General features: G+C 43.8%; 8 protein-coding genes across 14 annotated transcripts; 2 read left to right on the top strand and 6 right to left on the bottom strand.

Annotated features, from left to right (window-relative positions):
- Positions 1-30,307: 30,307 nt before the first annotated feature.
- Positions 30,308-31,905, bottom strand: TSTD1 (thiosulfate sulfurtransferase like domain containing 1). The gene is made up of 4 exons (XM_051998218.1): positions 31,769-31,905; positions 31,540-31,668; positions 30,585-30,747; positions 30,308-30,473 (listed from the first exon to the last, which is right to left on the bottom strand). Exons 1-4 carry the CDS (start codon positions 31,863-31,865, stop codon positions 30,425-30,427), a joined length of 438 nt encoding a protein of 145 aa, XP_051854178.1. The 5' UTR covers positions 31,866-31,905; the 3' UTR covers positions 30,308-30,424.
- A 466-nt stretch (positions 31,906-32,371) lies between these two features.
- USF1 (upstream transcription factor 1) lies at positions 32,372-38,810 on the bottom strand. 2 transcript variants are annotated; one of them, XM_051998216.1, is made up of 11 exons: positions 38,676-38,810; positions 35,831-35,923; positions 35,591-35,640; positions 35,347-35,462; positions 34,997-35,098; positions 34,541-34,736; positions 34,189-34,276; positions 33,975-34,033; positions 33,763-33,857; positions 33,366-33,494; positions 32,372-33,131 (listed from the first exon to the last, which is right to left on the bottom strand). In XM_051998216.1, the coding sequence occupies exons 2-11, from the start codon at positions 35,836-35,838 to the stop codon at positions 33,042-33,044; spliced, it is 933 nt and encodes a 310-aa protein (XP_051854176.1). In that variant the 5' UTR covers positions 35,839-35,923; positions 38,676-38,810; the 3' UTR covers positions 32,372-33,041. The 2 variants fall into 2 exon arrangements, with proteins under 2 accessions (XP_051854176.1, XP_051854177.1); XM_051998217.1 differs by lacking the exons at positions 35,591-35,640; positions 35,831-35,923; positions 38,676-38,810 and having other exon boundaries at positions 35,378-35,464.
- Positions 38,811-40,331: 1,521 nt separating this feature from the next.
- On the bottom strand, positions 40,332-70,902 carry ARHGAP30 (Rho GTPase activating protein 30). The gene is given in 13 exon segments (XM_051998210.1): positions 40,332-42,913; positions 43,030-43,304; positions 44,210-44,563; positions 44,566-44,589; positions 45,193-45,270; positions 45,349-45,452; positions 45,635-45,806; positions 47,161-47,288; positions 47,557-47,664; positions 47,772-47,854; positions 54,943-55,087; positions 55,566-55,668; positions 70,558-70,902. Coding segments are annotated over 13 exon segments (3,387 nt in total). The 5' UTR covers positions 70,655-70,902; the 3' UTR covers positions 40,332-41,197.
- Positions 70,903-71,486: 584 nt separating this feature from the next.
- NECTIN4 (nectin cell adhesion molecule 4) lies at positions 71,487-91,448 on the bottom strand. 4 transcript variants are annotated; one of them, XM_051998211.1, is made up of 9 exons: positions 91,137-91,448; positions 79,929-80,288; positions 78,323-78,613; positions 77,894-78,014; positions 76,316-76,464; positions 75,554-75,710; positions 74,418-74,493; positions 73,676-73,750; positions 71,487-73,265 (listed from the first exon to the last, which is right to left on the bottom strand). In XM_051998211.1, the coding sequence occupies exons 1-9, from the start codon at positions 91,186-91,188 to the stop codon at positions 73,041-73,043; spliced, it is 1,506 nt and encodes a 501-aa protein (XP_051854171.1). In that variant the 5' UTR covers positions 91,189-91,448; the 3' UTR covers positions 71,487-73,040. The 4 variants fall into 4 exon arrangements, with proteins under 4 accessions (XP_051854171.1, XP_051854172.1, XP_051854173.1 ...); XM_051998212.1 differs by having other exon boundaries at positions 75,554-75,707; positions 91,137-91,447; XM_051998213.1 differs by lacking the exon at positions 73,676-73,750.
- Positions 91,449-115,863: 24,415 nt separating this feature from the next.
- On the top strand, positions 115,864-117,820 carry KLHDC9 (kelch domain containing 9). 2 transcript variants are annotated; one of them, XM_051998220.1, is made up of 4 exons: positions 115,864-116,520; positions 116,627-116,786; positions 117,138-117,333; positions 117,556-117,820. In XM_051998220.1, exons 1-4 carry the CDS (start codon positions 116,012-116,014, stop codon positions 117,720-117,722), a joined length of 1,032 nt encoding a protein of 343 aa, XP_051854180.1. In that variant the 5' UTR covers positions 115,864-116,011; the 3' UTR covers positions 117,723-117,820. The 2 variants fall into 2 exon arrangements, with proteins under 2 accessions (XP_051854180.1, XP_051854179.1); XM_051998219.1 differs by having other exon boundaries at positions 115,866-116,520; positions 117,138-117,336.
- A 193-nt stretch (positions 117,821-118,013) lies between these two features.
- On the bottom strand, positions 118,014-123,319 carry PFDN2 (prefoldin subunit 2). The gene is made up of 4 exons (XM_051998225.1): positions 123,202-123,319; positions 118,843-118,931; positions 118,612-118,735; positions 118,014-118,305 (listed from the first exon to the last, which is right to left on the bottom strand). The coding sequence occupies exons 1-4, from the start codon at positions 123,283-123,285 to the stop codon at positions 118,129-118,131; spliced, it is 474 nt and encodes a 157-aa protein (XP_051854185.1). The 5' UTR covers positions 123,286-123,319; the 3' UTR covers positions 118,014-118,128.
- A 90-nt stretch (positions 123,320-123,409) lies between these two features.
- Positions 123,410-126,275, top strand: NIT1 (nitrilase 1). The gene is made up of 7 exons (XM_051998221.1): positions 123,410-123,528; positions 123,926-124,033; positions 124,356-124,610; positions 124,706-124,809; positions 125,163-125,296; positions 125,435-125,560; positions 125,742-126,275. Coding segments are annotated over exons 1-7 (996 nt in total). The 5' UTR covers positions 123,410-123,526; the 3' UTR covers positions 126,009-126,275.
- A 257-nt stretch (positions 126,276-126,532) lies between these two features.
- On the bottom strand, positions 126,533-134,862 carry DEDD (death effector domain containing). Of its 2 annotated transcripts, none has more exons than XM_051998222.1 (5): positions 134,589-134,862; positions 129,058-129,445; positions 128,735-128,842; positions 128,238-128,384; positions 126,533-127,698 (listed from the first exon to the last, which is right to left on the bottom strand). In XM_051998222.1, the coding sequence occupies exons 2-5, from the start codon at positions 129,380-129,382 to the stop codon at positions 127,322-127,324; spliced, it is 957 nt and encodes a 318-aa protein (XP_051854182.1). In that variant the 5' UTR covers positions 129,383-129,445; positions 134,589-134,862; the 3' UTR covers positions 126,533-127,321. The 2 variants fall into 2 exon arrangements, with proteins under 2 accessions (XP_051854182.1, XP_051854183.1); XM_051998223.1 differs by lacking the exon at positions 134,589-134,862 and adding an exon at positions 134,169-134,187.
- Between the last annotated feature and the right edge of the window lie 6,501 nt (positions 134,863-141,363).

The following is a 141,363-nucleotide window of genomic DNA, read 5'->3' on the forward strand; positions in this document are numbered from 1 at the left end:
GCCCTGTGGAGTTTAATATTTTTTCATTAATGATTTGAACAAAAGCATAGATGATACACTTATCAAATTTGCAGATGACCAGAAGCTTGGATAAAAAGAAAATACACTGGGTGATAGAGTCAAAATCTAAAAGGATCTTTACAGGAGGAGAAAAAAATAGAATTTCAGGCATGGGAGACAGTGAGTGAAAATACAGGGTATGGCAAGATAATAAGAAGTAGAATTGAATTTTACTCTACAAATACACCAAACAGATCTAGAAAATGTTCCAGAAACACAAGTTTTTGCAAGAGTCAATGTTAAAAATTATCCATTCATATGTTTTGAAAATAAAAAGCTTTAATAAGAAAAAAAAGAAAATTTCTATAATAAGATCAAGTGGTTGGTAGAAGACATGAGCACAATGCAAGTATGTAAGATCTTGCTGTTTTCAATCTGGATTTGTAATCATTCCTTATCATAAACATTATTTCAATGTATTAAATTATTCAGGCTTGTCATCTGCCTATTAATATTTTTATTATAGCTTTTTATTGACAAAACATATGTATGAGTAATTTTTCAACATTGACCCTTGCAAAAACTTCTTTGTTGGAGAACAAGGAATAGTTTACCTGTCAAATCCTTGGAAGAAAGGCAAAGTTAATGACCAAACTAGAAATAGAGAACATTATGAAATGCAAAATGGACAAGTTTGAATATATTAAATTTTAAAAGATTTTGCATAAACCAATGCAGCCAAGATTAGAAAGGGAAGCAGAAAACTGGGAAATAATTTTTACAGCAAGTGTTTATGATAAAAGCTTCATTTCTAAAATATATAAAGAATTGAGTCAAATTTCTAAGTATACAAATCATTCCCCAATTGACAAATGGTTAAAAGATATGAATAAACAATTTTCAGATAAAGAAAGTAAAACCATCTAAAGTCATATGAAAAAATGTTCTAAATCAATTAAAGAAATGCATATTAAAACACCTCAGAGGCAGCACTTCATATCTCTCAGATTAGCTAAGATGACAGGAAAAAATAATGGTAAATATTGGAAGGGATATAGGAAAACTGGGACACTAACACATTGTTGGTGGAGTTGTGAACCTTTCCAACCATTCTGGACAGCAATATGAAACTATGCTCCAACTCGGCACCCTTTAATCTATCAATGCCATGACTGGGTCTGTATCCCAAAGAGAACATAAAGGAGAGGGGAAAGGATGCATATGTACAAACATTTTTTGTAGTGTCAAAGAACTGGAAAATGAGTAGATGCCCATCTCGGCACCCTTTAATCTATCAATGCCATGACTGGGTCTGTATCCCAAAGAGAACATAAAGGAGGGGAAAGGCTGCATATGTGCAAACATTTTTTGTAGTGTCAAAGAACTGGGAAATGAGTGGATGCCCATCAATTGGGGTATCTGAATAAGTTATAGTATATGAAAGTAATGAAATATTATTGTTCTATTAAAAATGATGAACAAGCTAATTTTGTTTTGTTTTGTTTTTTATTAAAGCTGTTTATTTTCAAAACATATGCATAGATAATTTTCAGCATTCTCCTTTTTTTATTATTTTTTTCCACATTCACCTTTGCAAAATCTTGTGTTCCAAGTTTTTTTTCCTTCCTTTCTCCTGACCCCCTCCTTTAAACAGCAAATAATCCAATATGTTAAACATGTGCTGTTGGAATCTTTACAAACTGCTAATTCATTAGAGTTGATTATTGATCTGCTCTTACAAGAAGATGTTTTGGGCCAGAATCTGAAACAAGGTACTAAGTAAAACTAATTGATACAATGCTTGTGTTCACACCTTTACTCATTGGAGTTCACAAGTATGGGAGTTCACAAAGTTAACTGTGTAACTTTGTGAATTCACACCTCCCTTGAAGCTCTATGAGAGAAAACCCATAATCCCTCTCTCTCGTATCCCACAATTCCTCTCTCTCGTATAAAAGAAATAGACAGAGGCTCTCAGACAGAATTCAGCCAAATTACATGAAGAGAAAAGCGTCAAGTCAGAAGAAGCCACGAGTTGGAGCTGAATTGAAGACTGAGAAGGCTCTCTCAGAGGCACAATCAGATTCATCTTCATCTCACACAACTATGGTGGCTGGGCTCCTGCACTTCCCCACTGAAACCAAGCTGGTCTGAAAGACTCACCAGAAAGCAGCCGAGCCCCAAGTGAAGGAGACAAGAGATTCATTCCATCTTTGTGCTGGCTGGAGGCTGAAGAAAGCAGAGGCAGAGGCTGAAGGACAAAACCTTTGGATTTGGAGACATTCGGAGGGAGCTTTTGGAACCGAGCAGAAAGATAGGCCTCTAAGAATCTAGCTATCTGGGACTAAGGAAGGAGACAAGACTTGGAAGGAGAAATAAACATTTGTATTTTTACCAGCTGGCTGTATTTGGGGTAATTATTGATCTGAACTGATACTAAGGCTGCCTCCAAGAAAACCTCCTCGAGAAACCTCCTTTCTCCCCCAGAGAGAACCTTTTTATATTATTTAAAAGAAGAACAAGAACACAACAATGTGCAGTGCTTCTATATTTAATTTCACAGTTATAGTGCACAAGAAAAATCAGATCAAAAAGGGAAAAAATGAGAAAGAAAACAAAATGCAAGCAAACAACAATAAAAAAAGGTGAAAATACTATGTTGTCATCCACACTCAGTCCCCACAGTCCTCTCTTCATGTCTGTCTTCATCATAAGACCATTGGAACTGGCTTAAATCATCTCGCTGTTGAAAAGAGCCACATTCATCTGAATTGATCATTGTATAATCTTGTTGTTGCCGAGTATAATGACCTCCTGGTTCTACTCACTTCATTTAGCATCAGTTCATATAAGTCTTTCCAGCCCTCTCTGAAATCATCCTGCTTATTTTTATAAATTTATAAATTTCTTATAGAACAATAATATTCCATAACATTCATATACCATAATTTATTCAGCCATTCTCCAACTGAGGGACATCTACTCACTTTCCAATTTCTTGCCACTATAAAAGGGTTGTTCAAACATTTTCTGCACACATAGATCCTTTTCCCTTTCTTATTTTCTCTTTGGGATATAGGCTTAGTAGAGATACTGCTGGATGAACAGGTTGATTTTAGAAAAATCTAGAAAGATGTACATGACCTGATGCTGAGTAAAGCAAGTAGAACCAGGAAAATATTGTACACAGTGACAACAATATTATGTGATGATCAACTATGATAGACTTAGCTCTTCTCAGCATTTGGGTGATTTAAAAGAATTCCAATAGACTTGGGACAGAAAATGCCATCTGCATTCAGAGGCTCAAGATAATATTTTTATCTTTTTTTCTTCTGTTTTTTTCTTTCCAATGGTTTTTCTCTTTTGTTCTAATTTTTCTCTCCCAACATGATGCATATGGAAATATATATATACATATATGTGTGTGTGTATGTATATATGTAAAAATAATACATGTATAACCTAAAAGAAAAAAATTAAAAGAAAAGAAAAGAAAATATACCAGACTAAGTTGTGATTAGGAAATCCAAGGAAAAATCAAAGTGAATAATTTTTTCAGCACAGGTTAGCATAGCTTGAGACAAAAGTGAAGTCTACTGACAGAGGGGAGATGGTCTTTCCAGGAATGATGCTAAGTTATGTACTGAGCAAGGAACCGGTCAGAAACAAGCCATGTGACTCTGATGCCAGGAAGAAAGAGGGGTATCAGTTTTAGGTCTCAGCCCAATCCGAAACCTATAGAGAAAACATTAAGGCAGGAATCTAAGAACAAAGGGGAGCCAAATGTGCTGTCACTCTGAATCAGCAGAGCTTTCCAGATGGCTCATAGTAACTGAGGCCAATAGCAGTTTACTAGAACTTCAATGAGGGTCAATTTCACAAGTATATTGATCTGACCCAACTTAGGTCAAGAATTTGAAGAGCTGAATTATGATGACTTTGCTCAGGATGAGTCCTTTTGGGGAGCACTCAAAGTTTGCAGGTCCCCAGCATGAGATATCCCAGAAATCCTAGAATAACATAATACTCAATACCCCAAAAAGACATCAGTAGAAATCTAGAAGACAAGAGGTCAGTGCAGGCAGACATTTCCTTTAGAATTTCTCTGAGCCTGCCCCTAACATAAAATCCAAAGTCAGGAAATAGGCTGTACAAATAAGCAAACCAAATTAGAAGCCCAACATAAAAAACTATTGGGTTACTAAGGACATAAATTCAGGAAGAATATCTCCAAAAATTGTATGAGCAAAGCATTAAAGAAAAACATAGCTCAGGCACAAGTTCAACTAGAATTCATGGAAGAGATGAAGCAAGCAGTTTTAAAGAGGTTTTTTTTTTTTTAAAGCTTTTTATTTTTCAAAACATATGCATGGATAATTCTGCAACATTAACCCTTGCAAAATCTTGTGTTCCAATTTTCCCTCACTTCCCTTACCCCCTTCCTAGATGGCAAGTAGTCCAATATATGTTAAACATGGTAGAAATATACATTAAATCCAAAATACGCATACATATTTTTTTTTATTATAGCTTTTTATTTACAAGATATATGCATGGGTAATTTTTCAGCATTGACCCTTGCAAAACCTTCTGTTCCAGCTTTTCCCCTCCTTCACCTCACCTCCTTCCCTAGATGGCAGATAGACCCATACATGTTAAATATGTTAAAGTATATATGCATACATATTTATACAATTATTTTGCTGCACAAAGAAAATCAAATCAGACTTGAGAAAAAATAAGAAAGAAAATAAAGTAAGAGCAAACAACAACAAAAAGAGTAAAAATGCTAGGTTGTGAACCATATCATTTCCCACAGTCCTTTCTCTGTGTGCAAATGGCTCTCTTCATCACAAAACCATTAGAACTAGTATGAATCATCTCATTTTTGAAGAGAGCTCATCCAGCAAAATTGATCTGCACATAATCTTCTTGTTGCCATGTACAATGATCTCCTGGTTCTGCTCATTTTACTTATCATTAGTTTGTGTTAAGTCTCTCAAAGCATATGAACAGACAATTCTCAGATGAAGAAATTAAAACTATTTATGGCCATATGAAAATATACTCCAAATCATTATTAATCAGAGAAATGCAAATTAAGACAACTCTGAGATACCACTACACACCTGTCAGATTGGCTAGAGTGACAGGGAAAGATAATGCGGAATGTTGGAGGGGATGTGGGAAAACAGAGGCACTGATACATTGTTGGTGGAATTGTGAACACATCCAGCCATTCTGGAGAGCAATTTGGAACTATGCTCAAAAAGTTATCAAACTGTACATTACCCTTTGATCCAGCAGTGTTTCTACTGGGCTTATCCCCCAAAAAGATACTAAAGAAGGGAAAGGGACCTGTATGTGCCAAAATGTTTGTGGCAGCCTTATTTGTGGTGGCTAGAAGCTGGAGAATGAATGGATGCCCATCAATTGGAGAATGGTTGAGTAAATTGTGGTATATGAACGTTATGGAATATTATTGTTCTGTAAGGAACGACCAGCAGGATGAATACAGAGAGGACTGGCGAGACTTACATGAACTGATGCTAAGTGAAGTGAGCAGAACCAGGAGATCATTATATACCTCGACAACGATACTGTTGGAGGATGTATTCTGATGGAAGTGGATCTCTTCGATAAAGAGAGCTAATTCAGTTTCAATCGATCAAGGATGGACAGAAGCAGCTACACCCAAAGAAAGAACACTGGAAAATGAATATAAACTGCTTGCATTTTTGTTTTTCTTCCCAGGTTATTTATTCCTTCTGAATCTAATTCTCCCTATGCAACAAGAAAACTGTTCAGTTATGCACATATATATTGTATCTAGGATATACTGTAACCTATTCAACATGTAAAGGACTGCTTGCCATCTGGGGGAGGGGGTGGAGGGAGGGAGGGGAAAAATCGGAACATAAGTGAGTGCAAGGGATAATGCTGTAAAATACCCTGACATGAGTTCTGTCAATAAAAAGTTATTAAAAAAAAAAAAAAGTTTGTGTTAAGTCTCTCCAAGCCTCTCTGTCTTCATCTAGCTGGTCATTTCTTACAGAATAATAATCTTCCATAACATTCATATAACTTATTCAGCCATTCTCCAACTGATGGGCATCTATTTGTTTCCAGTTGCTTGCCACTACAAAAAGGGCTGCCACAAACATTTTTGCACATGTGGGTTCCTTTCCCTCCTTTAAGATCTCTTTGGGATATAATCCTAGTAGAAACACTGCTATATCAAAGGGTATGTACAGTTTGATAACTTAGAGTTGTTTTTTTTTTTAATTTGTATAAATGAAATTAGATTACTAATGGAGGAAAAACTGGAAAAGAAATAAGAACTATGCAAGAAAGAATTGGAAAAGAACTTAATTTGGAAAAAGAGGTATAAAGCCTTTCCCAAACAGTAAATTCCCTAAAAATTAGAATAGATCTCATAGAAGCCAATGATTCCATAAGGCAACAAGAAATTAAAAAAAAAAAAAAAAGTCAAAAGACTGAAAAAAAAATAGAAGAAAATATAAGGTATCTTGTAGCAAAAGTAACCAACATGGAAAACAGATCATTGGATCATAAGAATCTAAAGTCATGAACAAAAAGACTAGACATTATATCATAATTCTTAGAATCAGAGAGCAAAGAAAGAAATGGTATTGCTCACCTCTTGAACCCAAAATAATTCCCAAGAATATTATAGCCAAAATCCAGCCCAGGTCAAAGAAAAAAATGCTTCAAACCCCAGAAAAAATAAAATTTGGGTATCAAGGAACTTTAGTCCAAATAACATAGGTTTTAGCAGCTATCAATAAAGGGAAAAGGGGATATAATATTCCAGAAGGCAAAGGCTATAGCTTATAATCAAGAATCAATTGCCCATTCTATTGGGCTTATATCCCAAAGAAATACTAAAGAAGGGAAAGGGACCTGTATGTGCCAAAATGTTTGTAGCAGCCCTATTTGTAGTGGCTAGAAACTGGAAAATGAATGGATGCCCATCAATTGGAGAATGGCTGGGTAAATTGTGGTATATGACTGTTATGGAATATTATTGTTCTGTAAGAAATGACCAGCAGGATGAATACAGAGAGGACTGGCGAGACTTACATGAACTGATGCTAAGTGAAATGAGCAGAACCAGGAGATCATTATACACTTCAACAACGATATTGTATGAGGATATAATCCTGATGGAAGTGCATTTCTTTGACAAAGAGACCTAACTAAGTTTCAATTGATAAATGATGGACAGAAGCAGCTACACCCAAAGAAAGAACACTGGGAAACGAATGTGAATTATCTGCATTTTTGTTTTTCTTCCTGGGTTATTTATACCTTCTGAATCCAATTCTCCCTATGCAACAAGAGAACTGTTCGGTTCTGCAAACATATATTGTATCTAGGATATACTGCAACATATCCAACATATAAAGGACTGCTTGCCATCTAGGGGAGGGGGTGAAGGGAGGGAGGGGGAAAAAAATCGGAAAAGAAACGAGTGCAAAGGATAATGTTGTCATTATAAAGTAATCATTAAATAAAAATAAATAAATAAATAAATAAAAGAATCAATTGCCCAGCAAAACCAAGTATAATGCTACAAGAAAAATATGGATCATTAATGAAACAAAAGACTTCGAAACAATCTTGTAGAAAAGACCAGAGCTGCATATAAACTTCAAAGTACAAATATAGGAGGCAAGAGAAACAAAGCTAAATATTAGCCAACAGTGATAAGGAACTGATAGAAGATGATACATGTATCCTTTTAGAACTCTGTCATCAGGATCATAGTAGAACATAAACAGAAAGGAGGGCCTGGAAATGTCTCTATTGTATTTTGATTATCTTAAAGGAAGAATGAAAAGAAGGGAGAAAAGAATTCACTTGGAGGAAAAAAGGAAGAGAAAGGAAAGAAGAGATTATCTCATGTAATAAGGGTATACAAATAGAAGTTTATTAACAAAAAAAAAAAATTGGGTTATGCACCAGCTGATAATTCAACTTCATCTGAACTTGTCAAAGTAGGGAAAATGGGAATAAGCATTTATATAACTGAACACTTTCATAAATGTTATCTCATTTAATCCTTACAACATTATGAGTTACTTGCTATTAACATCTTTTTTTTTTTTTTTTTTTTTTTTTTTTGCAATTGAGAAAACTGAGGCAAAAAGCAGTGTGACTTGTCTAAGATCATACAGCTAGTAAATGTCTGTGGAGAGGATTTTAATTTGAATCTTTTGTATTGCAGACTGGTACCCCATCTGCTGGGCCACTTAGCTACCCTAAACAATACATACAATAACAATGATATTATATAGACAATTTTGAAACACTTGGGAAGTCTGACCAATGCAATGATGACCAACCATAATTCCAGAGAACTCATGAAGAAACATGCTAACCACTTCATGGTAGAGAAGTGATATTTATAGAGTACTGAAGGCATTTTTTTGGACATGACCAACACAGGAATGGCACAATAGATAGCAACTTGGCTCTAGATTCAAAAAGATATAAATCTGTGTAGGGTTTTTTTTTTTTGGTTTGTTTTTTTTTTGGGGTTTTTTAATAAAGCTTTTTATTTTCAAAACATATGCATGAATAATTTTTCAACATTGATCCTTGCATAGCCTCCTCCATCTCCCTACCCCCTCTCCTAGAAGGCAAATAATCCAATTTATACATGTTAAAATATATGTTAAATCTAATAGGTGGAAACATTTATATAGTTCTCTTGCTACCCAAGGAAAATCAGATCAAAAAGGAAAGTAAATGAATAAGAAAACAAAATGCAAGTGATCAACAACAAAAAGAGTGAAAATGCTATATTGTGATCCATACTCAGTTTCCACAGTCCTCTCTCTGGATGCAGATGGCTCTCTTCATCACAAGATCATTGGAACTGTATCAGTTATCTCATTGTTGGAAAGAGTCACGTTCATCAGATTTGTCACATAATATTGTTGTTGTCGTATACAATGATATCCTGGTTCTACTCATTTTTTTATAGAACAATAATATTCCATAACATTCATATACCATAACTTATTCAGCCATTCTCCAACTGATGGGCATCTGCTAATTTGAATACAATCTCAAATACTCAATAGAACTAGATTTGTGATTGTGGGTTAGATACTTTCTGTCAGCTTCAATTTCTTCATTTGTAAAGTGGGATTGATAATATTAGTGTAGATGCTAAGGTTTTTGTTAGGTTATTGTAAGGATCAAATGAGATAATATTTGAAAACCACTTTGCATACCTTAAAGAACTTTATATGCCAGTTTTTGTAATAGGTCTTTTTTTTTTCTTTCTGTCTCAGTAAGAGGGGAATGTGAAGTCAGGAGGCAAAAAAAGGCTTTTTTTTTTTTAAATAAAAAAATATATAATTTAATTTTTTTAAAAAGGATCGTGACAGACTAAAGTGAATCTACTAAGATAAAATTCCATAGGGATGGACATAAACTCTTGTACTTAGGTACAAAGAAATCAGCTTTTAATTACAAGATAGGATGCATGAATAAACAGCTCATCTGAAAAAGATCTGGGAAATTTCCGGGATTGCAAGATCAATGAGTCAGTAATGTAATATGGCAGCAAAAAAAGCTCAAGAAATCTTGGGCTGTATTAAATGGAGTTTAGTTCTGCCCATCTTGGATGTCACCTGAAATACTAGACAAAATTTTAGTTTTCATGGTTTAGGAAGAACATTTATAAATAACCATCCAAAGTATTTATATAGTGTTTTAAAGTTTGTAAAGCATTTTATATAATCTCATTTCATCCTCTCACCCTGAAAGAATGGAGGGTGGCAAGGGAGATGGCAAATGATTCTTGTATCTTAGTCTTTTTCTAATGGCTCTTTCTGGTTGTAAACACATTCAGGTCTCCCCAGAGTACATAAATTGTAGTGAAAGAACGTTGGATCTTGAGTCAGATGACTTAGGTACAAATTCTAGTTCTGCTACATTATTTGTATGACCTTGATCAAATCAAAATAAATTTCCTAATCTGTAAAATGAGTTAGATTAGATAATCTCCAAGGTCCTTTTCAGCTCTAAATCTGTCATATTTCCAATACTACCTAAATTAATCTACTTATTTAGCGCTATACCAATCAGACTCCCAAAAAGCTACTTTGATGAATTAGAAAAAATAACAACAAAGTTCATATGGAAAAACAAAAGGTCAAGAATTTCAAGGGAATTAATGAAAAAAAAATCAAATGAAGGTGGCCTAGCTGTACCAGATCGAAAATTATATTATAAATCAGCAGTTACTAAAACCATCTGGTATTGGCTAAGAAATAGACTAGTTGATCAATGGAATAGGTTAGGTTCAAAGGACAAAACAGCCAATAACTTTAATAATATAGTGTTTGACAAACCCAAAGACACCAGTTTCTGGGATAAGAATGCATTATTTGACAAAAATTGCTGGGAAAATTGGAAATCAGTATGGCAGAAACTAGACATTGACCCACACTTAACACCGTACACCAAGATAAGGTCAAAATGGGTTCATGACCTAGGCATAAAGAAAAAATAAAAATAAAAAAAATAAATCTATCATATTTCTAGGATTTTCACAAAACTTTTATTTCTCAATCTCTGTTTCTTTCTGTGTGTCTTTCTGTCTCTTTGTCTCTGTTTCTGTGTCTGTCTCTCTCTCTCCCTTCCCAGCCAAATTTCTTAAAATAATAGTTAATCAGGCTGCCTTCTCCTCTTGTATCCCTCCAATCACTGGCTCTTTTAAATTTGGCTTCTATCCCATCACTCCTTTAAAATTGTTATCTCCAAGGTCACTGAGTACAACCTTATCAACAAATCCAAATGCCTTTTATGCCTTCTTAACTCCCTTAAGGGCTTGAAATAATGTTATCCTTAACTATCCCCTCCTTGTAGATACTAATCCTGTATTTTTGGCTTCCATGATTCCTCTTCATTCCCCTCATAGCTGTGATCTAAATCTCTGAACTTTACAGCAAAAATTTAGCTGCCTTCTTATCCTGGAACTTCTCTAGTACATGGAGTCTTCTCATTCTGGACCATCTTTCTGCCATTCAGACCTCTTTCATTGATAAGTTCCTTATAACTACTTCCATTTTGGGAAGGGCTCAGGCTGGTCATTCTTTTTTTTTTTTTTTCCTCTTTAATAGTAATTTCTTTTTGCAAAGATATGCAACAATAGTTTTCAATATTCATCTTTGCAAAATCTTTTGTGTTCCAAATTTTTCTCCCTCTCTTCTCTCCTTACTCCTCTTCAAAACACCAAGCAATGTGATATTGATTAAACATGTGCAATTCTTCTAAACATATTTTCATATTCATCATGCTATGCAAGAAAAATCAGATCAAAAGAGAAAAAAAAACAAGCAAACATCAATAAAAATGTGAAAATACAATGCTTTGATCCACATTCAGACTCCATAGTTCTCTCTCTGAATATGGATGGCATTTTCCATCTCAAGTCTATTGGAATTGGCCTGAGTCACCTCATTATTGAAAATAGCCAAGTCCATCACAATTGGCCACTACATAATCTTGTTACTGTACAGCATTCTCTTGGTTCTACTCACTTCACTGAGCATCAGTTCATATGAGTCTTCAGATTTTTCTGAAATCAACCTGCTCATCATTTCTTATAGAACAATAATATTCCATTATATTTCCGTACCATAATTTATTTAGCCAATCTCCAAACGATGGGCATCCACTCAGTTTCCAGTTCTTTGACACCACAAAAAGGGCTGCTGTAAACATTTTTATACATGTGGATCCTCTTCTCTCTTTTATGATTTCTTTGAAATATAGACTCAATAGAGATACTGCTGGATTAAAGAATATGCAGTTTTATATCCCTTTGGCATAGTTCCAGATTGTTTTCCAGAATGATTGAATCATTTTACAACTCGATATCAACAATGCATTAGTGTCCAGTTTTCCCACATCCCCTCCAACATTCACCATATATCCTGTCATTTTAGCCAATGGGAGAGGTGAGAAGTGATACCTCAGAGTTGTCTTAATTTGCATTTCTAAACTAATAATGATTTAGAACTTTTTTTTATATGACTAGAAATGGATTTAATTTCTTCATCTGTAAATTGTGCATCTCCTTTGACCATTTATCAGTTGGGGAATAGCCTGAATTCTTATAAATGTGAATCAATTCTCTCTATAGTTTTAAAATGAAGCCTTTATTAGAAACACTGGCTGTAAAAATTGTTTCCTAGCTTTCTGTTTCCTGGCTAATCTTGGCTGCATTGGTTTTATTTGTGCAAAAACTTTTAAATTTGATACAATCTAAATTATCCATTTTGCATGTTATAATGTTTTCTAGTTCTTTGCAGATTAGTCATTCTTCAGTCCTCTCCTGGCTGTGCTTCTTAAGCTAGGCTCCCGCCTAGCATCTGGAAAAATAAATTTTTCTTACTCTTCAGCTCTCTTAAGGGTAGGGACTGACTTTCTGTTTGTATTTGTACCCCCAGCACTTAGACAGGTACTTAGTAAATGATTATTATCTATAGGTACTTTCCTTCCTGAACTGGGGATTTTGTATTGGAATCAGATTCTGCCATCCTTAGTTGGAGCAGTTGGTGTGCTTTTGAGCTGGACTACCTGAGCTCCCGTGTTGATCTCCACCTCTAGATTTCTAAAGGGCCAAAGCAGGGTGTCTTTTGGGGCGGGCCCTCTGTGTTGTCTCAAAACAAGATGCTGGAGACCTCAAAGCCCAAAGTCTTGAGGTGTCCCAATCTGAATCTTGTCATACATGCTCTAGTTGCTGCTCCTCTCCAGCAGTTTGTAAGGTTCCAGCCGTAGGTTTCTGACCATTCAAGATCTTTCTGGGGGAGCCCCATACTCTTATTACCTCCAGAAAAGTAGCTTGTAAGCTACACATATGTTTGTCCCATTTCTGATCTTGTTAGTAGGTTCCTAGTTTATTTGGTGGTGGTCCTTTTACTGGTATACCCCCCTTTCCTGTTGCTTATAAGCTTCTGGCCGATGTGTCAAAGTTACTTACTGTAGTTTCTTACTCTATTTCTTGGTTATTATTTTTGAAATAATTTTCAAATTTTTGCTGGAGTAATTATGTAGAAGCTGAGCTATCTGCCTTGGTCTAGGCAACCATTTTGCCAAAAATCCTTGAAAATTTATCTTAATGATCCTAAATAATCCCAAATAAATAAAAATCCATCTAATACATTATTCTTTGTATTGCTGTATACTTGCATCCTCAGTCATTGCTAGTCATCTCAATTTTTTTGCCACTGGACTTCAATGAGTCCAGAAGAGAAGTGCAACTATAAGTCAAATTATCCTATTGATTATCATTGGTTCTCTTTGAAAACAAAGGATGTGCAACAGCAATAATAACAAGAACTGTGATCCATGCAATGGTACACTCTCCAAAGTTTTGAAAATGAGAATTATATGGAAGGCAATAGAGAGACACTTCCAGGTCAGGCAGGAGCTGGACCCTGGAGCTGACACAGCCTGCCACTTGGAGCCTCTTAGCACTGTCATTTCCCCCCAGTGCAGAACCTATGCATTTGAGGCATATGCTGGCCTTGGGGAGGGAGAAGGACTCTGAGTAGAACTGTGGTATTTGGACTCAACAGGCTCCATCTTTTGTCTGGCTGTCTCCCTAGCAGTGGAGTGATTCCTATTTCATGGGCTCTGACCCCTATCTTCTGTTTTCACTCTGTACAAAGCCAGGACCGTGGATCATCTGAAACTTGTTCAGACAGAACTAGCCCTTGCGATACTTCTAGCATCAAGGTCCTGCCCCAGTGGACAGGCCTATCAGCAGAGGGAAGCGGACAGACAAAACACGAGATTTTAATTGAAAAAATAGATGGGAACTCCAAATTTCTGTGCTCCTTTGAAGCTGGAGCTCCCTCTTCCTACAGTCCACCATATCTCACTAAAGATATCTCCCACATATATTAGAATGTCTCTGAGGGGAGGGACCGGCAATCAGAATTACATGACTTGCCCAGGGTCACTCAACTAGTGTTAAGATGGATTTGAACTCAGTCTCCTGACTCCAAAGCTGGTGTTCTATTCATTGTATCACCTAGTTGTACATATTAGGATGTCTTTTAAGAGTTGTCTATCTTAAAGGCCTCATTTCCAAAATATATAGAGAACTGACTCAAATTTATAAGAAATCAAGCCATTCTCCAATTGATAAATGGTCAAAGGATATGAACAGACAATTTTCAGAGGATGAGATTGAAACTATTACCACTCATATGAAAGAGTGTTCCAAATCATTATTGATCAGAGAAATGCAAATTAAGACAACTCTGAGATACCACTACACACCTGTCAGATTGGCTAAGATGACAGGAAAAAATAATGATGAATGTTGGAGGGGATGCGGGAAAACTGGGACACTAATGCATTGTTGGTGGAGTTGTGAACGAATCCAACCATTCTGGAGAGCAATCTGGAATTATGCCCAAAAAGTTATCAAATTGTGCATACCCTTTGATCCAGCAGTGTTTCTATTGGGCTTATATCCCAAAGAAATACTAAAGAAGGGAAAGGGACCTGTATGTGCCAAAATGTTTGTAGCAGCCCTGTTTGTAGTGGCTAGAAACTGGAAAATGAATGGATGCCCATCAATTGGAGAATGGCTGGGTAAATTGTGGTATATGAATGTTATGGAATATTATTGTTCTGTAAGAAATGACCAGCAGGATGAATACAGAGAGGACTGGCGAGACTTACATGAGCTGATGCTAAGTGAAATGAGCAGAACCAGGAGATCATTATACACTTCGACAACGATATTGTATGAGGACATATTTTGATGGAAGTGGATTTCTTTGACAAAGAGACCTGAGTTTCAATTGATAAATGACGGACAAAAGCAGCTACACCCAAAGAAAGAACACTGGGAAACGACTGTAAACTATCTGCATTTTTGTTTTTCTTCCCGGATTATTTATACCTTCTGAATCCAATTCTCCCTACACAACAAGAGAACTGTTCGGTTCTGCAAACATATATTGTATCTAGGATATACTGCAACATATCCAACATATAAAGGACTGCTTGCCATCTAGGGGAGGGGGTGGAGGGAGGGAGGGGAAAAAAAATTGGAACAGAAACGAGTGTCAATTTAATGTAATTATTAAATAAAAAATTAAAAAAAAAAAAAAGAGTTGTCTATCTTGTTTGTGCAGCCCTTCTTGTAGTGGCTGGAAACTGGAAACTGAGTGTTTGCCCATCAGTTGGAGAATGGCTGAATAAATTGTGGTATATGTGTAATGGGCTGAGGCTTCAGTTGATGCACTGAGGTCCCAAGCACGTGAAGCTAAATAGTAATTGGACCATACTCTATTAATATATATGCTTGAGAAAGAATGGCCCCCGCTCACTCTTTGTGCAAGTCCTGATGTGTTGTATAGGAAATGACATTTTTGGTGGATGAAGGCAGGGGAGTGGAAGAGAAAGCGAAAAGAGAGACTGTTGCCTGGTGTCTTGACACAGCTGCTCACATTGCTATCGCGACTGTCCTTCACCTCCAATTCCCCTCTGCTAGCTGGCTTCCTGTCTGCCTATATTGCTATCGCAATGCTTCTTCACCTCTTCACTTCAATAAAGATTGAAGATTTTTCCCTTAACCTGAATTCCTGACTCTGGCTGATTTTAAGTACACGGTCATCACATTTGGCACTCAACGTGGGGCTCTTTAAGGAACTTCAGGAGCAAGTGAGAAAGCATCCAGGAAAGATTTATATCTTGCATGTCCACTCTCATAGTGGACTTCCAGGTCCTATTTTTGATGGGAATTCAAAGGCAGATAGCCTTTTAACTATGTTAACCAGTACGCCTTTATTTCAGGAGGCCCAGGAATCCCATTCTAAATACCATCAGGCTGCTCGAGCTTTGCGTTTACAATCTGGGGTAACAAAAGAGGAAGCTAGGAGCATAGTAAAAAGCTGAACAGCTTGCCTTCCTTTCCACCCTCCTATGCTCCCTCCAGGGAAGAATCCTCGTGGTTTGAGACCCAATGAAATCTGGCAAATGGATGTGACCTGTTGGAATCCTTACTAACTGCTAACTAATTAGAGTTGATCTAATCTTACAAGAAGATGTTTTGGGCAGAACCTGAAACAAGGTACTAAGTAGAACTACCCATAATCCCTCTCTCTGGAAGGAGCATAAATAGGCCAATGGGCCAGTCGGAGAGTTCTTGAGAGGAAGACGCTACAAGTCGAGATTTCACCGGAATGACATGAAGACTGGAGCTGGCTGGAGGCTGAAGAAAGCAGAGGCAGAGGCTGAAGGACCAGACCTGTGGATTTAAAGACATTTGGAGAAATAAAAGATCTGAACCTTTATCACCTGGCTGCTTTTTGAGAAGAAAAAGATTACAACATTTTGGCGCCCTGAACGTGGGACTGACAGATCCCTCAGTGGATTTCAGTGGAAAAGCTCCGATCCTGATTCAAGTGGAAAAACCTCTGATCCTGATCCAGTGGAAAAGACTCTTCAACCCAGAAATTAGGGTGAGTGCAAAAAAAAATTTTTTGTTAGAAGAGTTAAAGTAGAATTTCAGCTAAGATGGGACAGATATTTAGAAAACAGCCTGTTTCTGTTCAAGGAAAATGTTTAGAGAGCATTGTCAAAATTATGGAAAGCCAAGGTTTAATTATAAGTTTACAGCAAATCACTGAACTTTTACAAACTGTAAAGGACATATGTCCTTGTTTCTCTCTTGATAAGAAATTAGATCTAAATGAATGGAAATTGGTTGGAGAGGATCTTTGTCAATTCTATGATAAAAATGGGCCTAACTCAATAATTAATACATATAATGTAATACAATTGGCTATAAGAAGTTATTTAAGTGATAGAATGATGAAAAGGAAAGTACAGGAGGAAGAAATGCCAACTTTACTAGGTGAAAAGGAGGACGAATCAGATGAGAATGGAGTTAATTACAATTCTGAGTGTGATACTTCACAGCAGGAGGAATTAGATGATTCCACATCTCATGACCCTCCCCCTGCAATTAACCCTTCATGTATGGAACAAGGGGGAGGGAGAGAGACAGAAACACAGTCAGCTTCTCCTGTAAAGCAGAATTTGACAAGATTAGAAAAAGCATTAATTAAAGCAAAAAATGAAGGAGAAGATATATCTGATTTTATAAATGCATATCCTGTGATTGAAGAGCTCAACTCCTCAGGTCAAAAAGAGAGAAAATACACTGCTTTTAATTTGGGAAAAATTAAAGATTTGAAAAAGGGTTGCACTCTTTATGGGGCTACATCATCTTATGTGAAGATGTTACTAGATAATTTGTCTTATGAAATCCTAACCCCGAATGACTGGAAATCCATAACGAAAACTTGTCTAGAACCGGGACAAAATTTATTGTGGCTTTCGGAGTTTCATGAATTATGTAGGATTCAAGCCCAACGCAATAGGCAAACAGGAGCTATTGTACAAGTTGCTTTTGACCAACTAGCTGGTGAAGGTCAGTATGCAGAGAGTTCAGAACAGATTTATTATCCCATAACAGTGTATGAGCAAATTTCTAAGGCTGCAATAAAAGCTTGGAATTCTCTCCCTGGACAGAAAGATGGAAATAATGTTTTCACAAAAATAGAGCAAGGTCCCAATGAACCTTTTGCAGATTTTGTGGGACGTTTACAAACAGCTGTAATAAGAACCATTGGAGACAATGCAGCAACAGAAATAATGACTAGACATTTGGCTAAGGAAAATGCCAATGAGATTTGCAAGAGAATTATATGGGGGCTAGACAAAAATGCTCCTTTAGAAGAAATCATAAGACGTTGTGCCACAGTGGGCACAAATGCTTATTATGCCCAGACTATGATGAACATGGAAAGACAAGGTCCTTCTTGGCAGAGGAATTCTAGAGAAACTCGTCGATGTTTTCAGTGCGGAAAAATTGGACATTTGAGAGCTCATTGTAGATATGGAGATAGAGTGAGAAGACAGGGTGAGAGAAAACCCAAAACCCCATGTCCAAAATGTAACGGAGGCTTTCACTGGGCCTCTAAATGTATATTGACCCAGAGGAATGAGAGGCAGGGCCCAGCTCTAAAGTATCAATCAAAGGACAGGTGGGGCATGATAGCAGCTGAGGTTACACCCAGAGACTTAGAAATTCAGAACTCTGATGTCATCAACCAACAGAAAAGCAATCAGGATTACAGTTGGGAAGAATACAGGCCTTTTAAGACAACAAGACAATATCCAATGCAAACGACTCCAATGTAATTACCAGATGATGAGGAGAAATCCCAAATTTGGTAAATAGAAGGGAATTAGATTAACTGCTTGGGGAAGAGGATCTGCTTATATTTCCACAGATGGAGAAAGAATCAGATGGCTGACTATGAAACTGTTAAAAAGACTTTTAAAAGCTTCAGGAATCATTGGATTTCCTAACACAAGATGAAACTGTTTTACTTCTTGAAAAACCAGCAAGAATCATTGGGTTCCCTGAGATGAAAAATTGTTGATGAGACTTTTGCAGTACTTCAGGGCTTACAGGAACTATTGGATTCCTGGCACATGAACTAATGGACAATGGAATCCTATTGGACTGTTTCTAGGACTTATGGACATGTGTAAATTTTTAGGTTGATTCATGTTGTTACATTACTACTAGCCTGTGTTATATTGCTATGTACTTATGTAAATTATGTATAATGCCTCCCATATTGATGGATTTATGTATACCATGTATATCTGTTACAAAGTTCTGGCCCATATTGATGGATTTATGTGTATCCCCTCAGAAACCCCCTATGTTTTAAAACAAAAGAAAGGGGGAGATGTTGGAATCCTTACTAACTGCTAACTAATTAAAGTTGATCTAATCTTACAAGAAGATGTTTTGGGCAGAACCTGAAACAAGGTACTAAGTAGAACTACCCATAATCCCTCTCTCTGGAAGGAGCATAAATAGGCCAATGGGCCAGTCGGAGAGTTCTTGAGAGGAAGACGCTACAAGTCGAGATTTCACCGGAATGACATGAAGACTGGAGCTGGCTGGAGGCTGAAGAAAGCAGAGGCAGAGGCTGAAGGACCAGACCTGTGGATTTAAAGACATTTGGAGAAATAAAAGATCTGAACCTTGATCACCTGACTGTGTTTTGAAAAGAAAAAGATCACAACAGTGACCCATTATAAACCTTTCGGTCGTCTGTCTTTTATCTACATTGTAGAAGACACTTTTTCAGGATTCACTTTTGCAATACCAGCAACCAAAGAGACAGCCCGAGTGGTCACTGAATTCCTCACACAAGCATTTGCCATTATGGGTGTGCCACAAGCCATAAAAACAGACAATGGTCCTGCATACACCTCCAAAGATTTTGCAGGACTTTTGTGCACAGTATAAGATTTTACACACCACTGGCATACCCTTTAATCCTCAAGGACAGGCAATAGTAGAGAGGAGAAACAGAGACATTAAGACGCTCCTCCAAAAACAAAATAAAGGGGGAGCCACAGGTAACCCTAGAGAACTACTAAATCTAGCACTTTATACTATTAACTTCTTGATTTTTGACAAAGATGCACTGGCTCCAGCAGACAGGTTTTATAACCCACCGGAAGGGCAATGTCCAGTGTGAGCAGCTCCACTATCTTTAGATAATCGCCAGGTGATATTGGGAGACCCAGAAAGTGGTGAATGGAAGGGACCAGATAGGCTAACTGCTTGGGGGAGAGGGTTTGCTTGTATCTCTACAGATGGAGAAGGAATCAGATGGGTGCCAACGAGCTGTATTTGCCTTGTCCATCGCAGAGAGACGGAGCAGACCCTTGAAACGAAGGAGAAGACCCAAGAAATATTGGGTGGTTCTGTTGCTGATTGTGCTCATCATTGAAAGAGCATGGCAGTTATGGCGTTTGACTCTTGGACATAGAAAATTGTTGGACTTCAAAATCCTCAGGAATCAATGGATTCTCTGAGACATGATAAGATTGTTGTAGGACTTGAAAACCCTGGGGAATCATTGGATTCTCTGAGACATAAGACTTGAAAGCCCTCAGGAATCATTGGGTTTTCTGAGAAATAATAAGACTCTTACAGGACTTCAAAATCTGCTGGAATCATTGGATTCCCTAACATATAAAAAGACTTTTGCAGGACTTCAAAAACTTGGGGGGATCATTGGATTCCCTGATATGTGAAGCAATGGACAATAGATTGGTTTTGGACTATCTCTTGGCTTCTGAAGAAGGCGTATGTGTGACTGCTATTTACATACTCTCCTTCTAGGACTTCTGGCAATCTTTTACAACACCATGTTGATTTATTTTGTTTGTTATACCATTACTTGTGTGTACAATTCATGTTTATTACACCACATCAAGCCTGCACTGACTGTGGGGAGAGTCATCACTAATAGCCTCTGTGTTATTGCTGTGTGCTTGTGTAAAAACTCCCATGCTGATGGGTTTGTGCATAATAAGACTCTTCAGCCCAGAAACCTGATAGCAACCCCCACTTCCCTTTGGTGCTTTTCATCTCCCTTCCTGAGATGTCAGGGAGAGGGCGTGATCATCTCCTTTTCGGTGCTTTCACTCCTTTCCTGAGAAGTCAGGGGGGTCGTGATCACCTCCCCTTGGGGCTCTGACCTCCCTGAGGAGTCAGGAGTGGCATGACCACCTGTGTTCTAAAACAAAAGAAAGCGGGAATATGAATGTTATGGAATATTATTGTTCTGTAAGAAATGACCAACAGGATGATTTCAGAAAGGCCTGGAGAGACTTACATGAATTGATGCTGAGTGAAATGAGCAGAACCAGGAGATCATTGTACATGGCAACAAGACTGTATGACGATCAATTCTGATGGACGTGGTTCTCTTCAACAGTGAGATGATTTAAACCAGTTCCAATGTTCAGTGATGACAAGAGCTATCTATACCCAGAGAGAGGATCATGGGAATTGAATGTGGACCACAACATAGCATTCTCACTCTCTCTGTTGTTGTTTGCTTGCATTTTGTTTTCATTCTCATGTTGGGTTTTTTTTTTCTAGATCCAATTTTTCTTGTGCAGTAAAATAACTATGAATATGTATACATATATTGGAGGTAACATATATTTTTAACATTTAACATGTATTGGACTCCTGCCATCTAAGGGAGAGGGTAGGGAAGGAGGGGAAAATTTGGAACAGAAGGTTTTGCAAGGGTCAATGTTGAAAAATGAAAAACATATATTTGCTTTGTAAATAAAAAGCTTTAATTAAAAAAAAAAAAAAGAGTTGCCTATCTTCAAGAGAGTCATCATTATCCAGAAAGAAGATTTTCAGAACTGAATGTGAATCATAACATAATTTTTTCACCTTTTTTTGTTGTTTGCCTTTTTTTCCCTATTTTTTCCTTTTTGATCTCATTTTTCTTGTGCAGCCTGATAAATATGGAAATATATATAGAAGAATTGTATATGTTTTATATTATATATATATATATGATTTACTTACTGTCTAAGAGAGGTATGAGGGAAAGGAAGGAGAAAAATTTGCAACACAAGTTTTGCAAAAGTGAATGTTGGAAACTTATCTTTACATGTATTTTGAAAATAAAAAGCTATTTTAAAAAAAAGTTGCCCATCTCCATCCTTGGTCTCTTGGGTATTATCTGAAATTTGAATCTTAGTTGGGGAGGTAAATGTTCAAGAAATCCATTGAAGAATCTGGGATTTCTTGTGGTGATCCTGTGCCCATTCCATAAAGGAATTATAGTTCTTTAACGCATCCCCATCCTTAACTGGGAAGTTGGAGGAGTGATGGTAACCTCTCAGATCTCCTGTCTCTGAAAAATCTTCCTTCCTTATAATCCCATTATGGGAAGGGGGGTGTGAGGGAATGGAGTTATTCTAACCATAGGCCCCTTGTTTCCTATCATGAAGAAAAGGTCTCTCAGGACTGGCGAGACTTACACGAACTGATGCTAAGTGAAATCAGCAGATCCAGGAGATCATTATATACCTCAACGATGATACTGTTTGAGGATGTATTCTGATGGAAGTGGATCTCTTCGATAAAGAGAGCTAATTCAGTTTCAATTGATCAAGAATGGACATAAGCAGCTACACCCAAAGAAAGAACACTGGGAAATGAATATAAACTGCTTGCATTTTTGTTTTTCTTCCCGGGTTATTTATACCTTCTGAATCTAATTCTCCCTGTGCAACAAGAAAACTGTTCGGTTCTGCACACATATATTGTATCTAGGATATACTGTAACCTATTCAACTTGTAAAGGGCCGCTTGCCATCTAGGGGAAGGGATGGAAGAGGAAGGGAGGGGAAAAATCAGAACAGAAGTGAGTGCAAGGGATAATGCTGTAAAAAATTACTCTGGCATGGGTTCTGTCAATAAAAAGTTATTAAAAAAAAAAAAAAAAGAGGTCTCTCCAGTTTGGAGAGACTAAATCTGTTATAGGGGGTGATTTGAAATTAAAAAATGTATTTTTTTTCATGTACATAGGACTGGAATGATTCCTCTTTACTCAAACAGCTGAGGTAAGAGCTGTTTTGGCTAGCTAATGATTTTTGTATGCATATTCTCTTGGCTCAGCAAACAATTAAAAGGCAGTAATCAGACCACAAACAGTCTCTGTGCATGCTCTGAAGTGGAGATTCAGGCTTCTGTGTTCCACTTCATCAGATACTTCCAGAAACAAGCTTAATTAATATCCCCTTGGGTCTCCTGCACATGCTCCGAGGATTGGATCCTCAATGGCCAGTCTCCAAATACATAAGGATATAATTATTTACATATCTCCCTCATCAGAATGTGAGCAACAGGCAGGGGCCATTTTTAAATCTTCTTTGAATCACTGTTGGCAGGTAGTACAGTACCTGGCAAGTAGTAAGTGCGTAATTGGAAAGCAGAGCCAAGATGGAGTAAAGGCAGGGACTCGACCTAGCTCTTGCCCACACCCCTCCAAGTAATGACTCAAAGCAAATTTTAGAACGTCAGAACCCACAAAAAGAAAAATGAAACAAATTTTCTGTTACAGACCACTTAGAAGGTCAACAGGAAAGTTCTGTTGCCCTAGGGTGGGAGAACAGTACAACCACAGCTCCAAGAGCAGGTGTTGGGGCTTCTTGGAAATTGGAGCAGGTACTGGGGCCTAGGAACAGCATTGGTGATTTCCAGACCTCCAAGCCCACAAACACCAAAAACAACTTGGAAGGTTAATAGGAAAGGTTTGTCTTAACTAAAGTGAGAGAGTCTTGGGGAAACTAGGAAACCAGGATGAACTTTGGGAACCACTGAATTAGTATGGGCGGCAACAGGTGCTTTTGGAGGTCTCTGGGCAGTTGGGGAGTGGGGGGAGAGGGTTGAGCAGCTGGTCAGAAGGAGGTCTCTTTCCTAGCACTGAGGTAGGAGTCCCTTGCTTTGCCCATACTCAGAGCCAGGACATCATTCTGGCTCACAGTCACAGGGTGAGGGAGAGCACTAACCCATTAGAATTTATAGCCAAGATGATTTCAGAAAGGCCTGGAGAGACTTACATGAACTAATGCTGAGTGAAATGAGCAGGACCAGGAGATCATTATATACTTCAACAACATTACTATATGATGATCAATTCTGATGGACCTGGCCCTTTTCAACAATGAGATGAACCAAATCAGTTCCAATAGAGCAGTAATGAAGTGAACTAGCTACACCCAGCAAAAGAACTCTGGGAGAAGACTATGAACCACTACATAGAATTCCCAATCCCTCTATTTTTGCCCACCTGCAAGTAGTAAGTGCTTAATTGGAAAGCAGAGTCAAGATGGAGTAAAGGCAGGGACTTGACCTAGCTCTTGCCCACTATTTGTGGGCTAATTGTACACTATTTCAGAGTCTGATTCTTTCTGTACAGCAAAATAACTGTTAGGACATGTATACTTATATTGTATTTAATTTATACTTTAACATATTTAACATGTATTGGTCAACCTGCCATTGGTGGGGGAGGGAATGGGGGGAACAAGGGGGAAAAGTGGAACAAAAGGTTTGGCAATTGTCAATGCTGTAAAATTACCCATGCATATAACTTGTAAGTAAAAAGCTATTAAAAAAAAAAAAAGAATTTATAGCCAAAGTGGATGGTGGACCCTCCACAATTGCAGAGAGGAGTGCTTGAGGTCAAGAGAGTAGTAAGCACACTTCTTGGATTATACCTCCTTGGAAGAACTGAAAACTTAAAGGTCTCTAGAAGGACCTCTGCATGGAACATTGAACCCTCCACCCTGAAAACAGAGCCCTAGCTAAAAGCCAAGTAATAGGCTTGGAAAATAGAGAAACAACAGAAAAAGATTCTGCCCATAGAAAATTACTTCTTGTTTGTCCTTTATTCTCAAAAATGATCCACAGCATCAGGATACACAAATGAATTGGATTTAAAAGCGGGAGGCTGCATAAAGTCACCTGTCTCACTTTCCCCTCTAGAGCCATCAGGGTCTAGTGGCCAGATATAGATCAGGACGACTGAACATGGCCTTCCATGCAGTGGGAGATCTGGGCTTTTTAAGCTAAGGTCTTCAACAGGCCTCAGTCCATGCCCATCCAGTGATTTCCATGAATAGGCAGCAACTAAGGCAAGGAATGGCCTCTTTCAACCTAGTCAAGGCAAAACAAAATATATACTCAGAAGACAACAAAGACAAAGCTACATTCAAAACCACCAAGAAAAATAAGAATGGGTCTCAGGTCTTGGAAGAACTCAAAAAAGATTCTGAAAATCAAGCAAGAAAGGGAAAGAAAAAATTGGGAAGAGAAATGAGTGATGCAAAAGGAAATAGAGAAAGCCAATGAGAAGAATACCTTAAGAAGCAAAGTTGGACAAATGGAAAAAGTACAAAAAGCTCAATGAGGAAAATAATTATTTAAAAATTAATTTTGAGCAAATGGAAACTAATGATTTTATGAGAAATCAAGAAACAAAAAACCCAAAAGAATGAAAACTAGAAAACAATGTGAAATATAGGAGAGATAATTTTTAAATTGGTCTACATGAAAGCCATGATCAAAAAAAAAAAAAGTACACATCTTTTTTTTAAGTTTTTATTTTCAAAACATATGTATAGTTTTCAGCATTCCCCCTTGCGAAACCTTGTGTTCCAAAAATTTTCCTTCTCTTCTCCCCATTCCCTCCCCTACATAGCAAATAATCCAAAATATGTTAAAAATGTGCAATTCCACAATTATCTTGCTGCACAAGAAAAATCAGATCAAAATGGAAAAAAATGAGAAAGAAAACAAAATACAAGCAAACAACAAAAAGGGTGAAAATGTTATGTTGTGATCCACACTCAGTTCCCCTAGTCCTCTTTGTGGGTACAGTTGATTCTCTCTTCTCATAACATCATTGAAACTGGTCTGAATCATCTCATTGTTGAAAAGACCCACGTCCATAAGAGTTGATCATCATATAATCTTCCTATTGCCATGCACAATGATCTCTTAGTTCTGCTCATTTCACTTAACATTAGTTCATGTAAGTTTCTCCAGGCCTCTTGGAAATCATACTGCTGATCGTTTCTTACCAAACAATAATATTCCTTAACATTCATATACCATAACTTATTCAGCCATTCTCCAAGTGATGGGCTTCCACTCACTTTCTAGTTCCTTGCCACTATAAAAATGGTGGTTACAAACATTTTGTGCCTGTGGGTCCTTTCCCCTTTTTTATGATTTCTCCATAATACGGACCCAGTAGAGACACTGCTAAAACAAAGAGTATGCACTGTTTGATAGCCTTTTGGGCATAATTCCAAATTGCTCTCCAGAATAGTTGGATCAGTTCACAGCCCCACCTACATCCCCTACAGCATTTATTATCTTTTCCTGTCATCTTGGCCAATCTGAGAGGTATGTAATAGTACCTCAGAGTTGTCTTAATTTGCATTTCTCTGATCATTAATCACTTAGAGCATTTTTTCATATGACTAGAAATAGTTTTAATTTCTTCACCTGAAAATTGTCTGTTCATGTCCTTTGACCATTTATCAGTTGAATAATGGATTGAATTCTTATCAGCTTGAGTAAATTGTCTATATATTTTAGAAATAAGATCTTTATCAGAATTCTTAGATGTAATTTTCCCCCTAGTTTACTGCTTCCCTTCTAATTTATCTGCATTGGTTTTGTTTGTACAAAAACTTTTTAATGTAATATAATCAAAATTATCTATTTTGTCTTTCATAATGTTTTCTAGTTCTTTGATCATAAATTTCTTCTTTCTCCATAGATCTGAGAGGTAGACTATTCTTTGTTCTTCTAATTTAGTTATAGTATAGACAGAACTCTTTATGTCTAAATCATGAACCCATTTTGTGGGTGTGGATCTATAGCTAATTTCTTCCATACTAATTTCTAATTTTCCCACCAATTTTTTCAAATAGTTCTTCTCTCAGTAGCTGAGGTCTTTGGGTTTATAAAACCCTATATTACTACTATAGTTATTGACTTATATTTTTTGAATCTAACCTATTCCACTGATCAACTACTGTTTCTTAGCCAGTACCAAATGGTTTTGATGACCACTACTTTATAATATAGTTTTAGATCTGGTACAGTTAGGCCACCTTCATTTGCATTTTTTTTCATTAATTTCCTTGAAATCCTTGACTTTCATATTCCTGGAGTCAGGAAGACACATGAATTCAAATCTTACCTCAGATACTTATTAGCTATGTGATCCTAGGCAAATCACTTGATTCTGCTTGCCTCAGTTTACTAAATTATAAAATAAACCAGGGAAAGAAATGGTAAATCATTCTAGTATCTTTGCCAAGAAAGCCCCAAATGGAGTCATTGGACACAACTGAACACTAATAAATCATTTAGTAAATGCTGTTTTCATTCCTTCACTCATTCACACCTTTTTATCAAATAGCATAATATTTGTTAGATACTTAGCACAGTACCTAGCACATCTTAGATTCTTTTTCTTTCCCTTTCCTTCCCTTAATACCCAAGTCAAATTTATCTTATTGCATTAAGAGTTATAGGTCACTACTATCTATACTTAATGCATTTGTATGTACATGTCTGAAACTAGGAATTTGATTGCTACCATTTTCTTAGCTGTATTCGTTGCTGTAAATTATTGATCTTCATTGACAGTCTTCTTTCTTGATTGTACAATCATATTTCTGAAATTTAGATTGGAGAAATTACGTGAGCAGTTTTATCCCTGACCTTCATTTTATCAAGTCTTGTTAAGAACCAAGATCCAATTCCATGATTACTTGCCGAGCTGCAAACACAACAGAGAATTTGGGGTGCTGGAGGCTAGAAATATTCCAAAGAAGGGGAACAGTATGTGTAAAGACAGAAAGATAAAGTGGGTGCTGAATTGGGAAAGGAAATCTGCAATAATGGCATAGAGGGTTGATGTTGAGGAGTAGTGGGAGATGTTTGAATAAAGAAGTTGCAGCCAAATCATCTATTTGGCTTTGAATAATAGGCTAAGGATTTTAAATGTTGAGAGGCAATGGTATAATACAGTTTTGGACATGGAACCTGGGATCAAATCCCAGCATGGACATTTACTATTAAGAGTATAACCATGTCAAGTCACTTATTCCTAATGTACCTGTTTTCTCATGTGTTAAAAAAAAAAAAAATTAGGTTACCAATGCCCATAGCATCTACCTCATATCTTTATTGTGAAACTTGAATAGTATGTTTGTAAACATTAAAATGATGTACAAAATCAGCTATTATTTGAAACAATAGGCAATATGGAGCTGTACTTTTTTCCCTTTTCTGTATACTAGTTGCTACACCAAAGGATTGTTGTTAGGGAACAAATGAGGTATTTGTAAAAAGCATTTGGCACAGTTCCTGGTACATGGTAGGCATTATATACATGCTTATTTCCTTCCCTCACTGTAGTGACAGGAAAGGGATGTTGCAGGAAAATTAGTCTGGCAATCTTGAAGATCTTGAAAACAAACAAAAAAAAGTTTGGAAGCTGGTACAAAAAAATTCAGGAATAAGTTGATATGGATCTAATCTGGAAAGTGTGAAGGAGGGAAATCACAAGAAACTTTGGGGCAGATAAGGATAGATGAAGTAGAGAGCTGGAGTACATTATATTTGCAAAGCTCAGAGCTGATGTTTTTCATTCTCCCATAAGTAAGTGTAGTGTAGCAGTAACAGAATAGTAGTTGTAATGGTAGTGTAAGCACTAACAGAATAGGTTTAATGTTTTCAACAGCCAAAGGGGCTTGTTTGGCAAGACAGGGAAGAATAACATTATCTACAATGGCAAGGATATAATTATAACTAGGAAATATGAACATTTTGGCCCAATCACTTGGTTCTTGGACTTTCTCCAACTATGTTCAAAATGCACAGGTAATTAAAAAAGGGATTGCAAGTATTTGCAGGTCATAAGTGAAGAAAGTAAGAAAATTGCTAGGATTTAAACAAGAGATGGTATTAAGTATCCAAAAGAACATTACAAGAAATGAAAGAAAAACATGTGACATCTTCTCTGGGATTTTCAAGACTAAAACTAGGGCTCTACTTAGGGTAGGCTAGGAGCTGTCTTTCTTAAGAGTAGGGAATACAGAGCAAAGTGTGCTGGATGGTGAGTTAGAAAATTTGGGCTCAAATTATCCCTTAAGGTTATATAAATCTATAGAAGTCACTTATCCTGAAACTCTTATCTTTAAAATGAGGGTATTGGGCACAGGCCTCTAAAATCTCTTTCAGTTTTAAATTTGTAATCTTATGATAGAATGTGATTAGTCAGAGGCAAGAGAGTTATGTGACAAGGAGAATGAGGTCCACCGAAGTAGAATTCCCTTCTTCCTTAATGTAGGAAAGCTTCTAAGACAGTGGATTTTAAAATGAATCAAGGAAAAAGATGACTCAGAATAAAGGAGTCTGGTGTGGTGAAAAAAGCCTCAGATTATATTGTAATTTTGAGATCTACAGTCAGGTCCCAGACTTGCACTTAATTACCTGTGTTATCTTGAGCAAAGCACTCCAACTCTCTGGAATTTGTTTTATCACTCAAAATGGGGACAATGATACTTAAAATCTTTCACAGGGTTTTGTGAGGAGAGCACTGTATAAATCTTAAAATTCCACATAAATGTGATTATTATGCAAGGGAGAAGAGATAAAAGGAGCACAAGACTAAGGAGGGTCTTGGGAAATCAATGATTAGATCGATGATTAGATCTCACTGGTCATCCAGACTTCACTTTTACAAGAAAAAGGAGGAAACGTTTAGACAAAACAAAAACAAACTTCAATGAGAGTTTGGGGATTGGGTTATAGGAAATATCTAATTACTAGGGCCTGAGGTCGATTTTGGTACCACAGGAGTCCAGTTCTAAGAATAGAACCTGTTACCTGTGAGCATGTATACACACACACACACACACACACACACACACACACACACACACACACACACAAAATTTTGTTGTTATTCAGTCATGTCCAACTCTGTGACACATTTGGGGTTATTTTGGCAAAGATACTCAAGTAGTTTGCCATGCATTCTCCAGCTCATTTTGCAGATAAAAAATCTATTAAGTGACACGCTCAAGATTACGCAGCTGATATGACTAAGGCTGGACTGGAACTCAGGAAGAGGAATTTTCCTGACTCCTGGTTTAGCCCTTTATTCACTATGTCATGTAATTATCTTAGATATACAGATGTGTGTGTGTGTGTGTGTGTGTGTGTGTGTGAGTGTGTGTGGAGGGAAGAAGTTTAAAAGGAAGCTCACACAGCGGCTAGAGCACTGGGCCTGAAATCAGGAAACGTTCCAGTATTTTAACAAGAAAATCCTAAAATGGGACTACAAAGAGCTGACACAACTGAAACAACTCCATCTCCCCCACACACACACACACTGCTACCTGCTGTACATAAGTAGTGGGGATGGGGATCACTACATATCCCAAGCATAGACACAGAGAGGTGTGTGAGTGTACACCTGCATATACACTGGCATGTCGGCACTGCATTCACATGTGCACGTATATGCAGGCATGCTCCAGTTCCTATGTCTGCGTATCTGTCAGGAGCCATTGCTTTTTCAGCAGCGGAGATGCATCTGAATCGGAGAGGCAGTGCCTGTGGAAGAATCATCATACTTCTCAAAGAACTTTATTTGTGTGGATGGACTTGAAGGCAATGGAGGCAGGAGGAAGAGACAAACAGCCAAGAGCTGGACTGCCACAAAAGTGTCTATTTTATCATTATTACTACTGGGGTTGGAAGAAGGACCAAGGAACAGACTAAACGTTTGCAGGTTTCTCCATTAAATACTCTTTATTAGTTACCTTGTGGACACAGCATTGTACCCATATACAGCAAGGTTACTGGGGGAAGAAGGAAGGTATCGGTGTTCCCTCCTTTTAACTAACCCTCCTTTGCTTGCCATGCCCTATAGTTATCTTCATAATTAGCCCTGTGGAAAGAAAAATGACAGGAGCGTGAGTGATGGAAGGCAGTGTGGACCCACCGTCTCCAAACACTGACTCGTGCTTCTGGCTCCTTCCCCTGGCCCCTTTTCCCATACCCCAAATATTCAAGTTCCCTGGCAGTCTGCATGGCATGGCACTCGTTGCTGCCAATCTGGCAGAAGAAGACCAGGTTCTCTTCTTCCGGTCTCGGCTTCTCGGCAAAGTAGGTAGCCTGGAAATCGGCAGGTTCCATGCGAAGGGCGTTCTCCAGTTCTGACACTAGGAAGGAAGAAGTGGGGGAGAATGGAGAAGAAAGAGTTAAGGAGGGACCAGACTGGTCTGCCTTGATGTCAATCCATGGCCTCAGAAACCAAAGAAATAAATGACGCACAGCTCATTCTCACTCTACACAAATACTCATCAACGCGTATACGCATTCGTACAGAATGAAAAACCAGCTCCTGCTCCAGAGAGCCACGGAATCTGCCTCACCAGCCACAGATTCTAAGCTCCCCACGGAGAAGCAAACAGGCAGACATCCAGCTCTGCAGCCCCTTCCCTCTGTAAATGATCTTGCGAACAAGATCCCCCCACCCCTACGAGCCGATGGGTGGATTCCCTCTTCTCTCCCCTCCCCCCACGCTATCTTCCCTCGGTTTCACGGCCGACGGCTGCGGCTGGCACACCCCCCCTCCCCCCCTCCCGCCCCCGCATTGCACAGCTATTGCGTGCACCAGCCCCCGGACCCAGGCCCTGCTAGGCTAGCCGAGGCAGGCGCCGTTTCCCCTCCCCCCGCCCCCGCCCCGCCTCGCACAGCTATTGCGGGTCTCATCTCCCACACCCCGGCCCTGAAAAGCTGGTCCCTACAGGTGCCATACCCTCATCCCCCAACTCCCCCACCCCCGCATTGCACGGCTGTTGCTGGCACCGTCCCCAGCCCCGCAGTCTAGGTCCCGCAAAGCCCGGCTGCTGCGGGCACCATTTTCGGCCCCGCCCCGCATCCCCTGGATGCCGCAGGAGCTTTTCCTTGCCCGCACTGCGGAGCCGCTGCGGACACCGGCCCCCTCGTACCCGGGATGTTGAGCGCCCCGGGGATGGTCCCTGCTGCGGACTCCTCCCGAGAGCGCACATCGATGAGCCGGACCCGGTCCCGATCGGTGGCCAGGATGGAGCGAAGCTCCGGGAGCGACATGGCCGGGGCTGAAGCGAGGAGAGAGGGAAAGGGCTGAGCATTTTCCTTACCCCTCATCTCCCTCTCCTCAAAAAAACCCGGGCTCGGACCCCCTCATTCCCACATTACCTCGGCTCATGTTGCGGACCTCCATGGCGTAGCGGCCCCCTTCGGGGAGGGCGAAGGGCCCGGCCTCGATGCCCACACCATTACCGTTCGGCAGCATCTTTGCTCCGGACTGCTACCGATGGAACCGGAAGAGCCCCCAGGATTCACAGTGCCCGGCTAAGCTCCGCCCCCATCCCCATGGTAACAGGAGCCAAGGCACTGCAGCCTTCTCACTGGGCAAACTCCCTGCCTAGGGCGGGGGTCATTGCCGCAGAATTCTTGGTTTAGCAAAAAGCTTAGGAGCTATCCACTCCCCCTCCCATTCTGCAGATAAGAATACTGAGGTCCAGGATTAAGTGACCCGCCCAAGGTCCCCTGGAGCTGCAGTCTCCCTAGAACAAGCCCAGTCCTTCGGTCCCAGAGTCGGCCGTCTCCATCACAGCAGACCTCTGGCCCCACAAGACAGGTTCTTCCTATTCTGGAGGGCTGCACAGCTCCACGCCTCTACGAGTTTGCACTTCTCAACACAGGAAGGGTCCATCGGCTCCCCAACCCCATCAATTTTCTCCCCACTCCTAGCCCTCCCCCTCCCACCCTGTCACCCCACAGAACACTAGAGACAACTGTGGCTCTGAACAATTTTATCTTTCTCTTAAAAAAAAAAAAAAAAACCAAGGGAAAAAAAAGGGGAGGGGATGTGAAGCCCCAAGAGGGAGAGCAAAGAACAGCACCTCTGCCCGTTCTTGCTCCCATCCCAGAGATTTCTGGGCCCTAATTCCTTTTCCAGCTCTAACATTCAGTACCTCAGCTCCCCCACCCTTGCTAAAGTCTATCCCCTTAGGGGACTTAATCTCAGGAACCTTAGAGCTTCCAATTGTGCCTCCCCTATTGGTTAGAGAATGGAGGCTCCAGTTCTCAAATGCAACAGAGAGTTTCCACCTGTCCATCTCTCTAGCTACATGCTCAGAGTAGTCACATAATAGGCCATGAGTGTGTGATATCCAGAGTAGAAATAGCACATGCATGTGCAAGACAAGCACAAGGGCCCAGGGAGAAGGGAGAAAAGGAAGGCTGTTTTCAGGTATGTGCCTGTCCTTTTGTGCCACACTCAAAGCTGAAGGCCAAGGGCGTCACGGGGCCACAGTTCCTTCAGGTGCTTCAGCAACTCTCACAGCCCCACTCCTCATGAGGGCAGTGGGAGGAGAAGGTACAGGTCAAGTCCGGTGCTCCCGGCTGCCTGCAGTCCTAGGGAAGGGGCTCTGGTGCCCAAGCCTGATGTAAAATTCCTCAGGGTTTAATTGGCATCATTCTTGATGACAACTTCCACTCCATGGTGTCGCAACTGAGCTCGTAGCAAGAGATTTTTATTCTTCAGATCCTCCACCTGGCCAGAAGAGAGGGAGGTTAAAGGGGGTCTCCAGGGAGAATTAGGAAGTGCTTTACTTGTTCAAGGGAAGAAGGCCTGGACAGACAAAATGAAGGTGAGAACAAAATCCCTCCAGGCCCAACACCAGATTGTCCCAAACACTTCAATATATCTGCCTCTGGGAATCTGGGCCAGATTGGGGTAAAGGAGAGGGAGAGGATATTGTTCAAAGAAGACTTGGGGATGTCTGACCTGTTGTCGAAGGACTTTGTTGTCCAGCTGCAGCTGATCCAGCCCCTGCAATTCCTCTGACAAACGATGGTTGCTCTGTCGAAGCTCCTGGATATAATCACAGGCTTTGGACAGGATGCCACCTTTACTCTGCAGAAAACAAAGGATGAGTTCTAGGATGTTGGGTTTCAAGGTGACTTAGTGAGGTCCTGTCTTCTGAGAGCCATCCTTATTTTGGAACTCTGAATGGAGTACAAAAGGGAGCACTACCCTAGGTGAAGGAAAACAATCTCCCTTCTTCACTCTATGCTTTAAAGGGAAATGAGGGACATCTCTCAAAGTAGCTGTGGACCCCTACCACCTCCATTACCACCACCAAGAGAAAGGCCCAGAACATTCAGCAGGGTCTTCCCCTAACCTGGCCAGACTTGGTGTTCTCCATGGAACAGTCTGGGATGATCTTTGACAGCTGCACAATCCAGTTATTGATTTTGTCTCTGCGGCGACGCTCCACTGAAATTTGGAGAAGGCAGGATGATTTAGGGAGCACCTGCAAGGTAAATCTACCTACCCTCCCCCACCCAGAGAACTCTGACAGCCTCATCCACCCAAGTCACCCACTCCAAGTACCTTCATTGTGCTGAGCTCTTCGCTTCTCGTCTCGAGTTGTCCGAGGAGCTTCTGATTTCCTGAAAATAAAACATGGGGTGACCACCGTGAGAGGAGAATAATAACACAGGATGGGAAAGACATTTTGGGGCGAGGATTTTACACATGGAAACTGGGAGGGGGCATGGGCATTAGGGTAACTCACGAGAAATGAAGAGAGGCAAGGGTCACTCACGGGGAGTAGGGGTGTGTCCTAGGAGCAATGGAGCGCTGGGTTCCCCCCTGAAGCACTTCTTGGGGTGACATCATCACAAAGAACTGACCTGTAAAAAAGAAACATAGAAAGGGGTTACATTAGGTCAAGGGACATGAAACCCTATCAAGTTCTCTATCAAAAAGATAAAACTTCCTTTCCTCACATGGCTATATCAATATGCTCTAATACCTCAGCATATGCCCCAAACCCACATCCATCTCATCAACATTAGGAAGAAGGAATATCCAATTCTACCAGGTCTCCGATATCCCATTCTTTATAGCTTATGCTAGCCCCTCTTTTATTCACCCACCATTAAGATATATCTCACCAGTTCCAGGAGGAGTAGCTTGTCCCAATAGTGCCTCAGAGCCTTGTGTGGTAACAACAGTAGCTGTGCTCCCAGCACCAGCCCCACCAGCCCCTTCCCCAACTGCTGTACTGGGAAAGTAGGTGTAGTGTGTTTCTGTGGCTGCTCCCTCTGTCTCCACTGCATCTTCACTGGTGAATGCCCCCTGGATGACTGCCTAGGAAAAGGTTAAAAAGGTGAGTTTCAATCACATCCTTCTTTCTGCCACTAAATTCTTATGATTCTAACACCTCAGAGCTGTACCTCTAAGGAGGGGGTACCTTTTTTAACTTAAGGACTACAGCAACCCTAGCCCCTCCCTCACTACTCTGTGAATCCAAGGACCCTCCCCTGGACTCCTATTCCATCTTACTGGTCAATCCCCATCTCACCTTTCTCAGAGTCAAGCCTGCTCCCCAAGCTCATATTCCTTCATACCTGGGTCATAGACTGGGCGGCAGGGTAGCCGCTGATGGCACCAGTGCCTTCAGTCTGGCCATCCAGCTGCCCCTCAGCCACCTGGATCACTCTGTACATCACCTGAGAGAAGGAGAAAAGTAGAAGAGAAAAAAGTAACTACTGGGAACCTTAGGGAACTCTTGAAAGAAGAGCAGGGGATCCTCCAAGAAACAAATCTCCTTTACTATTTCTACACAAACTAGGCACAGAGAGTTCAAATCAGAATAGTCTCATTCTCCACTCAGATAAGGTCTCCCCAATCCATATTAACTGCCTCCCTCAACCCAGACCCCATAGCATTTCTGTGGCTCCCTGGGGCCCCCCCTTACCTGGCCCCCATTCTCAGTGCGGAAGACGTACTTGACGTTGGGGTCAGGGAAGGTGGCAGCTGACTGAATGCTGGCGATGGCCACACTGGTTGGATCTTCACCAGTTGCCACTGCACCTGATATTGGATTAGTAGAGAAAGGTTTCATAAACTCTTGAGTCTCTCCTGCCATTCATGTCACATGTAGAATAATGGGCTTGATGGGAATGTTGATCCCATTTCTGATCCTCCGATTCCCAACTTACCTTCCTGGATCTGCACAGTACCCTCCTCTGTTTCAGCTGCTTTTTGCTGCCTATTGTGGGGGGAACAAGATGGAAAAACAAGGGGAAGAAGCAGTGAGCAGCAAGTTCAGGCCTTGGCACCTCCTGGCACCCATATTCAATGGCATTTTCAATACAGCACAGCTGAAATTAAGATTCAGGAGGCTACAATTCAGGTAACACTTTACAGGGACCTCACCTCCTATCCCACCCTTAACTCACCCCTTCATCTCTCTGCCAGAGGGCACATCCGAAGGGTTGTTCTTTTTCTTAAAGTCTTTGTACCTTCTGCCTCACAATGCCTTGTTGTAAATCCTGGGAAAGAATGGGGGAGAGGGAAAGAAGAGAACAAGATAACTTATTATGATGTTATGAAAACTTATTATGAGGTTATGAACCTAAGTAGGCCCTCTTTTGCTGAGACCCAAATAAACTACTCATATGGCAGACCATTTTCAATAAATCTCCCTTTCCTAATCCCAAGAGTTGAGGTAGTAGGTGAGAAGAACATTTTGTGCACAAAGTTGTATCCTCCTCCTACTTCTAACCCAAGTAATAAAAGTTATCTGGAGTGCCGGGCACAAAGGTTTATAAACAGCAGTTTTCCTGAATGTATTATTAATATTATTTTGCTATGCTAAGACAGCAGTTTCATGGAGCTCAATTATATTCAAGCATAGTCATGCTGGCAAAACATCACCATCAATGTAAAGAAATAATGATTTACTCTATTCGGTAATGTTTCCTCAGGCTACTTAAGAGATCCATAATGATTTAGATTTTTGGCTCTACTTGGGCACACTTAGAGAAATCTTTTTCTTTAGGATAGGAAAATTGGGTTGCAGCAGCAGAAAATAAGACCAGGCTAGGTTTTCTTTCAGTTCTACCCTCAAAGACTTTAAGTTAAGAGTTTCTAAGATCAAACCCTTTGAGAAACAATCTTGTGCCCGGGAATCGGCATCCTGAAATTTCCTTCTCCCTTAATTCACCAAGTATTTCTTGCCTGATGATGTCTTTATGGTAATACCATAATAAATGCTTTATTTCTCAGAAAACGAATTTTAGTACACCATTGGGCTCAAGATTGTACTGCTCTAAAACAGAAGGGGAATAAAGTGAAAATATACCCACAAGCTATCCTGGTACTCTCAAAACCTTCTATTTCCCAGCTTGGGAAGAGAAATAGTCAGAGACAGATGGCACTGTCAAATCCTGGCATCTAACAGCTTCTACTAGGAAGATTATGATTTATAAATTCAACCCCCTTTAATAAAACAAGGCACCTAACCCAAAGAAGAAATACAAAAACACACCTTCCTCCCTTCTTTGCACACGTAGGGGCTTGTGAGTGTGGAATATTATGGATAACATCATACTTTTTTTCCAATGTGTTGTTTAGTTTTGATGAACTGTTTTCCTTCCTCCCTTTTACACTATGTTTACAAGGAAAGGTTTTTTGAGAAGGATAGAAGGTAGGAATACATTAGGAAATATAGGCCAGAGGACAAGTCCCAGAGCCAAGAGAAAGTGGTTTAAAAGGGGAACTGAGAAGTAAAAGTGAAACTTTAAAAGGAAGTAAAGGGGGTAAGGAAGGGAAAAGGAAGGGAATGGGAAGGGGGGGGGGGGGAATGGGAAGGCAGGGAGCTCTTCTAACCAAAGAAAATTCCTGCAAAAGCTTTCAAGTTCTCTCTCTAAAACACATTGTCCTAACTTCTGGGGGAGACAGTAGAAGAGAGTACTAGAGTACAGCAACGTCTTACCTAATCTCTCTGCCACCCACATCTACCAATGGCAACTGAGGGCACCAGAGGGAGGTCAGAACCCAGTTGGAGAGACATTAATTACTAAGAGAGAAATAGTAATGGCTGGATACCAGGAAATGCTCTCTATCAGGATTGCATGGGGCTCAAGTTGGGGGGACTCCAGGACGGAACAGAAGGAAACTGGACTTGTCAACATATTCAGGTTTAATAAGAAAACTTAGGAGTCTAGGAAAGTCTAAAAGACTTATAAATACCAGGATAGAACTCATGAGTCAAGCCTTCCAGCCTGAAAATCTGACCTCTCTTTCTCTTCCTCCCCCCTCCTTCTCTCTTTTTGTTTGTTATCTTTCTTTTTCTCTGCTTTTCTCCCTCCTCCCCCTCTCTTCTTTTTCTTTCTTCCCTCCTGCCTTTTCTCCCTGTATCTCTCCCTCTCCCTCCCCCACCGATCGACCACTAGTGTGAATGGCGTCCTCATTGCACGTCTACACTCCACTGTGACTCTTCTTGACCAATCCCCTATTCACTCCTGTTCCCTCAACAATTTCGAAAGAAGCTTGAGAGGCAAGAGAGGCAGGAGAGAGTCAGAAGAGTGAGGAAGACAGAGTGGGCAGGGGGGAGGAGGGCAAAGAGAGATGAGGGCAGAAAAAATGAAGGGGGGCAAGGAGGAGAGGTGCTGGAGAGAGAAGAGGAGGCTGGAGTAAAGGGATGGGAACTAGGGTGAAAGAGGGCTCCGACGGCCAGTTCAGCCCACCACCACAAGGATGCTGCCCACCCTCACCCGGGGCTCTAGGCGGTCCTGCAGCCCCCGGGCAGGGGTCTGAGGGGCAGCGTTGTCTAGGCAGAGTGGGGGTCCCGGGTCCCAGGCTTTGTAGGAGTTGGGAGGGAATTGAGAGGTCGGAGGAGTAGCCCGAAACAGATGCTGCCCCCGGGGAGCCTGGGAAGGGTATGGGGGCGGGGAGGAGGAGTTGGGGTGGGGGTGGGGGAAGGAATCTAGAAGGGGGGGAAAAGGCGGGGGTGGGGGGAGGAAGTGGTGGGAGAAAGGATCCTGGAGAGGGTCCGGGGGCTAAGGGAGGAGGGGTTGGGGTAGGACCTGGCGAAGCTGGGGAGTGGGCGAGGACAGGGAAGGGGAAGGCTAAGACCAGGACGCGGCCCCTCCCCCACTTCCCAAAAAAACAAAGGCTCGCTCGCACCCTCTCCCTTCCGCAAACCTCCCCCGTCCGAAAGGAAACGAACTACCCAAAGCAGCTCCCCTGCCTCTCCTTCATCACCTAGTCCCTTGGTCCGTCTCCTCGCCCCGCACTCACCAGCCCAGAGCGCCCCGGTAGCCGCCGACTTCCCTCGACCGCGTTCTCCCCCTACGGCCCCAGGTCTCTCCATGGGCAGCCGCTCATGCGCACTGACCAGCTGTCGCCATGTCGGTGCGGGGCGGAAGTGTTTTCCCCAGATCCGCCTACTTCACCAGGAGCGGCGGGGGGCACCGCCTACTTCCGGTTACCGCCATCTTGGTGAGGAGGAGTGCTGCGCAGAGACGCCCTTCTTCCTAGCTGAGGGACAGAAACGACGTTGACCTGTCAAGACGCCTCCCGACTGGGAACGGGCTCGCCGGCATCAAGGGAAAGCGACTGGTTCTTGATTCCGGACAGATGACAATCCTGGCGGTCCATAGCGGGTCGAAGTCTCGATGGAGACCATCTTAAGTCTGGGAGAGATGTTCGACGTGGCCGCCATTTTTGACGAGGGCTTCTCTGGGCGCCATGTTGGGTCTGGGCACCCTCGAGAGAAGAATTTGCAGGCACCTGGCGGAGCGCTCGCGCATCATCTGTCAGGCGCTGGGATTTTAGGCGCTGCCGAAACGCGAGCACTCCAGCTCCTGCGGGGATTGGTTCTCCGGGCACTAGATCCCCTGAAAACCTTTTTCCCCTGGTCTTCCATGACCGCGCCCATCCATGTCAGTGGTCTCCCAAGCATTACTATAGGGCGGGGCTCTCAGTGAACAAACTTTCCCACGATAGCCACATTCAGCCCTTCGATTTAGGCCTAGAGGGTTACTCGGGGCCCAGAAGGGTCAAGTGATGAGATTGCGGCGACTTTAGGGTTCAAGCTAGCCCTACCCCAGCGTTCCGATTCTCAGGCGGGTTTCTATGCACTGCCATGTGACATCTGGTGCCCCTTTCCCCCAGCCCTTAAAGACGTCCTAGTACTGCCCCCCCCCCCCCGGAAGCCTCAAGGCACTTAGAGCTGTGTGACCCAGGCTAAGCCCCTTCACCCCATTTGCCTAGAAAACCCTAAACATGGCCACACAAAGGCAGACACCACCGTAGAGCACATTCAGGAAGAGGCTTATCTTGCTTCGAAGGAATATAAGAATTTGGATTGAGTTGCCATCCTTTAAAAAAAAAAAATTTAAACCATCTCAGTGTCTGTCAACCAACATACCTTTACCAGCATTAATTATAGAAGTAAAAATCTGATAACTCTCCTAATGCCCCATCATTAGAAGTTTATGGTGTGTGACAGCAAAAGAATATTACTGCACTGAAGAAATGATAAATGTATACAAAAAAAGATTGAGGACTGATTTGGAGGATGCTAAATTTTCCTTATTTGTAAAATTAAATTAGTCAATACCGTATCAGTGTTCTTTCACCTCTAAATTCACGAACTTAAGGGGTATTGGGTGAAAAAAAGAGAACAAAATGAATATTGAGCACAACTGTAAATAGCAACAAAATGGAGATATTCAGAAAATACTCTAATGTGGATAGAGGAACTACTTGTTACTATTTTGTTAAAAGTTAATTATACGTTCTTTTTCTACCCCTAACTCTAAATAGAAAGTTTACTGTCTTTAGTACAGTCATTTGCTTTTTTTTTTTTTAATTGTGCATTTGAACATAAGTGCTTATTGATGAATGTTACCTCTCCTCCAAGGTCCTTAAAACAGGAATCATTTCAACATATACATTAAAAAATACATCTTTTATTTCAAACCACTTACAACCACAGACCTAGTCTCTCCAAACTGGATCATATGACCTTTTTCCATCGTAGGAAACAATAGCTCTGTGATTAAACTCCATTCTTTCCCCACCCCATTATGGGGCTATAAGGAAGGGAGTCTTTCCAGGATTCTGGAGACCTGAAAAGTCATCAGAGGACACTACCATTCCCCCAGCTCCCTGGAGATTGAGTGGGAATAGGTTAAAGAACTATATGGAAGGGGCACAGGACCACCTGATGCTAATTCTTCAATGGGTTTCTTGAACATTTATAAAGGACTGGTTTGGAGTCTGAGGACATAAAATTTTCTTATTAGTAAAATGAATTTAGACAATACCATATATGGTGTCCTTTTGCCTCTAAATCCATGTACCAATTTTCATGCAATACCCGATTTTTACGCAATACCCAAGAGAACAAGAATAAAGATGGGTAGCTCTTTAAGACATCCTAGTATAACGGATAAATATCCCTAGTGAAATATGGTGGTCTTTAGGAAGAGGGAGCTCCAGCTTCAAAGGAGCACAGGGATTTGGACTGAGTTCCCATCTATTTTTTCAATTAAAACCTTGTGTTTTGTCTGCCTGCTTCCCTCTGCTGATAGGCCTGTCCACTGGGGCAGGACCTTGATGCTAGGAGTGTCCCAAGGGCTAATTCTGTCTGAACACGTTTCAGATGATCCATGGTCCTGACTTTGTACAGAGTGAAAAACAGAAGGTAGGGGTCAGAGCCCATGAAATAGGAATCAATCCACTGATGAAAGAATTGCTAGGGAGATAGCCGAACAAAAGATGGAGCCTGTTGAGTCCAAATACTCCAGTTCTACTCAGAGTCCTTCCCCCTCCCCAAGGCCAGCATGTGCCTCAAATGCATAGGTTCTGCGTTGGGGGGAAATGACAGTGCTAAGAGGCTGGGATTCTCCAGGTGGCAAGCTGTGTCGGCTCCGGGGTCCAGCCCCTTCCCGACCTGGGAGTAAGGGCTCCAAGCAACTGAGAGGTCTAGAATCAGAGGCTGAGGACAGAATGGAAGGAGAGGTACTGGGAAGGAGGTTTCCATCCCCACCCCCAATACAGGTCTGGGTCCTCCTGATAACTTGAGCCTCTGTCCTCTGCCTTTCTCGAGCTAATGCAACAGCAGCATCAAAGGAAAGGCTCCCTCCATTCCTCCAGGAGGACCGGGAGGCACGGATCCTTTGGACTCCCTCTCCAGGTGTTCCATCAAGCCTGCCAGGCCGTGGGCATGGGTTTGCTGGGGCTACATGGATCTTGCTACCTAGTGTGCTAGGCATCTTGGCAAACTGTGGTTTGGGGGGTACTACAGGTACAGATCTGACCTGTTGAACTTGGACCAAGGTAGAGGCTAGGCGCATGCTCACACTGCCTGCTGAGTCAGGGAGCAACACAAAAGAAGATGGAGCACAAGAGTAGAGGACACAGGTCTCAAGGGTAGTCTGCCCTTCAGGTTCCCTGTTTTCTGGCCTAAGAGAATGTGATTCTATTCCTTCTACCCCAGAAGGGTTGTCGGCATGAACTTTGACATTACTAGACCTCCAAGGCCCTCCTGGGTCCAGATCCCCTGATAGACTATCCCCTTCAGCCTCCTGATCCTCTGCCTCCCCATCACCACATTCCCTGTCACCACTGAAGGTATCATTGATATCCTCAGCATCCCACTCAATGCTTCCTCTATCTTCCCCCTCCTGTCTTCCTCCAGAGTCTGTGTTCCTGTGCCCACTTTCCTCTCCAGACTCAGTCTCTCTGTTTTCATCAACTTTGTTGCTGTCTAAAGTCTTCCAGTTCCCCTCGATGTCCTGGTGGGTCTGGCTATTAGCTTCCCCACTCCCTACATAGTTTCCAGCCTCTACCTGGTCCTCTTCTCCCCCAGTCTCCTCTTTCCTGCTTGCTTGCTCTTGTCCCTCAGGATTCTCTCCATCAGCCTTCTGCTCTTCCCTTGACTTCTCATCTTCAACTTGTGTCTCTACTCCCCTCTTGTCTTGGTCCTTTGTCAGCAATTCTTTCCCTATATTTCCCTCGTGTTCAACTTCTACCACTCCCTCAGGTCTCTCTTCACTCTCAGTTTTCTCTCCCCTAATTGCCTCCCCATGCTCTACTTCCTCCCTGCTCTCAACTTCCTTTAGCCCTTTGGTCTTCATTTCTTCAACCTCCTTTTTTTTATTTCTCTGTCCTTTCTCAACTTTAACCTCAGGTTCCAGACTACCCTTAACCTCCACATTAGTTTTGAAAACTCCTTGAGATTCCTCCCTCTTGTTTTCTCCAACTTCCTTATAAGCCCTTTCCCCTCCTTCCTCTGAAAAGGTTTGACCTCTATCAACTTCATCTTCAATTCTCCCTAGATCCTCCCCTCTTTGGGGTCTAGGAACCAAGAGGGGGCTTAGGTCATCATAGGCACTGTGGAAAACATCCTCTCCAAAGTCTTCTTCAGGGGTCCCAGGATCTGGGGAGCAACAACTAGGAGCCAGGACAAACAGTGCCTCATCCAAAGACAAGTCATCCAGGGGGGGTTCCACAGAGAATTCTTCCACCTGTAAGCAAGAGCAACCACTGCTCAGGGATTCATATGCAATCAGATCTCCCCCAGAATGATATCAGCTTGTATTCTTAGCCACCTCCCAGTTGTATCCCTCTTCTTCCTCCTTACCTGAGGTCCAGCACCCAGGAGCTCTTCAAGGTAACCGATGTTAGGGTCATCTTCCCCAAGAGAGCAGGTTCCTTCTGCCACAACTGCCTCCCTGGTTTCCCCACCAGCCCACTCTGTTTCTGAGCCACTTCCAGAATCTTCCAGAAAGGAGAAGGAGTCCTGTACCTCCTGGGAAAGAGAATCCTCTTGGACTGGGGGCAAAGAGGGCCCTGGCATAGGGGATTCAGAGCTGGTGACCGGAGGAGCTGGAGCTAGGCTTGTCTCCATCTTCTCATCTGCAGGGAAAGAAGTATTCATTTGTCACCAAAGGTACTAATTACCCTTGATCCTTACTTGTACTCTCTGGGCTAGTCTTCCCAATGCCAAGTCTTAGCTTCAATAATAATAGCTTACATTTATGTAACAGTTTATGATTTGCAAAGCATTTTACAAATGTTATCTGATTTTTTCCTCACTACAACCTTTGAAGGTAGATGTTATTATTATTTCCATTTTATAGTTAAGAAAACTGAGTCAGACAGGTTAAGTGATTTGCCCAGGATCACACGGCCAGTAAATGAGGCAGAATTTGAACTAGGATCTTTCTGACTCTAGATCCAGCCCTCTATTGACTGTACCACCTAGCTAGCTTATGCCTGTCACTAATACTCCTCATCAAAGATAACTCATATTCCCCTCATCACAAATAATTCTGACCCCAATATGCCCCATCACAGATATACCTATTACTCTGGTCATCAACTCTCATGTCCCTGATATACCCGACTCTACTTAATAATTCTACCACTGTAACACTGATCCTCCGGCCAACAACATTTCCTGTATCTGCCAGTCACAAACCCTCTTTCTTACTCCTTTGGAATTCCCCAGTACTCTGCCCATTCTCAATTCTAATTCACAGTTCCAGGATCGTGGCTAAGGGGAATGGGGAAAAGAGGGAAAGGGAGAAAGAAGAGCAATGGTTAACAAAGAAGAAAGAAACAAGGTAGAAATGTATAGAAGAGAATATTGAGGGGGTCTTTCCTCCATAGATGTCAAAGGGAAATCTTTGGCTTACGCTTTTTCTACTTCTTTCTCATCGGAGAAAAGACCTCTAAACTTCATCCAAGTATCTAGTCTCTTAATCCCTCCAACTCTAGTCCCTTTGATCTTTTCTTCTCCAGATGCTAGAATTGCTCACCTCGGGCCCCAGAGCCAAAGCTTGGGCCAGAACTAGGTCGGGCTTGCAAGGCCGGACACTCAAGTCCTCGAGTGAGCCGAGCCACTGCTGTATTAGAGATGATGTTGGGGGGAACGTTGAGGATGGAGGTGATGTGCAGGGGCAGGTTGACATTGTAGGGGTCCGAGATATGCACTCCAGCACAGCGCTCTGCCCGATTGCAAGCTGCTGCCCGACCTCCTGCTCGACCTGTTCTCGGGGTGCCTGGCTCAGAGCTTGTCCCACTCTTTGGCTCCACCTCTGCCTCCCTCTCTCCATCTGCTGCTATAGAGACGTCTTCGAGACTCTCCAGCTGAAGGGTGTTTGGATGAGAACCGTGGGCTTCCCCAGTCCCTCTGGCTCTGTGGAAAGAGAAAAGGATGGTGTGGAAAGACATGTCCTTGAGCTCTCCAACACTGCCCTATCCAGGAGTACTCTCCTCCTTCCCTGCCCCAACCACACAGCAGAATGAATGCCATGAAGATGGGGCTCACCTGTCACTGAAGGGCAATTCCCACTTCCCGGGAGATTGGGGTCCAAGATGCCACTAAAGCTACCAAGCAGCAGCATCAACATTCTTCTTATTTTAACATGAGAAGGAACACCCCCATACCCAGGGAGCACCCTCACACACAGGGAGCACCTACACACAGGGAGGACCCCCCTCCACAGGGAGCATCCCCACACCCAGGGAGCACCCAATTACCTACGCCAGCCCCTTGTTCTTACCTGTAGCCTCACATCTTATACTCTCCCTAGTCTGCACCTCGGCCAAACACATGTCCATATATACTAACTAACCTCTTCATATACTGTGGCTGCACGTGCACACACACACACACACACACACACACACGCTCCGTTCCCACAGACATATACCTCTGGAGGCACCTCCCACTGCACTCAGAGCACACCCAAAGAAACCCAGCCACTGCTTTCTCCTCCTCCTCCTCACCCATACCCACCATCACTAGCTCCTGCTGCAGCACTCAGTGAATCCATGCTCTTGGCTGGCCGCAGGGACGCTTTGTCGGCTTTTTCCTCTGTAAAACAGAGCTGTGAGAAGGGGCAAGGGCTCAGGAGGGGCCCAGAGAGTGCCGCCCCATCAAACACCTACTTACCCCTGTCCTCACCCACTCTGGGGGGCTTGCGCTTGGTATCATGGCCAGAACGACCCAGATTGAAGATGGATTTCCACTTCCTGACCTTAAGAGACCCCTTCCTCCTTTGTGAGGAGGAGAATAGAGGAAAAGACAAAAGTCAATAGCTGGAATTGGGGAGGAGGGGGAAGAGTAGAGATCTGGGATAAAGAGTTAAAATCATGAAATCTTAGGAAGTGAGGTCGAAACTAATTTAAAAAAAGAAAGAAAATAGAAGGCATGGCAGAAGTGGAAGTGAAAGGATTACTTGTGGTCCCCAATCTCGATGATGGTATGATAGGGCCGGATCTGTGGGGGGCCATCACCAGCTTGTAACACGCTGGGAAGGTGGTAGGACAAATGTCTGGATAAAGGCTCCTCAGGGCTGACCATGCCCCGTGATGCTGGCAGCATGTGCCAGTTATTCTCTGCCTCGCCACCTAAGAAAGAACAGAAATCAACTTGAACAATAATAAGAATCTATTCTTTTTTTATTAAAGCTTTTTATTTTCAAAACATATGCATGGATAATTTTCAACATTCACCCTTGCAAAATCTTGTGTTCCAAATTTTTCCCTTCCCTTCCCCATCCTTCCCATAAACAGCAAGTGATCTAACATATGTTAAACATGTGCAATTCTTCTATACATATTTCCACAATTAACATGCAGTACAAGAATCAAATAAATGGTTAAAGAAAAGGAATAGACAATTTTCAGATGAAGAAATTAAAACCATTTCTAGTCATATGAAAAGGTGCTCTAAATCACTATTGATCAAAGAAAAGCAAATTAAAACAACTCTGAGGTACCATCACACACCTCTCAGATTGGCTAAAATGACAGGAAAAGATAATGATAAATGTTGGAGGGGATGCAGGAAAACTGGGACACTGATACATTGTTGGTAGAGTTGTGAAATGATCCAACCATTCTGAAGAGCAATTTGGAACTATACCCAAAGGGCTATCAAACTGTGCATACCCTTTGATCCAGCAGTGTTTCTACTGGGCTTATATCCCAGAGAGATCTTAAAGTAGGGAAAGGGACCCACATGTGCAAAAAAATGTTTGTAGCAGCCTTTTTTGTAGTGGCAAGAAACTGAAAACTGAGTGGATGCCCATCAGTTGGAGAATGGCTGAATAAGCTACAGAACTGAATGTTATGAAATATTATTGTTCTATAAGAAATGATCAGCAAGGATGATTTTAGAGAGGCCTGGAGAGACTTACAGGAACTGATGCTGAGTGAAATGAGCAGAACCAGGAGATCATTATACATGGCAACAACAAGATTATAAACTGATCAATTATGATGGACGTGGCTCTTTTCAACAATGAGGTGATTCAGACCAGTTTCAATTGTTCAGTGATGAAGAGAGCCATTTACACCCAGAGGGAGGATTGTGATAACTGAGCGTGGATCACAACATAATATTTTCACTTTTTGTTGTTTGCTTGTGTTCTTTCTCATTTTTTTTCCTTTTGGATTTGATTTTTCTTGTGTAGCAAGATTATTGTATAAATATGTTTACATATATTGGATTTAACATATATTTTAACAGAGAGAGAGAAGGAGGGAGGGAAGAAGGGATAGAAAAGTATAGATAGGAGGTAAGGAGCGATGAATTGGAAGTCCAGAAATCTGAATTTTAATTCTGACTGTAATATCAACTAGACACATGATATTAGAAATGATATTTCTCTTGCCTGGCCTCATTTCCCCTTTATTAAATGAGAGGGATATACCAAGTCATCTCTAAGATTCATTCTAATTCCATATAGGAGGAACTTACCCATAAGAGCAGCACCCCCAAAGAGCTGGTCAACGTGTGTGAGGATGAACTCAACCACAATGGACTGCACTCTCACCTCCATGAAGGCTGCTGTCCCATTGAATCCAGAGGCTTCTATGTCCTTAGATCTGGAAGGAGAAAAGGCAGGGGAGTGTACCTGCCCCTCTTCCTCCCTTCACTTCACAAATGCTTCTTTTCTTTCCTCCCCTTCCCTCCTGTAGAAGCTGCCCCGACCCCAAATAGGGTGCCCACAATGATCTGACTGCCTGAGTCCTGTCACCCATATCTAAGCCTCCAAAACCCTCCCTCCCATCTCCACAAGTCTACTTTCCACCCCTTGCACCCTGTTTCCTGAAAAAACCGAACATCTACAATTCCCAAGGCGCCCCCACCTACCTAAGCAGATTGGGGGCCCACACAATGGCGAGGTTTCTAGCGTGCATATTGGTCTGCGAGCTGAATGAAGCCATATGCACCAGGTGACGCATGAGGTATTCCAAGGTCCTGGAAACCAAAGGAGCGGGAAGGGGGTGTGAAATGCGTCAGGGAACCCAGGCAGGCCCAGGACTGGGAGAGAGGTCCAGATTTATGGGAGGCAGGAGCACAAATACCTGTAGTGTGGGCCAGGCAGCTCCCCCAGGACGTCCCGGATCTTGATGAGCCGCTGAGGTTCTAATTGCACAGCTACTGCCTCCTGGGGAGGGGAGGGAGAGTGGTGTGAAAGCCTTGGAGGAAACTACTGTTCTGCCCCCAACTCAGAATCTGCTCCCCCTCCCCCCCCAAGCCCCTGACCCACAACTGTAGAATTGTAGATGGCTACACTGAGCTTTAACAGAAGAACTCAACAGGCATGTGGCCGCAAGGCAATCCTAAAAGCCAGCCATTATTGCTGGCTGTGTAATCTGGGCTAAGCTCTCTGGGTTTCAACATCCTGAACACGCAGAGATTGAACCTGATGACTTCATAGACCTTCTGTCCATCTCTGAGATCTCAGGAATGTGGGAACTTCCTCCAGTAACGGAGACTGCAACTCCATCCAGTTATATCCTGTGAATCTTCAGCAGGAAATCCCTCTAATACGGTAAAGGCCTTCTAATTCTCTTCCTATTGTACAAATAGTGTCTGTCTATTAGTTATTCCTACACTCTCGCCACACTAGCCCATTCTCTTTTCCACCTCTCTAATGACATCTTTGAAGGCAGCTAGGTGGTCTGGTGGATAGAGTGCTGAGCCTGAGTTCCTGATTCAAATCCAGCCTCAGACACCAGCTCAGTGATTCCGGATGAGTCACTTAACTGTTTGCCTCAGTTTCCTCATCAGTAAAATAAGCTGGAGAAGGAAATGGCAAATCACTCTAGTGTCTTTGCCAGGAAAACCCCAAATCAGACACAACCGAGAAAAAAAAAAAAGACTAGGCAATAAAAATGACATCCATTGCATAATTTTTGGTGATGGGTTACATTCAATTCATGCCATTTGGATGACCTAGAGTTTTTAATTTCTTTGTAGATGAAATATCGTATAAATCACAATCATTGGAATGATATATATATTTTAAAAGATATACTTTTATTTCAGAGCAAAGCTTGAAGTCATTTAAAGAATGCTGCAATTCAATCTATTTAGCCATTATTCTCCTTTCCAAATCTGGTCCCAATTCATTGTTCTTCTGTGGTACATCTAAAATATGTATACTGATGGACCAACTCTTTGAATTGTCCATTCAATTCAAACTTTTTAAATAGGGAGCCAGTTCACTGTCCCTCAGACTGTTGGAGGGCCGGACTATAGTAAAAACAAACACTTTGTTTTGTGGGCCTTTAAATAAAGAAATTCCATAGCCCTGGGTGAGGGGCTCACCCCTCAGCTGCTGCACCTGGCCCGCAGGCCGTAGTTTGAGGACCCCTGGTAGACAATAGACAGTCTCCATTCACTTGATTTTTCTAGTGTATGTAGTTAGGCTAATTTCTTTTAAAGGATTGTGAATCTAGTTTGGGAAGATCTGCAACATCCCAAGGCTTGGGTTGATCAACAACATGACATCTGATAATATGTATAGAAGAATTGCACATGTATATGTTTAACATAGATTAGATTACTTGCTGTCTAGGGAAGGGAGCTGGTGGGAGGGAGGGAGAAAAATTTAGAATACAAAGTTTTGCAAGGGTAGATGTTGAAAATTATCTTTGTATGTATTTTGAAAATAAAAGGCTATTATTTTTAAATGATGGCAACTTTAATTTTATAGTTAATAAATGATACCACAGGATTTAGTATTCTATCTTTTAGTCAGCTATGAAACTGTAAAAATATGATCTGCTGTGGGTTATTGTTTGAAAAACATCTGCACTCAATGTAGGTATGGATTATTCCATAGAATAATAGAATTCTATTTTGTAGAATATTCCATTTGAGAAGGCTTGAGCTCAAACTCTACCTCAGATACTTAAAAGCTGTGTGATCCTGACCATATTATTTAACCTCTCTCAGCCTCTGTTTCCTTATCTGTAAAATGGGATGACAATAACATCTACCTCCCAGAATTGTTTGAGTATCCAAAGAAAATAGCAGATGAAAAGTGCTTTGCAAATCTTAGAGCACTAAATAAGTACTAGCTATTATTGTACTGATAAAAATGTTATACAGATGGAAAAGTAGCCATACAGGCTAGTAATTGTTCATATTCTTCTAGTCACCTTTTCTAGAAAACAATAAGTTATTGTCAAAGATTTTTCCTAGCATTTAGAATCATCTTCTCCAGATAACCTTGAGAATTAAGCCCTCAAACCCACAAAATTGTATACCTTCCAGCACAAACCATCTTGTTTTCTTTGGTGTCATTTCTACTTCCTCATAGAGCATATTCTGGACTGTGATGTTGGACTCTGAATGTTAAGGCTTCCATTGTAATTAATAATGAAAAGAGTTTGTTACAAAAACATTTACAGAGCTTTTCCATTTTCATCTATTTGTTGTCTTCCTGCTAATTTCATCCTTAAGTGCCCTCAGAATGACTTTGTTTAGTTTGTTCTCTTACCAAAATTCTTAAAAATTAGTTTTAAATTCCACTTCTCTTTAATATTTTTCTATTCAATATTACTCATAATGTCCTGCTTTTCTCCATAAGATTTTCCAAATGAGTTTATTCTCTCAGGCAGTGTTGCCCTTGGTAACTATATCTCCCTTTGATAAAGAGATGGAACATTTGCTGGCTTAGGCAATTTCTAGGTTCTTTTGGTTTCTTTCTTGTGGTGACTGATTTATATCAGTTAAACTTCCTTAGGAAATGATGACAGACTAACTCAGTCTATTATTTTATCAATTTCCCAGTTTGTCTAATTTAAACAGGCTGGAGCTGCCACAGTTGCTTGTCATATCTTCAGTTCATTTTTTTCTTTCCTTTTGATATTATTTTGATATCTTTGCTGTTGCAAGTTGATCTGACTATATGCCACATCAATAACCAGTTTTGTCTTAGAATATAATTAGTTTCATTTTGTGATATTATTTGAGATTCATCATGCTTAGTACCTTCACTAGTATTTTGTTTTTCCAAATACATATATAGTTTTCAACATCCATTTTTGTAAGATTTTGTGTTCCAAATTTTTTCTTCCTTTCTCCCTTATCTCCCCCATCCCCAAGATAGCAAGCAATCTGATATAGTTTACATATATACAATTCTTTCTAGTGCCTTCAGATTCTCTTATCCAAATAAGTATTAATATCATAAAGATGTGTTTTTGTGTAGCCTATAAGCTTTGATCTCTCTTGGTTTTTTTTAAACTTCTGAACCATGTTTTACAGCATTTCTTTTGCTGTCATTCTCTATGCTCATTTTTGCACTGGTTGCTAAATGTTAAAGTACATGCTGATTTAATCTGAAGAGTTTTAGATAGTTTTTGTACAATTTCTCTACTCCCTCACTCTCTCCAACAAATGCTGACTAATAAACTGTGATTATTTGCTTTGTAATCTTTTAAAAATGTCAATGATGCATACTATAATGAGAGATAACCTAATATTCCATAAAATAATGTTTCTTGTTGACCTTGGATGTGTGACTGGAGTGAACTAGAATCCAGTTTCTTACACTGTGGGTTGTAACCCCATATGGGATCTCATAACTAAATGTGGGAGTTGAGAAATTTTGATTTATTATCAGCAAATGTACGATTTGTCTATCTTTGTTATATATCTATATATCTAGGGTCACATAAAATTGTAGGGGATGAAAAAATGTCACAAGGGGAATAAAACGCCCTGAACCAGAACATCTAATAAACCCAACTCTACCAACGCCTTCAATTTTTCTCTTCAAGGGGAAACCTGGAAATCTTCCATTTCTGTGTAATTAAGAATATGGCATCATAATCATAGATCACAGAGATCCTAGAGCTGAGAGGAAAACTATAGGTCATCTGATCCAATTTTCTTATTTTACAAATGAGAAACTGAGGCCCAGAGAGATGAAATACTTTGAATAATATAAGGGACTAATAAGGGGCAGTAGTCAAGAATTGAGCTTAGATTCTTTGATTCCATGGTCAGCATTATTTCCATTATAATAGACTATCATGTATGATTCAGATTCATTCTTATTACATGTCCACTCATTGGTCAATGGAAAATTATCATATACTTATAGTACAAACAACTAAGTAAACATTTATAGACAGTCTAAAAACTGTAAATCTTAGCACCAATTACCCCGTTTCCTCCCAACTACTTTGCCACTAGAGAAGTAGTAGAATAAAAAGGCTAGAGTCATTTTGTATTTTTCTCGATACCATAGGTTCTTATAGCCAAAAAGTTTGTCACTAGTAGTCAGCCTCTTTATATTTGTCTTGGCTGGTCCTCTGCAAATATTTACAAGGAGAACTGAGAAGTTTTTAACTTGGCAATAATGCTAAAGATCAGTGATTTTATTGCTGGCAGATAAGCACACAAAAGAATGGAATTCAAAACATTCTGCCTTAGGCTTTATCTAGCTTTTTGGATCCTAGCCCTTGGGTTTTTCAAGTGCCAAACAGGAACATTAAGAAGAAACTTCATCCCCAAGTCAGTCAACTAGCATTTATTAAGTACCTGTTATGTACCAGGCACTGGACTAAGTAAGCACTGGGAAATTTTTTTTAAATGGAAAAAAAAAAAAAAAAAAAACAGCTCCTGTTTTCAAAAGGCTCACAGTCATTAGACTGCAAGGTGAGGGAGACAACATTCAAATAAGTGTAGAAGCAAGATACATACGAGATAAATTGAAGTTAGTTAGTCCCCGAGGGAAGGCACTAAAATTAGCAATTACTGTTATGGAAAGGTATCTTGCAGAAGTCAGGACTTACATTGAAACTTGAAGGAAGCCAAAGATGCTAGCAGGTGGAGATAAGGAAGGAGAACTTTTTAGATAAGGAGTATAATCAGAGAAAATGCCAGCACTTAAGAGACTGAGTGTTCTGTTTGAGGAACAGCAAGGAAACCAGTGTCACTAAATTATAGAGTACATGGAGATGAGAAAAGATTGGGAAGGTAGGAAGGGGCCTAGTTATGAAAGACTAAAAGTCAAACAGATTTGGTGCTGGAGGTGTGATAAGGAATCTTTGGAGTTTATTGAACAGGAAGGTCATGTTGTCAGATCTGTTTTTAGGAAGATCACTTTGATAGTGGAATGGAATGGGGAAGAGAACTGATGCAGGGAGACCAACAGACTACAGCTATAGTCCAGGTGTAAGGTGATAAGGGCTTGTATTGGTGTGATTATATAGTAATTATAGAGGTATTGTTAGGCCTTGGGGAGGTGGGGGTGCAGTGAGAGTGAGGAGTCAAGGATGATATCTTTCTCCAATCCCTCTTAATTTTAGTGCCTTTTCTTTATTGATTACTTCCTTTTTATCCTGTATTTAATTTGTACATAGTTGTTTGTATGTTCTCTCTCTCTCTCTCTTTGGATTGTAAGTTGCTTGAGATCAGGAACTGTCTTGCCTTTCTATGTATCCCAGGGTTTAACATCGTGTCTGTCACATAGCTTATCGATTGATTGACACGTAGGTTGTGAGTCTGAGTGACTTGGAGGATGATGGTACCTTCAGTAGTAATCAAGAAGTTAGGTGGAAGGGTTTGGAAAGAAAGATAATGAATTGCATTCTGATTGTATTAAATGTAACAGGTCTATGAAAATCTAGTACCAGGTGTCTGAAAGACTGTTGGAGATTTGAGACTGGAGGTCATCAGAGAGATTAGGGCAGGATAAGTAGATTTGGAACTGTCAGCATTGAACCGATAAGTAAATCCATGGGAGCTAATGAGATCACCAAGTGAAATAGTTTATAAAGAGAAGAGGGCCAAAAATAGAGCTTTAGGGAACTCTATGGTTACTGGGTGAATTGTGGATAAAGATCCAGCAAAGGACACATTAAAGAAATAGTTCTACAGGTGAGAGGAGAACCTGGAGAGAGAAGGGTCATGAAAATCTAGAAAGAAGAGAGTATTATGGAGAGTAATTGACAGTGTAATAGGCTGCCCCGAGGTCAAGAAGAAAGAGGATTGAGAAAATGCTATTGCACCTGACAGTTAAGAGGTCATAAGCAATTTTGGAGAGAGTGGTTTCGGTTGAATGATGAAGTTGGAAGTCACACAAAACTCTTTGGTGGCTTTGTTAGTTTGAAATGGGTTGAGGAGACTCAGGCTGACAATTAAAGCTTCATCTGGAGAAAAAACCCAAAAATACTTTTTCTAATCCCAATTTAAATAGTGGGGTAGAACGAGAGCTCCATGGGGAGAAGAACAGAGAGGTAATCAGAAAGACAGACTTCATATTAACTTGGAAATGTTCACTAGTTTTTGCTGGCTACCGGCTGAGTCCTGCTATCAGGGCCTTCGATTGTAGAGACCCTGAGAGCTTCAGCCCTTCCTGACCTGGAACAGACTTCTATTAGCTGCAGCACCCCAGCAGATGGTAGCAGAGGGAAACTAAGTAATTCTAGCTAGAGACCAGGGCAAACAGTAGAGAGCAGAAATGCAGTGCCTACAGAATTGAGCAGAAGGCAACATGACCTCACCAGGAAACAATGGAGGCTCTGAAGGTGTAAACTGCCCAGGTAAGCACATCCACTGTCTATACATGTCACTGTGTACCCTGGTCATATGTATTGTGTGTATATGTGCCCTCCCCCGAACTGGTGGGAGAGCGTATCTCCGTGGGAACCAGGGGATCTTTGAGGGTCACTATTTGATGAAACGTTGGCTTGGATCTCACCTGTCTTTTCTGGTTAACTTCATGAAATAAATAAACAAATAGGGGAGGGCTCTGGTGAATCATGGCCTGGGGGCTGCTCAGACCTGGGGCAATGTTCTGGGACAGGTGTATAAGTGTATGTGGGGAGGGGGGAGATGCTCTGGGCTCCACAAATAGCCATAGTCTGTGCCTGTAACCACTCTTACACCCCCCCCCCCAACCCACCTTCTCAGTTTTATTCAAAGAAGGAAAGAGAGCGCATGTGGAAAAGAAGAATGACGGAGGGAGTGAAGAGAAAGTGTCGGGGACAAGACGCGGCACAAACTAGATCTGTGTCTGGTGTTTGTTTCCCTTATCATACTGTCATGGTCAACTCTGGAAACAGCCATAGGTTCCTGGTACTCTGGGTTGAAACATCCTTTTTCCGGGGATTCCCGGGGTCGGGGAACCGCCCGAGCCGGTGCTGGATTTTGGAGGGAGACCCCTGGAACGTGGAGGTTTTAGAAAGCATCCATCCTGTGTCACCCTGTCCCTTTCCAGCTGTCACTCACCGCGAATTTGTCGTAGAGCCGGTAGGTGAGCAGGGGGTCCGGCAGTTCCCGAAAATAGGCTTTGCAGAGGGAGGAGACACAGTGAATGTCCTGCAGGTAGATGTCCTTCCGAAGATCCGGCCGGCGCTCTGCTTCAAACTCCTGCCTGCAGACAGGGGAGAGTCAACAGGCCCAGTGGGCCCACTTCCAGGGCAATCAGGGAATGTGGATTGAGGAGACAACAGATAAGGAGAAAGGGTTCCGGGGAGACGCTGTCGTGGAGGAGTTGTCAGAAGTCCTGGGTTGTAATTCTAATTCTGACACTTAGCAGTGTAACCTGGACCAAATTACTTAAACCCTTTGAGGCTCAGTTTTCTTATCTGCAAAATGGTGATGATAAGCGCTATCTACATTACTGGCCCATTTTAAAGATCAGATGAAATTGTGTCCGTAAAAATGCTTTATCATCAGATTAGGGAGTTAGTCCCGGTGGTAAGTGGTATTTTTTTTGTGTACTTGGGCTTAACATTTTCTGGGGAAATCTCAGAGAGGCTTCCTTGAGACAACACCTTTACGAGCTCTCTACCTTCCTGAGTTACTCCTCTCCCCAACTTCAAGTCCCGACCCCTTTCTGCTTGACTCACCGGAGTTTCTGAATGTTGGAAGACACTCCTGAGAGGCGGTAGATGCCATCCACCACTCCGTGCTCCTCCACGAATTCTGCACAGCTGCGTAGAACCTGGGGCACTGGAAACACGGAAGGGTCAGAGCAATTGAGGTAAGTGGAAGGGCAGGAGTCAGGCGGATGCAGAGAGGATACAGGCTGTGTAACAGAGGCAGGGGTCAGGAAGATGGCCAGAGAAACGGAACGTGGGAGAAACGGGGAGGTTCGGGGGTCTGCAAATTCAGAGAGATGAGAGGTTGGGGAAAAAAGGTAGAAATTGGAAGTATGAGAGTCAGAGACAGAGAGATAGGAAATGAGACGTGAACTGGACCCAGATCAGAGGTTTAAGAAATAAAAGATAAGAAAAGCTGGGGTGTCAAGGAGACAGACATCATAAATATTGATCAGGAAGATGAGTCAGAAATAAGGAGGGAAGAGATGGTGTTCAGCGTGAAAGGGCCCAGAAAGATAAGGATTAAGAGATGAGAAAGCTTGTGGCTTAGAAAGATTGAGGAAAGTCAGGAAGAAGAGACAAGATAGAGAGGGGTCAGGGAGAAGGGTTGTCAAGAGCAAAGAGAGATCAGGAAGACTGGAGAATCCCTATTACAGAGATGAGAGGTGAAAGATGCTAAAAGTTAGAAACAAAAAATTATAAATTCCTTAGTGTTGAAAGAGATTCTAAAGGTCATCTGCTCCAACATTCCACCCAATGTGGCCTATTCTTTTACCAGCAAATTGACATAAAGCTCTGTCTGATCCTTTTCAGGGATGAGGAGCCCACTGTTTTAGATATAGTCTTTCTGCTTTTTAAAGAACTCTAATTGTTGGAAAGTCTTAAATTTGCCTCTATAATTTTGATCTGGCTCTATCCTCAGAAACCACACGGAGGAAATTGAATGTATGACTTGTGATATTTCGTTTATATAGTAACCCCGCAAGTACTTGAAATCATCAATCGTGTGCCTTGTTTTCCTCATACCTCTCCAAGTCCATTAGAATTTGAGCTAAACAGTGCTTTCACAGTCACCTGGTCTATTCTCTATTTTACACACCAGGAAACCAAGTATTGCAGAGGTTTCCATACTTGCCCAAAGTCCTATAGGTAGTAAGCAACAAGGGCACCAGGTTTTCTGACCATAATTTCTACTAAATTACCCTGCTTCCTAACCCTACAGAAGAGAGATGAAGGATCAGAATCAGGATCAGACGGAAGATCAGATATAGAGAATCACGTCCTTTCAATTCAACAAAAGAAAAGAGGATCATTGAGGCATCTTTTTTTTTTTTAATGCATAGAAGAGAATAGAAAGTAAGTCAGAAATATAGATAAGCAGGACAGCTTTGAAAGTTATGGGATGAATTTACTGTATACTTAAAAAGAAAAACAAACTGTATAACCAGATCTACAGTTTCTTAAATAGTGCCTGCTCCAATTCTGCTAAAGGGAAACATGTACACAGAGAAGTAAATAGAAAATAAAAACATCTCAATAGAAGGGGCCAGGGAAGAGGAGAGCTCAATCTTTGGCTTCAGAGAAAAAGATCTGGGAAATCTAGAAAGTGAAAGGTCAGAGTTAGGGAAATTCTCAGAACAATAGAATTAGAGACGTGGCTTGAAGGGATTCTAAGATCTCAGGATTCAGAGCTGGAAAAGATTTAGAGACTAATCTCCTCATTATACCGATGAGATAAGCACATCTACATTGTGCTTTTGTTACCTACAGGGATGGTTACTCCTTTGTCCCATGATTCTGAAATGTTAAATTCTCCTCTCCAGTCACAAGCTCCTGTCCTACATTCCCCATTGCCTTACTCCTCTGAAATCTCTTTCAGCTCTGATCTCCAGTGCCTCCATTCCTACCCATCCTCTCAAGCCCGCACTTCATCCACTTCCTAATCTGTGTTTAGTCAATTCGAGGGGCACTCTCCTGTCTCCCTACCCCTCAACCCTTTCTCCCTCTCCTTGCCCATGTCCTCTCCCCTGTTTTATTGTTCTTCGTATTCCCAGCACTTAGCACTGGTCTGTTGTTGTCCACTTCAGCTATGTCCTATTCTTCATGACCCCACTTGGTGTTTTCTTGGCAGAGATACTGGAGTGGTTTGCCATCGCCTACTTCAGATCCCTCTTTCAGGGGAAACTGAGGCAACCAGAATCACACAGCTAGTGTCTGAGGTCGGATTTGAGCCCAGGGTTTCCCGACTCCAGGGCTTGGACTCCTATCCACTATCTAATCTGAAGTGTAGTAGGTGCTTAATAGATGTTTGCAGACTGACTGACTGTTCTCCTAGTTGCTTACTGGTGCTGAAGCAAGCCATGAAACTGTGCCACTGAAAACCAATGCAAATTTCATGCTGTTTTCAACTGAGTCTTCCCAGTTAAGTGGCAATTCTTCTCTTCGTTTTTATTTGATTATTATCTTCCCACTCCCAAACTTTACTATGAAAATTGAGCCTGATCATTTGCCCTATACGATACCTCACAAGCTATTTCAGCTTAATTCATTCTTTTCCTTTATTCTCCAGCTTCAGAGAATAAAGGCTCCTTTTATCTTCCAACGCTGACTCCTCTATTTCTAGACTTGGTTCCATTTCCTAGATAGTCTACATTGGCTATTATTTCCTCTCTCCTCATTTTCAGTCTCTCCCTATCTATAACTTCTTGTATAACTGCTTACAATTTTAATTCTTCCCTAATCTAAACAAACATACAAAGAACTTTCACCCTAGCTGGATTTTTGTACACTCCCTGATGATTCTCTTTCTGTCTAGCTGCTCCTTCTCAGTCTCCTTTGCTATCTAATCCAGGTCCACCCCCTCACCTTGGTATGCCCCTAGGTTCTGCTGTTGTCCTCTTTTTTTATCTCCTTATATCATCTCTGGGTTGATCTCATAATCTCCCAGGGATTCAATTAATGTCTTTACACAGATGAGTCCCAGATCTATGTATTTTGCTCCAGTCTTACTCTTGAGACCTCGTCCTGAATCAGCTTCCTATGGAACATTTCCCACCGGGTATCCTACAGACACTTCAATTTTAACAAGTCCAAAACAGAATTTATTAACTTTCCTACAAATCCAAATCCTCTTTCTACTCTTGCTATTTTTATAAAAAGCAACCTCATCTTTTCATTCCCTCTAGTTCCTAACATAAGGGACATCTTTTTCCTCTTCTCTCTCCTTCCCAGTCCAATCAACTAATTGACAGTTCTGCTCCATTCAGTTCTATGCAAGATGTCTCATTTTCTTCTTCATTAATGTGGTGGCTACTCTAGGTGAGAATGTCCATTACCTCTCATCTAGATTGTTGCAATAGTTTCCTGATGAGGTTCCCTCATCGTGTCTTCCCCTTCCAAATCTTTCTACCACTTACTACCAAAGGGATATTTCTTTTTTTTTTTAATAACTTTTTATTGACAATACATATGCATGGGTAATTTTTTACAACATTCTCCCTTGCACTCACTTCTGTTCCGACTTTTCCCTTCCCTCCCTCCACCCTCTCCTCAAAGGGATATTTCTAAAGAATAAGTCTGACCATATCAAGACCTCTTCCCTCTCCATGCTCCAGTGACTTCCTCCTGTCTCTAGGACAGGGGTGAGCAAACTATGGCCAAAGGACCATAGCCAGACCTGCAATATGTATATATCTTTGTGTGTGTGTGCTGAGGCAATTGGAATTAAGTGACTTGTCCAGGGTCACACAGCCAAGAAGTGTTAAGTGTCTGAGGTCAGATTTGAATTCAGGTCCTCCTGACTTAAGGGCTGGTACTCTATCCACTGCACTACCTGGCTGCCCCATTATACAGCCTGCAATATTACAAATAGGTAAAATATAAAAACAGATGGCAGGACATAGTTTGTTGACTCCTGCCTTAGAACAAAGTAAGTATAAGCCCCTCTGCCTGATGTTCAAAGCCTTTCATAATTGATCTCTGTCCTTTCTCTGACATATTCTCTGTGACTTTAGGAAAGTAATTAACCTCCCTAAACCTCATTTGTAAAATGATGGATATGGACTAACTTCCAGCTCTACAGCTATGATCTCATGTTCTTAAGATGTCTTCCCAGGCTAATTACCTACTCACACACTCCATGTTTTAACCAAATTGGCCCACTTACTGTTCCATTTATAAAATATTTCATTTTCCATCTCTTGGCCTTCATATAGAATGAAACCAGGATACACTCCTTCCTTATCTTAATAATCTCTTAGTGTCCCTAACTCCCTTTAAATCTCAGTTCAAATGTCACCTCCAACAGGAAGCCCTTCCAGATTCACCCTGCTGCTACTGCCATCCCTCAATTTACTTTGTGTCTCCTTTGCATATATTTTTTTAAAAATATTTTATTTTATTTTATAATAACTTTATATTGACAGAATCCATGCCAGGGTAATTATTTTACAACATTATCCCTTGCACTCACTTCTGTTCCGATTTTTCCCCTCCCTCCCTCCACCCCCTCCCCTAGATGGCAAGCAGTCCTATATATGTTAGATATGTTGCAGTATATCCTAGATACAGTATATGTTTGCAGAACCGAACAGTTCTCTTGTTGCACAGGGAGAATTGGATTCAGAAGGTATAAATAACCCGGGAAGAAAAACAAAAATGCAAATAGTTTACGTTCATTTCTCAGTGTTCTTTCTTTGGGTGTAGCTGCTTCTGTCCATCATTTATCAATTGAAACTCAGGTCTCCTTGTCAAAGAAATTCACTTCCATAGAGGAACATAGGATAGTTTATCTCTCAGACTTGTGGAAGAGAAAGAAATTTGTGACCAAAGATGAACTAGAGACCATTACTGATCACAAAATAGAAAATTTTGATTATATCAAATTAAAAAGCCTTTGTACAAACAAAACTAATGCAAACAAGATTAGAAGGGAAGCAACACACTGGGAAAATATCTTCACAGTTAAAAGTTCTGATAAAGGCCTCATTTCCAAAATATATAGAGAACTGACTCAAATTTATAAGAAATCAAGCCATTCTCCAATTGATAAATGGTCAAAGGATATGAACAGACAATTTTCAGAGGATGAAATTGAAACTATTACCACTCATATGAAAGTGTTCCAAATCATTATTGATCAGAGAAATGCAAATTAAGACAACTCTGAGATACCACTACACACCTGTCAGATTGGCTAAGATGACAGGAAAAAATAATGATGAATGTTGGAGGAGATGTGGGAAAACTGGGACACTGATGCATTGTTGGTGGAGTTGTGAACGAATCCAACCATTCTGGAGAGCAATCTGGAATTATGCCCAAAAAGTTATCAAACTGTGCATACCCTTTGATCCAGCAGTGTTTCTATTGGGCTTATATCCCAAAGAAATACTAAAGAAGGGAAAGGGACCTGTATGTGCCAAAATGTTTGTGGCAGCCCTATTTGTAGTGGCTAGAAACTGGAAATTGAATGGATGCCCATCAATTGGAGAATGGCTGGGTAAATTGTGGTATATGAATGTTATGGAATATTATTTTTCTGTAAGGAATGACCAGCAGGATGAATACAGAGAGGACTGGCAAGACTTACATGAACTGATGCAAAGTGAAATGAGCAGAACCAGGAGATCATTATACACTTCGACAATGATATTGTATGAGGATGTATTCTGATGGAAGTGGATTTCTTTGACAAAGAGACCTAACCCTTTGCATATACTTTATAATTACTTATATGTGTACTATTGTTTCTCCATATAGAATGAAAGTTCCTTAAAGGCAAAAACTAATTTTTTGTCTGTTTGGTAATTTTTTGCTCTATGTATCTCATCACAGAGTAGATGACTAATAAATTTGTTAATTGATTATTTGATCTCAGGGTAACATACTAATCTCCATTTTACTGATAAAATCCTAAGAAGAGTTGCAAACATTTGGTAACTTTGCTTCCCTACCACTCAATTATACTTTAAAAATTACAATTAATTTTTCAATTAATAGGCATTATATTCTTTCCTTCACATACCTAATCATTCCTGTAACTTGGAGCTCAGGCACAAGATCATTTTTTATTGATAGAAAATGATTATTAGTGTTTTGCTCCTGTTTAGGGGCAGATTTGGCAAGAGCCTGGGAAAACAAAGGACCTATTTTTTTTTCTGTTTTCTAGTTTCCAGTAAGAGTTCCTGAATTTACTTTTTGGGAAACTCCCTGAAGTGTCTAGTGAGGTAAGCTGGGGATAGAGACATGATCAAAGTACTCATTGCTCTGCATGTTTCTTCCTGGAGTCTTTCTCTCCCTGAGGCCCTTTTCTTGAAGAAAAGTCTGAAAGTTGGGGTGTTCTCTCTCAAGTTTAGAAACCAGAAGAGTCAGGAGCTCTTTTCTCTCAAATTCTTACCAAATCCAATCCTTCTCTCTCAGCTGAGGGAGCATTCTTTCACCTCTCATTCTTTGCACCAATAAGAAAATGCTAAAATCTGGCTTCTGACATCACAATTCTACTGCCCTTACAGATTACCCATGATCTTTTCATTGCTAAGTCTAATAGACTTTTTATGATGCTCATTTTCCTTGAATTTTTTTTCCCCCTGAGGCAATTGGGGTTAAGTGACTTGCCCAGGGTCACACAGCCAGGAAGTTTTAAGTATCTGAGGTCAGCTCTGAACTCAGGTCCTGACTTCAGGGCTGGTGCTCTACCCACTGCACCACCTAGCTACCCCTCTCCTTGACTTTTTTTTTTTTGGTAGCTTTTAACTATTATTATTATTAACTGCCTATTTTCTCAAGAGCTCCTTTCTTCCTTAGAGTCTGTACCACCATTCTCTCAAGACAGTGTCTGGCACATAGTAGGGAGCTGTAATCCTTCCTGATTGCTTCTTTTAAGTTTCCTTTGCAGATTCATCATATTCCTTCCATCTCTTCCATCTATTTTGCACCCTTTCAGTTTCTTTCCGAGGTCAGCCCCTTTGTTCTTTTATTTTCTTTACACACATTGTCTTCCCAGATTCAGTTATCATTTTTAATGCATTTAGGTTCAAATCATTATTCTGTTATGTGACCTTTGGAAATTTCTTTCACCGTCTCCAAGTCTTAGTTCCTCATTTTAAAAATGAAGCATTTTGGACTAGGGGATTTTTAAAGTCTCTTCCAACTTTGAATCCTGAAATCTCCTATTATTATTCTCTACAATCTCTCACTTGGTGATCCCATCCATTCCAAAAGGTTCAATTATTATCTGTATTCAAATGACACTAAAGTTTATACACAAAACCTAATTTGTATATTTTCCTTCTCCAAGTCTTCATGTTCATGCCTAATGGACATCTCCAAATGGATGTCCAAAAAGCATTTCCAATTCAACACATTCAACAAAGAGCTCATCATCTCTGTCCTTAAACCTATTTTTTCCTGCTCCTTTTTCCAATTTCTAGGCCACTTTCCTCTTGGGCATCTAGGTTTGAATCTCAGGGTTATCCTTGACTCTTCCCTCTCATTCAGTCCCTCCCTCCAGGTAGCAGTTGACAAATCCAATGAATTCAACTACCACTTCATATCTGTTCCCTGTTCTCTAGTCACACAACCACCCTCATATTTTATTCCTCATGATTATTCTCTTCTAATAGACTCCTAATTGATTTCTCCACTTTCAGCTCTCTCCCTTCAAAAACCTTCAGTGACTAAGATATAAGTTTGAATTCCTCAGTCTAACATTTAAAGCCCTTCATAGTTTAGCCTCAGGCCTTCCTTCTCATTTTATTTCATGTTACTTCTCTTTATGGATTATACATTCCAGTTTAAATGATCTCTTAGCTACTCCCCAAACTTGACATTCTATTAGTCACCCCTGTGCATTATACAGGCTATACCCCCCATGCCTAGAATGTACTGCCTCGTCTCTACCTCTCAGAAGCCTTCTCTTTCTTTAAAAATCTATTGGGGTGAGACTTTCCCCATGATCCTTTTTAATCCAATTGTTATCACTGATTCCTACTCCCACCCCCAACTTAAAATGTCTCCTTTCTCAAATATTCCTTTAGGATTTTTTCTAGATCTCTCCTTTGCTTCTATTACTCCTTGTCTTTTGTGATACTTCTCTGAGTATAAGTTGGATTGCTGCTCTTGCTGTCCCTGCTCCTTCCAAACCCAGGAGAATTTAAACTTCCTTCAAGCAAGAAGTGTTTCTTTATATTTCCATCACCTAGCACAGTCCCTTATAGATAATATATGCTTTATAAAATTGCATTTTAACCAAGATCACGCAGAATTAGCTAAATATTGTAAAGATAGGAGGTCAAAAAGATAAGAGATCAAAACAACAACAACAACTCTAGACCAGTGAAATACAGTCAAGAAGATGGAATTCAGATATAGTGATAAGGGATTAAAGAAAAGGATTAAAAGTGGGAGTGAGGTTGGAGATCCCAGAGTTTAGGGACACAGATCTGAGACTCCAAAAAATTTATGGGTTAGAAAGAAAAGGCAGAGAGAATAATAGCAGTTGTGAACAAAGATATCCAAGTAAATCAATGAAAAGATAAAAAGTAAATTAAGGTAGGGAAGACAAGGTCAGGGACATATCTTAGATACTTGATGTCCAGACCTTTTTCTATACCATCATCCCCTCTCCTCTGGGCAAAACAGTTCTCTCTAATTTTTTTTTGGGGGGGGTGGTAGGAGAAGAAAAGAAAAAAAGTCAGAAAGGGCTGTATGAGTTTAGCCTTAGTCACAGAATATTAGAATCCCAGAATCTCAGCTTTGAAAGGGACTTCAGAAGCAATCAAGTCCAACCCCATAGATACCAGAACAGGAAATCCTCTCTGCAACATAACTTATAAGTGGCTTGTTAATCTCTGTTTGAAGGCTACCAGTAACAGAGAACTCACTACCTTCCAGCTCACGATTGACCCATTTTAGTTTCTGATAGCTGTAACTGTGACGAAGATTTCCCTTATCTTCTCTGTAGCATCTCTCTCTTGCTACCTGTTTAGCCTTTGGAGTCCAAGTAGAAAGTCTAATCCTTTTATATGACAGGCCTTCAAACACACAAATCAATAACTACTATAATGCTGTTAAGTCTTCTCCAGGATAAACAATTTCAATTTTTTTAAACTGACAATAATAACAGCTGACATTTGTATATCTCTTTAAAGTTTGCAAAACATTTGAGAGATAGTATCTCAGTCCTCCCAGAGAAAAATACCACCAGTATTAACATCTCACTTTACAGATGATGAAATTGAGGATTAAGTGACCCACCTATAGTCCCACAGTTAGTGATTATCAGAGGCTTTTAGAAACTGGATTTGATAATGGATCTTCCTGACCCTAAGCCCTTCACTCTCTCTCCAATGTCATTCAAATAGCATGATCTCTAGGTCCATTTTTGTTCTGGTTGCCCTTATCTGAACACATTCCAGCTTTCCAAAGTCCTTTGGTACTCCAAATTTAACAATTGTGTTAAATTTAACTCTGGATATGATCTGACCTGGTTAGTGGACAGGATAAATGTTCTCTCTCTCAGCTTGGACACTAGACTTCTAATAGACCTGTTAGTGGACTGGGTTAACTGTTCTCTCTCTCATCTTGGACACTAGATTTCTCCTAATAGACCTGTTAGTGGACAGGGTAATTGTTCTCTCTCTCAGCTTGGACATTAGATCTCTCCTAAGAGACCTCTTACTGGACAGGGTAACTGTTCTCTCTCTCAGCTTGGACACTAGACTTCTAATAGACTGTTAGTGGACAGGGTAACTGTTCTCTCTCTCATCTTGGACACTAAATCTCTCCTAATAGACCTTTTAGTGGACAGGGTAAATGTTCTCTCTCTCAGCTTGGACACTAGACTTCTAATAGACCTTTTAGTGGACAGGGTAAATGTTCTCTCTCTCAGCTTGGACACTAGACTTCTAATAGACCTGTTAGTGGACTGGGTTAACTGTTCTCTCTCTCATCTTGGACACTAGATTTCTCCTAATAGACCTGATTAGTGGACAAGGTAACTTTTCTCTCTCAGCTTGGACACTAGATCTCTCCTAATAGATCTGATTAGTGGACAAGGTAACTGTTCTCTCTCTCAGCTTGGACACTAGATCTCTCCTAATAGACCTGTTACTGGACAGGGTAAATGTTTTCTCTCTCAGCTTGGACACTAGACTTCTTTGTTTTTACATATATAATTTTTATTTTATAATAACTTTATATTGACAGAATCCATGCCAGGGTAATTTTTTTTTACAACATTATCCCTTGCACTCGCTTCTGTTCCGATTTTTCCTCTCCTCCCTCCACCCCCTCCCCTAGATGGCAAGCAGTCCTATATATGTTAGATATGTTGCAGTATATCCTAGATACAATATATGTGTGCAGAACCGAACAGTTCTCTTGTTGCACAGGGAGAATTGGATTCAGAAGGTAAAAATAACCCGGGAAGAAAAACAAAAATGCAGATAGTTCACATTCATTTCCCAGTGTTCTTTGGGTGTAGCTGCTTCTGTCCATCATTTATCAATTGAAACTGAGTTAGGTCTCTTTGTCAAAGAAATCCACTTCCATAGAGGAACATAGGATAGTTTATCTCTCAGACTTGTGGAAGAGAAAGAAATTTGTGACCAAAGATTAACTAGAGACCATCACTAATCACAAAATAGAAAATTTTGATTATATCAAATTAAAAAGCCTTTGTACAAACAAAACTAATGCAAACAAGATTAGAAGGGAAGCAACAAACTGGGAAAACATCTTCACAGTTAAAGGTTCTGATAAAGGCCTCATTTCCAAAATATATAGAGAACTGACTCAAATTTATAAGAAATCAAGCCATTCTCCAATTGATAAATGGTCAAAGGATATGAACAGACAATTTTCAGATGATGAAATTGAAACTATTACCACTCATATGAAAGAGTGTTCCAAATCATTATTGATCAGAGAAATGCAAATTAAGACAACTCTGAGATACCACTACACACCTGTCAGATTGGCTAAGATGACAGGAAAAAATAATGATGAATGTTGGAGGGGATGCGGGAAAACTGGGACACTGATGCATTGTTGGTGGAGTTGTGAACGAATCCAACCATTCTGGAGAGCAATCTGGAATTATGCCCAAAAAGTTATCAAACTGTGCATACCCTTTGATCCAGCAGTGTTTCTATTGGGCTTATACCCCAAAGAGATACTAAAGAAGGGAAAGGGACCTGTATGTGCCAAAATGTTTGTGGCAGCCCTATTTGTAGTGGCTAGAAACTGGAAAATGAATGGATGCCCATCAATTGGAGAATGGCTGGGTAAATTGTGGTATATGAATGTTATGGAATATTATTGTTCTGTAAGAAATGACCAGCAGGATGAATACAGAGAGGCTTGGAGAGACCTACATGAACTGATGCTAAGTGAAATGAGCAGAACTAGGAGATCATTTTACACTTTGACAACGATATTGTATGAGGATGTATTCTGATGGAAGTGGATTTCTTTGACAAAGAGACACTAGACTTCTAAGACCTGTTAGTGGACAAGGTAACTGTTCTCTCAGCTTGGACACTAGACTGCTAATAGACCTATTAGTGGACAGGGTAAATGTTCTCTCTCTCAGCTTGGACACTAGATCTCTCCTAATAGACCCGTTACTGGACAGGGTAACTGTTCTCTCTCTCAGCTTGGACACTAGACTTCTAATAGACTGTTAGTGGACAGGGTAACTGTTCTCTCTCTCATCTTGGACACTAAATCTCTCCTAATAGACCTTTTAGTGGACAGGGTAAATGTTCTCTCTCTCAGCTTGGACACTAGATCTCTCCTAATAGACCTGATTAGTGGACAAGGTAACTTTTCTCTCTCAGCTTGGACACTAGATCTCTCCTAATAGATCTGATTAGTGGACAAGGTAACTGTTCTCTCTCTCAGCTTGGACACTAGATCTCTCCTAATAGACCTGTTACTGGACAGGGTAAATGTTTTCTCTCTCAGCTTGGACACTAGACTTCTTTTTTTTTACATATATAATTTTTATTTTATTTTATAATAACTTTATATTGACAGAATCCATGCCAGGGTAATTTTTTTTTACAACATTATCCCTTGCACTCGCTTCTGTTCCGATTTTTCCCCTCCCTCCCTCCACCCCCTCCCCTAGATGGCAAGCAGTCCTATATATGTTAGATATGTTGCAGTATATCCTAGATACAATATATGTGTGCAGAACCGAACAGTTCTCTTGTTGCACAGGGAGAATTGGATTCAGAAGGTAAAAATAATCCGGGAAGAAAAACAAAAATGCAGATAGTTCACATTCATTTCCCAGTGTTCTTTCTTTGGGTGTAGCTGCTTCTGTCCATCATTTATCAATTGAAACTGAGTTAGGTCTCTTTGTCAAAGAAATCCACTTCCATAGAGGAACATAGGATAGTTTATCCCTCAGACTTGTGAAGGAGAAAGAAATTTGTGACCAAAGATGAACTAGAGACCATCACTGATCACAAAATAGAAAATTTTGATTATATCAAATTAAAAAGCCTTTGTATAAACAAAACTAATGCAAACAAGATTAGAAGGGAAGCAACAAACTGGGAAAACATCTTCACAGTTAAAGGTTCTGATAAAGGCCTCATTTCCAAAATATATAGAGAACTGACTCAAATTTATAAGAAATCAAGCCATTCTCCAATTGATAAATGGTCAAAGGATATGAACAGACAATTTTCAGATGATGAAATTGAAACTATTACCACTCATATGAAAGAGTGCTCCAAATCATTATTGATCAGAGAAATGCAAATTAAGACAACTCTGAGATACCACTACACACCTGTCAGATTGGCTAAGATGACAGGAAAAAATAATGATGAATGTTGGAGGGGATGCGGGAAAACTGGGACACTAATGCATTGTTGGTGGAGTTGTGAACGAATCCAACCATTCTGGAGAGCAATCTGGAATTATGCCCCAAAAAGTTATCAAATTGTGCATACCCTTTGATCCAGCAGTGTTTCTATTGGGCTTATATCCCAAAGAAATACTAAAGAAGGGAAAGGGACCTGTATGTGCCAAAATGTTTGTAGCAGCCCTGTTTGTAGTGGCTAGAAACTGGAAAATGAATGGATGCCCATCAATTGGAGAATGGCTGGGTAAATTGTGGTATATGAATGTTATGGAATATTATTGCTCTGTAAGGAATGACCAGCAGGATGAATACAGAGAGGACTGGCGAGACTTACATGAACTGATGCTAAGTGAAATGAGCAGAACCAGGAGATCATTTTACACTTTGACAACGATATTGTATGAGGATGTATTCTGATGGAAGTGGATTTCTTTGACAAAGAGACACTAGACTTCTAAGACCTGTTAGTGGACAAGGTAACTGTTCTCTCAGCTTGGACACTAGACTTCTAATAGACCTATTAGTGGACAGGGTAAATGTTCTCTCTCTCAGCTTGGACACTAGATCTCTCCTAATAGACCCGTTACTGGACAGGGTAACTGTTCTCTGTCTCTTAGCTTGGACACTAGACTTCTAATAGACCTTTTAATGGACAAGGTAACTGTTCTCTCAGCTTGGACACTAGACTTCTAATAGACCTATTAGTGGACAGGGTAAATGTTCTCTCTCTCAGCTTGGACACTAGATCTCTCCTAATAGACCCGTTACTGGACAGGGTAACTGTTCTCTCTCTCTTAGCTTGGACACTAGACTTCTAATAGACCTACAATGGCATCCACTCCTTTGGCTGACATCTTACATTGCTTATTTATATTGAGCTTGCCATCCACTAAGACCCCAGATCATTCACATGAATGTTACTGTTGCCAACTACTCTGCATTCTGCCCAGTATCTTCCCTTCTCACTCTCCTCCAAAGAAACCCTAAACATTCTGATTCAAGGAACCAAGTGAGGGCTCTGTGTTGACTGTAGAGGATAAGCAGCAGCATCAGAAAATAGAGAACAGATGGAAAAGCTGAGGAAGAGGGCAAGAGCAAAACTGGAAAGCAGGCCTCAGTTCTGGAGCTTTTTCTCCTCTTAGCCACAAATAATTAATGTGCAAATTAAATCTTCTCTATGGGAATAAATCTGGAATCAGATTATCAAGGTAATCTCAAACCTATTAGGAGAGGAAGATCTAGATAGAGACTCAAAGGTTGGGGAATAGCCTCTCTTAATTTGAGCCTTGGGATAAGAGGCTTCCCTCTGAGGGAGGAGAAAAGGGGAACAAGGTAGTTTGGGAACTTGAGGTAGTAGGGCTAAGAACCGGAAATGAGCTGGGAAACCCCACTACAACCACCACCCCTTCGCAGGCAGTCACAGGGGATTGAAGGGGAGAAGAGGAAATGACAGATTGGGGGGGAGAAATACAACTGTGCCTCTTTCTGGGAGGAGCCCCAAGTGTCTCGGACAGGGGAGAAGTCAGCTAGGCAGCCAGGATGTCTCGGTCTGGTCCTGTATGATGGCTTTTCTGCTCCCTCTGACTTTGACCCCACTACGAGCCTGGATATAATGGGGACGGAGAGGTGGTGTGTGGGGAATTCACATTAGTCCCACCCGTCCGGGTCTCCAGTGCCATCCTAGTCCCTCTCTGCAGTGCCGTGTCCCCACAACAGAGCCCCTTGTTATCTTCCTGTGGGTCCCATTTACTGTTGAGAAGGGAAGGGTCCAGAATCCTGGATCCTCAGAGTAGCCTCTCATGGGCTTCAAAGGCCGACCCCACTGTCTCCATGGCTTCTCGATCCCACTGTTACAAGTCACACTTCTCCAAGCCACCGCAAGCCTAACTCTTCGGCCTTCCTTGGAGCCCCCCCAAGCCCTGGAGCCCTCCTGTGTCCCTTCTCCCCTTCCTGTCAGTGTCTTCTCTCCCCTCAGCAGCCTCCTTATGCCCTTGACATGCAGCCCAGAGGATGTGCCGGCACTCCCTCGGGGGACCCTCGGCCTTTCCCCCCTCTCCAGAGGATCCAGAGCCCCTCCAGAACCTTAGCCCGGCCCAGTCCCGGGCCTGCCTCTCCCCTTCCCCTGAGCGGAGCCCTTACCCTCCTGGCCCGAGTGCTGCAGATGCTCCAGAAGGTCACACCCAAACACCCGCTCCTTGGATCCGCCTTTCTTCTTGCCCCTCTGCCGGGACTTCATGGCCGGAGCTGAGGGGTCCCAGCCTCCCCTCCTGAGCCGCTCGCCTCACACCCGCCGCATGGGGCGCCCCTGTCCCCCGAGCCCGCTCCGGCAGTCCCCGGGCTTGGCCCAGGCAGGGGGGCTGGGCCCTGGGCTGAGCTCCTCGAGCTCCTCGGCCCCCGGCCTCACGGAAGTGGCTGTGGAGGAGGAAGCTGGCGGGGCCCTAGTGAGAAGTGTCGTCTCGTGGCCGGGCCTGGTGCTCACCCTGCTCGCCCCGCTCAGCCCCTGGGTGGCAGTGGGGGTGGGGAAGCAGGAAGCCGAGCAGCTCCCCAAACCCGCTTCCTGTTAGAGCATCACTTGCAACCACAGGGCCTGGGGTGGGGCAGCTGGGGGTAGGGGGTGGGGCAGGGACTGATGGACACACATCCTAAAATCATAGAATCAAAGCGGGCCGGATCCGGAGGGCATCCTCGGGATCACCAGGCCAACCCCATCGGTTTACGGCGGTGACCCGGGCTGAGCCTCGGCCTCCCGCTCGCTGGTGGGGGGGTGGGGGAGGAGGCTCTGGGGTACCCCTGACCGAGCGCTCTGAGGCGGGGAGAAGGCACTCAGGTTATCCCTGGAGGCCTCGGTGATACAGACCCCATGATGGGAGTCTCCAGACCCCGCTGCCTCAGCTCAGAAACTCCCAAGACCAGTCTTTGGTGCTCTCCTTTGAGAAAGGGGCAAGTTTTCTTTTCCTGAGATTGGGCCAGAGGCCTCAGAAGTGATGCTTCGAGACTGAAGGAAGGTCAGGGGGGCAGAGGTCAGCAGAGTCCCAATACTTGAAGAGAACCGTAAAAAAGAGGCAGGCCCAGTTTGGGAGAGCTTTATTTATGAAGGGGGTTGAGGGCTGGGAAGGACTGGACTGTAAACTATTTACACTACTTCTACAGTACTATTCACACGACATTTACAGATCCGACCTATGTTCCGCCGGGTCACTCCCTCAAACTCCAGGCTGTCCAAGAGGGCCAGAAAATGAGCAGGCGTCCGTGTCTGTTCACACACACGCCATCTCCCCGAGTCCCCTGAGGTAGCATGAGGAAACAACACAGGGATCTCTTCCTCCAGATAGCATTTGGCACATTCCCCCAAACTAGGGTTTGTCCTGCTTAATCAGGACATCCATGACTGAGGACACTGAGTGAGTGTTAGGAGGGCTTGAGCTTTGGGGACCACAACCACCTTCTAGCCCTAGCTGCCTCTGGGAACCCATCTGTCCCTGAGAGGTTCAGTGGCAGAGGAACCCAGGAAAAGAGGGCTGTTCCTGTCTGAAGCACCCCATTTACCCAAATGGTGCCCCTCCTCCGGCCTCCCCTCGCTTTAAATTCCCTTGCCAGCAATGCAAATTACAACCCTGGACCCTGGATTCCGACGCTCCCCCAAGCTAGTACTTTGGTCATAGCTAGAGAAATAGAGGAAGATACAGAAAGGGCTGGGTGGAGCAGGGGGGAGAGATGGGACCAAACCTTATACAGTCATTAGTTTTTCTCAGAGAAATGCTTTTTGCTTAGGAAAAAGGATTTGCTGCAGCAATCCCTCAAATAGCAAGCTTCCCTAAAACATTTAACAAGGAATTAAACTTACAAAAAGTCCTATTTACAAGCAAGGGAGGCAGTGTGGTACAGTGGGAAGAACTCCCGTCCAGGGTTCAAGGCTTATTGCTGCTGTTTACTGCCTCTGTAACTTTGGGTGGATCAGTTAAGTGTCCTGGTTTCGGTTTCTTTATCTGCGAAATGGGATGGGAAGGTGGAAGTCCCTCCTGGCTCTTAAATCTGTGATCCAACCTTTCAGAAATGTCATCCTGGCGCCAGCCTCGAGAGGGCGGACTCTACAAGCAGCACTGCCAGCCCCCAAGCCAAACACGGTGCCCCTTTCCACAGCCAGCCGAGGGGAGCCCCGCTCCCGCAGTCAGGAGGAGTCCAGCTCCCTTGATCAGACTGTCCCTGCATCCCCCAGCCTCTGTCCGGGACTGTCCCCTGGGAGGGGTCCACTTCCCCTGGAGCAGCCCCCCCACCTCTCCTGTTTCAATAATACTGCTCTAGGGTCTGAAGGTGTAGCCAGCGTACATCCGCAGGGATCCAGAGTGATGGGTCAAACTCGCTCACACACACTTACCTGTACACTGACACACTCACGCCATGCAGGCCGCAGGGTCCTGGTGCCCTCGGTCTCACACACACACACACACACACACACACACACACACACACACGGTGACTAGCACCCGGAGAGGCTCCTCTGGATAGAAGCTGGGGAAGGGCCTGGGAACAGGCCAGAAGTCAGCAAGGTCGCAGGTCTTTCTTTGGGGGCGCCGGGGGCAGAGTCTCCCAGCGAGGGTCCACAGGGTCCCTGGAGAGTTGGGTCAGACCAGGTGTCCCCGCCCGTTTATGTAGATGCCGTTGCCCGTGGGCTTGGCTCGAAGAGTCCCGTTCTCCTGCACAAAGTGGTTCATGGCTTGCTTGATTCCAGCATCTCGGTCTTCTTCCTCCTCTGTCCGTCCGGAGCCCGGCGACAGCAGCTCCGTCTGGGTCTCGATCTCCCTCACCGTGGTCAGAGTGGAGTAGCTTCGGCCCTCGGGCTCTTCGCTCTGTTGGCCATACCAGAACTCTGTCACGGGTCGGGAGCACGGGAAAGTCCAAAGGGGGTCGGGATGTGGGGCCAGAAGAGGGATGCGAAGGGGCCAGGAACATGGGCAGGTCGGAGGGGCCAGGGAAAATGAGGGCTCAGGGGTCAGGCGGGCCGGGGCAGGAGGCATTTGGCTGGGGTTCAAGGGCATGGGGTGCCCTTCCTCTACTTCCTTTCATTTAGCATTGGTCAGTTGGGAATTAGGAGAGTCCAGGGGACTGGAAGCAGACTAGAAATAGGAGTCTGGGTTACAGCCAAGGATGGGGCTGAGGTACATGGAGTGCAATGGGGAGAGGTGGAGGGCACCCACGCTGACCTGGAGGAGGGATGGGGCAGGGGCTTAGGGGGACACAGGTGGGGCCGGGGCCTCACCATCACAGAGCAGCTACTGTTGTCCTTGAGACTATCAGGGTGGCCCTCAGCTTGAAGCCCTACATTCTCCTCAGGCTGCAGGGCCCGGACAAGGGGGAGGGGTCAGAATAAGGCCTCCAGCTCCTCCCTGGACCCCACCTCCTCCCCACCTGCTCCCCTACAACCTGGACCCTTCCGCTCTTTGCCCTCTGGCCTCCTCCCCTCCCCTATCCTTCCCACCAGCCTCCTCCCTATCCTGCCCTCCTTGCCTCAGTTCATCCTATCTTTCTCCTTCCCCTGCTCACCCCCTCCTCTTTCCATCAGGTGTTGGCTAAATGGAAGCCTCCTGCTGTGGTTAAAGTGCCATGGGGCTTCTGTATCTGAAGAGGGTTCTAGAATGGTCTAGTCAGAGGGAGTTCAATTTGCTGCCCCCATCCCAGGGTCTTGACCAGCCTTGGACCAGCTAATCCACTAGAGACAGGGTTTGTGTTCCCCAAGGGTGGGCCTGTTTCTACCTTGGCCTGCCCCCTCCAAGGAACTCCAAATTCCCTGGATTCTCAGTATCTAAGTCCCTTATAATAGAACCTCAATCTTTCCTGAGACAGAGCTCTGGACCACTCCCCTCTGCTCTACCCCCTCCACCTTTATACCCCAACCATTCCTAAGACTCTGGCCAAGAGAGGAAGGCCTTTCTCCTGTCCCCTGTCACTCATGCACACAAATGTGATATCTAAACACATGTGCAGGTGGACCGGCTACCCACCTGGGTCCTGGGCTCCGCGTGGTGGGAGTGGAGTCTGCGGATGGAGTTCTCCCGGGTCAAGGTCAGCTCCTCCTCACTGTCCAAAAGAGACACCACCCTCCCTTAAGGGCAGGACTCTCCCGGGGAGGGGAAGCCCGGCTGTCTCAGGAGGGTGGGAGTCCTGGCCCGTGGGACACAGAACCAGGCCTGTGTGTGACCGTGGGACCAGTCTGGGGAGGCAGGAGAGGCCCCCTGGGCGTGTGAGCCTGGGAGCAGTCATTCATTCCCTCATTCCACAAATACTTAAGTGCTTGCTGGGTGGAAAGGAATCCCCAGGAGTCTCGTTCTCAGGGAGGACTAGCAGGGGAGAGAAGCGAGCTTTCTCTCAGGTAGTCATTATTCGCAGTGGGACGGGGAAGTGCCTCAGACAGACACAGACAAAACACTCGGGAGAGTGTGTCCAACCCAGGGGCCGGGCTGTCCTTTGTTCTCCAGGAGGACCGAGATGGCCACTGTGTTACAGTGTGTCCGACCGGCTGACCAGTCCAACACGAGCTCGGCGCTCTGCCCCCGATGGGCCTGTGAACACGTGGAGCGGCCTCTGACTGCACATCCAGCCTTTCTCGGGGCTCATTCACTCTGCCTTGCTCACAGGCACAGCCCCTTCTCCGGCCGTGCCAGTGTCTCCCAGGTCACACAATCCATTCTAAAGTTATTAAGAGAGACCTGCAGAGTGTCCTCGTGTCGCCGTTTCTGACCGTCTGGTGAGGGCTTGCCCTGTGTGAGCTCTCCATAAAATGATTTTTGGATTTCGATAGAGATTGAAGTTGGTGGTTGAGGATAATGGAGGAAGGAGCAGCGTTTTAGGGAGAAGAAATTGCAGCAAGGCTCAGGAGAAAGCCCAGGGGGACAGTGCTTGCATACACGTGTCTTAGTTCCATCGTGTGTGATTGCCCTTTTTGGACAGGGTCACCTCCCCTCTGGATCCAACCTTTTCTTCTCAGGGAGTCATTTTAAATTCCCCCAAACTTTTGCATTTCCAGCTTTCCCTCTACATTCTCCCAGCCCAGCTTCTGTCCCTGCCCTTTCCTCTCTTCTCCCCTGCTCTCCTTCTCCCTTCTCCCTTCCCCAGTAACCGTCCCCCCCCCAGCACTCACTATTTCTGGGTCATCTGCTGGGCCTTGCGTCGGTGGTATCTGGACATGAGCACCACCACCACCACCAGAAGGCACAGCAGCAGGGCAGCGATCACTCCCACCGCCACCACGGAGGCCGAGACCACGTCCACATCAACAGGTGGGGCTTCATCTTCTGCTGAGAGCCGGAGAGGGGCCCAAACAGGGGGTCAGAGGGGCTCAGCCCCTCCCCCAGTGCAACAATTCTACCCCACCCCCCACCGGAACCTCCCGCTGGCCTAGGCTCCCACCCCAATATGGGGGGACGGGAAAGGAAGCACTGGGAGGGGCGAGTGAATGACTCCCGCACAATCCCCTTGGGATCCTCTGAATGAAAACTCCTTGAAAAGAGGTATTTAATTGGTTGCATTGTTTTTTTGGAGACAACTGGATTAAGTGACTTGCCCAGGATCACCCAGTGTCTGAGGCTGAATTTGAACTCGGGTCCTGCTAAGGCCAGGGCCAGGGCTCTATCCATGTTTCATTTGTTTTGGAAGCACCAGGGCCCAGCGTAGAGCTGGAAGAGGTAGGAACATCGCACAGCGGAGGCCTGGCCAGCAGGCCTGCCCCCGCCGGGAATGGGGCTCCGTGGCCACGCCCCCATTGCTTGTGGGCCGATGGTGAGGGTCCTTGCTGTCCCCCACCCGCCTCCTCCCCGTCCCCGGTTTCTATCTGCCGCAGCCCCTCCCCGGCTCTGGCATTTGCCCCATAATCCCCCGTGCTCTCTCCCGAGTCCCAGCTCACCTAGGACAGTCACAGTGACCTGGCTACTGCGGGAGGAGACCTCGTTGCTGACATGGCAGACGTAGGTGCCGCTGTGCTCCACAACCAGCGGGGGGAAGCCCAAGGTGCCTCCGTCCACTCGCACCCCGCTGGGCAGGGGCCGATCCAGCCTGAGAGGGCAGGAGAGGCTGATGGGTGCCGGCCAGACCGGGCCAAGGCTGCGCCGCTGCTGCCTGACGTGCCCGGGCAGCTCCCGCCCTCCCCCCCACGGTGACGTCACCCAGAGCCGCCGGCTGGTTCCCACGGTGCCCCTCCCTCCCCGGGGCAGGTCTGGGCACGGGCCTGGGCAGAGGCCCCTCCCCCCTGCTGCCCAGCCTGACCCGGGCACCCCCCACCCTGCAACGGGGAGACCGGCACACGTGCCGTCCCACAGGCTCCCACACTCATCACAGCTCCCAGGAGCCGGCAGGCCCACAACAGGCCACACGCTTGTCGGCGAGCCCCAAAAAGCCGGGCTCACAGAGGGAAGGATGCGCTCTGACAGGGGGACGTTGTGCGGGGGGACTCGGCCCTCGGGTCACTCGGACACCTCCCGGCCCAGGGACCGGCCCCGGAAACCAGCCGCGAGCCCCGACCTCCCGAGCCCAGGCGGGCTCTGCACCGGGCGCGGGGCCTCCCCTCCTCTAGCCAGCGCTGGGGGAGGGGGAGAGAGGGACTCGGCCCTCGGGTCACTCGGACATCCCGGCCCAGGGACCGCCCCGGAAACCAGCCGCGAGCCCCGACCTCCCGAGCCCAGGCGGGCTCTGCACCGGGCGCGGGGCCTCCCCTCCTCGGGCCGGCGCGAGGGGAAGGGGGGCGGGGGGACTCGGCCCTCGGGTCACTCGGACACCTCCCGGCCCAGGGACCGCCCCGGAAACCAGCCGCGAGCCCCGACCTCCCGAGCCCAAGCGGGCTCTGCACCGGGCGCGGGGCCTCCCCTCCTCTAGCCAGCGCTGGGGGAGGGGGAGAGAGGGACTCGGCCCTCGTGTCACTCGGACATCCCGGCCCAGGGACCGCCCCGGAAACCAGCCGCGAGCCCCGACCTCCCGAGCCCAGGCGGGCTCTGCACCGGGCGCGGGGCCTCCCCTCCTCGGGCCGGTGCGGGGGGAGGGGGAGAGAGGGACTCGGCCCTCGTGTCACTCGGACATCCCGGCCCAGGGACCGCCCCGGAAACCAGCCGCGAGCCCCGACCTCCCGAGCCCAGGCGGGCTCTGCACCGGGCGCGGGGCCTCCCCTCCTCGGGCCGGTGCGGGGGGAGGGGGAGAGAGGGACTCGGCCCTCGTGTCACTCGGACATCCCGGCCAGGGACCGCCCCGAAACCAGCCGCGAGCCCCGACCTCCCGAGCCCAGGCGGGCTCTGCACCGGCGCGGGGCCTCCCCTCCTCGGGCCGGTGCGGGGGGAGGGGGAGAGAGGGACTCGGCCCTCGTGTCACTCGGACACCTCCCGGCCCAGGGACCACCCGGGAAACCAGCCGCGAGCCCGACCTCCCGAGCCCAGGCGGGCTCTGCACCGGGCGCGGGGCCTCCCTTCCTCCCGCCCGGCGCGGGGCCTCCACTCACCGGCTCCAGTTGTAGGAGGGGGGCGGCTGCCCCTCACTCACACACTTGAGCATCACGCCTTCTCTGCCCACGTGCCATAACTCTGGGTCTTCGTGGCCCCATACCGAGGCCTCGGCAAGAACTGCGGAGGCAGAGAGGGGGGTTGGGGAGGAGCGGAGAGAGAAGGCGGGAAATGCAGCCCCACCCCCCACCCCCTTCAGGCCCGCTCTGGTTCTCCCTTCTCAGGGCATGTGCCATGTTTGCAGAGGAAACCACTGGTCCCGCCCCGGGGTCCTGGGTCAGGCTGGTCCTTCCCTGAGCACAGGGACTCACCGCAAACTTCTTAGAGCCGACTGTTGAGCTGAGGGAATGCTGACTGATGGGGACCCCCTCCTCACCCTCACTTTGTGCCCCTCCTGCCCCTCCCCCGCTCGGGGCCCAGGGACTCACAGGCGACCTGGAGCATGTGCGTGATCCTTTTGTCCTCCGGCAGGCCGGGGTGGGACACCACACAGGTGAGGGGCTGCCCGTTCATCGTCCGGCTCGGCACCAGGTGGAACTCCGAGGTGACCGAAGCCGATCGTGGGTGATTGGACAAGCGGCTAGTGATCACCCCCTTGACCGCCGTGTCCCAGGTCACGCTGGGCACAGGACTGCCCTCGGCTGTGCAGGAGGCGGCCAGGGTTCGCCCCTGGCCTTCTTCCAGGCTAGGGCCCAGGTTCAGTGTGGGCAGAGGGGGCACTGCAGGAGTGGGGGGAAGGAAAAGACTCCATCAGGGAAAACCTGGCTCTGTTGCCAGCCCCCCCCCTCCAGTCTCTCAGTCTCTCTCTTCTCCCCTAGACACACACACCTCCCACTGCCACCCCCACAGAAAGGTCACCTGCTCACCATACTCTGCCTCTTCCCTGCCCTGCCCAGGACACATGTGTTCTAGGCTCCCTTGGAGCAGTCACTCCCATCTTCCCATATTCCTGGCTCTGTTTCCACCTTTCCTGGGAAATCCAACCTGCTGCCTGCTTCTCAGTCTTTATCTTCTCTCGCCTCCTTAACACCTTCCTCATCTTTGCCTTGTTCTCCATCCCTCCCTTTGGACGCTATACTAGGTTTTTGATTGTTTTACTTTCCAGCTAAATGACTCCTAAAGAAGTGTGGTTTTCCTACACACACACACACACACCTTCCTTCCTGAGCAATCCAGAGCTCAGCACTTTTATGATCTCACCTCCTCCTGAAACATCTCTATAAAGTAGGGAGGAGGCAGGAAATAGAGTACTTTATAGGGGAGGGGACTGATAGTGACCAGACAAGTCCAAATGAGAAATGTCCATTAGAGTATTCCCCCCAGGACTACTTGTGTGAATGGTTGTTTAGGACACAAATTCATTTCATTCAGTTGTCAGAGTGAAATTGTACCATTCCAACAAATTGGTTTTGGAATTTCATTCAGTTTTCAGATTGAAATTGTATCATTCCAACAAATTGGTTGTTTTGAAATTTTCATAATTTAATTTTTCTACTAGAAAAATAACTCAAATTTATGTTAATATTATCTTCATTTTATAGCTCAAGAAACTAAGGTTTGGGATGTTATATAGGCCTTAAGATAGCTAAAAACAAAACAAAACAAAAACCTGACATTATCTAATCTAGTTAGATTTGAGCTAGATTAGCTCAAATTTGACAGTTAAGCAAACTAAGACCCATAGAAAAGAAGAGATTTGCCTGCTATCACACAGGACCAGAATTTGGCATTTTACCTGGAACATGTCTTCTGACACTCAATCCATTACTTTTCTTAGTAATCAAATTAATCTTAGTAACCTTTTTTTTAGTAATCAAGCTATCTCTCTAGGAGAAGCACTGGACTTGGATTCAAAGTTCTAGTTATGGTTCTTTTTGGAGAAGTCATTTCTTCTCTCTACGATGCATTTCCTTTTGACAAATAAGGGACTGGTAAATCTTTAAGGCTCCTATTTTTCTGTCTATTGCCCAATCCCCAGTTCCTGGACTGCCTATCTTCCATCTTCCTTTTCCCTAGACCTCTTCACCCACTCACCAAGCACCCGGAGATGGAGCCCCGCCTGGAAACTGCCTGCAGGGAAAGTGCTGACTCGGCACTCATAGTCCCCCTCGTCGGCCTGCACGGCATTCCGCAAGAGCACGGCTCCGTCGTTGGGATCCCGGGGAGGCGACGGCCTCTCCACTCGTCCCTCGTAGGCAGGGCTCACGTGCAGACCGTATGTGTCGTGGAGCAGTGCCAGTTCGGTCATTCCCTCTCCCTCTCCAACTCGGGCCCAAGCCACCTGCTTCACCTGCTCCCCAGGCTCTCCCTTGTAGAAACAGGGCAGCTCTGCATCTTGACCCAGGACCACAGTAACCAGGGCTGATGTCTCCAGCTCACCAGCCAGGCACAAACCTGCAGGGAAGCGAAAGAAAGAGCCTTGGTTAACGCTGCTACCTGTAAGGCAGGTAACTGCTGTATTCCTAATAATGATAAATATGCAGCCTCATGTGGATAAACAGAACCTTCATGGGCAATGCAAACATACTCTGTAAAAACAATCACAATAACTGGCATGTGTAGGGTTTATATGAGGCAAAACACTTTCACCTACTTGATCTCATCTGATCAGCAGGTCAGATGTGAGAATTCCCCATTTCACAGATGAGGAAATACGTTTTTAGAGAAGTAAAGGAATTTATTGGAGATCACATAGCTGGTTAATGACTGAGGTAATCCTGGAAGAAAGCGAATATAATACAAAGAATTGTAGTTAAGAGTTGGAAGACCTGGAGTCTCAAATCTAGCCCTGTTATTTACTGCCTGGGTGAGCCCTGGGCAACTACTCAGCTCCTCCAGATGGGTTCAAACCCTAGCTCTCGTGCTTTTCAGTTCTACGACCCTGGACAACCTACTTCAATTCTCTGTACCTCACAGAAAATGAGAAAACAATCAGATGGGAGGGAGTTGGAAATGGAAATTTCCTGGAGAAAGATGGATGAATATCAGATTCCACTTTCTGGGGTTCTGAAGGGAAGGTTATTCTTCTCTAGGGTCACGAATGCCAGCATGAGTTAATGGGAAGCTAATGAGACTTAGGGTTGTAGATCCTGAGTCCTAATCTCCAGCTTCTCTGCTAGCCACCCCTGTAACCTCCAGCAAGACAGTTCACTTTTCTGGGCCTCAGTTATCTCAAATATATAAAATGAGGGAGTTGAGCTAGATTCCCTGCAAAGGACTTTCTGGATCAAAAGCTCGAGGAGGAGCTGAATTTCAAGATCCATAAGGAAGTGAAGAACCATAGGTTTTAGAACTAATAAGACCTCTTAGAAATAATCTAGTTCATCTAGAAAACCAAGTCCTAGAGTTCTGTGATTTGTCCAAAGTATAAAATTAAGATCAAAAATCTAGACCTGAGAGATCCTCTAGTCTAATCTCCTAACTTTGCAGGTGGGGAAACTGAGGTCTAGATTTGTTAAGTAACTTGTGTAAGGTTAAGAGGTGGGAATTGTACCCAGGGTCTCTGATTCCACAGACGGGGCTTCTACCATATAAGAAATACCTAACTCAACTGGGGTTTAAATCCAGATCAAATTCACAGACTGTCAGAGCTGGAAAGGACTTCAGAAATCATTAGTCCTGTATATTAGAAGTGAGAAACACATGTTCCATGTGGGGGAAATGGCTTGAACAGAGTCACAGAGGCAGGAATAAGCAAGTTGTCAACCTGGGAGAAAATCAAGTTTTCAGTGAGGCTGGAGATAGATGAGAATGAAATTGGAGACATGAAGAAAAAGTCAAGTCTGATTGATATGGGAAGGAAAAACAGGGACCTAAATATTCATTCAATGATCTGGCACTATGGGGATGTACCTAACCTGCCTCCCCAATGACCTGGTCATTCCATTTTGGATTCCAAAGCGAAGCAAGCAATGAATGGTTTCCAAGCTGTGATCTCACAGCAGTGTTCCAGATAGGTATTATGGATCATAGAGTCATAGAAGTATAGAGAAGTCAGTTATCTAGTTCAGCTCCCTAGTTTTACAGATAAGGATATTGAAGACCAGAAATGTTTATGACTTAATCCTTGCCCTCAAGACACTTGAGATCTTATTGAGAAGACACAGACACATATGAAGTAATTATGTGAATAGAATATAACATATAGATGTTAAGCCTTCAAGGGTCAATAAAAGGGGAATTATTTTGCACTAGAACCATTAAGGGAGACTTCATGGAATAGGCAGAATTTTAGTTGGGGTATCTAGAATTTGTCCAGGTAAGCTTAAAGGAAGATTTCATCTCAGGGTAGAAGAACAATGTAAAAAAAGACCAGACTAAGAATACTGTATCTGTGGGACAATGAGACCAACCTGACTAGAGTATAGGGTGTGGGATAGGGAGTAGTAGGAAATAGTTTGATGGAAAGGGTGGAGATAGATTATATATGGAAGACAGGTTCTGAAACCAGACAAAAGCGTTCACATGGTATGAAAAGAAAGAAACCCAGAATAGGCTTTTGATCAGGGAAGAAATAAAATAATTTTGTTCAGTTGTTTCACTTGTGTCCAACTCTTCATAACCCATTTGAAGTTTTCTTGGCAAAGATACTGGAGTACTTTGCCATATCCTTCCCCAGCTCATTTTACAGATGAAGAAATTGAGATAAACAGGGTTAAATGACTTGCCCAGAGTCACACAACCAGTAAGTGTCTGTGGCCAGATTTGAAGTCAGGAAGATGACTCTTCCTAACTCCAGGCTCAGCATTCTATTTACTGCTCCACCTATAATAATAACTATCATTTATTTATTATTTTCAGCATTTGCAAAGTGTTTTCTTTACAACTACCAGATGAGGTAAGTAACAATAACAATAACTCACCTTTATGTAGCATATTAAGGTTGGCAAAATGCTTCCCTCACAACAAGCCTGTGAGATTGGAAGTACTGGGTGCTACGATGGATAAAGTACTAGAGACAAGAAGACCTGAGTTCGAATCCTGCCTTAGATGCAAGTCACTTGCCTCAGTTTCCTCTGCAAAGTGGGGATAATAACATTATGTAACTCTTAGGGTTGTTGTGAGGATCTAATAAGATACTATTTGAAAAACTTTATAAACTTTAATATAATATATAAATGCTAACTATTATTATTATGCCCACTTATAAATTGGGGAAACTGAGGCAAGTGGCTACACAAGCAAGGATACACAATTCAAGACCTATTTTGAACTTGGGTCTTTTGATGCTGTATATACAGCTCTTTCTATTGTATCATACTACCTTTACTACAAAACACTGGATTATAGAAAGATTAACTTGACAAGCATTATATAAAATGGGTTGAAGGAGGGAAAACAGAGACAGGAATATCAGCCAGGCAGCAGTTAAAATAATCCAAGCATGTGACTATGGGAGTAAAGATGCTGGGGTAATTGGAATAGAAAGGAAGGGATAGATGTGAAACATCTCATAGGGGGAAAAATTGACAGGGATGATGATTGATTGAGTACTGGGATTAAAGGAGAGGAAATACAACTTCAAAGTTTTCAAGATTAGGGGGAAGAAGAATTTAGGGCTTCTGATGGAGCATGGTTTGAAAGAAAATTTAAGGGCATCAGGAATCAGAAAAGTATAAGAGGATTACCCAAGAAAGAAAGAAAAAAGGAGCCTGTAGTAGAGATAGAGATAGGTAAGGATTAGAGGGGAGAGATAGAATGGGGGAAAGGAAGACTATTAGATTTTAAGCAATTCCTTGTGTCTTTTCAAAAAATTCCCAATAATTAGCAAATGATGCTTTGTATATAAAAAGCCTTCTAAAAATGTTGGTTAAAGACCTGAATTGAATTGAAGAAAGACAAATAACCCAAGGAAGAAACTGGGCAGAAAGAAAGAAGGTGGTCATAGTAATAATATCAGGGGATGCTCACTCTGTGGGACAGGCTGGAAACAGCCATTCCTACTTCACTTTATTCCTCCAGAAAGGGAGCTCTCCAGGGTCCAGAGGCAAGGAGAGAGGGCAGTCACCTAAAAGGGGAGATCAGGATTGACATGTGCACCTATCCCCTGACAGGGAAGAAGGGAAAGCTGCAGACTTCCCCCTGGGGTGGACCCTGCTTAGAGAGAGCCTGGATTAGAACCAGGGGGTCCTCTGGCCCCAGATGGGAGGAGCAAAGGGAGGGAGGATGCTGCTGAGAGTAGGGAGGGACAGAACAGGACGGGACAGACCTGCAGGGCCAGATGCCAGGGCCCTGAGCCGCCTGCACCTATGTTGGACCCACCCAGCTCACCTTGGGAGTCCAGCTAATCACCCTCCCCCCTCTGCTTCTTCTCACTCCCACCCAATTACCTCAGTCCCTCACTATGGAGGGGGGGAGAGAATTTGGAAGGGGGATGACACAGACCCAGGGGGATGCCTAAACCTCCCTTTCTGCTTCTCAAAAGACTGGGCTTCATACAGACACAAAGGGAACCTTGAGCCTCCCTCCACAGGGTGCCCTCAAAGCAAAACCTAAATCCTTGTAACTTTATTAGTGGAGAGTCTCATACCAATGCGCTTGGGGACTGAATCATACTCTGAAGAAAGGGAAACTGCCTCTACCCCCAAAGAGTCAAAGAAGGCAAGGGTAAGAGCCCCATGAGGAAGCTCGGAGGAGAATGACTTCAGCTACCCTGAGGATAATAAAATTTGTTCTGTGGGCGAGACCCTGCCTCTCAGCAACCCAGGGAGGATCCCCTAACTGCTCTCATTGATCAAGGGAATATGTTTCCCTCATTTTACCCTCCCCCACTAAAACCCCTCATCTCCCAGCCCAGTGGGCCATTGGCTACGGCAGGATTTCTTCCCAAGTTGACTCCCTGAGCCCTGCTCAAGACCCTTCTGTGAATCCCTGGCTCCCAAACGAGAAGGGCCAGGAATGTGGGCTTCCATGACCTTTGTGCAGGTCAGGAAACTGAGACCTGAGTCCCCCCAGCACGGAGACATGGAATTCCTTCAGTCCACTGTTCCAGGGACAGCGATGGACAAAGGAAAATGTCCCTGCCCTCGAGGAGCGTATGGTGCGCAGGGTAATTCGGTCATAGATAATTAACTACCACACAAAGTCACGGTCAGGGGGCAGGGAACTAACACCTTGTGGGGCACAGGGAGGGGTTCAAGCCAGCCTGGTGTTTGTGCCGGGCTTGGAAGGAAGGTCTGAATTACAAGAAGCGAAGGTGAGGAGGGAGTGAATTCCAAATTGGGGAGGATGGGGAAAGGAATGAGGTGCAGCCTGTGCAAAAGCAGGGAAATAACAAGATGGAATCCGGAGTGCAAACAGTCTGCTGTGGCGAGGATGTAGCTGCTTCCTGGCCAGCGGGAGGGGACCTCTGCTTTGTGGATGGGGTTCCGACTAGAGAGCCCCAGAATCCACCACCCCAGCGCAGTGTGAACCAGGAGTGCAAGGAGGGTGTGGTGTCTACTCCATCTCCTCCTCCTCCTCCTCCTCCACCTCTCCCCAACCCAGAGCACTGGCCGGCGTTGGGGGATGACATCATTACCCAAAGGGAGACAGGCAGGCGTTCTGAGAGTTCACCCTGAGGGCATGGGGGGAATGGCCGTGAGGGCCCAACTGGGCCCCAGCCCCTCGTTTCCTGGCCTCCCAATCTGGGTTTAATCGGGCTGATGGGTCCTTATTCCTCTCTCCCCTCCCCTGAATGGGGATCACCAGGTCGTCAGGACTGGGGAGCCACCAGTGACTCAGAGGCCTCTCCTGAAGCTCAGCCACCACCGCAGCAGCCACCTTGCGCAAGGGATAGAACAGGTCCAACTGGTCAAACGGGATCTCCGTCCCCCTCCCCCCAGGGCTCAGCCTGGCCCCCAAGGGCCTCTGCAGGGCCCTGCCCTCCAAGCACCCCACCCACTTCTCGTCTGCATCCCCCCAGAGCCACTGTCTCTGCTACAGCTGCTCAGCCCTGGCTCTCCTCCTTGGGAGAACCGTGGGCAATGACCTCAAAGGGAAACCAAGGGGGTGGGGGGAGAGATGGTGGTCCTCAGAGCTGGGAGTTTCTATATTAGACCCTTTTCTAACGGCATCTTGGGGCAGGGTCCCTGTGCAGACCCTCCCGCTCAATCCTCTCTTTGTGCAGGGAGAGGAAGGGGAAGGGTCTTTTCCAGTGTCTGGGGCTCAGGGACGTATCTCCGTGGGTGTTGGCTCTTGTGCTCATGAGCACTTCTGAGTGTGGCTAGGCTTGCAGAACATACCTCACACATAGTCAATGTTTTGATTTTGTATTACTCTTTTGCTTCCGCGTGTCGCTGTCTCTGTCTCCTTGGTCACTGGCTTTGACTCTGAGCGCCGGTGCTAAAGTGAGCAGCCAGGACACCTTCCCCACCCACTGGCTACTCGGTTCTCGATCCTTCCCCTCCCCGATGAATCCAAAGAGCGGGCTGTCATAAGTGGAATATGGCGGGGGGCTATAAACCAGACCATTTCTCCCTCTTAAGCTCCAGGAACTTTCACTAAGGTCCCAAGACAACAACAAAAGCACCTGTAGGGGTGTTATCCTATTTTCTGGTCTCCCCAGCCGTTACTGGAGGTCCTCCAGTTCTCACAGGTGGGCCCCTCAAAGGGAGTTGGATCTGGGGCCTCAGCCCCTGACACTATCACTAGAAAAACCAGCTCCGGCCCCAGCGAGAGGGGGAATCCTGTCTGGGGCAAGGGGGAGGGGTCCACCCTATCCAAGGTCCTTGGTGTTAACCCTTCTCTCCCCTCAGTCATGCAGTTCCAGTCTGTGCTAAGTGGAGCGGTGGCTAGAGAGCTAGACCTGGAGTCAGAAAGGGAACAGACATTTATTAACTATCTGCTGCGAGTCAAGCGTTCCACTAAATTATTTACGCATATTTGATCCTCACAACAACTCTGGGAGGCGGGTGCTATTATTATCCCCACTTTATAGTTGAGAAAACTGAGGCAGACAAATTTTAAAAACCTGTCCAGATTTCTAGTAAATGAGTATCTGAGTCGACATCTGAACTCAGATCTTCTTGAGTCCAGTCTAGTGCTCTGTCTTACCTGTCTTAAGGACACCTGAGTTTAATTCTGGCCTCAGATACCAAGCTGTGTGACTGGGCAATGACTTGATCTCTGTTCCTCAATCTTCAAATGGGGATGGTAATAACATCTACCTCCCGGGGTGGTTTGTGAAGATCAAATGAAACATTTGGAAAGTGCTTACCACAGTGTCTGGCATATAGTAAGAGCTTAATAAATGCTTGTTTGCTTTCCTTCTTCTTCGGTTATCTTGAGTGGGCATGTGTAGGAAGGGTCAGTGACCTGGGGGAAGGGGGGGGTCCCTGATGAGGTCAAGGACTCATTTCTCCACAATATACCCAATATCCCGTGGGGTCCCAGAGTGAGCAAACCAGGAAAGTCCCATCTCCTGTTTTGCCTTCCCATATTCCCATCTTCGTTGCCCTAAACCCCCCAGCTTAGTGAGAGCTTCTCTGGCTGGGCATGCAGCCCACTGCCAGATTAATGATGAGGAGGGGGCCATTCTGAGCTTGTCTGCACAAAAGAAGCTGAGAACAATGAACTGGGGGGGGGTGTTTGAAGGCAGCCTCAACTCTGGCCCAGACAGAGCTCCCAGCTTAGATAAGTCCCCTAAACCCCCCGGAGCCAGAGTCTGAGCCCGGCTGAGTCACCGAAGCAGCCACACTGTGGGTGGGAGACCCGAGACTCCCAAGCTCCCAACCTCAGCCATCCTCCTCCTTCCCCACAACTGCCAGTCCCCTCCTCCCTTCCCTCCCCCATCTCAGAACTCCCTGCAAAGCCAGCCCCACTAGCTGGCAGCCCCGCTCATCCCCGGCTCGATCCCAGGGAGGGGACCACAGGGAGCAGCTACTAGTTTGGAAGGGACTTAGAGATCCTGCAAGCCCAGCCCTTCTCAGTGAAAGAGCAAAGGCTGCCCCCACCCCTGGAGTCCCTACCACCCCACCCTGAGGGCGGATGACAGGCCAGTTCTGGCCTTGGAATTCTTGCTTTAGACTCTAGGGAAGAGGTTCTAGAATCCAGGTTCCAGGTCTGGATTCTAGAGCTTCCTGCCAGCCTGGAATAGTCTTTCCTCTCCTCAGGCCTCAGTGGGCATTGTTGTGGGCAACAAGGGGCTCCTATAGGTCCAGACGCCGGGGTTCCTTGCTCCACTCTGCAGCTGCCAGGGCATGAGAGATAGAGGAAGACGTTGGGTCGGGTCATTTCTGCTATCCAGGACCCTGATCCAAAGAGGACCTTTAGGCGTCTTAGAAAGCAGACGACTCTGAAGGCCACATGAACCCTTTGGGAGCCCCTGTATTTCTTTCCCCTTAATGACCAGTGCCTCTCTAATAATACTGTACAGAGCACTTTCCCCCATAAAAGCCCTGGGGGGAATGCAAGGAGGATAACACTTGAGAGAGTTTAAGTGGTTAAAACTACTGCTAAGTAAGTGTTGAGCCCACATTTCTTTTTTTGCTGAGGCAGTTGGGGTTAAGTGACTTGCCCAGGGTCACACAGCCAGGTCGTGTTAAGTGTCCTCCTGACTTCAGGGCTGGTGCTCCATCCACGGCCCCACCTCGCTGCCCCCAGAACCCACATTTTTCTTCACTCCAGAACCAGAACTCTTCCCACTGGGCTCTGCTTCTTGCCACTGCATACCCTCCCTTCCATTCCCCCTCAGAAAAAAAGTCTTTGGAAGGAAGGAATAGATTCTCTGTAGAACACATTGGGGGTCCCAGAACTCCCTGGGATGCTCCCTTCCTGAGCAGGAGAATCCTCTCTCCGTTCTCCTAGCTTGGGTAAGTCTTATGGATAAAACCGACACCCCCTCCCCTTATGTAAACAGAAGCAAAGAAAGGGGGGGCTGAGGGCTCCTCCCTTTCTAGGAAACAAGCTTCAGTCAGGGAAACTGAGCTTGAGCCCCGGGGCAGGCTGAGTCTCCCATGCTCTGGTCTAAGTCCAGGACTTGTACCCCAAGTGCCCCTGCTCTCCTTGGCCTGCTGTGGGCTCCGGGGTAAGGAGCCAGGGACCAGCAGCCCCGTCTGTCCAAAAGCACACCCCCAGCCCCAGGGCGGACAGAGGGGAGGCTGGGAGGGGACCTCACCCGGAAACTCATCCCATTAAGGAGAGACAAAGGAGTGTGGTGTTAGTGGCGCCTCTCCTGCCAGGGCTTCTCCTGCCAGGAGGCGGGTGGGGCCGGGCCCCTGGGGCTCCCCGCTCCTAGGGCCCTCGCCAGTGGGGAAGGGGCGCCCGCCGGGCCGGGAGGAGGCCCACCAGTGCAGAGAGCATCCTGGAAACGGGGAGACCTCCCACAGGAGCCCCCCCCCATCGCCCTGCCCCATCATAAGGCCATCTCCCCATTCACTCTCCTCCTTCAGACTGTCAGAGGAGACAAAGGAGGAGAGATCCCATGAACTCATGCAGTGTGAGGTCTGGTAGGGACCTTAAAGGTCCCCTAGGCCAGCCCCCTCATTTCACAGATGAAGTAACCAGGTCAAAGGGTGAGGTAACTTATCTAGGGTCATCCAGGCAGCGAGTCTCTGAGTTAGAAATACAATTCAGATTTTCTTCAGATTTCTAGCCTGATTCACCCTTTATACAAAGCCTCCTTTGGAGTCTGGTAGTGGGTACGTGACTCAGACATTCTAGGGAAAACTGAGGCCTTACCTTCAGGGAAAGGGGCCAGAGTACAGGTTACAGCGTGACCCTGTGTGACTAGTGGGGGGTCTGACCTCTAGCCAGAAGGGTTGTGGGAAAGTTCTGTCACCTAACTGTGGAGATCTAACTCCTTCCTGTGGCTGAAGACACCTCGTGGATGGGGGGGAGTTACATTAAGTGACCTCTCCTCTGTCCTAACAACCTGCCCAGGGGATCAGTAAGGTCAAGGCCAGGAGTTAGAGACCTTCCCATCTCCCCTTCCCTGGGCACCTCTGGCTTGACTAGGCCCCCGATCCCCAGACACGAGGGTTAGACCCCACCCCTGGACAAAGCAAGGGGAAGACCTGTCTGGGGGAAGCGATTCAGGAGATTGAGATCGGCTGCTCAGTGCCTAGGAAGCTGAGGATGAGCCCAGCATCTCCCTCCCCTACGCAAGGACCTGATCTCTCCCAGATAACTTTAGTCAGGAGCCCACAGAAAAGGGAAAACCCAACTTCCACCTGAAAAGCACCAGCTACTGAGCCAAGCATGGGATGGTAGCAGATCCCCAGGGAACTTCCTGGAGGCATCCTCTATTGTACTGGATTGGGAGGGTCTTGGATTCACGTTCTGGCTTTGACAACTTAATGCGGGTATAGTCTCAGGCAAGTCACTGCCTTATCTGGGCCTAGTTTCCTCAAGTACAAAAGGAGGGAGTTGGACCCTATCTGTAGGTCTCTCCCAGCGCCAAGTTGTAATCCTGGAATCCTAGACCACCCCATGTACCGGTCCCCACTCGCCCCCAACCCCATTTCCAACCTTAGTCCTATAGACACAATCCCACCTTCAAGTCGGGATTAAAGGGTCCTGGAGGAGGAGGTGAGGTCAGAGAAGCTGTAGCCCCTGCGGGTCCAACCCAGGAATACCACACCTAGCCCAGAAGGGGCCCCACCCAGGCTCCCACCCACCTGAACCCCCCTGCAACCACCCAGGCACCTGCTAGTCTGCCCGAATGAGGGGAGGGGCTGAGGCAGAGGAGGCTGCTCTGTGCTTATGGTAGCCCCTTCCTGTGCATCCTCCTGCCCCGAGGCTCCTGACACTCCCGTCCCCAAGACATCCCTATCCCAGTTCCCCTGGCTCTGGCAGAGGGGCAAGGAGCTGTATTAGGATGCCAGGAACTCTGCCCAACTTTGACCGGTCCCACTGGAAATCCTCAGCCCCAGCCCTCTATGAGCAAGGGAAGTCTGGTATTAGGGCAAGGGAGCCTCTCTAAGGCTGGCACTGCCCATCAGCTATCCTGCCTTCTCCACCTTCCCTTGAACAAAACTGTTCTCCCCCCGCCCCAACTCCAAACCCACCCGAGAGCTGGACCACAGGATGCAGCTATTAGCCTGGCTTAATAAAGCAGAATCAGGGGCTTAGCTCGGGGAGGGGGACGTAAGGATGGTCTGACTTTCTGGGATAGTTACAACAGTGAGGAGCAGACTTGGAATTTTATGCCAGAACCAGACTCAGAGTCAAGAACAGCAGGGGGGGGGGTCGGCATTGGAGGGAAGGGGAGATGGGGTAAGGAGTCAGGAAAGGATCAAGAGGCGATTCAGGTAGGTGTCTTACCTGTGAAGGAGATGACAAGGAACAGCACCAGCCACGGCTCCTGCTGCCACATCTTGGCTTCCTGGGACAGGGTTGGTGGGGCGAAAGCAGGTATGTAGGAAGGCCTCAGGAGTCAGCTGGCTTCTCTGCTTCCCCCCCAGAGTGGGGGCCAAAGGAAGAGATCTCCCCCACCCCACTCTCTCTGGTTCCGGAAAGAGAAAGTCAGCGGCTCCCAAAGGCAGCTGTCCAGCCCCACCTGAAAGCCCCTAGGTGCTGGTCTGTGTCCACTTGGAGGGCCGTTTTAGGAGCCGAGGTGGTAGCCAGGGAATCCCCTGCCCCAGCCCCACACCACCCTCCCCCGTCCCCAGCAGTTCCCCCCCAGAAGCCGTGACTAGGAGCTCGGAGCTCCCCCAGAGCCTCTTCCCACGCCGTGGCTGGCTGGCGGACGGCAGCAGAAACTTGGGAACCTGCTTAGCAGGTCAGAACAGGTGCGTCTTAGAGGGGCCGGGCCTGGCACAGGAACCACTGAAGCCGCCGCCCCCACCACCAGGCTGGCTAATAGGAGCTAGTGGGATAGGGAGCCAATTTGGGGTGGGGTTGGTGGTGGTGGGGACTCCTGGGAGGCCTTTCCTGAGCCCCATGTGCGGTGGGGAAGAGTGGGGGTACCCAGGGGCAGGGGCCCCAAGGAGAGGGAGGGGGGCAGAGCCAGGCTGCCCAGAGGCAGGGCTGGGATGGGTGGAGAGAACTCGAGCAAAGAGTGGAATTCTATTGCCACACACCGCAGGCCAGGGACCTGCTGCTGCTGGAGACATCCCCGGGCTCTGAGGGCTCCCCATCGCTCTTGGAGAATGGGGGGGTGTGGGAACCTCACACTTCATAGGCGCAGTGCTGCTTGGGGAGCTACTTGACTCAAAGGATTTAGAGCTGGAAGAAGGGACCACAGAGCTTATTTAGTCCAACCCCTTTATTTTAAAGGGGTCCATAAGGGTGACAACTTGCCCAAAGTCACATATATTAACAGTGACATTTTCTGAGTCTAAACCCATTGCTCTTTTTACCATTCCAGGCTGAGCCAAGCCCAATTCAGGGAAAAGAGATAGATTAAAGAGAATGAGAGGATTTAAAGCTGAAAGGACTCCTAGAGATGAATATCACGTAATGGAGAAATGAGTTCAAATCCTGACTAAATCTTACTTACCTTCTAGATAACCATGAACAAGTCATTTAAGACAATTGCTCCTCCATTCACTACTTGTATGAACTTGGATAAGTGACCACCTCCTCTTTGGAGTTGGTCTTATCTGTAAGTTTCCAACTCTAAATCAAAGGGCTTCCCTCAAAGCAGCAGTTCCTTTATTTATTAAATGGGTGTGATAATACTTGCAATTCAACCAAGCTAAAGAAAGTATAGTTTGATTTATGTAAGGGGAAACAGGCCAGAAAGGGTAAGTGATTTGACCAAAAGTACACAATTCACCCACAGCATCCCAATCTGAAGGAAAAGGACAAGTCCAGCTGGCCAGGAGGCCTTTGAGTACAGATGTCCTTCATTCCCACCCCTCAGCCATCATTCCTCCTTGAGAAGTACTGAGCATTATGTATCTCTGTTAGACTGAGCAATTGAGCACTAAGGGATTCAGGTGCCTCAGTGGTTCCACCTGTAACATGACTGATCAGTTTGGAAAGTGATTCCACTCCAAACTCCCACATTCTTTAGCCACAAACTGGGCCTTCCCCCACCCAACACACACACTCTCTCTCTCTGTGTCTCTTCTCTTCTCTTCTCTTCTCTTCTCTTCTCTTCTCTTCTCTTCTCTTCTCTTCTCTTCTCTTCTCTTCTCTTCTCTTCTCTTCTCTTCTCTCTGTCTCTCTCTCTTCTCTTCTCTTCTCTTCTTTTCTCTTCTCTCTCTGTGTCTCTCTCTCTCTTCTCTTCTCTTCTCTTCTCTTCTCTTCTCTTCTCTTCTCTCTCTCTCTGTCTTTTTCTCTCTATCTATCTATCGTTGTCTCTCTCTCTGTGTGTGTGTGTCTTTCTCTCTGTGTCTTTATCTCTCTGTCTGTCTCTCTCTCTCTGTGTGTCTCTTTGTCTCTCTCTCTTTCTCTGTCTTTATCTCTCTCTCTCTGTCTTTGTCTCTCTCTGTGTGTGTCTTTATCTCTCTGTGTCTCTCTGTCTCTCTGTCTTTGTCTCTCTGCCTCTCTCTCTTTCTCTGTCTTTATCTCTCTGTCTCTCTCTGTCTTTGTCACTCTTTTTTTTTTCCTTCCAGAACCATTTTTAAAAATTATTATTAAAACTTTTTATTTACAAGTTTTATGCATGGGTAATTTTACAGCATTGACTATTGCCAAACCTTTTGTTCCAATTTTTCCTCTCCTTCCCTCCATCCCCTTCCCCCGATGGCAGATTGCTTGGTCACTCTTAAGATGGGGCAGTCAGACTCCAGTTTGGTATCTTGATGAGTGAGCACTAAAGGAGGAGAGAGAAAGACACTAAGAGAGGTACTGAGAAAAGGGGAAAAAGAAATAGAATATTTAAAAAGAAAAATTGTGGTTTTGATCGTCTAGGAGAGAGAGGAAGAAGGGCCTATAGGTGAGCCAATGATGAACCTTCAAGGTCCATTGAAGGGGTCAGTGAGGAGAAAAAGGTTTAGTGTAATTGAGGGCTAATGAGGACTGAGGGAGGGTCATTGAAGCAGAGTGATCAGCAAAGATCAATGAGGAAGAGAGGTTTTTCAGGAAGTCAGTGATAAGGAAAGGTCAATGAGGAGTGAAAGTCAGTGAAGGAGAAGGCAAGGATCATGAAGGGGGGCAGTAAGGAGAGTTAAGGAGAGGTGAGTATCAGTGAGGGGAAGGTTAATGAGGGAGAGTACCAGAGCTCAGTTCTAATATTTTGCTACTCCTTAAGGTACTGACTATGCCCCAGACCATCTGATGCTTGCCTCCTCCATATCCTATCCCTTTTCTCCTAGTCAATGGAGTCAGGATTCCTGGAGCTTTATTTATTTGTTTGTTATTTATTCATTCATTCACTTATTTATGCTATTCTCTTCCCCCCTTTTTATAATAGCTTTTTACTTTTCAAAATACATGCAAAGATAATTTTCAACATTCACCCTTGTGAAAATCTGTATTCCAAATTTCTTTCTCTCCCTTCTCCCCTCTTCTCTTCCCTAGACAGCAAGAAATCCAATATAGGTTAAACATGTGCAATTCTTCTACCCATGTTTCCACAGTTATTCTGCACAAGAAAAAATCAGATCAAAAGGAGAAAAAAAGAGAAAGAAAAATAATCAAAGAAACAATAACAACAAAGGTGAAAATACTTTGTGATCCACATTCAGTCTCCATAGTCCTCTCTCTGGATGCAAATGGCTCTCTCAATTCCTGGATTTTCATCTCCATAATGTGAGACTAGAATGATGCTCTTCCTTTATTCCTCAGTTTCCCCATCTGAAAGTCGTGTATAAATATTTCCCTAGAATTTTAAACACCCTCCATTTGCCCTATGAAAAACCCTAGTCTACCATAATCTTAAGGGAACAGAAAGAAGTAGCCTCTGAGAGAACTATGTTTACATTCACTTGTCCCTTCTTTCAATCATCATATCAACCCTACTCAGTGAATGCTTTGAGATCCCTAATCAAGGACACCAATAGAAAACCTATAACTTTTGGAGAGGTTAAGGAAGGCCATGACATTTGGGTTCTTCCCTTCTTCTACCTTTGACCTTAGAGTTGGGAGTGAATTTTTGACATGGGCTAGCCAAAGGACTTTGGGAACAGGGAGCTGATGAGAACATCACTTATACCTCTCCAATAACACCTCAGCCAGAAGCACAGGGACCTAAAAGGAATCCCTTAAAAAAATTTTTTAATCTATTAATCTGTCTTAAATGTAGACAGCCTTCCTAGCTTGAAGGTTGGTAATCTATGTATAGCGGGAGCACAGGGAAGATTGTCAGAGGATTCCTGTAACTCTGACCAACATCCTCATCCCCATTCAACCCTAGTCCTGCTAGAATTGACAGCTATCATAATTGCTTCCTCTGTCACTCCTTTCAGTTTCTAGCTGTGATATCCCCAATCTTTTTCTTCTTCAAGGTTATCTCTGTTGTTCTTTGTGTACTCTCCAGGTAGGAGAGAAAGAGGGAGTAGACCTATCCCCTAGGTAGGAACCTTTTGTCCAATAATCCAATATCCCAAACTTCACAATTGGGCAGGTCCACAGAAAAGCACAGCTGGAGAAGTAGACATGTCTGTTAAAGCCTAGGTTGGGAAAAGATCCCAGCAGGAAGAAAATTTCAGTGGTTAGTGAAGATTTGAAAATCTGAAGGCTTTCTTAGTATAGGATAATCTAGTGAGGGAGGGGGCTAGTGGGCCATGAGAAATTTTAGAAAGATTAAGTTAGAGAGTGGAAAGCCAAGGAAAAATTCAAGATGGAAAACTGGGGTCTGGGAGATCAGATTTAGAAAAATGAGCAAGGAGAAACCCAAGGATAATGCAGAAAAATCCACACTTTTTTTAGACTTCCCATTTTTCAAGTTCTTTTATACTGATCAGAGAGTAGCTGCAAAACTGAGCTGGGCTGGGTGCCAGTATGACAAGTTTCTCTCCACCTCCGCCTTGGCTGAGCCCCTTCCCCTCTTCAGGTCTTAGATCCCACCTGTGCCATGGGGAGAAGACCCGCCCCGATGATGCTTTGAGATCCAAAGCTGCCTGGGGTGGGGCTGGGCCAGGGGGCAGTGGGAGGGGGGGAAGAACTTCTGTAATGATTATAATTATCACACAGTGGATCCTATCTCACTCTGGAGCTTCCTCTCTTCCCACGGATGCTCCCCCTCCCCCTCCCTGGAGCAATACAGGTAAACTGAGTTATTTGGGGGAAAGTAAATGGTCGGATGAACAAGCAGAAGGCCTTGTGTCCATCTCCTGTCACCTTCTCCCCTTCCCCTACAGAAGCCTCAGGCAGTCAGGCAAGCAGTCAACCAGCAGTACCTACTATATGCCGGGGCCTGTGCCAAGGAGAAACTCGACTTCCTCTCTACCCTTCGGTATCTTTTTGGATCACCCAGAAAAGCCATCCCAGCTCAAAGCACTTCTCACTTCAGCTCCTTAGGCGAAGGGCTGGGCAGTCGCTGTGAAGTTGGGACAGGCGTGTGTGTGTGTGAGGGGGGGCCTGGTGGGAAGGGCCACCCCTAAGACGTTCAGGTTCTGGGAAAACTGTCACTGTCGTATACCTTTTAAGCAAGTGAACATCAAGGGCAACTTTGAAGGGGCAAAGAAGGAGAGAGAATGATGGCCAAGAGCATGGAAGAAAAAAGGGGATCCTTTTGCTAAGCATCCAGCTGTGTCTTTCGGAAGTATTGAGGAAAAATGCAGATTTACAGTCAGAATACTTGGATTTCACTCTTTACTTTTCTACCTCGTAGCTGTGTGATCTTAAACTTTCTCTACCTCAGTTTCTCTTATAAAATGAGGATATTAGACTAAATAACACCAAAGGTGCTTTTGAGCTCTAATTGAATCCTATGCTCTGTCCCCAGAGGCCCTACACTTTGTGCTTATTCTGGAACCCTCCTCACACCTTACTGAGGGGGTAGCTGAAGGTGTAGCTTGGAGTGGAAGGAGTCGGGGGAGGCTGAACTCGTCAGGAGCCAGGAGCCTTATTCATCTGACCTCTCCCTTGGGCAAGAATCTTTTACTTCTCTTTGTATCCTTCCCTATCTCACACATTCTTCCTGTTCACACCCATGTAATCCTCCTTTCTCCAAATCCTTAAGAATGGGGATAGAAACTTGGAAGGTGACTGTGGCCCCCCAGTCCTGGGAAGTTTCTGTAGGGACGCATACATCTGTGTGTGCAAGTTCTATGTGGGTCCAAATGAGTTGCTGTATATACATACATACATACATACATACATACATATATATATATATATATATATAATATTAGTTTTATGTGTCCCTCTCTATACGCCTGTTCTTATTTACATGTAGATGTTCTGCATGCGTCTGAACTTTCACATGTGTTTGCATCCGTCCCTGTCCCCAAGTCAGGCTGTTCTCCTTGGCCAAACCGGTTGGAGTGGGTAGTACTGAAATTTCTGTTTGTGTCAATGAGACTAAGACATGAGTCAGGGAGAGATGGGGCTGGGTGGAGAGGTGAGGGGGAGGAGTGAGAGTGGGGGTCAACACGTACAGAGGTAGGAGGCTGTTGTTGGGGTGGTAGGTCGGTGTGGGTTGGGTTGGGGCTGGAAGTGGGAGTGGGAATAGGAATGGGACTAACTAAGGAGGTTGGGGTTGTAGTGGGATGGGTCAGGAGTGGGAGTGGGATGAAGAACCGACTGGTGAGTAATATCCTGTTTGTCTGCAGTCAGGTCCTACTTTATGAAGGAGTCAGAGGTTAGGGGGTCACAAGTTTTGGAATGATTGGGGACAGATGGGAAGCCAAAGGGAGAAGGAGTTGGGGAACAGGATGGAAGAAACTAGAATATAGCTGCTTAATTGCCTCAGTTTCTCCATAGTGAAGACAAGTTGGTGTTGGATGGGATACAGTAAAATTGGCAGGGGGCAGGGGAGAAGAGGGTGACTAATTAGTGTATGATCATACCTTGGAAGAAGAAGGTCCTAGAAGTTTCTGTCTTCCTCTTCTCCAGCTAGGGCTATGTGAATGGACTCTTTTAGGATCCTAAAGAAGAGAAAATATTGTGATTTTCTATAGAAGAAGAGATGGAAGCTCCTGGGTCTTTTTGCTCATTAAAAACACCTTACAGCTCCCAAACTTTCACTACCTCTAAATACTCTGTCACTCTAATCCAGAGCATGAAACCCTATTATCCCCACCTAACCTCTGCGTTGAGGGACTTCATCATTATCTTTAGGACCCCAGCTTAAGTCCTACTGAAGTCCAGCTCCCGAGTCTTAAGGGCTCCTCTCACCTACTTCTAGGAATACCCTAGGGTAAAAGATGGAAAGCCTAGAACATATTTCTGTAAAGTTTCACTAGGAGCGGTTTGCTTGTAGACCACCGTTTTTGTTGTTGTTCAGTCGTGTTCAACTCCCCATGGCCCAATTTTGAGGTTTTCTTGGCAAAGATATTGGAAAAATTTGCATTTCCTTCTCCAGCTCATTTTACATATAAGGAAACTGAGGGTTCACTCAATACCTGTCTGAGCCAAATTTGAATCCAGATCTTGCTGACTTCAAGCCTGGTGTTTTATCTACTGTACCTACCTAGCTGTCTTTAAGAAAAAAAAATTTTTTTTTGAAGATTTCCTAGATTGGAATTTTATTACTTGTTTTTGACCACAGGGTTATTTATTTTCCCAGGCAATTCCAAGTATCTTAATAAAAAAACTCACAATAAAAAGTCTTCCTCTAATAGTATCATCATTAAAAATACATCCCATGCTGCTGAGTGAAATGAGCAGGACCAGGAGATCATCATATACTTCAACAACAATACTATATGAGGATCAATTCTGATGGACCTGGCCCTAATTCTACAATGAGATGACTCAAATCAGTTCCAATAGAGCAGTAATGAACTGAACCCGCTACACCCAGCAAAAAAACTCTGGGAGATGACTATGAACTATTACATAGAACTGCCAATCCCTATATTTTTGTCCACCTGCATTTTTTATTTCCTTCATAGGCTAATAGTACACTATTTCAGAGTCCAATTCTTTTTGTACAGCAAAATAACTGTTAAGACATGTATACTTATATTGTATTTAATTTATACTTTAACATATTTAACATGTATTAGTCAACCTGCCATCGGGTGGAGGGAATGGGGGGAAGGAGGGAAAAAGTGGAACAAAAGTTTTGGCAATTGTCAATGCTGTAAAATTACCCATGCATATAACTTGTAAATATATATATGTATGTGTGTATATATATATATATGTATATCCCATGCAAAAAAGGCATGAGTCCTTTTGCAGATTTTTTGCAGAATTAGGGAATGTTCTCTCCTGAAGGGACTCAACAAGCCATCTGATCTGATTTTCTTGTTTTACAGAGAAATGAGGTAACAATTCCTTTTTTAAACCCTGGAATGGGGTTGAATGCAGATATCCAAATCCCCAGAGCAGAAGTCAGAAAGTGGAAGATCCACAATGGAATCCTTAAGAGAGATTGAAGGGACAGGATCAGCAAACTCAATGCAAAGGGTGAGGGCTGGGGATGGGGCAGCCTTATTCTTCCCTGACAATCCATCAGACAGAAGGTGACCAAAGGACTGTGGAAACCTTCCCTGCAGGAAAACCAGGGGAGAATTGATAAAAGAGCGGCAGAGCTGGAGACTTCCCTGGGGTTGTCTTTAGTCAACCCTCTGTTCCAAGGGCCTTTCCCGCATCCATCTCCAGATGAATACTCAGGACATAGTTTCCTCTGGGACTGAGCACTTCTGGCTGAGTTCAGCATTCCAGACACTGTCCAACTGAGCAGTCTCAAGGGAAAGGCTCTTAGTTCTCCTATTCCAGGGTCTCCTTAGTACTTGGACATTGAGGGTGATAAGATACCTGCAGAAGTGCAGATGGACCTGGAGGTAGAGATATTGGGGAAAAAGGAAACTGGAAGAAGGGAAGAGACTAAAGGATAGGGATAAGGACAGGGAATGGAGGAATAGTGAAGGGAGAGGAACACTTGTCGGAGAGGGATGGGTGCTGGGTAAGAAATAAGATGGCAAAGATAGAGAAATTGAGGTGAAAGAGGGCTTTGGGATGACAAATAAAGATGGGTTCTAAGGGAAATTTTTCTAGAATTCACCCAAAGTCCCCACAAATTATTCCATCTCATGACTCCTACCCCTATTTTCTTATCACTTCCTTTCTGTCCCTTGCCTCCAGTCCCAGGTTCCCAGGGCCATTAGCACACTTAAGCTTATTCTGGACCTGCATTTCTACTTTATGTTCCCAACAATGGTGCTCCCTGCTTAATGTGCAGGTGCTTTTGTTCTGATCAGAGGGTTGGACGTGGTGCAGAACCAATGGGGCACCATGCCCAGGGCTCAGTGCTGCAGGCCCTGACTCTGCCCAACCCTGAAAGGCCTGCCCCACCAGATCTACACCTCTTCTAAGACCAGTTCAGTATCTCTGTCCCACTGTGCCTGGAACCGAGGGCCTTGCCCAGTCCTTCCCTTTCAGGGCATGGCAGGGGACTTGGGTTTCCCTCTTGAATCAATAGCTGCTTCCAACAGACTGATGATAATGGCAGTTGAGGGGTTGAAGATACAGAAGGAGAGACCAGAGCTATGAAGAAATATGAAGCTATATGTGGAAGAGGGAATAATAGTCCTTCCAGCTTTCTTCTCCCATTGCCTAAAAGATCTTATTTCACCTCTTAGCTTTTCTATCTCTTTTTTTTTTTCCTAGTTCCTCTTCCCTACCTTAGCCATCTAGGAAGAGTTTCTTTTTTTTCTTTTGTTTTTTTTTTTTTTTAATAACTTTTTATTGACAAAACCCATGCCAGGGTAATTTTTTTACAACATTATCCCTTGCACTCACTTCTGTTCCGATTTTTCCCCTCCCTCCCTCCACCCCCTCCCCCAGATGGCAAGCAGTCCTTTACATGTTAAATATGTCACAGTATATCCTAGATACAATATATGTTTGCAGAACCGAACAGTTCTCTTGTTGCACAGGGAGAATTGGATTCAAAAAGTATAAATAACCCGGGAAGAAAAACAAAAATGCAAACAGTTTATATTCATTTCCCAGTGTTCTTTCTTTGGGTGTAGCTGCTTCTGTCCATCCTTGATCAATTGAAACTGAATTAGCTCTCTTTATCGAAGAGATCCACTTCCATCAGAATACATAGGAAGAGTTTCTTAAGCAAAAGATCCTATAACATGGATAGGAAAAATCTATAGTTTTCCCCTTCCCTACTAACCTCTGCCTCAAATTTGCTATTCCCTTCAAATAAGAACACAGATAACAACACATTATTCGGGGTAGGGGGGTCGCTAGGCCGAGGGAATCTATGATACAACATAGGTTAAGAAGTCCTGTTCTACATATTCTTTTACCATGTTTAACATATATTGGATTATATGCCATCTGGGGAGGGGGTTGGGAGGAAGGGGAAAAATTGGAACAAGGGGATTGGGAGCAAGGGGAAAAAATTGGAACGCAAGGTTTGTCAAGGGTCAATGTTGAAAAATTATTCTTGTATATGTTTTGAAAATAAAAAGCTTCAATTAAAAAAAAAGACTTCCTATTCTAGGAACCTGTCCTCCATTCTTATATCTACCCTTGAACCCTTCTGGTCTCTAGTTTCTCCTCTGTAATCCACCTATGTTTGGAAGAGAATGAGAATAACTAGAGCTAGGGGTCATGAAGCAGACATCAGATATTAATCTCTCACCTGTGATGACCGGTATGGCTGAGGGCAGTCAACCTCATGAGCTGTGGGAGTTGGGGTTAGTAGGTGAAGGGTGATTATGGGGAGGGGAGCAATAAATAGTCCCAGTTCTCGCCCTTGCCCTGCCTTAAATTCTAAGTCTCCTGGTGTTCAGTAGCTTCCCTGGAGGACCCACCCCTGGGACAACATGGCTCACAACCAACCATCTTGCCCCCTGAAAGGACACCAGCCCTTAAAGCTGCTTCTAAGAGCAACCTCCTTCCAATCTTAGAGGTATCCCCTTTGTACTGGGCACAAAGTTCTGTGGTGTGGTAAAGTTCCACAGATTCACAAAGGTAAGTACAGAAAGAAAGAGACTCAGAGAAATACTGAAAGACAAGATCCATCTTGATACTGAAGATCAGTGGTGACAGAGAGAAAAAAAAAAATGATCCAGGGAGATAAAGAGATAAGGATGAAAAAGTAGAGACAGGGAGTTGACAAGCAGAAACACTGAGACCTACAAACTACAGCTAAGAAAAGGGCAATTCCAACATGCCCTCAATATGGTGTGCCTCTGGCCCTTCTCTTTTACAAATGTATTAATAATAATAATTATATTATTAATAATATTAATATTATTTTTACTTCACCTCTAACTCATTTCCCATATACTGAATACTGGAGACTCCAGTATTTTTTTTTTTGGGGGGGGCGCTGAGGAAAATGAAGGAGGACTAGTTAAGCAGTCGATAAATTTTTATTAAGCTCTTACTATGTGCCAGGTATTATTCTAAGCCTTAGTGAAATAGACAAAAACAGCAAAAGCCCCTTATCTCAAGGAATCCCCACCTTGCAAAAAAGGAATGTTCCTGAAATTTTCTAGCCCTGCCTGGGATCCTCAACCCCTCTTCAGTGTTCTCACTCCACCCTTAGGCAATCTCTCCACCCTTCTCTAGCTCCCTACCCCCACGAGTGTCCAAATTACACTATCTCCCTTCCTTCATTTCATCTTCTCACTTGGAAGGGCCCTACTTCAGAAAACAGTATTTCTGGCCTGCTTCTGTTCTATCTCATCATCTGTGTTTCTGGTTTGTCTGACTTAGAACTTGGAAGTGGAAGCTGGGATCTGAGATCAAGGGCCTGGGAGCTGGGAGCAGAGCCAGAAAGCCAGAAAGCCAGAAGGCCATGGAAGGGAGATAGAAAGAATGGAGGGAAATGGAGTGGAGATAAACAGGAGCAGAAACTGGGAAGCTCTGAGAATGGGGATAGGTTACCAGAAAAACCAATTACAAAGAGTGAGAGCAGTGGTGGTCTTGAGGGTGGGAGCTGGAACTCCTGGATCTTGAGCACTTTGAGCCAAGAACCAGAGGTTGGCCAGAATCTAAGGATCAGATACTCTAATTTTCTCTTTCTACCACCCCTTTATTATATTTCTCATCTTCAAAGTTCATCCTCAGATCCAACACCCCTCCTTCATAATGAAGTTTCAGTTAAAGACCATTTTGGTCTTACCTTCGGGCATGACATATGTGCCATGAAAAATCTAATAGAGACATAGATTTGTTGCTATGATTTATCTTCTTTCTCCTAACTTTCTGTTCTGAACCCCTGGTCTAATCAAGACCTTCATCACTTCTTGCCTGGATCATCAAAATAAACTCCCAACTAGACTCCTTTCTTTCAGTTGTCTCTACCCAACTGCCAAAATAATTTCCTATTAAATTTTTTTTTTTACTATTTTATGTTTGTTTATTTTTAAATACACAAAATAATTTTCCTTAGACTCATAATGTGACCATTCTCACCTCCCTGCTTGGAATGGGAGAAAATGGGAGTGGGCCCTAAGGCAGAGATGATCTACCTGACTGGTAGCTGGACAAATATGCCTCACCCTTCTATAACCAGCCCTAGGAGTTTACCAAATCCTACCTCGACCATCAGACAAATCCAGAAACACCCCTTTTTTGGTCACTTGGGATATTTCTTTCCCTAAATTCATCTCTGTTTTCTACTTCTGGATCAGGGATTGATCATCAAATTAGCATTATTACTGTGAAGAAGCATGGTCCCTTGCATAGAATAGGGTTTTTTTTTTTTTTTTTGGTTTTATGAGGCAATTGGGTTAAAGTGACTTGCTCAGTCTAGCAGCTAGTGTTAAGTGTTAGAGGTTGAATTTTAATTCAGATTCTCTTGACTTCAGGATTGATATTCTATCCACTGTGTCATATATATATTTCCTATGATCCTGGTCTAGATCAACCTGGGAAAATAGAAATTCTAAGTAGTCGATCCTCCCCTTCATACTATATTATCTGGTCTAGGGTAACAATGGACAAAAGCTGAATATTCTCTGGAAAGAGCCAGGATGCCTGAGATTAAAACTGATCGTTATCGTGTAGAGTTAGCAAAAATGGACATTTCCATGGTTACTAATTGCACTATAGCCAGGAAATTAATTAGGGGTTTAGGCTCCATGAAAAGGGACAGGAATGAAGACTCCAGTATTTTTTGGGGGGCTGAGTAAGATGAAGGAGGACTAGTTAGCCAATCAATACATTTTTATTAAGCTCCTACTATGTGCCACTTATTATTCTAAACCTTAGTGAAACAAAGAAAAGCAAAAGCCCCTTATCTCAAGGAATTCATAGTCTAAAGTAGGAGACACAGATAAATAACTGTGTATAAACAACATAACACAGGATTAAATGGAGATAATCAATAGTGGAAAGATTCTTGGTCCCATTAAAAGGGACCAAGAAAGACTTCCTTGTAGAAAGTAGAATTTTCTCTGGAACTTGAAGGAAACCGGGGGTGCCAGGAGGTGGAGGTAAGAAAGGAGAGCATTCCAGGCATTGGGTTCAGGGAATGAAAATGTCCTGAGTCAGGCAATGGAATGAATGTATTGTTCCAGGAATAGCAAGGAGGTCAGTGTCACTAGATCAGAGTTCTGGGTGAATGAGAGGGTGTAAGGTGTAAGAAGACTGGAAGGTGAGTGGAGCAAGTTATGAAGGGCTTTAAATGCTACAGGATTTTATATTTGGTCCTGGAGGTGACAGAGAGTCATAGTAATTCATTGAGTGTGGAGTAGGGTGGGGTGCCTTTTCTATCTCACTGAGCTGGGCAGGGTTGAACAAAGTTGGATGAATCTAAGGCTAGGAAGCAGAAGAGGTTGAAAGACTCCAAGGATCAAGAATTATCCTCCTTCAGAAAAATTTGCTTAAAAAAAAAAAATCTGTCAAACAGCCAGAGAAGACAATTTCCATAGACACATGAGGAAACTGACTGAGATAGGCAAAGACAGTCCAATGGGGTTGGTGTAAGAGAACCCATCCCCAATTGGCTCCTTTCCGTGGATCCCGGGTGAGCCCGCAGATGTACACCCAGCTGTTGGGAGGCCAGCCAGCCAGAGGGCAACTGGAAGAGGTGGGGAAAGGGAGGAGGCTTGTTTCAGGTCATGGGCAACGACAGGGAAAGGAAATCTCTGATCTTCACCAGGATCTGATGAAATTGAGTCACTGAGCAGAAGGGAACAGAATCAGCTGTCAGACAGGGAAGGAACAGGAGCCGGGACAAGTGAGGGATGAAAGTAGAATTGGGGCAACTCCTGGTACCAGGCCTAGCCCATCCACTGGCTTCGAGTCCAGATCACTTAGTTCCATCTTTGAGTCCAGCCTCTTTAACTGCTCCTTAGCCTCTGTTTTCCCTGGGTAAGATAGGAGGTGAGAGATGGAAGAAGTTGTAGACCTTACAAAGCAGGGGCTCCCATGTGGGCCATCGCATCCCCTCAGGTCAGAAGTGAGGTTCTTCTACCCTCTAGTGGACAGCATGAATATAACACCGTCCCTTAATTAGTTCAAAGTTATGACCTAGAAAGACAGAATTTTAGAACAGAAAGGGATGTTAGAGTTTTATCTTGTCTAGTAACATCCAAATTGCGCTCTGTGGAAGTATGCTGTCCTATATCTATCCCATGTCCCATGAGAAAATTTCTATGTGAATGATCTTTTCCCCTCCAATTCAAGAAATATTTAGCATCCTCTCTATGGATAGGGAGCCAATCATCATGGAAGTTACAAAGACATTGTAACTTCCACCTCATGGAGTTTTATAGTCTAAAAGAATTAATGTAAAATCACCAAGCAATTTTCTCCTTATTGATTCATTTTTATAGGTACTTCAAAGTACACCTTATATAGCTATTGAGCATTCAGATACTGGAAAAAGTATATTTTTATTAATAAATAAATAACTACTATCCCAAGTTGCTCTGCAGCCCAAAGGGCCTCTTTTTCATGCAAAGTGTGTGTGTGTGTGACCCATATAGATAATGTGTACTTCTACAATGGATTGTCTAAATGTATAACTCAGAGAAGATGGTTATTTCCAGTGTCTCATGTGGGGCAGCTGGGTGGCACAGTAGATAGAGCATTGGGCTGGGAATTAGGAAGACTAATCAATTGAACCTTACTAAAAACAATAATTAATGCTCATCCACCTCTCCCCTAGGGAGATTTTAATTCCTGCCTGGAGAAGAGGAAGAAGCTGGAATACTCTAAATTAGAGGAATTACCTGAATGGAATTTTGTCTATCTGTCCCACCAAGTAAATATCCCTAGTATATGGGATTTTTTTTTTTGCTTCAGACTCCATATCACCATTTCTTAATGTGAAAGAGTGTCACCAAATTATTTCTATCTAAAGGCTTAATTTCCTTGGCATCCAAAGCTACTTATATAAAGACTATCTTTTTTTGTTTGTTTATTTAGTCATTTTTCAGTTGTGTCCAACTCTTCATGACCTACTTTGGCAAAGATGTTGGAGTTGTTTGCCATTTCCTTCTTCGGTGATTTTATATATATAATTATATACCAGATTTGAATTTAGGAAGAGGAATCTTCCTGACTCAAGGTCCGGTGCTCTATCCATTGTACCACCTAGCTACCTTTGACTATCATAATAGTGAATAAATCCATTTGTTCAAGCTGATAACAAGCAGAAGTCAGACAAAACAGAAGACAGCATATAAGCAAATGATCTCTCAAATTCAGATCAGCCAAGAGAGAGATCTCACTCAAAGGGAAATTTTCCAAAGTCTCTGGTGTAATAAACGGAAAGTTAGAACCATGCTCCACAAGCCAGCTTTTCTATCTGTCAGTATCTTCACAAAGTCTTTCTCTTCCTCCAGGATTTTCTCCCCCTAAAGGGAACCTGGAGTCATCAGTGTCCTCTCTCAAAGCCAGAAGCCAGAAGAACTCTCCTTTCCCAAACTTTCACCAACTGCACCTCTCACAAAGACCCACAAAATGAAGTAATGATTCTCTTTGCCAATTTGGATGGTCTTATACAAATGCCAAGGCTTGAAACCTGAGATACACTCACACAAATGTTCTCCTGGTGAGAGAGATATGGTTACCATCTTATTTATAAGTTATTATAGGTAGTTATAGGTAGCCCAAAGATCAATGGTGGGAGGGAGTCAAAATGTGTACATTTAACCTGTTACATTTCCAAAGATGACATACAAATACATGACAAAATATTCAATGATAAAAGTTATACACATTCACACTATCTTTTTTTTTGTTGTTTTGATATAGTTAAGATTTATTATTTTCTTTTCTTTTTTTTTTTTAAATAGCTTTTTATTTACAAGTTATATGCATGGATAATTTTACAGCATTGACAACTGCCAAACCTTTTGTTCCACTTTTTCCCCTCCTTCCCCTCATGCCTTCCCCTAGATGGCAGGATGACCAATACATGTTGAATATGTTAAAGTATAAATTAAATACAAAATAAGTATACATGTCCTAACAGTTATTTTGCTGTACAAAAGGAATTGTACTCTGAAATAGTATACAATTAGCCTGTGAAGGAAATCAAAAATGCAGGCAGGCAATACCTGTCTATCTTTTGTGACTTCTCCATATTTTCCTGCAAGCTTGTCACAAAAGGTCACTCAAGTTACAGAGGTACATCTTTCTTTCTCTTGACATGATAAAAATATACCAATTCAATTCTTCAAAGACTTGATCTTCATCCTCTGCAACAGATGTTGAAGCAGCCATTATTTTCATGTCACTCCCCTAATGACTAACCCTAATGACTTCTTGCCTCAAGGAACAAGTACAAATGCTCTGTTTGGTATTCAAAGATCCTCATAATCTAGCCCCCTTTTACCTTTCCAGTCTAGTTACACCTCATTCCCTGATATATACTTTTCAATCTAGTGACACTGGTCTGGAATTTTCTCTAGCTACCCTCCTGGCCTAAAATCTCTCTCTTCTATTTTGATTACCAATCTTTCCTGATTTCCTTTAAATTCTAACCAAAATCTCACCTTCTACAGCAAGCTTTTCCTGACTCCTCTTAGTTCTAGTACCTCTAGTACCTCTAGTACCTTACTTCTTAGTACCTTCCCTCTATCATTTTCTATTTATCCTATAGCTTGTTCTCTCTTTTTCTCTCTCCTCCCATATTTGTGTATACACACACACACACACACACACACACACACACACAATTTGTTTGCATGTTGCCTCGTTCATTAGAATGTAAACTCCTTAAGAGTAGCTTTTTATATCTCCAGAATTTAGCACAATGCCTGTCACATAATAGACATTTAATGTATATTGATTGGTGTATAAAATCGTCAATTAAGAGCACCTGTGATTGATCGAAATCTCCCCTCCGACTTCTAAATAAAATGACAAGGCATGGACATTTGTCACAAAGGGGAAGGCTTCTCATGTGCCCTACTCCTAACTCTTACTGGGATAACACACTAAACTCTGATTGAAGTCTGATAACTGGGGCTGCTTCCTGATAAATAGTTACTGAAAGTCAAAGGGGATGAACTCTTGAGTAAGGAATTTTCCTGTACTAAGACTTCTAAGAGCAAATTATATTGGACAAGTCACCCTCAATTGCCTTTAAAAAAAAAAAAGTGAGTTATGGAAAGGTTTGGCCTCTTTTGGATCTTTCTGATAACACACTCTCTCCTTTATTATTATTATTTTTTATTATAGCTTTTTATTTACAAGATACATGCATGGGTAATTTTTCAGCATTGACGATTGCAAATCCTTTTGTTCTGACTTTTCCCCTCCTTCCCCCCATCCCCTCCCCAAGATGGCAGGTTGACCAATACATGTTAAATATGTTAAAGTGTGAGTTAAAGACAATATAAGCATACATGTCCAAACAGTTATTTGAAATAGTGTACAATTAACCTGTGAAGGAAATCAAAAATGCAGGCGGACAAAAATAGAGGGATTGGGAATTCTATGTAATGGTCCATAGTCATCTCCCAGAGTTCTTTCCCTGGTGTAGCTGGTTCAATTCATTACTGCTCTATTGGAACTGATTTGGTTCATCTCAGTGCTGAAGATGGTCATGTCCATGAGAATTGATCATCATATAGTATTGTTGTTGAAGTATATAATGATCTCCTGGTCCTGCTCGTTTCACTCAGCATCAGTTCATTTAAGTCTCCCCAGACATTTCTGAAATCATCCTGTTGGTTGTTTCTTACAGAACAATAATATTCCATAATATTCATATATCACAATTTATTCAACCATTCTCCAATTGATGGGCATCCATTCAGTTTCCAGTTTCTGGCCACTACAAAGAGGCTGCCACAAACATTCTTGCACATGTGGGTCCCTTGCCCTTCTTTAATATCTCTTTGGGATATAAGCCCAGTAGTAACACTGCTGGGTCAAAGGGTATGCACAGTTTGATAGCTTTTTGAGCATAGTTCCAAACTGCTCTTCAGAATGGCTGGATGTGTTCACAATTCCACCAACAATGTATCAGTGTCCCTGTTTTCCCACATCCCCTCCAACATTCCGCATTATCTTTCCCTGTCATTTCAGCCAATCTGACAGGTGTGTATCTCAGAGTTGTGTTAATTTGCATTTCTCTGATTAATGACTTGGAGCATCTTTTCATATGGCTTTTCTCTCCTTTAGAAGAGGCATTTTGGTATATGGAAAAACTGTGATGCAGGTTATAAGACTTCAGTTATGGGAAAATCACTTAAGTTCTTTTGACCTCAGTTTCCTCATTTGTAAAATAAGGAATTGAGCTAAATGGATTCTAAACTCTTCCAATTCAAATTCTATGAGCCTATTATCCTTTAACTTTTAAGAAAGGCAGGATGGGGAAGGGATACTCAGTCCTCAGAAATAATGATTGCAGAAACTCATGGTAATTCAAGACTTGCTTACTCAGGTAGGCCTGTCACAAGAGTTAGGGTTCTGGAATGCATTTACCTGTTTCCTTTTCCGAGAACAGTTAGATGACTAGTTGTGGCAAGAATTTTCCAGGTCCTTGCTAGAGACTACATGTATAAGTCTGTACAGGTTACAGACATACTACAGTTTATCCATTCAAGAGTGTCACACACACACACACACACACACACACACACACACAGTGTGACACACCCCATTAGTAGGTAAGGACATATGTGTCTCACGGTACTGCAGATATAGTCTCTCTTCCTGAGCTACACAACCAAGAGTTTGAAAAAGATCAGCCAACTCATGTAGGCAGACTTACAAAGAAATTTTGGGTAAGATAAGGTAAGGCATGGTAGATTGCATATTTTAACCCAAAGGAAGAAATACTTAAATTATTAGAAAAAAAATATCCTTTGGTTTGATTTTTTGGTTGGCTTTTGTTTTCTGTCATTGCAGGAAGGGAGGTACTGAAGGAGACATTCAATAACATTTTTGTAATAACAGACAATGTAGCACAAAACAAAGTTATGTTCTTCCCAAAATCCATTCTTCATATAGCATATCTGAGAAATGTACTATTCCATCCTCCTCGATTACTCTATTCATTGAGAGTTCCTGAGTTCAGAATTTGGGCTTTCAGAAATTAGAGGGAGAAGATTTTCATAAAAACATGCAGTTTTCTTTTGGAAAAGAGGACTGCCATGAGGAAGATTCTGCATCTGAAGGATCGAAGCCCTGCCCTTGGTTGGACCTTGCCACTCCTCTGGGGTCTTTTTTGTGAGTTGCTTGAACAATGGGGCTAAATTGGCTTCTGAAATAGCAGTTGCTAAATTTAATCTGTTTCACTTTTCACAGCTAGAGCATGCTTGTCACAAGGTTCTATGAGAAGCAATCTCTGAATTTTCTGCTTATAGTTCTGTTGCTCATTTGAATATGACAAGGTGAAATCTATGGAGAACACAATCTGCTTTAGAGATTTTCATATGAAAAGTTAAAGTACTGGAAATTTTAATTAGGAAAATATGAACACCAGTTTTGTGATTCTGGAATAAAAATAATTTATCTGATTATAGACAAATGAGAATTTTCTTACAGCTAAAATACTAAGGTGGGGTAATTTGTAGAGAGGACCTAGCAGCTAAACAAATAAAAGTTAGGGAAAATGAGAGAGAAAGAATAGATCTAACAACTGTGAAAGAGAGACGGTAATTGTGCACTCACTTGTTTAGCAGTTTGGGGTTTTTTTGGCTGTTGTTTTTTTTTTTTTTTTTTTTTTGTTTTGTTTTGTTTTTTGGCAATGAGCCTATATTACTCCTTACTGCCACCTATTGCTGAGAAGAAAAAAAGGTAAAAAGAATATATTCTGCTTTCTCAGATGGTTTGATGTCCAAGAGATGATATTTCTCTGCATTGCCCTCTGTTGTTGCTGAGAGGTGGAATCCCGCAAAGGGGCAGAGTTGAAGGGATTTTGCTAACTTTACAATAAACATCGTTGCTTTTTTCCCCCCAAAAAGCATAACATTAACTCAGCTGAAGTTATTAAGTATAAAGCTGGAAGAGATAGATACTAGATACTAGATACTAGAGTTGCTGCAAAGAAATAGGTCCAGCTGAGCAGAGGTACAATTTGAAAGCAGAAAATCAAGGTAAATAGTATATTAAATATTATGGCTAGTTAAGCACATCATGGATCAACTCAGTTTAGCAGTAGAAGCAGTAGACACTATGCTCATCCAGGAATTTTTATGAACTATTTCTGAGACAGAAAAAGATCACCAAAGTCTACATTTTCAAAGTTGTAAGTTATCCTGACCACATTACTACCCTGGGATATTAAGTGCTTACTTAATTTTCCCCAAAATACTGTCTGCATTAATGGAATCATGTAATTGATGTTTGTGAATAGAATGTTATATTAATACAATGTGTTTTAATAATTTGGTTAATGTTAATGAGCAAGAGTGGGCTGATTTATTCATGGGAAATATACTAGTAAAGACTCACAAGCTGTAGTATTAATGGGAATAGTCACCTACGAGGACAGTAAGAATTAGAATAATAGACACATGGCTGTTCTTTTGGTGAACCACTTTAACCTGCTAAAATGAATGCAGGTGGGGCCAACAAGCCAGCCCTGGCCCCAGGGATAGAGAAAGCCTAAAGACTAAACATTATCATGAAAGGTCTTTACTTTCCAGAGGGAATATAATGAATATAAAGGACTATTTGAATGTTTTATGCTTCCTATATTTTGCCATGTCTTTTAAAATATGTTTTATATTTTCTCAAGTGAAGGAAATCTAAACAACATCTGTCCCACACATGATATTCATGTAAAACATCAAATGCCTTTGCTACACTTTTGGGGAGACATTAGACATGATCCATCCCAAAGCTTGTTTTGGAGATTTTCTAGAGTTCTGGAGTCTTATCCAGGGTGGAGGCAGACAGAGAGAGAGAGTCAGGCCCTCCAGGATGATTTAAGGTCTTCAGGAGACCAGGGTCAAATTTGGGGACTCCTAGACAATAAGGCACATTGGTGGTTTTAGTTTTTTAAACTTTATTATGAGTACTTCAATAGAAGATGGCAAAATATCTCTATTGAACCAATGTTTTTTGTTGCCTTTGTCTCCATGATTAAACTAGGACTGTCAACAACTTTATTTGCCTCCCCAGGGAGAATTATGAACCATCCTTCCAGTTTACCTCCTTTTGTCTTGTTTTATTTTATTATAAAGTTGACCCTGAGGTTATTTCAGAATCAGAGCCTCTACATAATACCCCTAAAAGATTCTGACCTCTTTTCCCAGAATTAAATATCAGTTCTAAGTTAACATATACAACTCCATTTTGAATTTGATATAACCACCAGTGAGAGTTTATTAACTGCAGCCAGATATGACTAACCACTAGCCTGCTACTTAGGATAGAACTAACATATAATCAGGAATATGCATTGAAGTCATGTAATTTTGTCAGGAATCATATCACTGTGTATTAATCTGGGTAGGTTTGCTAATTAATCCCAAATTGGACAACTCCCAAAATCCTAACTATACCAAATAAACATAAAGCCAATGAACCAATGAATCTGTACTTCCTATCCTAGATTCAAGATGTTATATTGACAAATAAGGACATTGCCAAGTATGTATCCCTGACCTTCATGACCCCAAGACATGGCTAATTTTCCCAGAACTGAGAAAGGAGCCCCTTAGGTTCTTGCAATCATTTGCTATAAGAATATGCTTCTGGTAATACTAACCTGTAAAAATAGAGGAATAAAATAACTGTCCAGTTCAGATATCTCTGGTTATAAAGTCATCTCATTAATCTTGAAAAAAAAATTTGGTCTGAATACACTGTTATGATATACTTCAGTTCCACAAGTAGTATGTCTTAAGTTTTGATCATTAACCAAATCTAACACTTTTACGAGCTAAGTTTTCCAGGAACATAGCACTCTCCAGATTGCATCTCCAGAAATGAAAAGTCCAATGGCTGTGACTCTGATAGATGAACATTAAATTTATCTTACCTTGTTTAGTTTCAAGACCATAGTCCCACTTCCTGGCCATCTCCAATTCTACCTCTGAGAATAGTAATCAATTTAACACAACCATCCTTGGTAAGTATATATTACCTAATTGACTGATGTGCTTTATAAATATAAACTAATTTATGGGAGATAGATACTGATATTATACCCATTTTACTGAGGAAATTTAGGCAGATAAAGATTAAATGACTTATCCAAGATTACTCAGCTAGTAAGTATCAGACTCTGGATTTGTACTACAATCTTCCAGGTCCAGTGCTCTAGTCACTTCTCCACCAAGCTGCCTGTAGGACTTCAAAGAACATTTATTCTGATTTTTCTAACGACAACACTCCTAATTTGTCACTGTTTCCCTACATGTGTGATCTTTCCTTATTAGAATGTAAGCTTTTTGATTACAAAGATTTTCTTCCTTCTATAGAAGCACTTAAGAAAGTAATCTCTCTACTTAGGTCCTTATGCCCTTACATGTCCTACGTTCTTGGAGGTATCTACCAAAAAAGCCCAGGGAAAGTAAAGCTTATGACAGGCACCAAGTATTGACCAAATTAAAAGACTATTAGGTTTCTGGGACCAATAACTCCTCATTTATTTCTGATTCCTGGGCAGTGACTATGGCTTTAGCCAACTAGTATTGGACCTAAAGAAACCAAGACTGGACAGTTAAAGATTCTCATTTAAATCAGAAGCAGTGCAGAAATCTTATTTATGCCATCTTCTTTTGATATATTTTATTCCCTCCCATTTAAATGTTAAAATTATTTTTTAAATATTTGGATTATTTTTTAAGTTTTGAATTCCAAATTCTATTCCTTCCTCCCTCACTCTCTGACCACCCCATTTCCTGAGATAGCAATCCAATATAGATTATACATGTACAATCAAGTAAAATATTTCCATACTAATCATTTTGTACAGGAAGACAGAACAAGAGAAATAGAATGAAAGTGAAAAAACAAAACAAAACAGTGTATTTCAGTCTATTTCAGTTTTTTTCCTCTGGAAGCACATAGTACGCTTCATTATCGGTCCTTTAGGTTTGTCTTGGATCATTATATGGCTGAGAATAACTAAGTCATTCACAGTTTTTCATTGAACAATATTGCTGTTATTGTGTATAACATCCCCGTTTCTATTCACTTTATTTTGCCTCAGTTCATGTTTGTTAATGCCTTTTATTTTATACCGTTCTTTGCATTCCATGTTAGTGCATATCAAACACATCATATGCCATTTGCTAAACTGAACAATCAGGTTAATTTTTTTTTTTTTTTTTTGGCTGAGGCAATTGGGGTTATGTGACTTGCCCAGGGTCACACAGCTAGGAAGTGTTAAGTGTCTGAGGCCACATTTGAATTCAGGTCCTCTTGACTTGGGGAGTGGTGCTCTATCCACTGTGCCACCTAGCTGCCCCAGGTTAATCTTTTTATGAGAACAACAGAGATTGGGGACAGAGTCAATCATTAATCTGGACATGGGGATTATGATGCTATGTTTTAGTAGGTTTGGGACCATCTGATCCCTATAACTAAGGAAGATGCAACTATTTCTGCTTAATAATATTCTCGGTGCCAATCCAAAGCATCTACTTTCAAAAGGTCATCATGTGATCAACTATGATGGACTTGACTCTTCTCAACTCTGTGATGATTTAAGGGAATTCCAATAGACTTAAGATGGAAAATGCCAATTGCATCCAGAGAGAGAACTATGAGGACGGAATGATGGATTAAAGATTAGTATTTCCACCTTTTTTGGTTTGTTTTTTCTTTCTTTTGTTTCTTTCCCTCTTTTGGTCTGATTTTTCTTTCAAAATATGACAAATATAGAAATGTTTAAAAGGATGGAAATATTTAACCTATATCACATTGCTTTCTGTCTTGGGGTGGGGGAAGCATACAAAAATGAATGCTGAGAACCAAGTTTACATGTATTCAGAAAAATTTTCCCCTTCTTGTCTAGGGGGAGGGAGAAAAATTTGGAAAACGAAGTTTTGCAAGGATGAGTGTTGAAAACTCTTGGCATGTATTTTGAAAAAAAAAATTAGAAAATATTTTTTTAAAAAAAAAAGTGTTACTATATATACAAAGTACTGTGCCAATCTGGAGGTACAATCAGAATTAGAGAAAACTGATGTCTGAGGGATAAAATGATTTACTAGAAGGCTATGGCTGAGCTAGGATTTGAAACCAAGTTTCCAAATCTCCAGTCCATAGAACTGCCCTAAAGAGTGGACCAGATTAGGAATTTAGGAGTCACAGAGAAAGAACACCAGTCCGCAGCCTGTCCACTTCGACCTGACTCAGCACCAGAACCGCACAGGATTTCTTGCCCTTTCTCTTCACGGTATTCGAGTTTACCCAAAGTGGAGCGGGGAGAAGAGATGGAAGCCTGGAATTCCCAATTCGTCCTGTAAGGGTCGCTCTCAACCGCCCCTCCTCTGGGTTGCCACAGTTACCAATACTTTCCTAGACACCGAGTCGGTACCCCGGTAACAAAGGTTTGTGGTTGCGTCCACGTCGCTATAGTAACCAAGCCTTTCCAGCTCCGCAGTTGCTAACAGCCGTCGTTACCAAGGCAATTCTGGGGAAGGCGGGGCTTCGAGGTGGGGGAGAGCTCTCCCTAGAGTTGCGGGGAGGGGTTGGGTGAGGCTGAGGGCGAGATTCCCGCGAGCCTGGGGGCGTGGCGGAGAACGGGCCGGACGGGTGGAGGCGGAGTAGGGGCACCTCCGGGCCCTCCACCTCTCATGGCCGCGGCCGGGCCTCCCGGGTGGGTCTGGAGGCCGGTGGCGCATGATCGGCTTCTGGCGCGGGCGTTTCACTCTTGCACTGTGCTGCGGGGCCGGCTCTATGTGGTCGGGGGCCTGACATCCGGGGGTGCGCGCGAGCCCCTTGGAGACGCGGTAATGTTTGACCCGGCGACAGGCCGGACGACGAGGACGGGCGGCCCCGGGGGGCCCAGGCGCAGCCACCATGACGCGGTGTCCGTGGGCAACCGCTGGCTCTGCGTGGTGGGCGGCTGGGACGGGTCCCGGCGCGTGGCGGCTGTAGCCGCCCTCGATGCGGAGCGCGGGGCCTGGGAGGCGTGGTCCGCGGCTCCAGACAGCTGCGCCCCGGCGGGGCTCAGCAGCCACACCTGCACCCGCCTGTCGGACCATGAGCTGCGCGTGGCCGGCCGCGAGGGTGGCACTCGCACCCAGCGCCGCTACGGTAGCGTCTACACTCTGCGCGTGGACCCCCCTGCGCGCACCTACAGGTAGGAGGCCCTGCGGGAAGCTGCCCACGGCCTCGCGCGGGCCAGGCCTCGCCCCTCAACTTCCCTCCCCAGCCCAGGCTAGGTCCTGAGCTGTACGTCTCCGCAGCTACCGCGAAGAGGGCTGCCACACGGCCTCGCGCTCCGGCCACAGCGCCGCTCTGTTCCGCACCGGTGGCCCGCGGCCCGGCTACCAGCTCTTGCTCTTCGGGGGCAGCAATTCCTCGGAGCCCGAATTGGCCGGGAACTGGGGCCCAGGGCACATCCAGGTGAGCTGTTCTACACCGCGGGGTGCCCTAACCCAGTGGGGGTGGGGATAGGGGTGGTCAGAGCCCGCGGGCAGTGCCACTGCGGCTGGGAAGCCTTCCCCAGACTACTGGTTCTAATGGCATGAAATAACGTGCCATTACAGAAAAGTTTTGTTGAAAGGAAGAGGTCGTTTCCCCATTCTGTGAGATTCTTCAGGGACCCCGAGGGGGGTCTGCAAACCCCAGGTTAAGAACCCTAAGAGTTAAGTGGCTTGTCCGGGGCCCCACCGCCCGATACATCAGGGGAGCTCTGGGCCAGCTTTTCCTTCAGATAGGGACTTCCAATTTCTCCCCTTCCACCCCTCCTGCCAGGAGGAGCCGGTTGTAGCCTCTCAGCTAACAGAACAGCTATCCCGGCTCGTGAGAAGAGAGAGGGGGTCCGCGGAGGGGCCCCGGGGGCTTCGGCACCATTCCTGCTCCGTGGTGGGGCCTTTTGCTGTGCTGTTTGGTGGAGAAACTCTGACCAGAGCTCGGGACACCGTCTGCAATGACCTCTACATCTATGATAGTCGTGAGAGCTGTCCTAGTAGTTGGGAGAAACTGGGAGAGGGAGGAACTACAAAGAGGATGCTAAGCAGAATGCAGCTGGGGAAAGAGGGCAAGGGGGAGGGATAAAGTAGCATGTGCCTGGCAAGCCGCTGGATTACTAAGTATTGGAAAAGGTCAGCGGGCAGGGGATGGACTAGTCTAAAGAAGGTAACTTTATCTTAAAGTGCTTTCCTCCCCACAGGCAAATCCACCCGGCCATGGCTCCACTTGCCCTGTGAAGATCGAAACATGAAGCGGGTAGGCCATCGAACCTGCCTCTGGAATAACCAGCTTTATCTAGTAGGGGGTTTTGGTGAGGATAATAGGACACCTTGTCCAAATGTTTATACACTAGAACTGTCTTTCTAAGCTAGGGAAATCTGCTTCCTCACTTCATCCAATCCCAGAAAGCACAAACCTACCACACCCTAAACAGTTCATTAAATGCTAATCTGTAAGTCAGACAATGACACTCTCCATTTGTTGGGAGGTGGGGTACAGTCGGGTGGGGAAGGGATGTAGAAAGTCTTATTGGTGACATTCTGAGTTTAAAGCCCAATGTTAAGAACCACTGGGTATCTGTATAATTCATTTGAGTGGAGCCTGTCCCTATTCTCAAATTTTATCAATAGTACAGGAGAAAGCCCACACAACTGGGCATTGAGACCAAACCATTTATTTAACAAAAATATTACAAGAGCAGCAACAAAGAAAAATAATAATAAAGGGTATATGTAAGAGGCATGGGAGAAAAACGTGACAAAGGTTTTGATTCTTAGGAGACCAGTACACCAGCTGAGCTGGCTTTGGCCCCAGACCCCTCCCCATTGTCCTTGGCTGCTGGCTTCTCATCCTCGCCCATTAGTCGAATATTATGTTTCTCCCTGAAGTCATTCAACTCCCTTCCCTTTGCTTGAAGCTGTTGGGTCAGTGTCTCAATGATCTTCTGAATCTGGAGGTGAGAATTCGGGTTAAATGAGAATACTGACAGTCTCTATTTGGTAATAAACTGTTTATAAGGGAAGTCAAGGAGAAATGTCACCTCAGGGGCTGCTTCTAGCTAAGACTGAGCAGTCCAAATGGTGAGATGAGAAAAAGAAATAAGATCACTGTTGCCCTACTTCCTCCCAGAGCCCAGCTTGGTTTCAAAGCCCATAAAAAGAATGGACCTAACTCAAGAGATACTTTGATGCTGGCATTTGACCAAATGCACTCACATTAAGTTTTAACCTCTTCCCATCTCTCCCCCACCCCTTACCTGCTCCTTGTTACCCTCCAAAGCAGGAAGCACCTCTTTGACAGTTCGCTCCACCAGAACCCCCCCAACCATTCGATAGCACTTCCGGGTTGGATCCACTTCTCTCAGTGTATCTATCACTAGGCTAGGGTAGGAAGGAGAAAGGTCTGAGATAGAGCCCCAACACAGCATAGACTTCCCCTTTACCCCCCCACCCCAACTCTTCCTTAATTCTTCCCCCAGACCTCTCACCTGTGTTCATTCAACTCCATTTCCAGCTCAGCTGCTTTGGATGCCAGGCCCCTCTGCTCCTGTCGAAGGCGGTTGAAGCCAGCAACCACCTAGGGAAGAGGAGAGATAAGGTGAGGGAAAGAACCTTATGGAGATGGTTCCTTAGGTGGCAATATACATGTGGAGAAAAGAAGTACAACTCAAGGGTCCTAACTTGGCCTCATTTATCCTTGTCTGAAATAATCTTCCCTTTGGGGGATGATTCCTACATGCACAGAAAATACAGAGATGGCCAGGACAAGTACTAACATTGGCACATGTACGCACAACAAGTATGGCTGATCTCCCCACATAATGCTGTTCCCTGGGCTTGTACTCTCTATACTTACTATCTAGGACTGAGACTATAAACTAGAAAAAGAGTAGTCCAAACTCTGACTTGATCATATTAATTTAGTGTCCAATCTAATACCCTTCCCTATAATCTTTCCTAGCAAGACCCACTTTCTTCTCTAATTTCACAACTAGAGAAAAGAACATAGCAACTAATTTAGCCTTACGGAATTCCCTACCTTTGGTGCCTCACTCACTGTGCAATATATCAGAATCTCCTTGGTTGCTTCTTAAAATACTCTGGTGGCCTCTGCTGCCCCAGAAAATGACCTTCTAACTGGTCACTATACCTCAGTGTCTCAATATGCCAATTCATCCTTCAAACAGCTGCCAACAAAATTTCTAAGCTCAAATGTGACAATGTGGCATAATCCCATCCTCATTCAATAAATCCAATGCTATATAAATATACCTCCTTTTGGCATTTAAAGCCCTTCATAATTTGGCCCCATTTTACCCTTCCAGCCTTACTATACATTACTTCCTTTCATATGATCCAACCAAAATGGCCTTCGTGATGGTTGTCACCCCTAACAGTCTCCTGTCTCCATGCCCCTTTGCACTATTTCCTCTGCTTGGAATGAATTCTCTACTAACACGCCCACTCCCCCCTTGGAATCTTTTAGCACTGACATTTGCATAAGGCCTTTCCTGATGCCCCGATTCCTAGTGCCTTCTCTCTCCCAGGTTTCATGTCTACATACAGGTGTATGCTGTCAACTTTGTTAGAAAATAAGGCAGGTATTGCTTGAATTTTGAATCTCTAGCACAGTATCAGATATAGTAGGTACTTAATAAATATTGATTGACCAACTTGGACTCCAACAAAATCTAAATGACTGTCTTCCTGTGTGAATACAAATGATGGAATCTACTCACCTGAAAAGATAACATTTTCTTAGTATACACTCAAAAAGTATTATTTTGTGAAATAAAATCAATTCCTGAACCCTTGAAGTTAAAGCAACTAAGGGAAGTTTGATATTTTAAAAAACAAAATTATTCTTGTTAACTAGTGAGGATCAAAGATGCTTCTAAGTTACAGGTGAATTTTGAATCAGATGCCACTCCAAATCAGTTTAGGTTTTTTAAGAGTGGAGAATTTTAGCCATTCATAGACAGGCATAAATAGACAACTACTCAAAGCTGAAAATGGTTTTAAGCCAACAGATAATTCAACACTAACTCTCAAGGGAATATTAAACTCTGCTCCCAGAATTTCCAAATGATCTTTACTACTGTGGTCTTCCTTTCCCTATTCCAATGCTTATATATAACTCTCATTTCCCTTTCCCTGACACCATACTGTTCTCATATTTTCTAGCATGGACTACATCCAAATGAGTATATACCTAAAACAAATATACATATCAATCAATCTCAGAAGGAAGGGGGGAGGGAAGATAGGGAAAAGCTAGCAGAAGGTGGGATTTGAGCTGAGTAGGAAGCCAGGAATGTTAGGAATGTTGGAAAATAGAGGTAATGAGGGAGGAACATTTCAAGTGAGGGGCAGGAAACAGAATGACATGTGTAAAGAGCCAGCAAGAAGGCCCACGTCCCTGAATCATAGGTTATTTGGAATAAAGTATAAGAACAGAGAAACAGGAGGCCAGTTTTCAAAGTTTTATAAGCTAAAGTTAGCTGGTAAGCTTTTTTAAGAAAGAAAAAAAAAGATTCTCTTAAAAGAGCAAATCTAACTTCATTACTCTCCTACCCAAGATTCCAGTGACATCATGTTGCCTCTAGGAACAAATACAAAGTCCTCTGGCATTCAAAGCCCTTAGTCCCCTCTGACTTTTCCAATTTTCTTACACCATATTCTGCTACCACCTATTCTTCATTCCAGTAATACTGGTCTCTTGGCTATTTCTTAAACAAGATGTCATCTTGGTTCAAGGCATTTTCTCTGGCTGTCCCCTATTCCTGGAATGCTCTTCTTTGTCATTTGTGCCTTCTGACTTCTCTGGCCCCCTTTAGGTACCTAAACTAAAATCAAACCACCTATGGGAAGGCTATTATTTCCGGTGCCATCTCTCCTATTTATCTTCTATTTAGCTTTTTTGTGTACATTCATTTGCTCTTTGTTTTTCCTCACAAGGCTGTAAGCTCATTGAGGGCAAGGGCTAGATTTTTATGTTTTTTTTTTTTTTTTTTTTTTTGGGGGGGGGGAGGAGAATTGGAAGAGGGTTGAGGCTTTTTTCCATCCCCGGAGCATATCACAGTGCCAGGCCTGTAGAAGGTGCTTAATAAATGTTTATTGATCGACAGATATAAACAAAGTATTTCTTGCTCTCAAGTTTACATTTTATTAGGGGAGGCATGTATAGATGGGGACACCCCCAAAATATATGTAAAGATAAACAGAAATACAAGAGAATTTTGGGGAGAAGGTAGTAATGGGTGATCAGTAAAGAGTGCTAGGCCTGCAATGAGGAAGAACTAAACTGACATCCAGCCTGATTCCAGTCAAGTCAAATGATACTTGTAAAGCAACCAACATAGTGCCTGCACAGAGTAGGCACTATAAAAATGCAGCTCAGTGAATAGATCATTGGATCAGGATCAGGAAGACCTGAGTTCAAATATAGCCTCAGATATCTACTAGTTACTGAACCCTAAGGCACTGGAGAAGAAATTAGCAAAGCACTCCAGTATCTTTGCCAAGAAAACCACAGATAGTACCTGTGTGCTCTGGTCCACAAGATCACAAACAGTTGAAAATGACTCCAATTAAAGGAAATAATCATCACATATTTAGAAGGTAAAGCTGGAACTTTGAAGAGTGTGAGTTCCAGCATGAGGGGACAGCAGATTATAATGATGTAAATGCAAAGTCCTACTTGAATAACACTAGGAAGGCAAATTCACTCCTAACTGCTCCTGAGACTTCCTCTGCAGACCAAGTAATCCCTGATTCTGTGTATTTTCTGTATTCTTTACAAGTGGGTGCTCTGTGGACACCCTCCCACCTACTCCTCCAAATTCTCAATAAGTATTGACTTCAAAGAAAAGCAGAGCCAGCCAAAAGAAGTACCCTCTTAAATTGCAATATGAAATGGTCAAGAGCAAAAATCACTTCCCCCCCAGGCAACTGAGGTTAAGTGACTTGTCCAGGATCACACAGCTAGTTAAGTGTTTATCTAAGGTCAAATTTGAACTCAGGTGCTCCTGACTTAAGGATCAGAATATTCACTGAGCCATCTAGCTGCCTCAAAAATCACTTTTACGAATAACAAATTTAAAAGATTTAAATTAACAATTTTAAATAGCTGGGTTTTTTTACATTTACATATTTTGGAGGGCCAGAAATCCTATTTTTTAGGTAAAAAATGTTGCATATTTACATCAAGTAGGGTACAATATTCCAGTCACCCCATGGCAGATGTTTTGGAATACACTTCCCAAGGCCTCCCACACCCACGCACATGGGGTGTTACTCTCGCTCTTCTCACAAGTCATGCCCCTGGGGCCCTTTCCTGCCGCACAGCAGGGGGCAGACCCTAGAGCTCAGGCTCACACTAACCTGGCCGAAGCACCAACTGTCAAAGGACAGGGTGGAATCCTGCGAAATCTCCCCCAACAAGCTCAACCACAGACTGGGGGCACTTGTCCTCACCCTGCAAGACTAGGCATTTAGCCTGCCTGGTGGATTTCAGGCTTCACATGGCCCTTTCCCAGGGAGGGGCCTATCCTCTCCATGAAGTCCCCGATCCTTTCCCTGACTCACTGAGAGCTGGGGAAGACCCTGGACTCATACCCATGGATGGGACTGGGGGCTGCTCCCTGAACCCACCACCCTGTCCACACAGGGCACAGACGTACCCCCGCAATGCCCTCTCCCTCTGCAGTGGGGGGCCCAGGCTTGCCCACGATGGGGCCGTGGCCCGGCGAACCCGGGCTGCAGCGGAGGTTACCGCACGTGCTACAGGCCCCGCCCCCACTGCCCCGACCAGGAGCCGCGGTCGCCGTGCTAGCAGCGACGCTTACCTGCTCCGCCGACACTGCCCCCTTGCCCGTGCTGGCAGCGCCGCTGCCGCTACTCTTGTTGCCCCGGTTGCTGCTCTCCGCCATCTTTACCCGCCCGCTAGGTGTAGGGCCCTATAAACCCAATACTCGCCTCCTCGTGCGTCACGTCCGGACGCCTCGGCCTCCAGATTTTGGTGCCTGGAGCGCCATCTTGGTTTGGGGCACTTCCGGTGGGCGGGCCCGACGTTTCCGGGTGCCCCATGGCCTCAAATCTTCTAGACCTTAGGGCGGGAGGCGAGAGAGGGATTTGCGGACCTCCCCCAACTCAGGCTCCGACTCCGGCTCCATGTAGGACCCTACTCTGTGGCTTCCACAGTTTGTGCCAGAATGTCCTACCCCAGGGAGAGATGTGGGAGGAGGGAAAGATCGAGCTGGGTCAGGGGCAGTGCATATCGGGGCAAAGGGTAGGGGGGTCTGGGAAGTGAATGCAGATGCGGAACGTGGGGATGGTTTTCTTGCCCCTTAGGGATTCCGCTGTTCTGCAGGGAGAGATTTGTACTGCGTCAGTGCCAGGAGAGGGCCAGTGGGGTCCGGCGCAGCAGCCGTGCACGAGCGCCCCACCCGCGGAGCTTAGCTAGGAGACTGGGAGGTGCTCCCGTAGGGCCCCACTACGTGTTCTGGGGGCAGCTTAGTGTCCCGGCATTCCAGAGGAGTGAGAGGGTCCTAGAACTCTGGTCTTCCCTAGGCTGAGCGCTACCCTCCGGACGCCGAGAAAGTGCTTGCTGCTTCGCTCTGGATTCAAGCTGCCTGGCCTCTCCCGGTTTCGTGACCCAGCGGGCATCAGGCATAACAGGTAATGCCCGCTCTACCTGCTCTGGATCAAGGAAGAGGGGAGAGCAGGGGAGACAGGATTCCCAACTGGTTCAGCACTTATGTAGAGCAATAACCGTGGTTCATCTGTGTATTTGCATAGATAGCTTTTCATAAAGTAACCCACTGTCCGGTGAAGTTTCTATATCATGATGCCCGTTTTAGGGCCAGCTGAGGCCTGGGGAAGGGGGGCGCGGGAAGAAGACATTCACTACAGGGGCACCATGACTGAAGGGAAAACGTCTAATGGCACCTGAGGCACTTCTCATGTGATGCCTGAGGTCTGAGCCTCCTGTTTTTCACAGGGCTGGGACCATGGCTGTTTCTTCTTCTTCTCGAAGTTTGCCCCTGGTAGCAGTGTGCCAGGTGACATCAACACCAGATAAGGAACAGACCTTTGAAGCCTGTTCAGGTCTGGTTCGGGAGGCTGCCAAGTTAGGTGCCTGCCTGGCCTTCCTGCCCGAGGCCTTCGACTTCATTGCTCGGGACCCAGCAGAGACACTTAAACTGTCTGAGCCACTGGGTGGGGATCTTGTGAATCGGTATGCCCGACTTGCCAGGTATGGAAGGTAGCAAAAGCGCAGCACTGGGTTAGGAGGCTCCGCTGACTGACAGAAACAGTTCTAAGGAGGGTGGTCTTTTGCTTTATCTGAAGGGAATGTGGACTCTGGATATCCCTTGGTGGTTTTCATGAACGTGGCCAAGATTGGGAGCAGACTCAGCGCATTTATAATTGTCACGTGCTCCTAGACAATAAGGGTGAGACTTTAAGTCCCTAACTTTTTCTATTAACCCTCTCCTGCCCTTTGAGTTGCATTCTTACAATCTGATTTTTAGACTCCAACTTCACTCCCTTGCACTTTCCTTGCTTGAGACCTTGGAGACAATTTGCCAAGCCTTCAAGGCCATTCACCAGTTGCATTGCCTCTGCTCTCTTTTGTCTCTCTTCCTTCCCTCCCCCTCCTAAAAAAACAAAACAAAACAAAAACCAATCATACACCTTGTCAATGTAACATTTGTGCTTCTGGTTCCTAACTATAAGCAGCTCCTGATCTGGGGCAACAGGAGGGAATATAGAATCATCAGCAGAGTATTCCTCTTCTACTCCCAAGGCTCTATTGTGGCCACATATAGGAAGACACACCTCTGTGATGTGGAGCTCCCAGGACAGGGATCCATGTGTGAGAGCAACTCTACTATACCTGGGCCCACTCTTGGGTCACCTGTCAGTACACCAGCTGGCAAGGTTGGCAGGGAGGGAAGGGAGGAGGTTAAAGTGGGGGGAAAGGAATGGGAATACATTGGAGGGGGCAAGAAAACAGTAGAATAGTATGAAGAGTGGCCATTGTACCAGAGAAGCTAAATATCCTACTCTCCATTCCAGGTAGGCCTGGCCATTTGCTATGACTTGCGATTTCCAGAGCTTTCCCTTGCATTAGCCCAGGATGGTGCTGAAATTCTCACCTATCCTTCAGCCTTTGGCTCAGTCACAGGACCAGCTCACTGGGAGGTAAGAACCTGCCAATATATAGCAATACATAGACATTGCTGTATTTCTTTCCTAGCTTTTCATGACCATCTCTCAGAACTGATTAGAGGAACATTATTTCTATAGGTTACTGCTCTACTCCTTCCCACTTTTCTTCACCAGATGCTGAAATTTATTTCATCCATTTTCTTTCTTTCCCCAGGTTCTGCTCCGTGCTCGGGCTATAGAGACACAATGCTACGTGATTGCTGCAGCACAATGGGGACAACACCATGAAAAAAGAGGGAGTTATGGACACAGTATGGTGGTGGACCCTTGGGGAGTTGTGGTAGCCCGCTGTTCTGAGGGGCCAGGCCTCTGCCTTGCCCACATTGACCTGGCCTATTTGCGTCAGGTACGCCAACATATACCTGTGGCTCAGCACCGAAGACCTGACCTGTATGGCAATTTGGGTCGCCCAGATCCTTGACTTCTACTCAATGAACCAGGGTCCTATTTTGGGCCAGTGAGGATCTGTGGCTTGGAGGCAGGACCCCAAGCTACTGAAGAACCTCTCTTCCCTTTCTTTTGTGGCATACAGGTTCAACCTGTTGTAAAGCCCCAGAAATGCTTTTTTTGGACTCAGATTTTAGTTGCATATAGATAGGCTCTTAAATCACAATTCTATGAAAACTAAAGCTACACACCAAGGCCTGAGTAGCACTGACGTTAAAAAAATATAGTCATGAAGTCCCAAGTCTCGACATCTCCTTTGGGGGTAAGGGAACCAGTGTAGCAACAAAAATACTAGACCATAGTGGCAACTAGGACTATTCATAATCTGTCAAAACAAGTGCTGAAGTTACATTTGTCCCAGCCCATTCTTCAATATTAGTAGGGAAATGGGGCAATTCAAGTACTGAAGACTAAGAAGAGAGAGGTTGTACTTAGACAAGCCTCAAGGGGATTTCCCAGCTCTGACTCCAATCCAAGCCAGACAACAAGAGATGGGAATGGGCTGCAGGATACATTTATTTTCACTTGAACATGGAAGGAAAAATGCCACACACTCCTTTCTTTGGGAGTGTGGGCTACCAGCAACCCTTCCCCCCATCCTGCATACATACAGGCACTTGTGCACAAGAGCGCACAGACAAGGGGTTCTCGGGTTGCCCCAGTCCTCCCCTTCTCACTGCTTCCTAGAAGAGAAGCTGACAGGGAAAACGAGGGACCCAGACTAGGAAAAGAGCCCCTAACCTCTATCCCTGGGAAGGGGGAAGAGAGAGGGAAGCACCAGGGGCCAGGAGTGAGCAAGTGAGGAGGCCATACCTTAAAAAATCATTGTTCAACTTTTTCCTTACAAACTCAGCAGGGTGGAGGGAATGGGTGGTAAATCCCTGTTATACAATCCTGACTCTTACCTCTCTCCTGCAAGCTCTCACACCACAGCCCTTTGGTTTCTCAGACAAAACAAAACAAAAAACAAAACTAGCCCTCCTGAAGCCTGAGGGCAATTGAGAGAGCCTCCTATTAACCCCTCAAACCACTTCAGCAGCAGTTCCACAGAGCACTCTGAAACAAAACTGCTTCTTTCTTCCTTACCCAGGCTTGATTCCCAGGCTTACGGAAGTCAGTGGGTGGGAGAGAGGATGGGGAGACAAACTTCCACTTTTTTGTCTTTTCCTTTAAAAAAGAAGGGGGGGAAGATGACAGGAGGGGTGTGGAGAAAACCCCAAACAGTGTGTGAATTCCAGAGGTGGGTGCCAAGCCAAGGCCCCAAATTTGTGAAAAGTAAGAGGAGGGTCAGGGCAGTGCCTGCAGCATCAAGTTCCTCAGAAGTTTCTGTCGGCCCAACTCATAGTCCTCCTCATCCACATTCACCAGCAGCTTGATAGCCTCATGGCCCACGGCCTGTTTAAGTGAGTCTGTGATGAAGACGCCTTTGAGCGCTTCCAGGAGGGAGCCATTGATGTAGTCGCGCCAGAAGGCATCGAGGTAGGTGAGCTCAGAGAACTTGATGTCACAGATGATGGAACCCAGGTCCCGGGATTTGAGGATAGTGTTGGCCTGGTTGAAACGCTCAAACTGGCGTTCAAGTGGGTCCTGCTTATTTGAGAAGACATTGCCCTGCAAAGCTGTCTCATGCTGGCAGTACTCAGCCCTCACCCGAAGCCTGATGTCTATAAGGAAAAAAAAAGGTGAGTACTTAGTCCATAGCCTGGTAGATCAATAGAGGTGAAAGACCAAGACACTAAAGGAAGGTAATAGTAATTTTTCTCTAGGGTAGAGTTCCCTTTTTCTTTTCTATACATATCTCATATACCTACAAATTTTGTTAGCCCATTCTTAGGCCTAAAGGAAAATGCAGGGAAGAAAAGAGTTCTTAGTAAGGGGAGACAATAAGACTATATCACCTCCGAATCAAACCAATTTGGAGATATGGGAGTGAATTTTTTCTATATTAAATAGACTGATAGTCACACTTCAAATTACTTTAACTCTTTTTTGCCCATTGGACAGAAAACTTAGCAGGGAGAGTCTTTGGGGTACTATACCCTGAAATTAATTCAGGGTCATTCTAAAAGAATGAGGGAAAGGTTCAGCCCCTCAACCACTTTCAACATCCCAATCTATCGGAGAAAAAAGTATGCTCTGCCTTTTTGAAGAATAACTTCACTTCCAGTAGCTCTCTGCCTGGACCACACTGTAGCTCTCTTACCGCAAGTCTGTTTTTCCTTGGGGTCTGGTGTCACAGACTTCCGGCGCTTCCGCTGACTTACAAGTGTGGCTCTTCCTCGAGCTGGCCGTTTGATGCACATCTGTTGGCCAGCATTGGGGCAGCACACCACAGGATAGTGGGGAGGCACTGGTGGGAAAAGGGGAATAAATAAAAGAATAGTCCCATAATCATCTATTCCACTATCAATTTATGGGACTGCAAATAAATTGATGCTTAACTCTTTGGGAAGGAGGGGAGGAGGCAGAATTAGTAGAAAGTGACAGTGAAGGGGGGAGAGAACAGCCATCAAACATTTTAAAGTAATCCACACAACCTAAAAGGAACAGCAGAGAGTATATTAGGGGCATCCCCTTAGCTTTATGTGGGGCCAGAAGGGGAGGAGTCAGTATTCTTTCACCTGGTTTTGGAAATTAGGCATAGAATAAGACTAGAATCCTCTTAATTAGAGGAACTAAAGGACATCTACATCTCTTCACCTGATTTAGGGGTTTGGGGAGGTCCCGGCTCTGGGTTACTGTGGGCTCTGGGGGTCACGTAACGGATTGACGTTTCCTCCAGGTATTTGTCTACAAGATCTGGGCACACTGTGTGTGGGGAGAGAAGAAAAGTAAGTCATTCAGGGAAAGATGGGACACATACACCCACACCCATCTATCCTGCACTAAGGACTTGAGGCCACTCTCATCCAGATGTTTCCTCGGGCAAGACTCAGACCCCGGGCCTCGGTGCTCTTCCTCCCCAGTCCCTCATGAACTCCTTCCTTGACCCTCGTGTTCCCAGCTCCCAGTAAACCCCTCACCAGCCCGCCTCCTCTTGAGCGTGACGTAGGGCAGCAGGTCATGTCGCGTGATGATGCGCAGCAGCTGCAGCACCTGGCGAAAGTTACTCTCATCACACCGGCCCTGGCGCTCCAGCGCCAACAAGAAGTCCCGTCCACTCCGGATGAGGCCCCGCTCATGGTCATCAATGACGTCCACAAAAAGGAAGGAGAGGACACGCACGTCGCGGTGCGTCAGGTGGGTGCCCACAATGTCGAACATGCGGTGCAAGCTGTAAAGCCCGTGCTCCTGCTCTCCCCGCTCCTCGGGCCACACCTGGCTGGCCCGACGCTTTAGCCCCGCCATGCCGGGGCTCAGGCGTACTCCAGTCTCCGGAGCCTCTGCTCACTCACTACAATCCTCAGTGTGCTGTAACAACAAGAGGAGCTTCAGTGAATTGGAGTTCTGTGTCTGTCCTTACCAGAACAGTTCCCATAGCTTTGAAATCCATCCAGAGATAGGAAACAGTTTATCTTCTCCCTAAATTAGCATTTGGTGGCCATTTTAGTGTCATGTTCCTTGAAGAGATGCTCTCAAGAATCACCATCATTCCCCCACCCACATCCCAGACACTCTTCATCTCCTACCAGAGATATCCCTTCTCATACTGATTCAGTTCACCAGAAAGAAGCTAGAAAAACCTGGGTTCTAGCTCTAGCACCAAAATTATTCCATTCCCCTACTTCATGAAATAAAAAAAGCTGCACCAGATGTAATGAGTCACAAAACTTTAGTTACAGAAGAAACCTTAGAAGTTATCTTGTCAAATCTCATTTTGTAGATTAGGAAAACCAGGCTTGGAGAAGTGAATGAAATTAGGGAAATTCACTTGACTAACAGTTGACAGCAGAATCAGAGCTCAAGCACAACATCTACTCTGGTAGAGAATCTCAATTGCCATTGATAGACAACATAAATCCTCTTCACTTATAATCCAGGCATCCTCTCTCCTGCCTGAAACCCAATTTGTCCTAAAGTCAGTCAACAAACATTAAGTGCTTACTATATGCCAGGTACTGTACAAAGTTACAAATTTACAAAATTACAAAGTACAAAAGACAGTTTCTACTTTTAAGGGAAAGAACATTATAAGAACATTGTACAAACAAGATATATACAGAATAAATTGGAAATAACAAATAGAAGGGATTGGCATGAAGGAGGATTAAGACAGACTTCTTGTAGGTTGCATTTTACCTGGGACTTGAAGGAAGTGAGAAGACAGATATGAAGTAGAGAATTCTAAGCATGAAAGATAGCTAGTGAAAATACTCCCAAGTTGGAAGATTGGAGTATCTTGTGCAGGTCTAGAGTCAAAGAACTGACTTTTTCTCCCAGGCTTAGTTAGATCATAAAGCCCTAACCTACATCATAGTTTTGAGAGGAATGTACACAAAGGTGGCTAGGCTATCTGTCACAGTTGTTGCCTGTGAGATTGCAGGGACAAAAGATTTACTTAGAACTGCCTTTTTACCTTTTCACCTTACCTGCCTTTTTCTAGAAGAAAAGATCTCTCAGCAGGAGTAAACTCTTAAGAACCCAAGAAGACCTAGCTGTCTCTGCCTCTAATCACTTTACTCCTCTTGGTATAAGCCATATGTATAAATAGATGGACTAGAAAGTAAAGGAAAGAGCACCAACCTTGAAATCAAGAGGACAGGAGTTCAGATCTGGCTTAACACTTAATAACTTCCTAGCTGTGTGATCCTGGGCAAGTCACTTAACCTTAATTGCTTCAGCAAAAAAAAAAGAAAAAAGTAAACTTGAAAGAATTTATCCATGCAGGTCCAAAGTGAGCAGTCTTCAAGAAGAGCAGGGGAAATTCTCAAGTATTCAAACTTTCTCTAGTAAAGCTGCTTCTGTGAGTTTGTGACACAGGAGCCCATATAAATCAAGTAACACATTTGAAAATCAAGTCCCAACACAGAACACAGGTTTCTGAGCATCAAACCAACCCTGTCACTAATACCTTGCTTCTAATCTAGACACAGCACCATTAACAGCCTTATCTACTATAATAAAGCCCCAAAATAGCCTCTTTAATAAAAGAACAGGCCACTCTACTTATTTTTAACATAAAAAAAATTTAAGTCCCAAGACCCATAAAGGAATTAACAAATGAAGGACTCTTGCACCAGAGGTGCTTTACTAAGGGTCTTAGAGGAAAGACTATGACTAGAATACTGATTAGCAAGACCTGCCTTGACCTTTATTATTGTTTCAGAGAGTCCAGAAATAAAGAGGAGAACACTGGGACTGTTCTCTTTTTTTAAAAAGAGAAGGAGGAGAACCAGTAGCCAGAGAATTTGGTATTCCACTAGGAATACCAATTTGAGAGGAATGGCCCAAACCAAGACTTGAGAGCTTAGACGCTCGAACTCCCAAACACATAAAAGGGCCTGGAAAACCCTGAAAAAAATTGTCACACAAAATCAGTCACACAGATCTTGGTAGAGGGATAATCATCTAGTCTGTGTTCATCTTATAGATATGCAAATAAGTCGAAAGACATTCTTACCCAGAATTATAGCCAGTTAGGAATCAAACTAGATACCATAACTTCTAGTTCATCATTCTTTTCACTATGATTCCACAGTCTAGTCATGTATTCACAAGCCAGATCTTTTTTACCTCAATTTCACACCTCCAACTCTCCCCCAGACAGGGATAGCAGAAAGTTTTTCGCTTTTGGCTGGTCATAAAACAGCCTTTTAAGAGTAATACACTTAACTTCCCGTGAGAACCAGAAGTTAGGCAGCTAGACAGGTAAACACCTCACTTCTAATCAATCAGAATTGGTTTCCTCAAGTGTCCCCAATTCAGATAATGGCCTGATTGAGTCCTGAATTTTTCCAGTCCCCTACCTCCCTGGCTTGCTAGCAGAATCCAAGACCCAGGAGAAGCATTGCAGCCATACGAGAGTAACAGTGAGGGAGAAGTCTAAGATCCTTCTGACTCAAGCAAGACTCAAAGCATTCTGATGGTAATTTCTCCAAATTCCAGAAAATAATAACCATATTAAGCTCTAGATCAAAAGATCACACAGATTTAGACTTGGAAGAAATCCCATAGGTTACTTTACAGAGGAGGATAAGAAGGACCCTAAGGCCATTCAGCCAACAGTAGGTGGTGGCCTCACAATCAGCTAGTCAGACAAGTCTGAAGAGGGATGGCAAGAATCCTGTTCTGGGACCCACAGATCAACCCCCTTGACATTAATTTCAATCTTTATTCTAGTCATCACTGCAGACTAAGACATAGTTATTCTTCATTGATTTACTTCAGGGAGCAGAATGGGGGGGGGGGGGAGGGGAGGGCGCAGTTATAAAGTTCCCAAAGGTATGTCCACCGGATCATGGTGGGTGACCAGAGATAGTCTGACTTAAATAGCACTTGAAATAGGCCACCATTTCATAAAAAGGATCCAGGAGTTTGCCCAATTAGTACAACTTGTCCCCTCTCAACCTACTTGCCACTCAGATGCCTATGTCAGTGAGGTGGAAGAAACAGTGAATGAGACTCAAATCTCATTATGTAAAGAGAAAGAATGTTCCATTTCAAAGAGAAAGACAAAAAATCTTGATATCTGACAAACTGTCAAATGATTTAAAGTGAATATTCCAGGAAATTTCCCAAACCCAAAGTTTTCCTCTTCCCCAAGGCTGGGCTGGTGCTAATAAGAATCTGTGGGCATGATACCTAGAGTGGATGAGGAGACTGAGCCACCAGACACAATGGGGTGGCCTTTAGTGAACATTTCCTGTTATCTCCCATCAAAAGAATCAATAACCACAGAGTTCTCCAAGCTGATTTAGGAATTGTCCCCAACATCTTAAGCCTAAGGTTTTCCCAAAGGAGTATCCCATTAAGATTAAAAAAAAAAAAAAAGCCACTATTCCCTCCCTTATTCCTTTTCCCTGAATGGAAGAGTATTAGACTACCTATGCAAGAAGCTTTTCTTCCCCATTCTAGCAATCATATTCAAATACAGCAGCAAAACACGAGTCAGTTCTGTTTCTAACAAACTAGACACAGTCGGAGCCATACATGCTTTCCCAAACACCACAGAAACAAGCCTAAGAATTATTTCACTGAAATAACTTAACCCTAAGATTAGAGACCTACGAAATGCCTTCGGGCATCCCAGCAACGATTTCCCCTCCACAAAACCGAATTCCCCGTGGGCTCCTTGACAGAAACTTGGGCAGAGGTTACAAGTTCAGCGACTGCTGGGAAAACTGAGCATAGTTTATACTTAAATGTAAGAATGACACTTCACCTACCCCCATATTTCCATGCTTCCCCAGCGTCTGTTTATGTTGTGCAACGACTCTAGCTGACTGTTTCCCACTCCTCCACCCCCCTCCTCCCAAGAATTGGGCGGATTAAGTGGCTAATCTGAAGATCCAGCTGTTTCCTCTATCTCTAACAAGGGGTGAGACAACTCCCGTAGAAATACAGGACACGCTGTCTCTTGTTAGAACCTCTGCCCCTTACGTGACACGCAAGTGTTTTACTGGGGCTGCAATACTCAGATGCCAAAAATGTCACCGGGCGCTAGGCTGTCCGCATTTCTACAGATACAGAGTGACCACTCCTTTCCTGACACAGCATCAGTACTAAAGGGGGAGTGGAGAGACTCATTAATGGGCCTGTGGTCCTAGACAATGACTGTCCAGTTTGGGGTTGCTTTCTTTCCTGGTCTCCCCCCTCCTGCAAACAACCTCATTTCCCCCAAGAAATCCCAACCCGGCAATGACAGCTTCCTTGCTCTGCTCCTTGTTTTGTTTTTTGACTTAAAAATACAAAAGTACTCTTCTTCCGCAACGGGCTATCCCCTCCACATCCCTCCCCCCTTCCCACACAGCCCAGGGACACGAAACTGGGGAGCGCCCGTGAAAGTCCGAGAGTTGTTCGCTTCCTCTCCCAGCAGACACAGCCACGTCCCGGGGGTGCCCGTGCTACCCGGCCCGTCCAGGCCGACGCTGCCCAACTCTCCCATGCACTGTCCGGCCAGCCTCGCGTCCGGCTCGCTTCCTCCGCCTCCCCCCAGTCCGGCCCGGGCCTCGCCCCCTCCCCCTCTCCAGCTCACTTTTACTCCAGCCTCGCCCTTTCCCCATCCGACGCCAGTCGAAGGCAACTCCCTCCCCCACGGCCAACTCTCTTCTGGCCCCCAGCCCCTTCTCGGCCCGACTCCTCACACTCCTCCTCAGCTTCTGCCCCACATGCCCCCTCGGCCTCCCCTCGCGTTTATTTCGGCTCAGCTCCTCCCCTTCCCCTTCGCTTCTCCCCTACCTCTTTCCCGGTCTGCGCCCCGCCCAGGACCCACGGTTGCCCCCTCCCCTCCCCTCGCCTCACCTCACCTTACGGCGTCCCGACCCGTCTCTGCCCCTCCCCTTCCCTCCCCTCGGCTCCCCCGGGTAAGGCCCGTAGTCACCGCCTCCCCTTCCCCACCCCCAGGGCCCACCGCCTCCCAGCCCCGCCCCTCTCCGTTCCCCCTCCCGGGCCTCACTCTCGGCTCAGACTAGGCGCCGCCATGTTGGATCCATCAGCTCCTCTCCGGGGCCCCGTCTCGCGGAGCAGCATCCGGGCCCTTACCGCTGCCGCCGCCGCCACCACCGCCGCGGGCGTGAGAAAGGGGGAGGGCACGGAGACGGGCGGAGGTGGCTTCATCCGGGAAATCGCGGCCTGTAACCTGGGCGGTTGCGGCGACTTCGGCACCATTAAGAAGAATGGGGATGGGTAGCCATGTTGAGTGAGGGCGGCCTGGCAGTGACGGGCGTCCGTGAGGCCCTGGCGTCAAGAATAAGTTAAAAAGGCTAGCGATTCGGCGGCCATTTTTGGTAGGGGCAAGTTGGGAATGTTGGGCGTTCCTGGCGGCTTGGCTTCGGAACCATAGAAGGGAATTGGGAAGGGTAGCCATGTTAACTAAGGAAAAGCTGGTAAAGACTGTGCCTGGCATATGCTGGCTTCACTGCTCTTGGAGAGAATAGGAAAAAGCAGCCATTGCGAATAAGGGCGGAACTGGCTAGAGACGCTGCGGAGCCCGGGAAAGAGGGAAAGGTTCATCTGTCTGAGAAGACTGGCAAGAACCGGGCTGGTGGCCCCCCAACCCGCAGCGTCGGATACAAGCCCACTGTATGACCCTAGACAAATAACACTCTTTGCACTCCCGTTTCTTAAAATATTATTGGTCCTTCGTTTATTTAGTTTTGCTTTGTTTTTTGGGAGAGTAGTGATGTGTGGACTCTCACGTGAATTGGATTTAAATAAGGCAGAGTTGCACAAAGGCATCAGCTTCATTCTTCCAGAGTTCTTAAAGTTCAGTGGCTAGACAAAAGTGCATGACCTCGGGTTTTCCAAGTGCCTAATCAAACAAACATCAGCTGTCCTTGTGGCCGTTGGAACAAATCCTTTTCACCTACCCAAAACACCGGAAAGTCTTCCCACGCCTGGGATGGACATCCTCCTAATTCACCAGTGGGGTTGAGACCCCTCGGTTACCCACCACCTAGTTTAACACAAGTGCCCAGGTGTTTGACCTGGTTGTGGCCACTAAGAATGCTTCAGCATCTTGGAGCCACCCATAGAGCGGAGTTTCAGGTAGACATACCAGAGGTGAATGAGCATCCTGGAAAAAGCTTAGTCCTCCGTGCACGCTAGATGGAAACACTATCAGAAGACAGAAGGGAAGAGAAAGAGCGAGCTTGTTACTGTGTTAGATATCTTATGTAATGGAATGGTGTGAACATAGTCATAGGAACTCTAAACTAGGGCAAGAAATGTTGGAAAGCTTGGATCTATAGTACAAAATGCTATTAACACAGAGTTGAAATAAAAGAAAGACAAAGTTGCATCAGCTTTTTCCGCTTTGCCACAGCAACACAGAATAAATGAGTGATCCTGAAACAGTGTCACTTAAGTGTGTGTTTGGAAGTTTGGTGGTACATTTCCTCTTTTAGTGCAAGTGGCAGGCTTAAAATTCTGGATTGCTGAGTTTATAGCAATAGAAGAAAAGGGATATAACATAGTGAAGAAACTTCCTGCTAGTGTTGGTTGTTTCTAAAAATGAAGTACAAAGATAGTGATAGGACACTTAAGTATCCTCAGACTTTGGAGAAAATGATCAAAGAATGTGGATTCATTGGTTAACAAATTTTTAACACGTTTGAAAGTCTTATTCTGGAAAAAAATATTTTCCAAAACATACTTCTAAGAAAGAAAAAACTTAATGTATGGTAGAGTATTGTGTAGCACTTTTATCAGGTAGTAGTACCAAAAGGAATTCTTGATTGTCAGGGTAGCGAGATGTTAGTAGTGGATTGCTCACTGAGTTTGGAATCTGAAAGACTCATTTTCCTGAGTTCAAATCTGGTGTGAGACACTTAGTAGCTGTGTAATCTTAGAAGGAATCTTTTCCAAGAAAACTCCAAGTGGGATATTGAAGAGCTGGATGTGACTAAAATGATTTAACAAACTTATCAGTGAAAGTCTTGTTCTCTGAAAGTCTACATGTAGTCATTAACCATTTTCCATTGTCTGTTGGTCAAATATGAATGCATAGATGAATAAAGCTGTTTTCAAATTATTTTAGCTCAACTGTTGTAAAGCATTGAAAGGCTACCATTCAGTGATTCAAGACAATTCTAAAACACTTGGGATGGAAAGTGCCATCTACATCCAAAGAGAAAACTATGGAGACTGAATGTGAATCGAAACATATTGTTTTCACCTTTTTCTGGTGTTATTCACTTGTGTGTGTTTTTTTTCATGTTTTTTCCCTTTTGATCTTATTTTTCTTGCACAGCCTGACAAATAGGGAAATGTGTTTAGAAAATTGCATGTGTTCAACCTATATCTGGTAGCTTGCTATCTTGGGGAAAGGGAGGGAGAAAAATTTGGAACATAAAAGTTTTGCCAAAATGAATGTTGATTTTATTTTGCTTCTTATTTTTTTTCTGGTATGATTTGATTTTTCTTGTGCGGCAAGATAAATATAAATATGTATGCATATATTGGATTTAACACATATTTCTACAATGTTTAATCTATATTGGACTACTTGCCATCTAGAGGAAGGAGTGAGGGGGAGGGGGAAATTGGAATATAAAGTTTTGCAAGGGCTAATGTTGAATAATTGCCCACATGTGTTTTGAAAAATAAGCTTTAATAAAGAGGAAAAATATATTTTTAAAAAAGTGAATGTTGAAAACTATCTTAGCATGTAATTGGAAATATAAAATACTATTGGAAAATATTTTAAATATATTCTGAATTTTAAGAAAAGTGTTTGTAATGCCAGAGAAACTGAGGCAGGAGAGAGATTAGAGAGTTTTAAATATTTTATTAATGGGAGAATAAGATTGACTGGACAGGACTCTCGTCTCAAATTATCCAGTCAGACAGAGATAAAGATATACTGGGACCAAGGAATTCATGTTGGTCCTAGGGCCGGAGGAGTCCACCATACAAAAGCCAGCCACCATACTCCAGCCATGAATGGAGAATCTCTAACCTTTATATACCTTTGTAGACAAAGAAGAGGGAAAGAGCGGGAAAACCCATGTCCAGCTGGAAAAGGCTATAAATCAAAAAAACCCCAGAGACAGGATGTCTGAATACCCAGAGATATCTTGGAATATTTTAGAGGGATGTTGTAAATTCTTGAGGACAGAAGATAATCAGGAGGTCTACTCTCTTGTTTATCTTGCTTGGGCTAACAATTTATAACCTTAGACTAATTGGTCCTCAGCCTTCATGGACCAGCGGGAGATTTACAGCTTAGGGGAGTAATTAGGGAGACTGAGACAAAGGAAACTTGTACAAGGAAACTGAGTCAGGACAGTTAAAAAGAACTGTGGCATAACATGTTGAAAGGACAAAAATATGTTTAAAGCATTACTGATTATGAATACTGCTTTAGGTCATCCAATTACACTTGGTTTGATTCTGTTCTAGTAGCAGTAGCAGAGAGTTGGGGGAATCCCCTTCTTTGGTAGGAGGCACAAATCCAACAGGAAAGAATTCACAACCTGAAATATTAGTGGCAAAAAGGAAGTTTTATTTTTCATTAAGAAGCTCTCTCTTAGGGCAAATCTCTTAATGAAAAAATTTGCAAAGAATAAGTTAACAAATCTATTTTATAAACAAATCTTGGGGCATTTTGAACTGATTATCAGACCAAGGTCTTCCAATTGAATGAAATTCCTTTGAAGGAAGAATTTAGAATTTCCTGAATGGGAATCTGGCTACTCAAAATATCAATAGGGGGTGATTTGCCCAATATTTCCTATTGAATGATGCTGTTTGTCTTAGAAAAAAGGTTTGTCTGGAAAATATGCCTTCTCCCAGACCCCAGTCTCTTCTTATACAGATCAAAGGGGACACAATTTCACTCCCATCATCTTCATTGTGTGTGAATGTAGATATGAAGATATGTATGAAAATATAAAGAAAAATTAGTTAAATTTATAATGCTGACATTTTAAATGAAAAGTATTTTTTCTTAGCAACATAGGCTTATGTTTAGATATAATCAGTAATTTAAAAAAATTTAAATTTGCTTTTGAATTTTTGTATCATAATCAAAATCATGAACAATTCAGAAATGCATTTTTTAACATGTTAAAAGTATATCTTAAATACAATATATGTGAAAATATTTATACAGTTCTCTTGTTGCACAAGAAAAATTGGATTTAGAAAGGTAAAAATACCTTAGGAAGAAAAACAAAAATGCAAGCAAACAACAGAAAGAGTGTAAATGCTATGTTGTGGTCCACACTCATTTCCCAGTGTTCCTTTGCTGGGTATAGCTTGTTCTGTACGTCACTGATCAATTGGAACTGAATTGGATCCTCTCATTGCTGAAGATAGCCACTTCCATCAGAATTGATCCTCATATAGTATTGTTGAAGTATATAAATACTGAGGGGAGACCCCAAAACTCTCTAAAACTCCTTCAAGGAGAAAGTCTCCTTGAATCATGGCTTCTGTAAAAGACCCCATCCAAGGGAAACAGGATAAACAACTTCATTCTGTTATCCTGAGAGACAGGCACCACCTCCATTGATAACACTCACTACTAATTAAGCTTCCCATTGAATCAAAGATCAAACCTAGAGACACTCATTCAATTCTATTCAAATTCCAGGTCAAGCTGAACCCAGCCCCCATCAAGAGCAACCCCCAGCTTATAAAATGAGCCAACTTGGGACTCAGTCCTTGCAGAGGACCTAATATGCCATCCCTAGCATAGCAGCAACCTCTGCCCACTGAAATGATATTCTTTTCCAGCGTTACCCTCTCTTAACTCTCTCACCTGTTTCCCTAACAAGACTTTATATCTCTCTGTCGGGATTTCTCTACTAGAAACTTTACTTCTCTGTCAGACCTTGTCACTAAGGAATTCAGTCTTTCTATTCTTGTCAGCAAACGTTGACTTCCCAATGCCAATAATAAACTTCTTGTTACCAGTCCAGCTTTTTGTGTTCATAAATTCCTTTACAAAGAACCTCTGTGTCGCCAGAAGGGTAGTGCCCACAATTCCCTGCCATGCATCAAATCCTAAGGGGATTTTGGGGAGCCAAACCTCTACATTTGGTTCCCTGAATCCTGAACCTGCCACTAACCTCATCATTTAACTCTGTGACTATCAGGAACCCTAATCTCATCATAATGATCTCCTGGTTCTGCTCATTTCACTTAGCATCAGTTCATGTAAGTCTTGCCAGTCCTCTCTGTATTTATCCTGCTGGTCATTTCTTACAGAACAATAATATTTATGACATTCATATACCACAACTTATTCAACCATTCTCCAATTGATGGGCATCCATTCAATTTTCAGGTTCTATCCACTAGGAAAAGGGCTACCACAAACATTTTTAATGCATTTTTTTCCTTTGGTTGTTAACAGATCAACTGAAAAAGAAATACTTTTATCTTATCCTTTGCTGTATATTAATAAACAGATTTTTAAAACTTTAAAATTTTAAAAATTGTTTATATCCACAGAGCTGGAATCAATAACTATATTTTAAACATAATTATAACTTCAAGTAGGACCACTTCATAGGAGTTTGTGATTTGAACTAAATGGGACCTAGCTGCGATCTTTTTCAATGTATAGGAATTATTTCCTTTTTTTGACTTTGTTTATGTACCTTGAAAACATTCCCCTAGTGATTTAATTGATTTAAGGAAACACCCTCTGCCATTGTAGTTCATACTGCTGCTGAGGTGGTTGATTTATTAATTGTACTACTTTGTTACCTGGAAAAATTTATTTTGGTTTGGGGAGGTGAGAAATGGGAGGGGGGATTCATTAAGAAATAACTCATAAAATGAAAGCATCAAATTAACATTTACTTAAAAAGAATATGTGACTAGCTGAAGACCAATTCAGTAAACATTTTAAGTGCCTACTGTGTGCTGGGCTCTAAGCTGAGCTCTGGTAATACAAATAAGAAAAAGAAGGTTCCTGTCTTCCAGGAACATATAATCTAAAAGGGGAAAGACTACAAATGTAAGAAAGGGAGGTACCACCAAGTACTTCTATAAAAGAAGGCTTTGAGAGTTCATTGCTCTATCCTCTATCCTTCCACTTTTTTACCCCATCCCCCACCAAAAAAACCAAACAAACAAACTGTATAGTAATAAGGTCATATGTTGTCTTGGAGGATGTTCTCTTCAGCTGTTGATAGAAACGAGTTACCTAGTTCTAGTTATTTCTCTCTGTGAGCTTGGATCAGTCCTATTATTCCTCTAGATATGGTTTCCTAATCAATAACAATTAGAGAATTAGACTGGATTTTTAAAGTTCTTTCCAGCTCTGAAATCTGAGATGAGAGAGGAACTAAACATTATATTTGTTGAGCTTCTGTCTTCTCTCTTTCATGTGGTTAATACCATCCAATTCCAGTAAAATAATAAAGTGTGATAGTAATATTGGTGACCAAATAAATGGTTTGGCCCCCTCTGGAGTTGAAGGGGCCATAATCATGTGAGATGCCTCTGGCAAATGGATAATGTGAATATGCTTGGTCCATGGGTAACCATAAGAGGAGGACAGTGAAGTGGTCGAGTGAATAGGGCAATGGATCTGGGATCAAATCTGGTCTCAGACACTAGCTGTATGATCCTGAAAAAGTCACTTAAACCCTGTTTGCCTCAGTTACCTCATCTGGAAAATGAGCTGGAGAAGGAAATGGTAAATCATTCCTGTATCTTTCCTAAGAAAACCCCAAATGGAGTCATGAAGAATGAATCATGACTAAGAACACCGA

Source organism: Antechinus flavipes, chromosome 4 (genome assembly GCF_016432865.1).
Source record: "Antechinus flavipes isolate AdamAnt ecotype Samford, QLD, Australia chromosome 4, AdamAnt_v2, whole genome shotgun sequence".
NCBI classification, from domain to species: Eukaryota; Metazoa; Chordata; class Mammalia; order Dasyuromorphia; family Dasyuridae; genus Antechinus; species Antechinus flavipes.

Excerpts from the sequence above, each read along its gene's own strand:
- TSTD1 (XM_051998218.1), bottom strand. The coding sequence starts at position 31,865 with ATGCTGCCGAACGGTAATGGTGTGGGCATCGAGGCCGGGCCCTTCGCC. Across the intron at positions 31,669-31,768 it reads GGTCCGCAACATGAGCCGAG|CCCCGGCCATGTCGCTCCCG; the intron begins GTAATGTGGGAA and ends TCCTCGCTTCAG. Across the intron at positions 30,474-30,584 it reads AGGGAACTTGAATATTTGGG|GGCTAATTATGAAGATAACT; the intron begins GTATGGGAAAAG and ends TTCTTTCCACAG.
- USF1 (XM_051998216.1), bottom strand. Across the intron at positions 34,034-34,188 it reads AGGACACACCCCTACTCCCC|GAAATCAGAAGCTCCTCGGA; the intron begins GTGAGTGACCCT and ends TTTTATTTTCAG. Across the intron at positions 33,132-33,365 it reads ACAAAGTCCTTCGACAACAG|GTGGAGGATCTGAAGAATAA; the intron begins GTCAGACATCCC and ends TCTTCTGGCCAG.
- NECTIN4 (XM_051998211.1), bottom strand. The coding sequence starts at position 91,188 with ATGTGGCAGCAGGAGCCGTGGCTGGTGCTGTTCCTTGTCATCTCCTTC. Across the intron at positions 78,614-79,928 it reads GCTCCATCTCCGGGTGCTTG|TGCCCCCTCTGCCCACACTG; the intron begins GTGAGTGGGTGA and ends CCACTCCTGCAG. Across the intron at positions 78,015-78,322 it reads GCACATGCTCCAGGTCGCCT|TTCTTGCCGAGGCCTCGGTA; the intron begins GTGAGTCCCTGG and ends CTGCCTCCGCAG.
- KLHDC9 (XM_051998219.1), top strand. The coding sequence starts at position 116,012 with ATGGCCGCGGCCGGGCCTCCCGGGTGGGTCTGGAGGCCGGTGGCGCAT. Across the intron at positions 116,787-117,137 it reads GGGGCCCAGGGCACATCCAG|GAGGAGCCGGTTGTAGCCTC; the intron begins GTGAGCTGTTCT and ends CCCTCCTGCCAG. Across the intron at positions 117,337-117,555 it reads CCTCTACATCTATGATAGTC|GCAAATCCACCCGGCCATGG; the intron begins GTGAGAGCTGTC and ends TCCTCCCCACAG.
- PFDN2 (XM_051998225.1), bottom strand. The coding sequence starts at position 123,285 with ATGGCGGAGAGCAGCAACCGGGGCAACAAGAGTAGCGGCAGCGGCGCT. Across the intron at positions 118,932-123,201 it reads GGGCAGTGTCGGCGGAGCAG|GTGGTTGCTGGCTTCAACCG; the intron begins GTAAGCGTCGCT and ends CCTCTTCCCTAG. Across the intron at positions 118,736-118,842 it reads ATGGAGTTGAATGAACACAG|CCTAGTGATAGATACACTGA; the intron begins GTGAGAGGTCTG and ends TTCCTACCCTAG.
- NIT1 (XM_051998221.1), top strand. Across the intron at positions 124,810-125,162 it reads CGTGCTCCTAGACAATAAGG|GCTCTATTGTGGCCACATAT; the intron begins GTGAGACTTTAA and ends TCTACTCCCAAG. Across the intron at positions 125,561-125,741 it reads CAGGACCAGCTCACTGGGAG|GTTCTGCTCCGTGCTCGGGC; the intron begins GTAAGAACCTGC and ends TTCTTTCCCCAG.
- DEDD (XM_051998222.1), bottom strand. The coding sequence starts at position 129,382 with ATGGCGGGGCTAAAGCGTCGGGCCAGCCAGGTGTGGCCCGAGGAGCGG. Across the intron at positions 128,843-129,057 it reads GCTCAAGAGGAGGCGGGCTG|TGTGCCCAGATCTTGTAGAC; the intron begins GTGAGGGGTTTA and ends CCCCACACACAG. Across the intron at positions 128,385-128,734 it reads TCCCCAAACCCCTAAATCAG|TGCCTCCCCACTATCCTGTG; the intron begins GTGAAGAGATGT and ends TTTTCCCACCAG.